Here is a 110,000-nt window from a genome sequence, read left to right on the forward strand (position 1 = left end):
GCGTGAGGGCTCAATCAGCAACAAGTGCGATTGATTCCACTCACACACGCACGCGCGCGTGTGTGTGTGTGTGCTAGGTTTTTCTCCCAGCAGTGGGGTTGGTATGGAAAGGTGCACACACACATGCACGCACGCACACACACATGTACACATAAAAACATACATGGCACCCCTCCACCCCCCACGGTGAGGTGCCATGTTCTGTGAGAGGAAACTCTGCCTCACAGGAACAGGAAATGAAGGAGTAGGCACACATACAGGCTGCCTTGTGTCACCGTACCAGACGGCAAACACACACACACACACACACACACACACACACACACAATGCCCACACACACGTGCGCGCATGTGCGCGCACAAACACACACACACACACACACACACACACACACACACACACACACACACACACACACACACACACACACACACACACACACAAGCCCTCAGCTGGAGTTGGTTAAAGTGGAGACTGCTGGGCCTGCTTGTCTTTGTCAGAACTCTGATGTCACATAGGAGTTGATGGCTAAGACACTGCTCTGTGTGTGTGTGTGTGTGTGTGTGTGTGTGTGTGTGTGTGTGTGTGTGTGTGTGTGTGTGTGTGTGTGTGTGTGTGTGTGTGTGTGTGTGTGTGTGTGTGTGTGCGTGTGCGTGCATGCATTTGTAAGTTTCTTCAGTAGTGTGTACTACCGCGTACGTGCATGTGAGTGGGTGTGGTTAGTGACTAGAAGGCCAGATGACATTGAGTGAGGGTGACGTGCGGACCCCGGGCCGCCTTGTTTTCCCAGAATCCTTCTCTTCCGTTAGCTGCTATCCATGGTGCCTGCTGGGTGGGCACAAGTCACAGAGAAGAAACACAAGCCTGCATCAAACACACACTAATCAGCACAGGCCTCTCAAACACACACATGCATGTGCGCACAAACACACACACATATGCGCGCGTACGCTGACACAAATGACAATCTGACAAAGAAATCACAGTCAACGTGTGGCTCATTGCAAAGAACAGTCGGACCAAATTTGCAAGGACAAAACTCAATTATAGTCACTGTTTGAGTCGATCAAGAAATCAAAGTGTTTCCAATATTGGGATATTTGTAGTGTGATGGAAACATCTATAAAATGTCTGGAAATGTTTGGCCAGGATGTAATTAGCATCATAAGAAAGCCATAGCCAGAAAATGTGGCAGTTGTGATGTTACAATTACAATTTAGGTATTTAGCAGATGCTCTCATCCAGAGCGACTTAAAAGTGGGAGATCAGTGTAAGCATGAGCAGTTGTCAACAAACAATAAGGTCACATAAGTAGAGTGCAAAGACAACTAGACGCGTCGCAATTCAGGGCAATTGCAAAGTGTGGTTGCGCCGACGCGATTCGCGGGTCGGTGCCGCCGGGACCCGAGTAATACGCTGGGAGGAATACCGTCGGAGGCTGCGGCAATTACATTGTCACGTCACTCCTGAGATCACTTGCTTTTCATTTTGAGAGGATTGATCCCCCAAAAATCATGTTTTTGCATAAAACGGTTACGTTTTGGGCATTTGTGGCGCCCTCTATGGGTCAAAGTGGAAATTATTTTGGGGATTCGTTGAGTAAACCACCCTCGACATGTGATTCAATTGACCGGACGTTTCGTTCGTGATTTGTAGCATTTTTGGTAAAACGGGCCCCTCCCACTAACTTTGGAAGCCATTTACGGACGAACGGTAAGGACTATCAAAATGCCGTTTGGATATGTTTATCGCATGGGTCTAGAGATTGTGTGTACCGATTTTTGTGAAATTTGGACAAAATATGTGGGAGGAGGAGCTAAAAGTGTGTTTTGAAGAAAATTCAAAATGGCGGAAAATTTATCCTGACACAAATGCGTCATGACCCAAGGAATATTTTTATTTTACGACCTCCGGTTCAAGAGTTATAGGCCAAAACGTAAAGTGGGCTGTTATAGCGCCACCATGAGGCCGACTGGTGTAATTCTTTTTTTAATAATTTCGGACTAAATCATGAACCACCCCTCCAAATCTTGAAACTCTAGCCCTTACGGTTTCTGAGAAATAAATACTTGAATGGGAGTTTTTTCATTTTCCCATTAAAGTGGATGGGGAAATTTAATGCACTAATAAATCAATATCAATTAAACTATGTAACCAATCTCTTAGCAAAATGATAGCACACGATTCCCGGTGAGACCGGTCACTTTCACATATGGCACTAAATTGGGAAAAATAAACTGTGGGAGGAGTAGCGTGCCAAAGTATTGCGTGCTTCAGTTTACCAAGAACAATAGTCTGGTTGCCCTGTTAGGGCAACCACACTAACAATGTAATACCATGAAACATCAAACCCAGCATCTGTCCAGGATGTATGTATGTATGTATGTGTATGTATGTATGTGTGTATGTATGTATGTATGTATGTGTATGTATGTATGTGTAATGTATATATACTGTATATACATATATCTTACTCAAGGAATATACTATATCTTACGCTGGAATATTTTTTGAATATCTGTCCTGTTTTGCATACCGTATGTATCATATTTGACTCTACTCATATCAGGAATATTTGGAATATCTGAGGTGTTTCTTTCTATCTTTATTCTTCTTTCCTTTCCTAAAAACTACAAATAAAAAATCACCCTCATTATTACACAAACCTGTGATGTGACAATAAAGCTGAAGTTGAGTTGAACTTGAATTGTCTAAACAACCTGCTACCTAAATAACATTCCTTACTATTCAGTTGAACGTGAATAGTAAACTATGATTGGATAAATTAACAGTGAGAATTTACGTGCCAGAAATATTCCCCATGAGGAAAAACACATTTAACACTAAGATAGCTCTCAGACAAATAAGTGTATAAACTATCGAGCGCCTACACAGCAGAGCTGTGTAAGTGGGTGAAGTCTGTGCTTTCTGAATGAAAAACCCATTAAGAAAATGTGAAAGGTCATCCATCCGTCAGAGTGGGAAACCACAACCTGCGTGCATGATGTAAGAGCAAAATGGCCGTTGTGTGATTTCCCATATACTGTATATATATAAAGGGTAGGACATGATAAGTTCTTAACTTCTACCTACTCCTTTTCAAACCTGAAATACAAGTTATTTATGAAATGAGTTTGCTGCCAATTTTACGTATTATTATTTCTTTTTTGTTTGTTTTTTGTCTCCGCCAGGCCGAAAGGCATGGCGAGAGAGTATGTTTCCGCCCCTGTCCGTCCGTCCGTCCGTCCGTGTGTCCGTCCGTCCGTCCGTCCGTCCGTCCGTCCGTCCGTGTGTGTGTCCTGTCTGTGTGTTAGCACCAAATCTCTGGCACCGTTGGCCCGGTCGCTGCGAAACTGTGCACACACACTCCCTGGATGCCAATTCAGAACCTCTGCCTCAAATTTTTCACATGGGCCTGTTATAACGCCACCAGGAGGCCGATTTGTGCAAAACCCATTTTTTCCCATTACTCCTACAGTTTTTAACCAAACCTCATGCAAATCGGTACACAGTATCTCTATAGTCATGTGATCAACCCTGATCTGTCTGATTTCCCATATTCCATCCTCATTGGCTAAGGTTACCATCCAAAGTTTGCAGGATTGGTCCGTTTTGAACAAACTGCCTCAAATCATGAACGCAGCTTGCCATTTGCATAGAATTGCACACGCACATTCCCACTAGGCCGAGGAAGAAATGGCACTTAAAAATGTTCACATCAGCCTCATGGTGGCGCTATAACAGGCCGATTTGCATTTTTAACTATAACTGCACCGATCTGCGTGAAACTTTGCACGCCTACTCCCTAGAGGCCAAGGAAAAACATCTGCACTGCATTTTTCACATCTGCTTTTTACAGCGCCACCAGGAGGCCGACTTATGTCAAATACATTTTTGGATATTAATCCTTCAGATTTTATCCAAACATCACACAAATCGGTACACAGTATCTCTATAGTCATGTGATCAAGACGCATCTGTCCTATATTTCATATTCCATCCTCATTGACTAAGGTTGACTTCCAAAGTTTGCAGGATTGGTCCGTTTTGAACAAAATGTCTGAAATCATGAACGCGGCGTGCGATTTCCGTGAAAATTTGCACGCATATTCCCACTAGGCCGAGGAAGAAATGCCACCCTTTTCACATTGGCCTATTATAGCGCCACCAGGAGGCCACAATAACTTACCTGACCTGGCGGAGACCTGTGCTCCGAGGAGCACTTTCTCTAGTTACTTCTATTTTTATTTCTATTTCCAAATGTTATAAAGAAAGAATCTTCTGTCTTCAAATGCAATTTATTTTAATACGTTATTGGGAAATGCAACAACGTTTCGGTCCTAGAGCTTCATCAGGCTATCTAAACCTGTATAGGTCTAAGGTTGAAACGTTGTTGCATTTCCCAATTGTGTCTAAAATTTTTTTCCATTTGAAGACAGTGTGCAGGAGCTTTTTTCTGTTACAGATTTGGCCCCACATTGGTCTCTTGCTTTGTAGGTGTGCAAAAGGCTTGCTTTTTATTTTTTTTAAAGAAATAAAGAATCTAAAAAATAAATAAATAAACTACCCAGAGCATAGTCTGTAAAACATATGGACGAAAGGAACCTTCACGTGACCCATTGGTTTCTACAGACCCGTTTGAAGACACTATTTCCAACCGGAAACGACTGCTATTGGCTGTAACCGCAGCGAGGGCGGGTCTTCACTCGGTAGAAACCCTAGCCTAGAAACATACCCTACTTCATCATCGATTTTTAAATTAATGGGACCATAATTTACTAAACACATATCATGATAATTGAAAAAAAGTATTTAAACTAGCAATTGAAAACAAAGTCCGGCCAAAACCTCATTCACTTGAATGGAGTAGAAATGCTTCTAAGGCCAGCAGGCGGGTAGCTGGCGGCTGACTGCATGGTGCGTTGGACACATGGTCGCTGTGGCCCCTGGTCTCTGGCTGGAACCTGGGTTGTCTTTTCTCCTCACTGTCTGCATTTTCCCGGATAAAGCAAAAACTGTCAAATAAACAAATATGTATGACCTTTGGGCTTTTAAACCACAGGAACCCTAGCGGCCCTATTCTGGGGGCGATCATTCTGTGGAAATAGCCGGGGAGTGGGGGGCAGGGGGGGGGGGGGGGCACGACGCATAGTGGGATTGTAGATCAGCTATTTTTCGGCAAAGAGATAGCGTAGAGGGGGAAAAAAGGAACAGACCTAGCATAGACCCCTGGTGGACACGGTCAATAAAGTAGAGGGTTTAAATCAGTGGTTCTCAAAGTGGGTCCGGGGACCCCCAGGGGACCTTGGACCTTTATACTTTGGCTATTCAAAAATAGAAGATATACAAGCTCACAGTGCGTCACTTCGTGCCACGCTGTGAGCTTGCAAATCCGCTATTTAAAAAAAATCTTGAATGTTTTTTTAACACAAATCGTCTCTTCTGGGCCCCCCTGGCACAACACATTTTCAGATGGGGGTCCGTGGCCAAATACATATCAATTAGGGGGTCCTTGACATGAAACGGTTTGAGAACCACTGGTTTGAATGGTTAAACCATGCTGTTAGGACTGGTAGACACCCCACAGCAGCGGGGCCGGGTGGTGGCCTGGCGGGGCCAGAGGCCTGAAACAGAAGAACTTCACTGATGATGGATCACGTTTCCTTCTCTCCTATACCTCTCCGGCTTCTGTCTTCAGCCGACTCCAGCCTTTCATCTCCAAAGTGTCTGAGCCCAGGTGCAGAGAACAAAAAAAAACAATAAAAGATGTGTTTATGAGCATGCATGTGTGCGTGTGTGTGCACGTGTGTGTTTGTGTGTGTGCACGACTGCACGTGCATCTGCGTAGGTAGGTACGGTATGTGCAAATCCGCACGTGCACGCGTCATCTCGTGTGCAATCCATCCACACGCACGTATCTTTCGGTGAGACACCCACGGAGAAGCGCAGGGGTGGATGAAAACATTCCTCACCTGTCGGCCGAGGAGCACGGTTCAGCTGACAGCTTATAAAGTGTGACCGGCGGACCACTCTATGGCTCTTTGGGGTAATGGTTCACTGGTCAAAGCAGCACCGTCACTTGTAAACCTCACAAAGAGAGGCTTCAAGGAGCAGGGAGGGAGGGAGGGAGGCCGGAAAAATGGAGAGGGTGGGGGGACGATAGCGGGAAAGGTTGCGAAGACAGAAAGAGAGACAAAAAGAAGAGGATTTCCCCTTTTTTAACTGCTGTGGCAATTTACGATGCTTCTTCAAGAATAAAAGAGGGGTTAATTTGTCACTCACTCATACAAGTGAAATGTTGGTTCTGACATGGTCTAAAAGACAAACAATACAAAATACACACGATAATAATATAATAATAATAATATAATAAGAATAATGTTAAAGTACTGTGTGAAATGAAAATAAAATAAGAAATACTAAAATAAGATATGACCAACAGTGAATGTGCTATATGGCAAATGTGAGTGATGAAGCGCAAGATTTGAGTAAGTGGCATGAACCCTAGTCAACAAACAACAGGGTAAATGGTCACGCAAGTCAATGCAATGCAAGACAAGCAAACAGTATAACTATATAAATACATACACACCATGTGAGAACAAGTAACCAGTAAGTAACCTGCATAGTATAACTAGCATCTGTCAAAATAAGCAACAAGAAGTGACACAAGGAGAGTGGAGTGCTATAGGGGTGAGGTAGAGTCTGAAGAGGTGGCTTTTCACAATTTCAGAATCAGGTGGAGCATTTGTACACACCAAGTACTTATATCGTAACTTCAAAGATAATTCATAACTTTTTGTACAGTTGTATATCGTCTCACTCTATCGGGTGGAAACCGTCCAAAACTGCTACTTTTCAGGATTCAAATTCAGAAATAGCAGATCTACAAACTCAAAACGTGACGCTTCGCGCCGCGTTTCGAGCTTGCGGATCTGCTACATTTGATGCGTTTGTGTGACACTGTAGTATAGGGCACTAATTTACAAAAAAACACAAAAAGTTAGAATATGGCGATAAGAGGTTTCTCTTATATACTGCAATAACGATGTGTGGTTGTCACAAAATCCCAAGGCACACCCGGACAAAGAAAAAAAATCCCACGGCACACCAGTGTGTCTCGGCCCACCGTTTGGGAACCACTGATCTATCCAATGCTAAAGTGCCCCCGTAAGAGTGTCGAGAAACCTCTCTATCATAATGCACACTTTATCCATTACTGTGACCATCACATCCTGGTAAATGTTTTCCCACTCAGTATTTGTTCATCCGAACAACGTATCAAGTGATCATTTTTGTTGACTGCATGCAGCCAGATTCAGGGAAATGGATTTTTCTCAGATCAATATGTGCATTTACTGTTAAACGAGGATAATAGAAGTCTGGTGTGTTTCAAAACAGCATGTTCCTTACACTGGAAAAAACAATGCACATATTAGCCTAAAAGTTCAAGTTCAACTTTTGTTTAGACATAAATTGAAAAGAACGAAACACCTGTCTGTCTGTACTGTATGTCTCACTCTTTCTATGTCTCTGTCTTTGTCCCTCCCTCTCTCACACACACTCTCTCCCTCTCTCTTTCTCTCTCTCTCTTTCACTCTCTCTCTCTCTCTCTCTCTCTCTCTCTCTCTCTCTCTTGGGGTTTTCCAGTCAGACAGTGTCCCTGGCTGCCGTGTGACTTGCCGGGCCAATTAGTGGAGAATGTGAGCGTTCTAACGAGTCCAGGGGGGAATAGGGAATAGAGTTTGATTACAACACCTAAACCTTCCTGTCGCCCCCGCTACCCGGTCAGCTCCCCAAATGTCTCACTGACAGCCAAGACACAGCTGGGGACCTGGGACAGTGTCAGAGAATAATAAAATCGACACACATAGCCCACTCTGTTCTCAGACACAGTGTGAATGGAATGGATCACTGGACAGACAGCGAGGAAGGGTACATATAAGAGAGTCCTGGCCAGTAGTGTGTCCGTCTGAGTGTGTGCGTGTGTGTTTATGTGTGTCTTTCTGAATGCGTTCTGATTTTGTGTGTCCTAGGTCACCGCTTCCACAGTGTTTATTTGCATGCGTGTCTGTGGAATGGCTGCGTGTGAGTGTTTGTTGTTAAATTATAATTTCATAATTATGTTAGGCATTGTTTGTGTTTATCGTCGAATGCCAAATAAACACAACCAAAAATAAGTATATCCGATAGAACAAAAGACTCATTGAGTGGAAAGAGAGGAGAAAAATGGAGGGAGAGAAACATGCTAAACTTAGTAAAGTGCTTGGATCTTTTCATTCCCCCCCCCCCCTTCTTACGTGTCTGTTCATGCTCTGGGCAGCGTTCAGAATGCGTGGCGGTAAAAACCATAATAAACGATAGGATTGAATCATTCAACAGTGCTGATTTGCTTGGCCAAACGCGGCGTCGGGTGTTTATTTGTATCTGCTGCAGTGAATCAGAGGATTGGGAGAGGACTGGCTTTGGTGGAGCCTCGTCAGGAAACGAGGCTCAAACCAATGCAGGCCTCCCCGTCCTCCGCGGGGGTCTTTGTAAACGGAGTTATGTAAACGGAGTGGATTGACACTGTGTACACACTATGGGTTACTTCGTTTTCTAAACTAGAGGGAGAGGTACCGCCTGGACACTTAATGATCCTGATATGTTTTCATTTCATTCGTGGACAATGTTTCAGTGCGTGTAGATCTTTGTCTAACGGATTGAAAAGATTATGCGTGCAGGGGAGCTTTAGCCTGCTATGTTTTCTACTTTCTTGACCCTCTATAACTGTATATATCTATTGTTTTAACATAGTTCACTACTTTATATCCGAACGACAACTATTTATTTGCAGATCAGGCCCAAACAAAGCGGGTACCAAATCTGTTCAGAATGACAATTAGCGGTGAGACAAGCCCACCACAAGTTGATAGTTGTCGAGGTCCTATACTAGATTGAATCACTAACTTCACAAGAAGCAACATAAATAATCAAATGAAACTGAATGAATTGTGTCTCACTCTGCACGTGGCAGCCACGGACATGACAGATTAAAAAGTGAACGAACCCAGTTTGTCAACATACTGTATGCAGCTTTGGACACATAGTTTGAATCGAAATGATTCATCTCGTCGCTCGCAACGGTGCAGAGGCAACACGTGGGCTTTTAATGCATGACCCCGGTCAGGGTCCAAATTCCTGCAAAATCCCGGGGAAAGATCCGCTAGATTACAGTGGAGTGCCGTGGCCTCGGAACGACCCGACAGACCCGACCCACCTCAGATTTCATCACGTCCCCCCCCCCTAATCCCAACGTGATACGGACGCCAAAGGATTCTGTTGATGCCGATGTTATCCTCTATGTCAGCGCGGGTCCGCCATCACTCCTGCACTAATGCACAGTGACAGGGCCCCCGCTGCGAGGACCCTGCTCTGTGGCTTCTGATCAGGCATCCAGATGGACAGCCCTGCAGTGGGAGGGAGGCGATATCAGTGTCAGCAATCAGATCTCACCCTGAGTGTGTGTGTGTGTGTGTGTGTGTGTGTGTGTGTGTGTGTGTGTGTGTGTGTGTGTGTGTGTGTGTGTGTGTGTGTGTGTGTGTGTGTGTGTGCGTGCGTGCGCGCGTGCATGCGTGCGTGAGTGCGTGCGTGCGAGAGAGAGAGAGAGGGCGAGAGAGAGAGAGGGCTAGGAAGAGAGGTGAGCAGAGATATCGTGAGAGGGAAAAGAGATTGAGAGAATTAAAGAGAAAGGAAGTGAAAGAGAGATTAAGAAAGGGAGAGAAATAATAGGGAGAAAGGGGGTACGAGCGAAAAAGGAGGAACAGGGAGGGAGAGGAGAGAGAGAGAAAGAAACGGTACAGTGCCAAGTGATTGTTGAGAGCACATGTGCTGATGGCAACTGGAGTGTGTTGAAATGAAGATTAATGAATAAGAGATTTGTATCTGTGTGTAAGAAACGACAGGGTCACTGGCTATGAGTGTATGAGTGTGTGTGTGTGTGTGTGTGGGGCGGGGGGGCAGTATGTGGGTGAGGGTTTATATCTGTGTTGATCTTTGTGTGTCAGCACACGTGTGTGCATGTGAGTGTATCTGTGCAGGTGTGTGCATTTGTGTGCGTGCATGTGTGTGTGTGTGGGGGTTTGTGTGTGTACTTATATTACTGTATTTATGAGGGCTACCACACTTGTCCAATGTCCATGTATGGTAGGATTTGAGAAATAAACATTGTGAGGACAATTTTCCTGGTCCTCACGCAAGAAATGGTTATTTATATGTTATATTGATTTAAAAAAAAGATGATTTCACTTACAATAGGAGAAGACTCAGATTGGGGTTAGGGTTAGGATTTGGCCTTTAGAGGTTAGATTTAAGGGTTAGGGTTGGAATCATGTGTCGCGTTTCATTGGGCGCTTGTAGGTCAGCTATTCTCAGTGCGCGACATCAGTGCACACAACGAAGTACAACTCGCAGGCTTTCGGGTCAGGGTTAAAAATGGCTGAATAATGGTAAAAATGGCATTCATAAAATGACTGTCCAAGAATGTTGACGTCCTCATAAGTATAGTAATACCAACGTGTGTGTGTGTGTGTGTGTGTGTGTGTGTGTGTGTGTGTGTGTGTATAAGAGTGAGATTCTCCCAGCTGTGAGGTGTGGAGTGACATGAGGGAGGCCCTGACGACCTCACCGTGACCATACATTTTAACAAGCCCACTGAGTCTCCCTCTGCTCTGTGTGCACAGTTGACACGCACACGTGTGCATGTGCATGCTTGTGCATGTGAGTGAGTGAGTGAGAGGGTGTGTGTGTGTACACGCATACAAAAGCTTGCATGCATGCGTGTGTGCGTGTGTGTGCGTGCGTGCGTGTTCGCTAAAGAGGAAGCGAAATGTGCATTTGATCATTTGAATGCGTCCATGTGTAACAGTCAGTCCATCCAACTCGCTGCATGGCTGATGAGTGAAAACTCCAGACCTCATCGAGTCTGTCAGCAGCCACGAAGGAGGCATTTTTTTCTCTCTCTCTCTCTCTCTCTACACATGAAGGCCCCAAGCAGGGTTGCCAGATCTGCTTATTATAATTTCCCCGCAAGATTTTATTTGAAAATAGCCGATCTACAAGCTCACAATGCGTCGCATCGCGACGCGTTGTGAGCTTGTAGATCTGCTATTTTCAAATAGCTGATGTACATGTTAAAGTACTCATGTGGCCCATAGTCGCTTCTTTTGGGCTGGTTTTCCTAGACCTGGTTGCTTGTTTCTCTCACAGAATCTGGCAACGCTGGCCCCAAGAACACTGTGGTGACGTACGGTACCTTTTGTCATCAGATTTCTTTGTGGTTTAAGGAGATTTGACCCCCCTTGTTAAACGACCACTTAATAACATGAACCCTATAGAGCATCGCAGTTCCCGCCCACTTCCTGGTTTTTCGTGGTGCCGGAAGGAACAACTCAATGCATTTTTCCCATTGACATTTCCAAAAATATTTATATCTATTAATTTAAGCCTCGAATCAAGCCATCATGACATGACATGAATCATGACCATAAAACGTTTGATTCTGTGATTTTTTTTTGTTTTGAAAACGGCAAAACAAAGGGTATTTATTAAATATAGTATCATATAATTAAATATAAAATAAAATAAATCACAGAAAAAAACGTTTTATGGTCATGATTCATGTCATGTCATGATGGCTTGATTCGAGGCTTAAATTAATAGATATAAATATTTTTGGAAATGTCAATGGGAAAAATGCATTGAGTTGTTCCTTCCGGCACCACGAAAAACCAGGAAGTGGGCGGGAACTGCGATGCTCTATAGTGTCCTGATTCTGGGCGTGCCATGATAGGCGACCAGTCTGTAAAAAAAGTGAACAAGTCAACATTCTGTGAATATAGGTGGACATTCCGATCTACAAGCTCACAACTTGTAGTTCAGCGCTTGTTTGGGTATTTTGGAAAAAATCTGAATATTTTGGAAAAGTTTTGAACATTTTGGAAAACATCTCCTCAATAAGGATGTTGACAGAGTGGATGCAGAAACTAATGCAGAAGTTACTTCTGCCATGGTTTCCCACTTTAGCATAGGGTCTGGATAAAGAAAATAATTTCTGTTGCAAAATTTTCTTTTTATAGATAGTCTCCGAAAACCTTTACGTTTTTTTTTTCAAACACACATGTAATTAATAGAGCTTAAAAAGCACGTAATGGCTTCACAATTCACAATTGTGATATTAACTGACGTAATTTACAGTATGCCGTAGAACAAAACGTGAAACTCTTAAAGGCTTATGTTAACCACAGACCTTATTATTTGCATAAATCAAAATCCCTGTGGAAAGAAAAGTGTTGGAAAACTGGCGAGGGATTCCATTATGAACTCACTTCCAGGATTTAGAACAGAGTGCTACTAAACTGTAGCACTCTGTATGGATCGGGGTGAAGCTAACGTTCACGCAATGACATTCGCTGGGTCACACCTCGGTTTCCTGGTTTGTAAATGCAAGGTGTTTGTCCCACAACACTGTAAAGAGTAAACGGAAACAGCAACACAGACCAGGCAAAGCGGGGACGTAAGAAGCAAGCACTTCAACGCTTCGCGGCACGTCAGAGGGGGAAAGCTGTGCGAGGCCGCTGGCTGTTCAGTGTAATTATGAAATACAGATGTATGAGTCAATCTCCCCATGTCTCCCGTGTCAGTCTGACTGGGTTTGATGGAAGGAGTGTGTGCCTCAGAGAGTTCTGCGTTTGCTCTCTCCTCTCTCGTGCTTTTCAGACTTTGTGTTGATGGATAGGGCAGAGAGAGGTAGAGAGAGAGCGAGAGAGAGAGAAAGGCAAGCCAGGGAAGGATGGAATCTGCCCTTTTCAGCATCAGAGCGAGGGACTTCCATTGAATGGGAACCACTGAACGCTGGCCTCCTCTCCCTTTCTCTTTCGATCTCTTTCCACCCACCCACTCTGCTGCCTCCTTCCCACCCTCCCCACACCTCCCTCCCTCCATTCTGAACGATCAGTCAAGCAGAAGAATCGGAAGTCCACACTAGGGAGAGAGAGAGACAGGCACTGGCTTGCACTCAGAAGCTGTCAATTTTTTCTATCAGGTGGGGCAGGGGGCTGCTAGAATGTTCTCACAAATCAGCACGAGCAGAGAGAAAGTGCCAGTATCGTGCAAAAAAAAAGCCAAACTACAAGGTCAAACGAGTTTGTACATCGGCTATTTTTGGTGCGAGACACCGGCGCGAAACTAAGTATAAATCATGCTTAAAGGCCCCATGTTTGTCTGTCTGAGTAGCCCTGCGGAAGTCTTCATGTCTCCTTTCAGTCGCGACTGAAATCGTCCGAGAGATAATCTTATCTGCTGCTTTCATTTTCCCCTCTGACTTTTCCTTCCTTTTCGTCACGTTGCCTATCCATTCATCTGTCTCCCCAGTCCATCTATCTGTCAGCCCCGTCCATTTATCTATCGGTGCCTGTCGTTTCTCCTGTCATTTAAACTATCCATCTGTCCATTAAGGCCGTATGTCTGTCAAGCCACGCACATGTGTATTCTTCTATCAATCCCTCATTCATTCATCTGCCTGTCCTGTCTTTTGTGCTGCGGTGATGTAGTCATGTCTGTTGTGTGTTCTATTAATGATGACAGATTTGCAGCATAAAGACGTAGTAAAAGCCTATGCTCTCATGTGCATTTTGCAAAGTTGAATGCAAACACACCTGGGCGCACATAAAACACAACACATGCTTGCACGCACACGCACGCACTCACTCACTCACTCACGCTTGCATGCATTGCGCGCACACGCACACACACACGCACACACGTTCATGAAAGTGCCATAGTTCCCATGACCTTAAATACCTGTTGCTCTCACCTTCTGTGCCAGGTGAGCTGCAGTCCATAATGCCCAGCCGAGACTTGTTGCACGCAGTCACAAGTTCAATCCCGCGGCTCGTAAACAAGTTGCGCAACCCCTGGAGAATGACAGCAGTTTATTGCTGGTTGGGAAACCCAAATGAATAACAAGGATGAATTTATTGTGTGTGTGTGTGCCCTAGCATGTGTATGTGTATGTGTATGTGTATGTGTATGTGTATGTGTATGTGTGTGTGCGTGTGCACGTGCGCTCGTGCGCTCCTGCGTGTGTTTGTGTGTCTTTGAGGTTGACAAGGGCGAGAAGGCAGGGGCCTCTCTCTCTCTCGTTCTCTCTCTCTCTCTCTTTAGCGACTTGAGTGAAGTACAAGCATGGTTGTCAAGGTGACAGGTCCTGACAGCGTTCCCTCACAATCTGCCTCTAAACAATCAACAGCCTTTCACCAAGAGAATCCACACAAATACACTCACACCCCCATGGTGGGGGAGTCATCACTCTCTCCTCTCCTCTCCTCTCCTCCTCTCTTCTCTTCTCCTTTCCCATCTTGTCTTCTCCCTTCTCGTCTTCTCCCTTCTCTCCCCCTCCTCTGCTCTAACCTCTTCTCCTCTTTCACTTCCTCTCTTTTTTCTTTTCTTCAGTTCTCCTCTCTTCCATCTGTTTATTGACTGGTCTTTTTCTACCCCCCCCCCCCCTCTCTCTCTCTCTCTTCACATTTCTTTTCCTGTATTGTTACTCCCCAGCTACCATTTCTCTCTCAGTCTATCTAGCTATTTGAACCCCACTCCATTGATCTGGCTCTGTTATAGACTTCACGTTCATACTTGGCAGATATGTGCACACACGCCCCCTTAACATTTCCCTCATGCTCGGACAGGTTTGCGACACTTTGGAGCTGTTTGAGTTGTCTTTCAGCAAAAGCTTCTGCAAGCAAACTGGGTGCTGCTGTAATGTCACCCTTTGTCCACACGTGGGCAGGGTGTTGAGGACGAGAGATTTGAGAAAACCCCATTTCTTTCTTTTTACTGTTTAGAAAATGCATGAAAGAAGGAGGTTACAGGTTAAGACACAAAAAAAAAGGTTAAAGGAAATGATTGGAGAATTGATGATTTGTTGATCAAAGGAACAAATATCAAGTCGGTGTTCCTCTCCTCTCCTCCTTCAGTCCTGTCTTTTCTCCAGCTCTAGTTTCCTCGGTTTGTCTTTTTGTTTGACAGTCGGGAGGCCCACCACCATGCAATACCTGTCAAGTCCTGTCACAGGCCTCTTTCTGCCCTGCGGGTCCAAACACAATCTCTCTCTCTCTCTCTCTCTCTCTCTCTCACGCAGACATACACGCGCACACGCACACACACACACACACACACACAAACACACAGAAGAAAGTTGCTTGAACAATAAGATAAACTGATCTAATCTTAACGTGGTCTCACCATCATACATGTTGTCGGAACACATCTCCTGGTTTACTGTTAAAGTGTCAGTGAAGTGAGACTCCTTTATGTCACTCATTCTTCCTTTGCCTACGACCCGACAGACAGGTGGAAATGACCACGCTGCAGGCATTAGATAGATGCCTGTCCGTTTACACAGTGGTGGAAAAAGTACTCAAATGTTTTACTTAAGTAAAAGTATCAATACTGCAATGTAGAAATACTCTGTTGCATGTAAAAGTCTGGAATTCAAAATTTACTTTAGTAAAAGTACAAAAGTATTGGTATCAAAATATACCTAAAGTACAAAATTAAAAGTACTCATTATGCAGAAAGTCCCATTTCAAGTTTTCAAAACGTAAAAACCTTTTGAAAATAGCAGATCTACAAGCTCACAAGAGAATATATATAGGGCTGAAGTGGTTAATGTATGTTTTGAAATAATAAAAATCGACAAAGTAACTAGTAACTAAAGTTTTCAAATAATTGTAGTGGAGCAAAAGTATAATATTTGCCTCTGAGATGTAGTGGAGTAGAAGTAAAATAATTGGAAATACTCCAGTAAAAGTACTTCAAAATTGTACTTGAGTAAATGTACTTATGTTACTTTCCACCACTGCGTCTACATATAGAATCATCACTCATAATTGCTGAGACAAAGACAGTGCTCCAAAGGACACTACTGTATATTACACATAACTGTTTGTGAAAGAGCTTAAAAGGGACAGAAAACCTTCATGGTGAACCAGTTAAAATGAATGTTTATGAGCCAATTTATGATTCTTTTCTAAATGCTTTGTTTTTTCAAGATGAAAACCCCAACTATGCTGCAACAGTTGCTTGGCCAAAAAAAAGACAGAAAAAAAGAATATTGGAATGATGCTGCTGCTGCTGTTTTATATCAGTGGTTCTCAAAGTGGGGTCCAGACCAGGGACCCCTCAGTGTTCTGTGAGGGAGTTCCAAATGGATCATTACAGGTTTGGGTCAGTTTGGTTCTATTTGTACACTCTCAGAATTATGGGGGTCCTTGAAATGAAGAAGTCTGAGAACCATTGTTTTAGATGTTTTCCTACAGCATGGACAGGGCCGTTAGGGCTGCCTTGGAATTCTGGGCCCCATGAAAAGACACCGGGGACCCTTAAAACATATATGATGACATTAATAGAGTGGCCCCAGCCTCAAGCCTCATCAATCATTTATACTCTCCACTAGCATTATGATGGTCCTGCTTATACACAATCTCAAGATCTCAAACGTTTTTTTTCAATCGTGCACTGAAATATTGATTTATTCACAAGTAATATTTGGGAGGTCTCCTTTTGTTGTTGTTGATGATGAAATAACTGTAAAGGGTACCATCACACCTGTTGAGTATTTTAATACTGCTTTAGTTAATGCAAGTCACATTTTCACCCTTGGCAAACACATAGTTTACATGCATTTTAATAGCCAACTGTCAATCCAAGGTAATTTATTCTCAACACTGCTGTTATTCAACCACCCAACATCAAAATAAAGTGCAACAGCGAGTCTGAAGTTCTCTGAACTGTAGCGCCTGACTTTTTTTCATTTAAGCCGTGGCTCTGCAGGAGGCTAGCCGTCTATAAGAGGGTTGGTCTGTGTGTCCATCTGTCGGCCTGTATTGTTTGTGTGGAGTTAATTTCGCAAACCACTGGATCTTCCCATTTTCAACAGAACAATTTAGTACGTCCACGCATTTTTTCCAAATTTTTCTCCCTCCTACTAATCTCTTTAACCCAGTCAAAATAAACATATGTTTCTCAAATGCTACTGTTCCCTTTTGTGTTCTTGAGCATCCGTACGGTAGGTCTAACCATCATGTCTTTAAAAGGCCGTGGGAGCCCCGCGGCGACTTCTGCATTCTGCAGCGATTGACCGAGATTATCATTCATTACTCGGAAAAAAAAGGCCTGACAGCTGTCTGTCAGCGGCAGAGGGGAGTTTCTACTCCTTCTGTCATTGTCTCAGTATGAAACCGCTCATTAGCCACAACCATTCATTTTGACGCAGGATCTCTCATCAGCCGCGTGCTTGACATTACGTGTCTCTGAGCGAGCCAGTAGGTGTGTCCCTGCACGACTTGTGTTTGTGCTGCATGCACGCGAGTTGAAGGAACGCCCACATTACATTACACACACACACACATAAACATGATTAAGTGTGTCACTTGTGCATGCGTCTTTGTACACTTGCGGCCAGACAGTAATGGACATGCACGCAGACACTCCAACTAGTGATCAATCTAGGATGCACTAAATCAGTGGTTGTTCTCCTTTGAGCTTTGGATCACTATCACTAGCGTATTTTGAACATTCCTCGAGGACCACAACATCCAACAACTCTCTGTCTGTCAGTCACTATATATATATATATATATATATATATACACATAATTTTGCATACATTTAACAAAATTTCTAAATTTGGTTTTGCATTCTAATACATTTTCCCATCATGCATGTACCACTGGCTGAGAAACAGTGCACTAAATCACTTAACCAACATAAACAATCCTGAAAACTTAAACAGCCCAGAGAGTGTGAGCAGAATACACACAGACATAGTTGATAGCGTTGATTGACTTAAGGTAGAGGTCCGGGTTTATACTGTAGGTGGGCACGTTTGAGTGTTTGCCAGAACCCTGTCATTTGGTCTGCTACCATTAAACAATAGCTGCTGATGACAGGGGAATTCTGCCCTATTGAGTTTTGTTGCAGTGGTGCATTCATTGGATTGCTGCGCCTCTTCATTGAGAATCTGGCGCTATAGGGTGTTGAAACTAGAGTTGATTTGCTGCCCCATGGAACATGTAATGTAACTGTCACCGAACTTAAATGTCCATAGAAACATAATCACGGGACCCTGCAACAGGAGCCAGAAGCAGAACCACAGTTATATACATGCTTGTAAATACAGATCTGGAAACACGTGCCTAGACGTATACAGTTGCTGCTTAAAACAGGGCAAGGGAGAAAGCTGTGAACATTGGTTTGGACAGTGTTCACAGAACACCTATAGTATGTACAGACTTGAGTATACTGAATCAACTGCTACATGATGATTGATCTGACAATAAATTGACTATGTAACAGCATGCTAATATCCTTCACAGACGTGATTAGTGTGGGGCGCGGAGGAATGATGTGAGAGACTGAGATAAATCACTTGAACAAACCTTTATGACTCACAATCCACACACCCAAAGACTCAACATTTTTTAAACTGAACTGGAGTCCCATTGCTATGGAGCTGAGCAACAGGTTTAGACTTGTGCGTGTGTAGAAATAATTATACGCTGAGTTTCTTAGTTATTTACTAACCGAGAATGTGTGCGTCAGTAAGAGGGAGATGAGACGAATGGGTGGCCTCAACCTTGGTTTTGATGCTACTTTTAAGTATTGTTGAACTTTGGTAGAACCTTGGGTTGTATACCTGGGCATGATGAGTCCAAATATTGTCCATCATCTTTGTCTGTTGCGTTGTGGTCCATTATCAAGGAATCAGAAATAGCGATTCAATTCACTATCATTGCATGGTGAAACATGTCTCAAAATCACAATTTTAAATAAACAAATGCGAACAACGTAGATTCAAAAGAAATAAGCACTTAATTTTAGGGAAGTGAAATGCCTGTATTCATTTTAACCTCATCACGTGTTCTGTAGTGCAACGAGAATCAGTAGGTCACAGATATCGATGAAATAAGCAGAATAAAACTAATGTGCTAGGACTTTTTTATTATATCGTCTCAGGCAGAATCCCTTTTGTTTGCATTCGCTAATGTGCTACAGTATATGAGAGAGAAAGTGTGTTTGTGTCTGTGTGCGTACACATGTACACACCACACAATCCATCATGAAGTGTTTATGTGCATTTCTTTACTTGTGTGTTTGTGTTACGTAGGCGTACCGCTGCAAGAAGTCATCTTTGTTATGTGAAGTCTGTATTTAACCTGGTAGGATCATAATTTTGTCAAACGGGTTTAATGGGTGTCCCATTAAAATTGTAAGTAACTGTCCCATGGAATATAATGTTCCTACATGTAAAACAAACACCAGCTCAAGTTCCTAGCATAACCTTATTCAGACTCTATACTCTTTTTTTCAGATGAATTACAGGCAAAAGATGCCAGATTTGATAACAGCTGACAAAAATACAATCAGACGAGGATCTGTAGCCTATACACAAGTACATCTCTCTCTAGTTCTTTCTTTCTCCAACATGTCTTTTCATCTTCCCCTCCCCGCCTTTCTCTTTGTTTTCCAATGAGTGATGAATGGCCTGCGTGTTGGACTGGACTATGGCAGTGTGTGTGTACATCTGTTCTGTGCATGTGTGAGTGTGTGCGTGTGCTCTATGTATGGATATTTGTATGCATCCACACTCCCTATCTCCAGTCCTCTCCCCTGCTGTTTTAACAGTGGCATGTCATTCATTCATTGTTGGTGAGCAAAATAAAACACATGCTTGGGTTCCTCGGTGGAAGAACGCTCAAGTCATTTCCAACATCTGATTTTCTATCCATCAATCTATCCATCAAGCTATTTATCTATACTCGATACATTTCAAATTTAGGCTTGTCTTTGCGCCTTTCGTTGCGTGACAAAAAACACATGTCCAAATGAAAAAAGTGTTAACACTTTTTTCAGTTGGAAATATAAGCAAAAAATAAAATAAAAGCAACAAATTAGATACAAACACAGTCCCCAGTAATCACACCTACACTGAACAAACAAACTGACAAACATTATAGGAAAACAACAGATAGGCCTAACACAGGGAAACAACTAGGCCCAGGTGAACTCGATGGACAATTAACACACGACTGGCCAAGGGACTGAACTTAACTAATCACAGAGTAACGAGACAAGTCAGGTAACAGGAACAAAGGAAAACAGGAAACACTATAAACTACCTCACACAGTAAACAGGAAACAATAAAATAACACCACAAACTAAAACACAAGGAGACTTTCAAAATGAATGTATTAGCTTGTTTTTTTTTAATATCAAAACAAAATCTTTAAATTATCAAATTAATAACCGTTATTTCTTAAAAGATGGACATCTTGTTTTGTAAATAAACTCCAAAAATAGCATTATGCAGATCTTTGATAAATAAAGAAAAAAGCCTGCTCTCTTCCCACTACGTTTTGGGACTCTGGAGATCAGGGGAGGTACAGGGGTTCGGTTCCTCTCTCCCACTCACTCTCACCAGGAGCAGATGGCCTCGGCTGGGCTGTGAGGCCTGAATGAGGCCCTATTGTCTCTGGATGTAGCGTAGCCGCCTAGCCCAGATGGCTATTATACCTTTTGTGTCTCCACTGACTCTGTACGGCCTGAGACACTGTGTTGTCTGCTACTGTGGGTGGTAACCCCATGATCCTTTTCACCAGCGTGTCTGTCCCTTATTCCCTCTACACAGTTTTAATTTCACTCAACCTCTGAGAGTGTACAAATGGAACCAAATGGAGCCGTAAAGGTCCATTGGGTTTCATTTGTACACTATCAGAGTTACAAATGGATAAATGAACACTGTGTACAATCACTGTGAACACTGTGTACAATCCAAACATGTTATTTTGTTTAGAGGCATTATGGGAACCGGTATTTGTGGTGGCGGTCACTAGCGCTCTGTGTAAAAACTGTAAAGCTTTCCCATGCCCTGTCTTTCGGAGAACAAGTTTAAGTGTTGCAAACCGCATGTACACACACACACACACACACACACACACACACACGCGCGCGCGCGCACACGCACACTCACACACACTCACTCACACACACACTCACATGCATAGAGAAAGTGACTGTAATGACAAACAAGCACTACAGTTTCCACTTTAACACACACTTGGAGATACTCTAGCACGCATGCATGACTAGCACACGCACGCACGCACGCACGGGCACACACACACGTCTTGTCATCTGGTTTGGCTGTATATTCTTATGCAGTGGGTTGTAGTGCATTGTTTAGGAGGTGGAGGTAGGGGCCAGGATGACCTCACTGAGAAGATATCTATCTACCCACTGAGAGAGAGACAAACAGACAGAGAGAGAGAGAGAGAGAGAGAGAGAGAGAGAGAGAGAGAGAGAGAGAGGCGTGTATGCTATTCCAAAGCCAAAAACCTCAAAACCCCACCCCAAACACGGTAATTGGCTGAGGGATCGTGGAGGGAGTGCTCATTTTGATTCACAACGTGAAAACCTATTCTGTCCACCACGGCTTACCACCAACCCGAATGCCACGCACGTTGGTGCACAAGTTGCTCGGCTCAGGCGCACCTCACAAGCCTCATGTCCTCGCCACCGGCATGTTGGCCTTGTTCTCCAAGTGATTGAAAAGGTCATGCATTCGCTGTAAAACCTTGCACATATGCAAGATGTTGAGTGGACCATAACGAGAGACAGAGAGAGGTTGAGAGAGGCCTTCTATTAATAATTCTGATATATGGCTGTGTGTGTGTGTGTGTGTGTGTGTGTGTGTGTGTGTGTGTGTGTGTGTGTGTGTGTGTGTGTGTGTGTGTGTGTGTGTGTGTGTGTGTGTGTGTGTGTGTGTATGCGTGCTAAAATGGAGACTGCTGGACCTCCTTGTCTTTATCACAACTCTGATGTCACGTACAGCAGAAAATTATGGCTTTGACACTGCTCTGTGTGTGTGTGTGTGTGTGTGTGTGTGTGTGTGTGTGTGTGTGTGTGTGTGTGTGTGTGTGTGTGTGTGTGTGTGTGTGTGCGTGCGCGTGCTCGCATGTCTGTGAGTGCACTGCATGCACACGTGTATGTGTCTGCGTGCATAATCACTAAAGCGTGAAAAGTCACATCTCTGCTCCACTCATTTCCACCGCAGAGCTAATTTACAGCTTAAATCAAGACCATTCACTAATGAATCACTTCACATCTGTGTTAACAGAGACCCCGACTGACCTCTACCCTTCTCTCTCTCTCTGCCTCTCTATGTCCCTGTCTGCCCTTCTCTGTCTGTCTTTCCTTCACAGTAAATTCCTCAGTGTTAATTGAACTCTGAGAGTATACAAATTGTACACTCTTGGGAGTTTCAAATGGATAAATTAAAGCTGAGGATTTTACTGTGTTCTCTTTTTCTTGGTCTCTGTCTCTCTGTCCCTGTGGCTTTGTCTCATTATCTCTGTCTGTTTCAATCTGTCTATCTCTCTATCTGCCCACACAAATCTGGAAGGTTAATTAAACTTTTACAGGCCCAATTTTACTCTCCAAATGAAATTTACACTCCAGATAGTAGAAAAAAAGAAAGAAAATTGTACAGTATTACCAAAGCAATCAGACATACATGTGTAAGCGATCATAAAAATAACTTGTATATACAGTTGGTGCATGCATGCAAACATAAAAACATAAAACATAAAAACGCACACACAATAAATCTCTGTCTTGGCCCTTGTTTTTCCAGACACGTATGTGGTCAACACAGATCTCTCTGATCTGGTCCTGTCATGGCACAGTCTGTGCCATATCAGCGTGCCCACAGCACCCACACGGTGCTGTGCTGTGCCAGGCTGCAGTCTGAGGTCTAATATCCATCCGGAGACAGCCTGCCTGTCTGCATGTCTGCCCCGGTACGCTGGCACGCCACCAGGCTGTATTTACTGCAACCACTGGAAGAGCCGGATCTGATTACCAGCAGGAATATATACAACGCATCCATCAACACAGAGGAGTGGAGAGGGGGGGGGGGGGGGAGAGAGAGAGAGAGAGAGAGAGAGAGAGAGAGAGAGAGAGAGAGAGAGGGAGAGAAAGAGAGGGAGAGAAAGAGAGAGTGAGGAGAGAGGAGGTGGAGGGAGAGACAGAGGGGGGGTGTAACTGATTCAATTTTGCGGTTGCACTGGCTCTCTGAAAACTTCACACACACACACACACACACACACACACACACACACACACACACACACACACACACACACACACACACACACACACACAAATATAGACATAGACACACATGCACTGCACTAACACACACATACACACAAACGCTAATGTACTTAAATCTAGATGCATGCGCGCACACGCGCATGTACATGTACATGCACATGCACATGCACATGCACATGCACATGCACATGCACATGCACATGCACATGCACATGCACACAGTGCTGAGTGGTAGAGACAGCTGTAGGACAGTGACATCATCTCTAGTTGCCGGCTGGTGTATTTGATCTGAGCCCAGTGGAAGATTGAACCTGAAATACCAGACGACTCTCTGAACCCAGTTGGTCTGCCAAAAACCCTGTGTGTGTGTGTGTGTGTGTGTGTGTGTGTGTGTGTGTGTGTGTGTGTGTGTGTGTGTGTGTGTGTGTGTGTGTGTGTGTGTGTGTGTGTGTGTGTGTGTGTGCGCGTGTGCATGCACGTGCGTGCGTGTGCATCTCCACTGAGGTGAAATTGGACTGTGCAGCCTCTCTCTGTCTCTCTCCCTCCCTCCCTCTCTCCCCTCTCTCTTAAATCCTGTCCTCTAAGAGCTCAGGGGATCGTATGTGTTGTGCTGAAAGCCATGACAAGGATCAGGTTGCTCTGCGTATTTGTGAAAGAGACGGTTGGCTCACACACATGCACACGCGCGCGCACACACACACACACACACACACACACACACACACACACACACACACACACACACACACACACACACACACACACACACACACACACACACACACACACACACACACACAAATATATGCATTGTTCTAGCATTGTTTTATATACCAAAAGGAAATATTTCATATCGTTCAAAATAGTGGCCAAGATCGTATTGCATGTATTAGAGAATGTGACAACATATTACCATGAACAAAACCTAATGACAATAAGTTATGCACAGGAATCACCAATAGGTGAAACAGGTGATACAGATCCACTCGATGCTCAAAACAGCCATCTTTGTCCCAATCGAGAAACAGTCCCTTCCAACTACACCGTAAATCCTCTCAGTGTTAATCTAACTCGAGAGAGGATTTGTACTCCTTACATTTAAAATCGCTCTAAGAGTCCACACCACAACTACAGTATAATGACGACCATGGTGAACGCTATAGTTATAGTGCTTGGTGTGCACTGTGTATGAAATGGGACCATTTTTACACTTTAGCATGGGGAGGGGATTGATAGATGACAGAAACTTGAGGTTTTCCTACAGTTGGGTTTTCTTGATGCGTTTCTGTTGTGGGGGAACTTCATACCTTTTCTTTACTTCCCCAAAAGCAAATACCACATTTCACTTAACTACATACTTAAGAGAAAGTGTTGAGCGTTAAATAGATGGTCTGTTAATCTATGGAGCTTAACACAACGTTTACTGTAGGGAGAAAGCTTCCTGGCAGTGAAATATGAGTGCATTATGTTGGTAATGCAGTTGCACTGTAGGCTCTTAAGCACTTTTAGCACGTAGCTCAGTGCTTTTCTTTAAGAGGATTTTTGAATGGAGGACTTTCACCACAGTGCTGTTCATTTTCTTTCGATTTATGAACTGTAACTACAGCGTCTATGTATTTATTTGTATCTTATGTTATTTCTTATTGTCCCAAACGTAACATGTTTCCACAAGATAATTCCACACAATGCTTTGTTTTACATTCATCTTAGGTTACATTTTACTCAGTCCATCTTATTTGATGCCTGTGCATGTTGTGCTTACATGGAAGAAAAGTATCAAGTGATGCAAATCAATTTGTGTAAAACAGAAACAAAAGAATCCTGAGAGGCTGCTCCAAATGTTATGTGCACCGGTACACGTACATAAACAAGTGTAATAGACACATGTTTTTGATATGTGTGCCTACCTTCTTTGCACATTTGACATTGCTGCTAAGGTTATACGTATAATCATGCTCTTGCAAATGTTGACACCGCTGATAAAATATATTGTTCCTGTGTTTAAAAAGGTTTATTATACTGCTGTTCTACCTGTATTTTAACCTTCTATCTCATATTTTTTCATTTTATTATCTTGTTGTATTGTATTGTATTGAGGATTGTATTGTTAGCATAGTCTCTGTGGAACATGTCCCACCAATATTTCGCTCTGTATACCAGTATGAGTGACAAATAAATCCCACTTGATTCTTGATTCCCTTGAGCTAATACAGACAAACAGAATTATATTATATATATATCATATTGGTTAAAACCGGTTCTGATGCTGATGAGACTAGCCTGTAGCCTGGCTCTAGCCCCTAGCCACACCCATTGAAATAATCCCTGAAGTTAAACGAAATGGAAACTCAGGCTGCGTGTCAGGCTAATGAGACTGTGAAGACAGCACTGACTTTTTAGCAGACTTCCCCCACGTCCTTATCGACAACTAATATTTAGTCAGTTAGAGCTACTAGTCCATACCCAGCGATGTGCGCAGCCAAACTATTCAGACGGTTGAGTTATGCGCTCGGTATGCATAGTTAAAGTTTTTGACAGTGATTTAATCTTGTTGGCGTGTGGTGTGGTGATGTGTGACAACCCTGTCATTTACGACTAGAGCTGTCAGAATTGGCCAAAAATTACTTTTAAAACACCATGTGGGTTCGATCCAATCGATTTTCGAATGTATATAATTTTTTTATATAGAATATTGTATGCAGTAAAACTTAATTCAAACACAGCAAAAGTTTCTTACTTTGTCTATATGCACCGGCCGTGGTTGCGAGTGCGAGATCAAATGAATGATTTATACTTATTTTATTCTTTAGCCTCATTTTAATAAAGCTGTAATGGTTTAGATACCAAAACAATCCATTTGTTTAAATCATTTAAGGTAGGCTACAAGACAGAGAAATGTGACATGGAGGGAGTTTTACCGTGAGGGACAATCCATACATAGTTTTACATCACTTTTTTGTCGTACGATGAAGTATAAACTGCTGCTTGCGGTCTCTCAGACTGACGGCTCTGTGATCTCCCGAGACCAGCTGACGTTTAAGGTTACATGCCCCCAGAATCTTAATTGCGAGAACTATTTTTTATTTGAATCCGTACCTTAATTTTTGTAGTTGATCATTCTTTTACTTTTAATATCCAAAGGAATATGGAATATTCGTTGACAGCCTTATTTTCGACCCGACGTGGAATCGTTGAGACCATGAGAAGACCAACCATAAGAAGTTGAAGTTGAAGATGTTTCAGCTAAGCTATGTGTGCAAATAACACAACCTGGATTCGAACATTGCACGTGTTAATCTGCGTGCTAGTGCTATGAAGATGATTTCCAAAGGGCCCTCCCGCTTATAAAACGCAGTGTGTGTGGACACTAAATTAAAGTCATTTATAAGTTTGGAGCATCTGTGTGTTGTGCCGTTCTCTGTGTGGCAGTGTCTGGCCAGCGGCTAGAGATCCCATAGCCTGCGGAGCTGTAACCATGACGACAGATCCCATAGACCGAACTCTGAATCTCCGGTGTTTACACAAAAACGCTAATAAACAGCTTACATGTTGGGAAAGTGAAAAACGGGCTTCCTCAATGTCTGCATATGCTAATGGACAATGCCCATGTGCAAGTTGAATTACTCAATCAATTACTCAACCCACTGAGGTGAACAACGCGGAACAGACTGACTGAGGTTTCCTTAATATATAATAGGATAGGATAGGATATAAAGATAGTATATAGGATGTTTGATCTCCCAGTGAGCTCCCCATCTTACTGCTTTAAACACACCAAACAGAAACTGTAAAATGTCACATGAGGCCTGTGCAGCATTTCTTCAACCCCCTAACAGGGAAACTTGAAATGCCTTGGCAATAACTAATATTGACTACCAGGATTTACATGGCTGAACTTTGACAGATGCTTGTTAAGGATAACTATTGAGAGACTGTACTCATATTCACTCATAGAATGTTAAAAAATACATCATGTACAACATATGTTCATCTAGACACTCACTGTTAAAGGTCTGTTGACAGATCGTATATACAGTATATACATTATATTCATATTCATTGATTGTTGATCAAATGTACACATATCCACGTTCATATTCATCGCTGATAGTCTGTACCCCTACTGTGACACCTGAATTTCCTTCCAGAGATCAATAAAGGTTTATCTTTATCTTATAACCACGTGAGTACACAGATGCTCTCTGTGAATAGCTATACTGTGGCTTTGTAATTCAAAGTCTTGTGATTCAACTTTGATGCTGATGGGGCACACGTCTGTATGAATTAGTCTTGAGAGGATACCACTGTTTTCTAAAGGTTCACGGGGGTAAAGTGAATTCAATTGAGCTTTTCCCTGCGCTGCATACCAGTACAGTTAAAGGTGGTTTCAGCGAGAGTAAAATTAAGCATTCCCGAGGCAAACATGATGGGTTGAGTGTACAAAAACACCATGTCCCCACGCCTTTCTTCCCCCGATCTCTTTCGCGCGTATGTGTGTATGCATAGTAAAATCTCTCATGTTAATTTACCCGTTTGTAACTTTGCACGCGCACTCCCAGAAGGTCAAGGAAGAACTGCCACCATAGCATTTTTGAGTAGGCCTCATGGTGGTGCTATAACAGGTCGCTTCACATTTGAAGCGTGTACAAATGTAACCAAACGGACCCTTACAGTACCAGTTGGCTACATTTGAACACTCTCAGAGTTAAATGAACACGTGTGTGTCTGTCAATCTGTCCCCTTTTATATATATATATAAATATATATATATCTCACTCTCTCCGTGTCTCTGTCTGTCGCTGCTTTAGGTTCCGTGCAGGGTCCAGCCTCACGATGGGAGGTGAAAGATCATAGCACAGCTCTCAGTGTGGGTGTCAGCATGACCTTTGAGCTCCCTGAACTGCTGACCAGCCAACTGGCTGTCCAACTGGAAGCAGGGTCAGAGTCCCAGGGGTCATCCAGCACACTGGGGGAATGACCACTGCTCTCCCGGCCACTCACTTGCAATTCAATTTAATTCAATTCAGTTCAATTAATTCATTTATGTATATACCACAATTTATACAAAAGAAAATCAATTGACATTATTGACCTGTGTGTTAGATTAACAGTATTGTGAAAGCAACTATAAGTAAGAATATAAATAACATAGAAAATAAGTAAATATTTATTTTTACATTAGTATGCTGCAAAATTTGTTAAAAAAGGTTCTCTGTTGTTTACACAAAAATCAAGGTCTTTCACAGTACAGTATTAGTGTGTGTGCTTATCTGTGTGCACATTTGTGTTTATTTGTAAAAATAAGAAAAAAGTCAAAAACATTGAAAATAATAAGCAGAATCAAAGTATTCTCTTTCTGCTTCTCTCCCCACATAGCAGACAGTATACATTATTTAAATGTCTCTCTCTTTTTTAATATCAATTATTTCAAATTCTACAATTTCTAAACCGAAGACATTAGGCTCATCGGCTTTTAAAGTTCAATATTTCTATATTATATGTATTTATCTCTTTTTCCTTTCTTTTTTTCTTATATATATATATATCTTAATAATATATTTTTTAGCATAGTTCAGTGTTTCTCTCCACATCTCAATCGATCATGCTCTTTATCATCTTTTTGCCCCTCCACACTTGAATGGACCTTTTACATTTAAGAAGGGAAAAATGTATATATCAAATAATAAAATAGGCAAGCCAAAACATACGCTTTGGCAGATTTTTACCACACACACACACACACGCACACACGCCTTTCCCAGAACCCCCTATTTTCCCTCCCAGTCCTCCTCCCACCCCTCCCTCCTGCTCCTCATTCTCTCATCAAGGGTCATTTGCTCAGTTTCCTGCACACCCCACCCCCTCCCCCGCTGCTTTTTCACTCTGTCTCTCATTGGTTGCATTCTGCCGGCTTCTGATTGGACCATGGCTTTGACCACTCCCCTCCTTGACAGCCATCAAAACGCCCCCTCGCTTACGTTCACCCCCCCCATGTCTTAGGACCTCCCATGCTGTGGCTCCTCCTCTACGTAGACACACCTCCTCTTTTGAAGACAATGGGGAGAATAGTGTATTCGAGCACCATCTTGTGGGCGACGTCGCTGACACAAACCAGAGTCTGAATGTGGAACCCACTGTAGTTAAATGGGTCATAGAAAGAAAGAAAGGAAAAAGGTATGTACTGGAAAAATTAAAATAAAATCTATAGGTCCCCCTAGGCCATAAAAGCAATGATTGTGCGTTCTATTATAATTAGCAGTTGAGCAGAGTGAAGTGTATTAAGACAGATTTTGTTTTTCAAAAGAAACCTGCCTACAGTAGGGTACACCTTGAGCGCCATCTGGTGGTGTTGGCTGCACAGTGAGATAATGGCAGAGATCAACACATTGTTTTAGCAGGCTAGAACATTTCAAGGCCCAATATTGATGATCAGCCTAGCATTAACCATTAACCAACAGGCATTGGTGTGTGTGTGTGTGTGTGTGTGTGTGTGTGTGTGTGTGTGTGTGTGTGTGTGTGTGTGTGTGTGTGTGTGTGTGTGTGTGTGACTGAAGACTGCTTGTACTTGTACCACCTACAATACATGTTTGTGTACAGTATGTGGGAGTCCATGCAAGCACACATACATTAGACTGCACACACACACACACACACACACACACACACACACACACACACACATAACTACATATACAGTACACGCCTGACTCTGCATGGCGTCAGCCACAGCTTCCCATCCATCACCACAGCGGACACACAGAAATGGATTTGATTATTGATAAAACTATAAGTTGTCAGTGAGACCTGATGTATGTGTCTCTATGCTGAGTGTATGGGCATGTAGAGTGTTGTGGCGATGACCTGACTGATGTCTAAGTGAGGGAGAAGATAAAACTCCACATAAATCAGCTCACATAAATCTTGATTCTTGAATCTTGAAACGGGGAGAGATTACAGCACATTCCCACAAATCATCTCAGGGATCCAAGGGGTGTCCCGGTTCTGAGCCAGGAATTCTGGGAACGCTTCCAGGCCCCCTGGGCAGCCTTGGAGACAAAGGTAAGAGCAGCACTCTTACCCCCATCTCCTCATGGCTTCCACTACTCATGGCTTCCACCGCCTCCTCTTCCTCTCTCTGTCCGTCTCTGTTTGTCTCCATCTTCTTCCTATCTTAACCACTTACGGTAAACCCTATACTTAGTCGAACGAAGTCCCCCAGGGCTCTACACTAGGCCCAATCCGGTTTTCGCTCCACACTAAATATCTTCGCCGAAAACAGCCCATCTAAGTCTTTTTTTCGTCACAACGATTTGCTATTTTCACCAAATGTTAGCCCCAGAATAGAGATGCCAGGGTTCAATTCAAGTCGTTAATGTCTGCTTCTATCGGTCTTCTTTGCTTGTCTGCTCTGTCATTTAACCTTTCTGTCTATCTCCCCTGCACACCTTCTGAGGTGGCATGTTCATGTCTTCGGTTAAACAGAAACACAGATGGACTTACATACCTACAAGGCAGAGACAAGGAGTGGAAAGAAGAGGCAGGAAATAACGAAATTGCGAAGATGAAAAGGCCGCCTGGGCGAACAGGACAGGGAGGCACATTAAAAACATTAAGAGCAGAGAATTACAGTGGCAAAGCGCAAGGTCTAAGAGGGGAGTGACGTGTGGAGAGGAGAGGAAAGGAAAGCAGAGAGGGAGTGAGATGTTTCGGTGAAAGAACAAAGGGAGAGCTTGCCGTGGGGAGGCCATCTACGGATAAATCTCGGATTAAGTGTTGGAGACAAGAGTCGTAAATCGTGGCCTTGCAACCAGGGTCAGAGCAAGAATGGAGAGTGGAAAACAGAAAGAGTGGGGTGGGGGGCAGGTATAGCAGCACAAAGAGAGCATTGGGAGATAATTTAGCACATCAAAATGAGGGGTGAAATGATTAGGTACTCAATAATCAAAGTAATAACTCCTAATATAAAACATATGTAGATAAACAGAATAAGTACTAAAAATGATTTTGCACTTGTTACATCATCAAAAAGTCCAGATGTAATTTTTCTGTATCCATGCAGAGGGAAGTCAACCCACCGTCCAGAAGGCTATGACATGCTCATTGCTTGCACTGCACTTGAAAATGGGAACAATGTCAAAGGTTATGATGCATGCGTTAAATTCAAGTTCTCGGTGGCATGTCATTATAATCCTCTTTCTCAAGCATTCTTCAAATAGTGAGTGCTATGAATGTAGATGCATCATGAATTAATCATTTGGTCATTAACACAAAGCTCACAAGGCGTGTTGGATGATATAATTCCCATTGTCAAATGAACTTACAAGTCCAGTGTGGTGTTGTTAAACAGTAATGTCAAACAAAGTTCAGTTACTTGATAGGTAAAAAGATAGCATCTATATTGTAAAAAATAAACACTGGTACATAATATGAATATTAAACCTATATATTTATAATTAGATTATGACCCAAAAAGATAAAGAGGTTTAGTTTTTTAGGGGCAGAAGGACAGGTTGCAAATTTGGCTCCCAGTTACAGCCTGCACAGAGTACAAAACACTGATGTTGGCCTACAAAACATACAAGGTATGGCACCCCATATCTTCAAAGCTTGATCCAACCCTACAACCCCTCCCACTCACTCAGATCAGCTAACACAGGGAAGCTGTCAGAACCTTCCCTAAAACATCCGGGACAACGCTTCACACGTCCCAGACTCTTCTCCCTTCTAGCTCCCAAACTGTGGAATGAACTCCCCATTGCAATTAAAACTGCAGACTCACTCCCAATCTTCCACCACAGTCTGAAGACTCACCTCTTCAGACAGTAGCACTTGCCGAAGCAAGTGCCCTAGCCTTGACAACCTTGCAGGCTTATAGTCCATGAGCCAGAGCCCCAAAATTGAGCAAAAATTATCGAAAGAGTGGGCAAAACCAAACCTATATTAAATTGTTCATAGGGTCAATACGAGTAAATAAATATATGATAACCTCTCCACAGGAGCAGCTTTTTCATGGTTATCACACATTTTGTTATTTTCCCCATACGTACATGACAGGTGAAAAAATGACAAAATTTAAAAAAGAGTTATCATAATGAAACTTCCTGAGTTGATTACTTACATGAAGACAATGATTTATCGTATTACAAGTTTTCTGAAATTGTATATTTAAATATGCAAATTAGGCATTTAGTCCATGAGCCAGAGCCCCAAAATTGAGCAGATATTGAATATTCCCTCGTTAAAAACCTTTGAATCCAACATCTTAACAAAATGAAATAAGTATGTTGACTCTGGCTTTGTCCAATGTTGATTCTGGAAAGTTATGCAAATTTGGGCATATTTTCCTATGCCTAATTTGCATATTTAAATATACAATTTCAGAAAACTTGTAATACGATAAATCATTGTCTTCATGTAAGTAATCAACTCAGGAAGTTTCATTATGATAACTCTTTTTTAAATTTTGTCATTTTTTTCACCTGTCATGTACGTATGGGGAAAATAACAAAATGTGTGATAACCATGAAAAAGCTGCTCCTGTGGAAAGGTTGTCATATATTTATTTACTCGTATTGACCCTATGAACAATTTAATATAGGTTTGGTTTTGCCCACTCTTTCGATAATTTTTGCTCAATTTTGGGGCTCTGGCTCTGGCTATTAGGCAAAGGCTAAAATGTAACTTAGATAGCATGTTATGTAGACAGATGCCAGGTCATTTGTAGACATGGCATCCTATAGGGTGTGTAGTTTGTACAGATTATAGATTCTTTCGATATTATACTGCTTAGACTGATGTTAGGTACTTGTTTTACCTATGATCCTAGATTACTATGTCTATACTTTTTAAGTATTACCTCGTGTTTTCCTTGCTTACTGTAAATTGCTCTGGATTAACACATTCCATGCCAGAGTTTAATCTCATAATGTACTCACCAGTGCCAGCGTTTTATTGTTGTTTTTTAGTTTTTTTCATGTCGCCACAGACCTCGCTAAATAAGTTAAAAGTGCGCGTTCATTTGGTTCTAAACACACAGCGGATCCGTGAGAAACGGCGAGCGAAAACAGTTTCCAAATCCGTGCCGCCATCTTGAAGCTACAGCCGATCAACGGTAAACAGTGATCAGCGACATCAGCGAGAAAAACAACAACCAGAGAAAATCGAGTTTTAAACAGGATCCCAGACAGGAAGCGGATACGATCGAAAAAAACGGAACCCGAATAATTCAGTTTCCGACCGGAAACCGGAAACGGAAATGGATCAAAAAAATTCGGACTGGCACGCTGCGGCTTTAAATAGGTTCGCGTAGATCTACGCGACTGGCATGCAATGTGTTAAGAGCATCTGCTAAATGCCTAAATTGTAAATTGAAAATTGTTGCAACATGTAGTATTCCTAATGCAACCGGGAATTAAAACACATAAATCAACCTAGAGGCTGATTAAAAAGTGCAACAGGGAGTAGGGATCAATGAAAAGATGGACTTACCCAAAACAACTGCATGAAAAAGGTCTCTCTGCTGTACTCTTTGTGTCCATCAAACGTTGTATCATATTCTTCCTTTTCTGGGTTCAGTTCCTGTGGTGGTTGAGTCCATGTTAAGTAAAGTATATTCACAGGTGACACTGAGACAGGTCCACAAGCCCCAGACATGATAGCCTATCCACAAAAATCCCACTATGTAGCTAGTGGACAAACACTTTAAGGTCATGTATCGCTCAACGTGAATGTAAACAGAAAAGTTATTCCACACATTAAAGGGGTTCTAGGCAACTTCAGAGATCAAAAAAAGAAAAAAACTGTTGTCAAACAGTTAGTACCGTTGACTGACAACCCCTTCAGCCAATCAGCAGTTCCGTTCCCCTTCAGCCAATCAGCAGCTCCTTTTCCCAACCACCAGCCATATGACGCAAGGGAACTTTAGAAGGGGCTATGCCGAAAATAGGTTGCTTTATTCGGATACATACGTGTCACTGCCCGCCCCTGACGGTTCTCTGAATTTGTATTTTTAAATAGGCTCTGTCATGATTAATTGACCACATATATGAAGTTAAACAACTAAATTCTATCCAAACGATATCTTAAAAGTAAATTCCGTGCCTCAAAAAATAAGTTTGAGAGCGTTTTAAAGTTTTAAAAACGAAAGTAAAACGCACAGAAAACAATGGCTGCCGTTCCATTTTTGTCGGCTGCAGTCGGTTCCATTCGGTTTCACTCAAACAGTTCACACGGACGTGCACGTACGCGCACACAGGCGCACACGCGCACATGCACTTCATTTCATTTACGTCCCGGATACCTGGATGTGAAAACATAAATAGTAGGGAAAATACGGATTTCAGAAAGAGGACTGTGTTTCAATGCAGGAAAACACCCCAGCATCATTATATAGTGGCTGATAGAGGGGAAAAAATGCTAAATATATATAAATAAATATTCTTTTAAATGTAGGCTTAAGTTGCCTAGTATACCTTTAACAAACAGATCAACACGTTTTCTAAATCTTTCATCACTCAATTACATTACCACATTTTTAAAGAGCAGCTCGGGTGGCGCAGTGCTAAAGTGCCTGCCCACCACCGTAGAGGTTGTGGGTTCGAATCCACCGTGGTGCATCCGGCTTTGTCGAGCGTCTACACGAACATAATTTGCCCGGGTTCTGGGGAGGGAAGCCGTGTCACTGCATGTAATAGTACGGGTTGGGGTGGCGCCTGTCAGCAGGGAGTGTTGGGCAGGAGGAGTAGGAAAAGGCTCTATGTACTCCCGGTGGGGGCTCCTCACTGGCAGGTGAGTCAGTAAGACACCACAGCAGTGGCAACACAGCAAGTGTGTGGGGAGGAATCTATAGACCCCTTACAGACGATGTCACACTGATAAGAACCAGTATGCGCGCAACCAGTATGCGCGCAATGAAACCCAGTCTGTCAGGTCTCGCTAGGACGCGCCTCACTAGTCAACACACAAGAGGGGGTTGGGGTGTGCTGAAACCAGCGCACCCCGAAACAACAGGTTGGGAATTGATTGCGTGAAACAATCACCTGTGCGTCCAGTCTCAATGTTAGTAAACAAATAATTGGTCTATTGGCACTAAATTGACTAAAAAGGGGTAAAAAGAAAACCATGTACTTTGTAATACTAGCAATTGACCGTTAATTACAATCAAGTGTGTTTGTTGTAAAAGCCTGTGTTTTCTGTTTTTGTGAAAATCATAGCATGGCTGCCCTCTATTGGTTGAAAAAGTTAAGAAAAAGTCTGTGACATTCCACATCTCTGGAGTAACTACAATCCTATGGTGGGTGATTGAGTGCTGTATGTACACTATTCAAATTTGTTTCCCAAATATGATATCCAAAAGACTCCTACACAAAAATTGCATTGTGGTCCAAACAGGCAGGTAATGTAACTCTTGACATGTGTAGCCTAGATGCCAGACGGAAGCAGGTTATTAAAGGACAAAGTGAGGTCATGAGCGGTGAAATGCATATAGACACGCACGCACGCACGCACGCACGCACGCACGCGCGTGCGTGCGTGCGTGCGTGCGCACGCACACACACACACACACACACACACACACACACACACACACACACACACACACACACACACACACACACACACACACACACACACACACACACACACACACACACACACACACACACACACACACACACACACACACACACACACACACACACACACACACACACACACACACACACACACACACACACACACACACACACAGGCTCCAGGGGTCCGGCCGTCACATCTCACAACTGGACCTTTATTTTGTTAGGACTTGGGCACACTTTGTGGGCCGTGGTAGTCAGCGGGCTTATTTAAAGCATTATCATCAGACTCAAATGTGTTTTGGGTAAAATCGTCATCAACAGCTGCCAAAAAAAATGAAATTGCTGCTACGTCATCAGCATTTGTCAACAGTGCGTGAATGCAGGTTCCGCTGCACGGTGCTGCTGCAGCAGCCAGTGACAACAATGTACCCTAATCATGAACGGAATTAGAGGCTAGAAAATGGAGCTAAAAAACGACAAAGAGAAAGATGGACCAGGCAATCTCCAAACTGTCCAAATTAGGTGCATATTTCGTTTGGCTTCATCATCCACCTGTTCCAACTCCAGATGAGCCTGACGTTACAGTGATTACGTAATTCACACTACGTTACATTACCTTCATCTGGGTCAGGGAGCCACATTAACAGGTACCGAGCGGTTGGGGGGGCCTGTTCATGCGCTCTGCCTACCGGCCCAGCTTTGACTTGTTCCCCGCCACTGTGTGTGTGTGTGTGTGTGTACACGCACACACACACACACACACACACACACACACACACACACACACACACACACACACACACACACACACACACACACACACACACACACACACACACACACACACACACACACACACACACACACAGATAGATAATCTATTTGTTTTTACGCTGCTGTTGTATCATTCAGACATTCAGTGTTGTGAGCTTGTTGATCGGCTATTTTCAAATAGCCAATGTATATAGGGTTAGAGTCGCTTCGCTTGGGCTTGTTTTCATAGACCTGGTTGCTTATTTCTCTCGCACAATATGGCAATATGGCAACACTGCCGGCTGTGCCCTACTGGCGGAATTAATTTTTGGTGCACCGTGTTTCCACCCGGACGTCTTGTACTGACGCTTAAAATGGCCGATTTTTTCTGTTGTCATTTTATGAGGCTAACGTGATTAATCATTTTTACTAATTGAAAGTACACTATCCAAAGGGGCAGAGCATGATAGATTTTTAGGGTGAAATGTGATGGAAATTGGAGAGGTGGTCTGGCAGAACATAGCTGGAACGTAGAAGACACAAAAACGCACAGAAGTCGGACGATAAACCCCTTGTATATAAGGTTTGGGCCTTAAATGTTTTTTTTTGTAATTTGTAAAATGTAGATACAACACTTTGCTGCTTGTACTTGTATAAGTTTGTGACAAATAAAACATCTTGATTCTATTGATTGCTACTTAAGGCAAAGCTCCACTTTAAAGTGTGCATTCTGTGCAATATTTAGTGCAACACTCATTTTCGGCACTATATGAGTAAGGGTGAACTTCCTCTTTAAATTGTGCAATACTTACTGTGGTGGCTTGTGTTTGCAAGGGCTCATGAGGAAGAGATCTCTGGTGTCTGAAGAGAGGGCGAGATGGGGAGAGAGGGTGAGGGAGATGAACATACAATGGTACAATTTCTAAACATGTATACACATACACACAAATGACATGCTGAAAATGTGTGAGCCCTAGACTTGTTTGTTATCACACCATTAGTGTGATAATGACAGACAACATATATCCCTGTCCTATCATCCAAACATTGCAAAAATCTCTAGATTAAATTCCCAATGCCATTCTAAAATAAATACATAAATAACATTTGAAGAATCCAACATCATTTGAAATTGAAACTGCAGCATTTTTCTCCCAGTGCCCGACTTGCTGTCCTGAAGGTGCCTCAAAATGACAATATTGAAATATATATATAGTTTCATCTAGTACAGAATTATTAATCAAAATATTGTACGGTAATACAATGGGGCTCTTACATTCTAATCCATAGTAGATTATTTTTTATCTATAACTGTTTATTATGTCACTATTAAACAAGTGTCATATTTTCATGGCATGGCAATACTAAGGCAGCTGCATTACCGCTCAATACCAAGCCTCGCTCTTTGAATGACTTGGTTAATGTACAGGCTTGGTAAACAGAGGTTCCTGGGTTCGCGCCCACTTTAGAGGTTTGTACGCCTCGGCTGATTACAATATTAGTTGGCTGAGGCTGTATTTTCAACATTTCATATTAATTAGACATCATTGAAATGATGCAGAACTGTAGCGTGCACACACACACACACACACACACACACACACACACACACACACACACACACACACACACACACACACACACACACACACACACACACACACACACACACACACACACACACACACACACACACACACACACACACACACCAAATATTTTTAAGTCAAATTAATTTCATGCCTTCTTATATACCAATTACATATTGTCGTGGGGAGGTGGGCTGAGGTGGTTGTGGAGGATTGCTCCAAATATGCTAGTGGTCCTGACACCCCATACCTGCTAAAGGCAATGAAAACAGCCTTCCATAATCATCCATAATAATAAATAAAATGCTTGCTTTGTGGTACAGTGAGTAGCTTGACAGGAAATGCTATTCAGATCAATTAAAAATACCCCGATTTTTTATAGCAGAACAATGACACAATAAATTTTTATGAGATTCTGACTGATTATCTCACATTTATTGAATTCAAGACATTTTTATTTTATCAACACTGCCTACTTCTACTTTTATATATTTTTTTCCAGGACTCCATCTCTGGAGCAAACAGATTATTGCTGTGCAATCATAAAAGCTTGTGCCAGGTCTCACTGCAAGGGCCATGTCATCAGCTAATAGCTTTGATAAAATGAAAGTACGTACCGGTATGTTGCACCAACACCACACATATACAGTATACTATACTGTATACACTGAGGGTCAGATTTACGTACATCAAAGGCAAGGCAAGTTTAATTGTGTAGCACACTTCAACAAGGCAATTGCTTGCACAAGTGCTTTACACAAAACATTAAGCATGAGACAAAGTCTGTTGATGCAGTTCTTCACTATTATGCAGAAAAAAATTCTATCAATTACGCACCCCATGAAATCTTGAATTCATGGAGATTTTTTTTGTTTTTGTCGCATTCCTAAGCCAATAAATTGATGACCGGCGGACGGAGACTCTTTGAGTCTCCTACTGGAGAGTTTGCCGGTCATCAAATTATTATTTTTATCAAATGCATACATTTATTTTTGGGGTGAACTACTCCTTTAAGAACAGCATTTGGCCCAGGTAAATGTGTTTAATGCTTACTGCTGTTGGGCAGTCTTCAAATAACGAATGCCAAGAATGTAGTGACAACTGTCTCACTAACAATGCTATCGATGACCACAGCATCGAACCCATGGAGTCAGAGGTTGTTAAAAAGCAAAACAAACATTTTCAGCACCCTGGACAGCGACCAAGGGGGATCCATAATTAATGGTATTGAGGCACCTGCACGCAACCGGCAAGCAAGGAGACCTGCATTCCAGCTTGCAACATATTGTTCCAACTCTCTTTTCCCCTTTAAATTTGTCACTGTCACAGACTTTGCATGTCTTGTCTAGGTCTTGTATTTTTATGTTATGTTCATGTTCTAGTTTTCATGTGTATATTAGTCTTGTTCCTCAGTCAGTCCTTGTCAAGTCATTGTTTGTTGCCACTTCCCAACCATGGGTTTTTGATTACAACCTGCCTCTGCCTGGCTGTCCTGCTTTTGGGTCCTCACCACACTAATACGTGACAACATTTGATACATATGATAAAAGGTTTTAATTGCAAAGATAATACAGTTGTCCGAGTAGGCTACTAGTATTCGCACCACAGCTGTGTGCCAGATCTGGCCCACTAGAGCATTGGATCTCAAAGTGGGGTCCGGGGACGGCCAGGAGGGGGGGGGGGGTTCCAGGGGGTCCCCAGCTAAAGTAGTTAACATAGCATCACAATCATCTTGACCACTTTATCCGTTTATCACTTCGTGCCACGCTGCGAGCTTGTACATCCGCTATTTTTGAAAATATTGGATAATTGTTTTTTCTTTTTTACATAAATCTTCCCTTCTGTGGGTCCCTGGCACAAATTCTTTTCAGATGGGGGTCCACGGGCCAAATGCATATAACTTTGAGGGTCCTTGACATGAAAATGTTTCAGAAGCACTGCACTAGAGATTCTAGTCTAGAGTGCCATCATGCAATGCCGGATGTGGGAGTATAAGTGGTCTGGGTGGCCCAGCACTGGGCCCTCGACCTAGATGGCAAACAAGGGTTTTTGGCTACAGGAAACTCTGCACATACTTTTAAACCCATTTTACTACAAAACACAGTTCCAAAATGGCACAAGACGCCACAAAGGCAGCACATACTGTAATAAGCACCATCCAACACACGTGCGCCGAACTTGATCAAACACACTCTAAGTACTGTAGGCAACACAGCAAACTGTGTCAAAGCGTCAAAGTAATACTCCACAGTATCAGGTGTAAAACAATGGGTGCTCAAGGCTTTCACCCAGCACCAAAACATTGCTAGTTTTCAATTCCTATGAAGAAGAAAAGTGTTTTAGTGCAATGTGACTGACCCAATTTGCCTTAACTATCCATTAGAATGTCACTATTGCACATGTGTACATTGCAACGTAGATGTTGAAATAATATGTATTGTGCAGCCCAACCGTCAGCCTTTTCCTGTAATACCGTACATACCCATCATGGTATAAATTAACAATATAAATTACAATCAGTGGCGGCTGGTGGTGATTTTGGGTCAGTGCCACCGACCCAAAATCACCACCAGCCGCCACTGATTGTAATTTATATTGGTGGTGGGTTAACAAATTAATTAGAGGCTACCCATAGTTCACACTGGGGGTTCACATCCCAGATACCAAGGTACAGCAATGGCACTACTGGGCCTATAATTTGTTAAAGCCAAGAATGGCCTGATGCAAAAACAAACATCTCTCTCTATGCCTGTCCTCTCTCTCTCTCTCACACACACGCACGCACGCACGCACGCGCACACACACACACACTTAGATTTTTCCCCCCTCTGTATACATTAGCACATGCCATTTTTTAGCAAAAACAATAGGCAAGAATGATGGAATGATAGGTTACATCAGGGGTTTTCAACTGATATTGACCCAGGGACCACCATCCTGACTAAGAGCAACCTGGGGACCACCACTATCGTGTCGGGTGGGTCCATCACAGTAACCTGACTCCGCCAGATGGAAGAAGCTTGCTTCACACACTTGTTTCACAGCCTACTTCCATCGGGAACCGCGGTAGCCAAACCGCTGCAAGACGGCGGTCCGTTTTTTCAAGCTACTTGGCAGGTGATTGGATGGGACCGTCTGTCTATCACCGTCTGGGCGTGCTAACTCCAACCAATCATATTGACTTGTCTACATGACGTATAGTAGCTGCGCCAGCCGTAGTTCTTTTGTATACTATTCAACCATGATCAATCGTGAAAGAACTACAACGCAATAAGCGCTTCTCAATGGCGTCACATCTGGTCTCGCCAAGATCCCGCCCCTAGCAGCCGCTGATTGGTTCGACCCCCCGCGGTTTGGTGTAAGCTCCAACTCTGAGCGATCCCAGATGGAGGCTGTATTGTAGTCAGGTTACCATCATAGACCCCCCCCCCACACAATAGTGGTGGGGGGGTTCATGCACTAAAATGTTTACATCGGAAGAGGTCACTTGACTTTTTGAAATGTTAGATTCGACTTAAGTTAATTATTCACAAACAAGAAACAAGAGTTGCAAATAAAGGTAAAAGTTATTTTTTTTAATAAAAATAAAAATAAAAAAAAAAGATTTTACTACATTTCTGAATGCATGACTACATTTCTGGCTACATTTTGTAATGCATGGCCAGGGGACCACCTGCAATACCAGTTGAAAACCCCTGGGCTACATGACAGAACAGTAATGCTCTGCCAATGTCAGAAAAGGGTCCACATATGATGTAATGTCACAGCCATTCTAGGGCTAGCACTATGATTGCCAATAGCCTACAGCAACTGTTTTACCACAACTGTTTTCTTGCAACACATTGTGTCAAACATCATGTCCCAATTAAAACTCGTTGTTAACAGCAAAAATAGCAGTCATCATTAGAAGATAGACAAAGTGTATTATTCAATATACAGAAATGGAAAGGGAATGGGTGATTTTAAGTTTTATATGGCTTGCCTGAACTTACCTCATAGAGAAGAAGTCGACAACCTGTTTCTCTTTATGAGCTCATTGTGTCTCTGTATAGCGACGTGCTGCCTGTCCTGTCCGGCCCTTGTTAAGTTGACAGGTGATTTAACAACATTGACAGCTTCACGCTGTTTCCAATGTGACTTGTGCTGCCTTCATGTTTACTTTTGTTCATCAGCATGCAGGCAGCCATTGTTCAAATCACACAAGCAGGTGTAAGCCTACTTGTAATTGGTCAAAAGTCAGTGACCTCACAGGTCTGTGGGCTGAATCAGAGCCGTATTAGATAATATAATATTACTAATATACTCTGGGCTGAATGAGTTTAGCCCAAATGATGAGTAAATCAAGGCGTGCAATGACACCTGTCACACACTTACCACAATGAAATGAATGGTAGCAGATATGGGCTGTAGAAAATAATTTAGATATATATTATATATTTAGTTTTTCTTGTGACTCTTTTATATGGTGTTGTTGCTGCTCTGGCGCAATTAAAACCCCACATACGCACATGCACATGCACGCACGCACGCACACGCAAGCATGCACACGTGCATGCTGATTTGAAAGTTGCTCACTACTGTAACTGGACACTAGATGGAACCAGACACCAAGTAAAAGTTCAGGCTAGTTTGCGCTTTCACACTTTCTTTTAATTCTTTCTACCATTTATTTGCTATTCACATTACCCACTATGCCATGTTCCCATCGATCTGTTCTCCAGATTAAATGGTGAAGCTCTATATTCCAGTAGTAATGATTATTATACTGTTTGTTCCTTAAGGATCTCCCCAATCTCTTTAGTAAACTGAACATTTATTTTTCAGGTCAGGATACCAATCAGGAGAGAGATCCAGACAAAGTCATTTATCATGTTCAATTTGATAGCGTTCCAGTCCAATTGTGTCTGCTTTTTTGTGTGTTTCATCACTTAATTTCATCACCAATAACTTCACCTGTTTATCCTGTATAGCCTACTAAATCAGGAGTCATCAGGATGACCCGGTCCCGTGAGCTGCACTCCTGCAGGGGAGGCCCCCTCCTGGATGGCAGAGAAAGCGGGCTGGATCCATGAGGATTACCGTCACCAGTCTTTCCTCCGAGGTGGAAAGACTGGTGACGCGAGGTTAGGATTACCAGAGACGGGCATGAAGAAGATCTATTCTAGTTCTACACCTGCACCTGTCCCATTCAGCTCGTTATGGCTTATTAACAGAGGTGGAAGAAAGTAGCCTATACTCATATTTTTTACTCAAGTAAAAGTATCACAGCAATGTAGAAATACTCTGTTGCAAGTAAAAGTTCGGTATTCACAATTTACTTAAGAGTAAAAGTACAAAAGTATTGGCATCAAAATGTACTTAAAGTACCAAAAGTAAAAGTAGGCTACTACTCCTTATGCAGAATGTCCCATTTCGCAAGTTTTCAAATTGAGCAGAAAATAGCCGATAATAACCTCGAAATTTTACTTAAGTACAGTACTTGAGTTTCCACCACTGCTTCACCATGCCCCCACCATGCCCATGCCCCCACGATGCCCCACCATGCCCCCAAGCGCTTCCACGAGACTGTGGAGGGCGCGGTCCAAGATCACGGTGACAAGCATACAGGAAGACGCACACACCCCGTCCCGGCCCTATGGCTTAAATTAATTTAATTTCATAATTGAACGCAACAACAGTAGGCCTACATAGTAGCTACTATGTAGGCCTACATAGTAGCTACTATGTAGGCCTACTGTTGTTGGGTTCAATTATGAATGAACGCAACAATTAAGCTCATAATTGTACTATGGCTATTGTAGGGCGCACAAACACAGCACTCAAGCACGCCACAGCTTGTCAATAAAAAGCTTATGCCGGAGCAGGACTCTTCCGACTTCTAAATAAGTTTACACAGTGGTGTGGTGTAAAGTAAATAAGTATGTATGTAGTTAGTAGTTTACTTTGTAGCTTTTTTATTACAAAACATACAGTAACCGCCACTTCTGAATCTGCCTATATACATTTAGGCCATTTGAAAATAGCCGATCTAGCTCACAATGCCTCTCATAGCAACCATTGTGAGCTTGTAGATCTGCTATTTTCAAAAGATTTGTATACATTTTAATTTGTAGGCCTACATTTGAAAACTTGTGAAAACGGACATTCTGCATAATGAGTATACTTTATACTTTAAGTAGGCCTACATTTTGATACCAATCCTTTTGTACTTTTACTCAAGTAAATGGACTTTTACTTGTAACAGATCTATTTCTACATTGCAGTATTGATACTTTTACTTAAATAAAAAAAAAAATACTTTTTCCACCACTGTAAGTAAGTTTATCACCTGTCTCACAGCACAGCAGCAGGCTTAACCTATAGATCGTTTCAAACGCCTATGTTTTGTTACCTTTTGGAAACAAAATGGGTGTGATCGAATACCTAACATCGCCCTATAGTTTACGCAATATTCATTCACTTTTATGACAGCTCCTTTTTCGGTAGGCTACAGGCTGAGACTGAGTGAATCATAACTTTGGCTCAGTGAGAGAAATCTGAGATGTTTTTTTAAACAGTCCAATCCGGAGCAGACAGTCTGTGAGATGTAGGTAGGGCTTATAATGTGAAGCATGCACACTGACAATTTACAAACACATAAACATTCAACAATAGCCTACGATCTGACCTAGAAAAGGTGCGGATACCTGTGAATATACCCAGCGCAATCGTCCCATTAAGTCAGGTAAGCTTGTTTAGCTTGTTGTTATTTATATCCGAGTTGCAGTTCTAATAACGAAAACAATTAGACTAAAAAGAAACTTGACATGACGAGTCTCTCCGTGGTTTTGTTTTCCTTCCTGCTTTAAATCTCTCCCGATCTGTTCTACATTTTCTGGTAATGATGGGCGTTTATGGACATTCGATGTATCATGGTTTATTATAAAGATCAGTCAAAACGTGTTAGAAGTCACTTAAAGGAATTCCACTACTCACTATTAGCAACATCTTAAAGTTCAAGTAAGTTGTTTCATCTCATGGGCGCAGCCTAGACATGGTTCCAAGACGGTCATCTGTCATGACCGTCATGGATGAACTTCAACATAAAGTTAGCATTTTCTCACTTTTTGGCCCGTACATATGCGCAGATTTCAATTATAAAGTGCTACCCCATGGCCACGGATGTTACAATTATGTACGGGCCCTCAATTGTACCTGTATGTTCCGTATTGTTTAATAAAAAGCATTTTAATCCGATTAATGGCCATAATGTTATAATTAGTTATAATGTATCAGAGTGCAATACACCTTCCAACCGATAGGGTCGCGTTGTTGAAAGCATATGGATAAAATGCGAAGAAAATGGCCAACAATCGGATTAAAATGCTTTTTATTGAACAATACGGAAAGTACGGATATTTTTGAGGAACCGTACATAGTTGAAACATTTGTGGCCATGAGGTATGCCCTTTATATTTGAAATTTGAACGTAAATGAAGATGTACGGGCTAAAAAGAGAAAAAGTGCAAACACTATGTTGAAGTTCATCCATGACTGTTATATAATATAATCAGTCTTGTATCAGGGCTAGGGCGCAGCCTAGCGCAGTCAGATGAGCTGCCGATGGAAAAGTGGTTGTTGATAGCAACTGTAGGCTAGTCCCAGGTAGGCCAAGTTCTACCGAAAAAAAAACTAAAACCAAACAAATGTTTAAAAAGCATACAAAAAAAATCATATTTGTACATTGGCATAATACATGTTGGCTGTTGGCTGTCTGAATCTTATTTTGATTTCAGCCTATATTTTGACCACAACATAAATTTTATTCTATAGGATTATTCAAGTGGGCGATTTTCTGTAGGAAACGTGAAATAGGCCTATGCTTCGCTTGTTTTTATTTATTTTGGTCTATGCCATGGGTGAATTTGTTACATTATTCATGTGTTTTTGTTCACATAAGTGAATCATAATGACATTACATTACAATACAACACCATGACATGACTGAGCACCACTGTTCTGTAACACATTGGTACATGTATCATGTATGGATTGACTGAGCTCTCTCTTCCCTCTGGGCAGACAGCTGTGTAGTGATGGGGGACCTCAAGAAAGGGAAGAAGGCATTTGTCCAGAAGTGTTCTCAGTGTCACACGGTGGATGAGGGGGGGAAACACAAGGTGGGACCCAACCTTTGGGGTCTGTTTGGTAGGAAGACAGGCCAGTCACCGGGCTACTCCTACACACAGGCTAATATTGATAAGGGTAAGTCAGTCACACTGCATGATTGTGTGTGTGTGTGTGTGTGTGTGTGTGTGTGTGTGTGTGTGTGTGTGTGTGTGTGTGTGTGTGTGTGTGTGTGTGTGTGTGTGTGTGTGTGTGTGTGTGTGCGCAGAGAGAGAGAGAGAGACGTTAAGGTCAGTGTTAAGGAGTGTGTTCTTTAAGGCTGGTATTAGCTGCAGGTCTGAACCGGCAGGGTTACGTTGATGAGATTCCTTCCTCCCACATACAGTCTCAGTACAGAAGTGCAATCAAACCTATACTGTCCTACTTATACAATCTGAAAACAAATGGTGCTAAAGCTAAATAGCACAAAAAACGGATATTTGGCTCATAAGGGGAACTTCTTTGATAGCACCTACTGTATATTAAAAGGGCTTTATATCACCTTGGTCAAATGGTGCTACAAGACCCATTAGAGGTGGCTAAACTGAGCTGAAGAAAGAACCTCTAAAGAACCATACAGGGACTTTACAGGTTCTTATGGCGGCGGTGATTTATAGCACCTCAACCAAAGAACCGCTGAAGAACACATTGTGTGTGTGTGTGTGTGTGTGTGTGTGTGTGTGTGTGTGTGTGTGTGGGCGTGGGCGTGGGCGTGGGCGTGTGCGTGTGTGTGTACATTTAGTTAAACACATGGTACATCTGTGTGTAAATAGGACGTTCTTTAAGTCACAAGGCAAGTTTATTTGTACTATATATCACTTCATACACGATGGTAATTCAAAGTGCTTTACATAATGCACCATGTGCATGGGACTCTGACCCCACACACACACACACACACACACACACACACACACACACACACACACACACACACACACACACACACACACACACACACACACACACACACACACACACACACACACACACACCAACTACAATTATTACTAGTAGTACTGCAGCAGCACATGTACAACAACAACAACAACTACTGCATTGCTGCTGTCGTTGATACTATTGCTACTAGTACAACAGCTACTACACTCTTATTAATGATAATGCTGTTGTATGGTGATAGAAAAAGGTTAGGTTGTAGTAGTGATGGTTGTGGTTACAAAAGGAATGCAGTCAAGGGAAATAAGACAAAAGTCCTCATGATCATAATAATGCAAAACCTGTGTATCTCTGTCCCTGAATTCCAGGTATAGTGTGGGGAGAAGACACTTTGATGGTGTATCTTAAGAATCCCAAGAAATACATCCCAGGAACCAAGATGATCTTTTCCGGTCTCAGAAAGAAGAGAGAGCGAACGGACATTATAGCCTATTTAAAGGATGCCACCTCTTAAGCCCGATTCATACTTCGTCATACGATGCTGTCGCATGCCGATAATAGCCGACCTACAAGCTCACAACGCATCACGGATGCAACGCGTTGTGAACTTGTAGGCCGGCCATGTTTGGCCTACGACACTGTTATGCGACAGAGCATAAATTAGGCACACACACACACACACACACACACACACACACACACACACACACACACACACACACACACACACACACACACACACACACACACACACACACACACACACACACACACACACACACACGCACACTTGCACCAATAGACATGGACAAAAACATAAACTTTAGGCATCATACATTTGGGACATAACAGTGGTTCAAGAGGTTAGTCATATTTATTTTTTGTCATGATTTATATTTGTTGATACTGTACGTAAAAACATACTTTTTGTGTGCCTTTGTGCTCACTGCTCTTCTGTTTTGCTGCCATTCCTTTTCTTGTTTTGCGGGGCTGTTTTTAATTAGGAGTTACTTTGTTGCTTGGATATTTTCCACATAGTTCTCAGAACGGGCCTTATAAAATGCTGCAGACTTACTCTGGGTTTTACAAAAACAAAACTGACTAGCTATAGCTAACTGCTGACTTTAGACTGCTAAAACAACTGCTACTGTACATTATAGACTGGTGCTGTATAAGACTACTATAACTATAGACTGCTATACTATAAGTATGGACTGCTATAGCAGGCTGTTAGTGTATGTTGTATGTTTTTTGATTCTCACTCAGTAGGTTGTGACCAAAACATTTTTTGTAAGACATAGTCATTCCATCAGAGACTATCAGACTTGTTCAACGAGACAAACTTGGATGGGGAACATTGTATTGTCTGTACAATACTTTACTTAATGCACTTTTACTTTCACAACCTTTACTTTCACTGGATGGATGCCATGAATGTCTATTGATCTTTTTATTGCTGTTGTACTGTACTGTATATCTAATGTATAGCAAGTTTAGACCTATAAATGCCTCTTATACTGTACATTACTCATCTGTAGCGCTTGGGTCTACAAGAATATTGGCTCCAGGATCAGCTATCGGTTGAAATGGGGAGGTCCTTTTTATGGCATTTTATGTCAAAATAGCTCCAAAGAGACCTTTGTAGGTCATACAGTGAGGTTGAGAGTAAATGTAGAAAGTAACTCTTGCAAATTAGATACATTAATATATTATTTGTATTTGCCACAGCACCGACTGTATTGGTTAGGTTAGGCATGATCTAGTCACTATACTAACGGCTGACACTGGAGCTAATATCCTCTAAGGTTCAAGTACTAAGAGACGCATTATATAACTGTATAGGTCTGAAATCGCTGAACTTACCCTTTGTTTTATACTTTTATACTTATACTTTCTGGTCTGAAATCTTTGCATTGACTTGATAAAGTCAGGGAGACAAGACATAAAAACACACCATGCTTTGAGAGTTTATTTTGAATAATAAATTAACAAATCTTAAGTGTGGCATACGGATGTCAGTAAGGTCAGTCATGCACATGTGGTTGAGATTAGGGCTGCACAATATTAGGAAAACATGCGATATGCGATGTTGAATATTGCGATGACGATATGACTCGCGATAAGTAAACAAATACTAGTTAGTAAAACCAGTCTTTCTGCCTTAGGTGTGCTGCTAAAATAAAACCCAGACAATTCTACTCCTGTGTGCACACACTGAAAAAAGAAGAAAGAGATGGATCATATTTCCATTTCCAACATGCTTTTACTAAAAACATTGAACTTTGCTACAGCGGCTATTGATGATCAATGAATATACCACCAACTTAGCAATACAGTTACAGCTCCGCTTAAAACATTTTTCTTATAATCTAACCAAAAACATCCTTTATATCTGATTGTTGAAATGAATAAAACCAGTTAGATGAAGAATGTCTTCTGCAATATGAATATTGTGCATGTTGATATGACGATACATTGTGATGATGACGATACATTTTCGATATATTGTGCAGCCCTTATTGAGACTAGCATGAACCCTGAAGGACCCTCCCACTCCTAATAATGATGTTTTTGATAACCCTCTTGTTTACATTAAGTTTCAAAATCTAAGATCTGTAGCCTACAGCTGAAGGTACTTGATGAAAGTAGGTCATAAAAGAATGAGGGGGGAAAAAAAAAAGTTGAAAATTATAAATCCGGTTTAAATGTAATCAACTTTGGTCCACCCCAGTCAGTGTGTGTGTGTGTGTGTGTGTGTGTGTGTGTGTGTGTGTGTGTGTGTGTATGTGTGTTCTGTGCAGGTTCTGTGTTGTGTGTACATATGTGTTGTGTTAATAACTGTCCTTCCACCCAGAATCATACCTGAAACTACACCGAACCCATACCTAAACTTAACCATCTTCAAACTACGAAACTATTTTGAACCGTTTGACATCATCATCACTAATGTAATGCCACTACCCAAAGGAAAGCACAGAGGGAACAAGCAGGGTGGGACTCAGGACTGTCATATGAAATATTTGCTAGTAGTAGCAAATGTTACCTGCAGAGATGGAACTTTTTAGAAATACTCTAGTAGATTTACAACCTGTACAATTATTTCAACCAGTATGTTTTTATATTTAGCCTTAATAAAATTCTATTTTCAGACCTGAGAGTGGTGAGTGCAACGGATTTGATCAATTGTTAACTATCGTTAACTTGATATGAGCTTGAGTGAAAGGAAACCACCTATCAACTGCTTTATTTAGACATAGTAAAGTAAATCACACTGTATAGTAGCTTGTGGATGAGATGCAACAGTTCTCGAATCCTTTCCAAAAATCCAAATCCAAAATCTAAAATATAGCTTTGTTAAGAAAAGAATTGCATTATCAATCTTTCCATCTTTATGCGTGTGTTTGTAAGGAGCTAATCTCGCCAACTGCTGGACTGATCATCAACTTAGTACCTCCACACATTTCTTTATTCTTGTTTTAATATTCTACATAAATGCAAATCCTGCATATCTCGAGAACCGTCGGACTGATGGACTTCAAACCTGGCGTGTGTCATATAACAGAGGACAGGAGGGGCATGCAATACATTCCCAACGGGCATTGCCCTAGTTAGTCTATATTTTGGAAGTCAATGGGGCTCGGATCAGGATGACACCTTGCCCAAATTTGGAGTCAGAAACAATTTTATAATTTTAGATGAGGTGTTGTTGGACCAAAACAGAACCCATTCGGTTAAAATATAGATATTTATTTTCTGGGTGCAAACTCATTTCAATGTTAGAATAACAGGAAATCAGGCTTGGTTGTGCCCCTTTATGGTCATTTCCTTGCTTCCTGCTTGCAGGCCTGCCCTCAGGACAGCTCCTATTCAGCTAAACAGCCATCCTGCTGACACATTTTTATTTGCACATTGAAAATCTGTCCTGAGAAATTTGACTGAAACCATTAGACAGCTTACTAGCTTACTTCTTCATTTAACACCTTAATGATGGTGTAAGGATCTTCAATGTGAATAGACGACACTTGTGTCATCTAACAAGACCAGGAGACCTGGTTCTGCCAGACCCAGAATAAATTCCTAGTACGTAACACACCTACAAACCACTTTATAAAGCACTACGTCACGCTAAGCTTGGCCAATCAAAAAGAGGGTCAGGGAGGAAAAACGTTGACCGGGAGGAAAAGAGGGACAGACAAAGCCTCATGTAGGCCGACCCCCTGGGTCTGGCAAAAATTACATTTTAAGACAGTTTGACTGAGACATTGAAAAGAGTCACTGACATATCAACTGGATCCAATAACAGCTTGGCTTTACTTGGATCTCGGACATGTGGCCAGTCTATGACTCCCGTCATCTCTCACGTAATATGACATACTGTATGACTCCATATTTGGGCACGGTTTCAGCCCGATTCAACCACCCGATTTGTCTCTCTGAAAAAGTCTAGTCCAATTTGTGCCCAATTTGGAATCCAAGTCACAAAGGTGACATCCATGATGCTCTGATCGGTGCTACTGGATTTTCAGGCCGCTTTGCGCCCTGAAAATCTAAATGTGAATGGCCTGAAGCATCTGTTATTCGATGACATAAGATATACGGTATGTATATGTTAAATCACATGGAGACCCTGAAATGCTGTAAATCTCTAGGTCTATGGGCAGTTCTATGGGCTCATCAGAACATAAAGCCTCGCGTAGAGATAGAAGAATGACAAAAAGTAGAAAGCCAGTTTGTACCATCCCTCCTTTTGATAGTATGCAAGGATGTCGGCCTTCGTGATGGTTGTGGGGTCATACAGTCCTGGGCCACTCATCACTGGCCTGCTCATGTAGCTCCAGATGTGGTATGCAAGCAGAGGCATGTTGAGGCTGAGGGTGAGCCACTCTGCAGCACAGAAAAACATCACACAGAAGAAGACATGGATGAGGTACTCTGGGAGCACCAGGGGATTTAACATTTTGCAATGGTCTATAGGATTCCTGTGGTCAACCTTCAGCTCATGGAAGAATACAATATGCCAAAAAGCAAAGAAGATTAGGGCTACTATAAGCAATAGAGCAAGCATATAACAACAGACGGTGAATGTGAAGACCATTTTTTCTCCAGCCAGCTTGCTTTGAGATTGTATAGAGATGAGGTATCCGGTGTCAGGTGGCAGGTCAGAATTTGTAAACCCAAATGAAGAACACAGGAACACGAGGCACAAGGATCAGATTAACATCATGGGGAGCATGCAAACGATGAAAGGCACTACTAAACTCTGGCAATGAGTTGATGAGAAACCAGGGTTTAAATACTGCACAGTGACAAGACGATGATGATATGATGATGATGATGATGATGATGATGATGATGATGATGATGATGATGATGATGATGATGATGATGATGATGATGATGATGATGATGATGATGATGACGACATAACCAGAGGAGAGCAGAACCTGCAGCCATGACTGCCAAAGTATGGGGTAACCATAGGACTAGGCACTTGTGAGAATTGGGCCCATTTTTCCAGAGAACTGGGTGGCCACTTAACTGGTACTGGGTTTTGGGGGGAAACTGGGCAATATTTTGGGGTAGAACTGGGCACTATTTTTGGGTTCACCCATGTCCAGACTAGGGGACATGATGAGAGGGTTAACAAGACTTCCCCGTGCATGGACTGACATAGCCAGTAGAGGGCGACATTAGACAAAACATAAAACACGAGCAACTTTGAATATCATGTTCTGATGATACATGCAGTGACCAAAGCAACGTCGACTCTCGGTTCTCCTGACAAATAATATTATTAATAATAATAATAATAATAATAATAATAATGATGATTCAAGCTCACTTAGCCTAGACACCTTGTACAACAAAGATTGTTGATTTGATGTTCTCTTGGGCACAGGGGAAAGGACCTCTGCAACAGTGACGTTATTGAGCCGTGAAGATCAATACAGCGGTCGGTCGATAAACAGATCGTATTGATCAAGCTGAGAGACACAGGATCCGCAGTTGGCCGGTGCAGAGATCAGCACCACAGCGTCGGGAGAAGTCAAAGGTAATAAGGTAGGCTAAAAACGCATGGACATTGTTTCACCCCCTTGACAATAGTGCTAAATCTGCTTTGTATAACCCAGGCAGCTATTTTGAGCAAAAGGTTTGACTGGTACCAAGGGAATTAGAAATGATACAGGTCTGAGAGTCTATGGTTGTGGGTACCGCAGCATCTTTGTACATGTGCACGGGACTGGCACGCACTGGTGGACTGCTGTGTTTTACTTTGTCCTGGTTAAGTGCTTTATTGCCGTCCATGTCCATTTAATGACAATTTTGAGGACAATGTGAATTTGTTAGGCCAGTGGTTTTCACACGTTTTCGTGTCAAGGACCCCCAAATTGATATATATTTGGCCGGGGACCTCCATCTGACAATGTTTTGTGCCAGAGAAACCCAGAAGAGAACATTTTGTGTTAAACATTTTAAACACTTTCAAGATCTTTCTCCCCCCCCCCAAAAAAATAGCAGATGTACAAGCTCCCCTTGTGAGCTTGTAGATTTGCTATTTTTTAATAGTCAACATTTAAATGGATAAAGTGGTTCAAATGATTGTGATGCTGTATTAACACATTTTGATGGGTACCCCCTGGAACCCCCCCAAGGACCCCTGGGGGTCCCCGGACCCCACTCGAGAACCAATGCATTAGGCTACGAGTTGTGTGATATTAACCCCCTAACAAGACCAATGTCTGTGTAGTCTATGCCTGCGTAATAATGATTAATCAATGAATCCTGTGGGTATTGTTGATGATGAAGCTGTTACTGTACACGGCTGGGCTACTATCATGTTTTGACTCCTGGCAAATGCCCCCCTTCTAATTCTGGTACAGGGCACAGCTGAGAGGGGGGTGTTGGCGCACGGCTGTAATTACAGCGGTGGATGCATCGCATCTGCTCTGCTGTGTGTGTGTGTGTGTGTGTGTGTGTGTGTGTGTGTGTGTGTGTGTGTGTGTGTGTGTGTGTGTGTGTGTGTGTGTGCGCGTGTGCGAGTGCGTGTGTGTGTGTGTGTGTGTGTGGAGCTCCAGCAAGTTTATATTGTCCTAAGGAGAGAGATAGGGATAGGGAGAGAGAGGGATAGAGAGACACAGACATACAAACAAACTGACAGACAAGACAGTCGCTTAAGGAGATGAGAGACAGACACGTTCCTCACTCACTGTAGTGTGTGTAGGGCATAAGGAAAGAGGACACCCACCCACCCACCCACCGATCAGTGACTGCATGCTGCACATGCAGCAGCAACAGGGCGAGAGTGAACAGGTTGAGTGACAGCCACTGTGTTTTTGACTAGGAGACAGAATGAAGCAGTTACAGACCGCAGTGACCCTCCACATGTTCCTGTGGTCGGCGTGGGCCTTCTCCCACCCGTCTGTCATGGACACCATCCTCGCTGCTGGCTTAGGTAAGTTCAATTACATTTAAACTCAATTCAGTTAAAGAAAGAACACTGCACACTGTCTTCAAATGCGCGGCTGTTAAATGCAATTACAAATATTTAATGTGAATAGCAACGTTTCGGTCTGTTAGACCTTCATCAGGTTATCTTTAGGAGAACTCAATTCAGTTAAATTAAATGATCATCAATGATGATGATAATGCAAAGATCAGGACAGAAGTTAGGCCTAAATTATCATGGCACTTTTTTACACATAGAAGACCATACTCTTTCATTGCTGTAGGGTGAAGTGTGTGTGTGTGTGTGTGTGTGTGTGTGTGTGTGTGTGTGTGTGTGTGTGTGTGTGTGTGTGTGCGCGCATGTGTGTGAATTACAAATCACTCACACACACACACACACGCACACGCACACGCACGCACACACACACACACACACACACACACACACACACACACACACACACACACACACACACACACACACACACACACACACACACGCGCGCACGCACACACACACGCATGCATGCATGCATGCATGCACACACCTTTTATCTTTGGATGATGGCAGATTAAAGTGATGCGTGTTATGATCTGTCTGTCTGGCAGCTCTCGGGATGGAAGATGATCCTCTGAGGTTTGATCCCTGTTGTCTCATGTCAACTCCTCCACCTCCATTGTTCCCTCCACCTCCGCAGCTATGGAAACGCGGGGATGCTGTAGGCACACACACACACACACACACGCACACGCGCACGCGCACGCACACGCACGCACACACACACACACACACACACACACACACACACACACACACACACACACACACACACACAGGCAAGACATTGTAAGGCTCTACACCATGTGGTTAAAATGTTGGTCATGTTTAATGGACCCATTTCATTTAGGTCCCTACATAACATGACTGTGTGTACATTGTTGTATTTACCCAATACTCTGAACCTTGGCCTGAACTGTGCCCTATTCTATGCCATGAAGTTATTCATTGGAGGTTGTATGCTGTCTGGTTAAAGGGGGAGTACAGCCTGCTGGAACCTGGCATTGTGGTAGAAGTCGTGGAGCAGCAGACGCATACACCGGTGACACCGGGCTGTTCTCCTGGACCACCAGGTCCTGCCGGACCCGAGGGTCCAGAGGTAAGACCCCTCCTCAGGATGAAAGAACAACTTTGGTATATGGACTGATATAATCCAATTTGTTTGATTTCCTTATTATACTCAAGCCATGCATCAATGCACACAATGTAAAAAGACAAAGTGTATGAGATTTAAATTTGAGATGCTGAGAATTTTTTCTTTCACTTTTTGAGTTTTTAATGTGTACCTGCTTTGGATAGTGAAATGATCGTATCTTATTGATTTGATTTGACCCTACATTTATCAGATTATGTAATCCGTATAATATTAGCATCTATAGACGGCAGATATAGGGATATTGTTAAGTGTATCTATAAATGAAAAAAAGTTAAACTGTTTAGCATTGATCTGTCTATAAAAGCTGAGTGCTCAGTGGGGATATGTGAGCTGTGTATAAATTGGGTTTCATTTTTCAGGGTCAGAGCGGATTGCCTGGCATAAGAGGACCGAAAGGGGAGAAGGTTTGTGTGTGTGTGTGCGTTCGTGCAAATGCGTATGTGCGTGCATCTCTCTTCATCCCTCCATCTCTCCCTCTCTCTCTCTCTCTGTGTGCGTGTGTGTGTGTGTGTGTGTGTGTGTGTGTGTGTGTGTGTGTGTGTCTGTGTGTGTGTGTGTGTGTGTGTGTGTGTGTGTGTGTGTGTGTGTGTGTGTGTGTGTGTGTGTGTGTGTGTGTGTGTGTGTGTGACTGTGTGTGTGTGTGTGTGTGTGTGTGTGTGTGTGTGTGTGTGTGTGTGTGTGTGTGTGTGTGTGTGTGTATTTGTGGGCCTCTATCTTGCAATACGCCTCCATGCTATCAGAAAATAAATGATGTTTGTGTCCTTGTCTGTCTTGGCTCTAATGAGCGTGTGTCTCCTCTCTCCTCGTTTGTCCTCCGTCTAGGGAGAAATTGGACGTCCAGGGTTAAAGGTGAGCCACTCTTCCCTTTCTCGCTCCCCTGCTCATCCCTTTTCATCCTCACGCGCTCCATTTAGATTGTCCTTCGTTTAATGGGATCTGGACTATCTCTCTACCCCCCTCCATCCACCATTCACTCACTGCCCGTGGTTCTGCAGCCCCCCCCCTCCCACTCTCTCTTTCTCTTTTTCCTCTCCTTGCTCTACCCCCCCCCCCCCCCCTCCCTTTCGGATGTGTTCTGATTGTTGATGTGATGAACATTTCTACCAAGTCTTGCTAACCATCCTTGACCATCAGTGCACCCGTCTCCTCTCTCACTCCTCCTTTCTACCAGTCTCTTATACCCCTACACTGCAAAATCCTGATGGCTGAAGTGACCCTTACAATATCACTCAGGATTTTGCTCTTTATTACACCCTTCTCGTGTTCCTTCATCATCCTTCTCTCATCTTCGCTCTCCTTTACATTTCTCTTCTGTTGGTCCTCTCTACCGTCCTCTCTTTTGTACGTCTCTGTTCGTCCATTGTTGTGCATGCGTTGTGAGCTTGCAGATCGCCTATTCCTCTCTATGCTTCCTTTCTCTCCTCACCCCCCCCCCCCCCCAAACCCCTCTCCTTTGGCCTAGATCCATTAGCCCTCCCCATGTTACAATGCAGCCCTGCTGATCGGGTCCGTCCAGCACTGCACCACTCTAATCTTCCTAAGTGCTTCAACTCTCCCTGTGATAAATCACTCTCTGCACAGCAGCAAGGGTCTGCTGGCTCTGGAGGCCGCTGCTTCTTTGACAGGGAGCTAAATGAGAGCCTGGAATGGCAGGATCCATGCTACTTCTGCAGGTGGGTGTATCTAGGAGGCTGACTGTGCGGTTAGCGGTTATTGTGCAGCGTATTTGGATCTTCTCATTCCAGCGGGTGGGGATGGGGGAGTCAGAATAGCACCTGTATCCTAAGTCTTCCTTGGCCCTAATCAATCTTAAAGGATGTGATGTTGATGTTGATTAAAGCAATAAGCTCCAACAGGCCATGGTGATTTTAGAACAGCTAAGGGGTGCTGTTAGGCCCGACGTTGAGCGGAGTGCTATGTGAATGCATGGAAGGTCCTGAACGGTAAACATGCTATTAATACTGACACATGGGGTCACAGTTGTGTGTTATAAAGCAGGTGTGTGTTTATAAACGGCTTCGAACGCAGCTCAGCCAACTATATTCAAGGGTCTGAAGTGCCGGAACTATCAGTTTTATAATAGACGGTCACGGGAGATGACATTGACATTTATTTGACATTGTATTACAGAAGGATACATTAATGTTGATTAGAAATTGTATTACAGGAGTTAAGATTGACATTTGATTAGATATCGTAATACGGGAGGTAAAATTGACTGTGATTAGAAATTGTATTACAGGAGGTAAGATTGACTTTGATTAGACATTGTATTACAGGAGGTGATATTGACATTGATTAGACATTGTTGGTGTGTAATGTATGCAAGAGGAGATTGGCCAGTGTAGACAGTTGCTGCACAAAGGAAGAGTGGTTTTGTGATGCCAGCATTCATTGCTAAGACCTCAGTCTGGAGGTGCCATGAGCCTAACGCAAGCAAATATCTGCCATGGCAGGTGCCCACTTGACAAACATGGTACTCACCATCCTCCACTGACATCTAAACAAGGTTTTTACATACCTGTAGATGCTCATGTTACATTTAACAGCACAATGGATAGTAACTAACATGACATCCTGTGTAGTGGTAAATTGCGTGGCTTCTCATTGGCTACTGTGTCGCTGTAGGGTCGCACCGGAGCACCAGGTCTCCCAGGGAAACAAGGACTGCCGGGATGGCCCGGACCAGAAGGACCCAAAGTGAGTTTTTATTTATTTATAAAATTATATTATGTATACTTAAATCCAGTTTATTATTAAGACAGGAAGCAGCCATTTTTGCTATAAAGCTTTAGAAAATTCAGTATATTTCTGTGAAAAATAGGGATGCTAATTCACAGACACAGGAAGAGGGAGATGGGGGGATTACTTGTGTGGCACTTCATTTAATTTCATGTATTTACTTTATTCAGGGAGACAAAGGAGACCCAGGACTCATGGGATTACCTGGGTTGAGGGGACCACCAGGGACAAAGGTTAGTAATTTATATAAAACACACACACACACACACACACACATGCACGCACGCATGCACGCACATACAAGTCTAAACAGTCACTAAAGTACTGTACATAGATTCATATACCATGCTCTCGATACCTCACTGTTTTAATGATTGTTCGACTGACATATATTTTGTTTTGTCATTGTCAGGGTTTGACCGGCTACAAAGGAGATAAAGTAAGCTTATGATGGTATGGCGTGTTAAGTCATAATGTCACTACTTTATTAACCTTTGTTTGACCTTTCAATCCCTTTCCACTCTTTATTCTTGAAAGGGAGGGCGGGGTGACCTCGGACTACCGGGACCAAAGGGGGATAAGGTTGGTAGAGATAACAGTGTTCTTCTGTAAAAGTAGTGAAAGTTCATTGGAAAATTCCTGGATTCTAACTCTCCCTCTCTCTCTCTCTCTCTCTCTCTCTCTCTCTCTCTCTCTCTCTCTCTCTCTCTCTCTCTCTCTCTCTCTCTCCTTTATTCAGGGGTCCATTGGTCTTCCTGGGATGCTTGGACAGAAGGTAGTCAATTCATGTAATTGTTTTGAATGAACTCTAAAACCAGTATCTGTGTTGTAATTGATAATGTAGTGTAATTCATATATCATGTCATTTCATGTACAGTAATTGATATTGATTAGTTAATGAGGGAATCTCACCGCTTCTCATCTTCTCCCAGGGTGAGATGGGACCAAAGGGAGAGGGAGGAGTCTCGGGAAAGAGAGGGCCAACTGGACGACCGGGAAAAAGAGGCAAACAGGTGAATGCTTGTGTGTGTGTGTGTGTGTGTGTGGGTGTGTGCGCAGAGGTAGGTTGGGGGTGGGTGTATCTGTTTCCCGTTTTTTTTACATTTCACACAGATCCTGGCGTGGCCCTCTTTCACCCACTGGCATCAATTAAACCCAAACTGACCACTAAACGGCTACTGAGTAGAGCAGACTGCCAAGCAGGCTAATTCAGTCGCACAGCCTTTTGACTTCCTGCGCTAACTATAGACCTCCACAGGGGAAGAGGGCTCTCCCAGGGTCTTAGATCCTCTAAGAATACACACACACACACACATTTCACACACAAACACACCCTACTAGAGTATCCCAGGTATGCACAAGTGGCAGTACCATATAGGTCACCTTCTCTGTGTGTATGTGTATGTGTATGTGTATGTGTATGTGTGTGTGTGTGTGTGTGTGTGCGTGTGCGTGCGTGTGTTTTGTTGTCTGGTTGTACAGGGCACAAAAGGCCACACTGGATCGACAGGGGCCATGGGTCCCACTGGACAAGCAGGGCCCACTGGCCACCCTGGGCCCCCTGGTCAACCTGCCTCAGGTAACACACACATTTTAATTCTTTATTTGAATCCACAAATTACACACACACGCACACACACAGACACGCACACACACAGACACGCACGCACGCACGCACGCACGCACGCACGCACGCACGCACGCACGCACGCACGCGCACACACACACACACACACACACACACAGACACACACACTAGGGGTGTGCTGATATATCGTCCCGCGATATATCGCGATACGTTTTCGTGACGATATGTATCGTTTTTTTTATTTTTTTATTTTTTTTATACAATAATAATAATAATCAGGCATGCAAACAGCCCGAGGTGAAAAGGGTGACAACATGTTGTTTTTTTCGGGTCAGGTGTCACACTATTGCCCTATTTGGATTCAAAACGGCTATTGTAGCTGAAAAGCTACAAGTTTGCGTCTGAATAATGCAAAAACAGAATTATTTGTTTGCATTTTTTCTCCCCCATATATTTTCATAATAAAAAAGTGCGTATCGTATCGTATCGAAATCGTATCGAAGTTGTGAGCCAAATATCGTATCGTATCGTTTGGTGAAATTAGTGTATCGGCACACCCCTAACACACACACACACACACACACACACACACACACACACACACACACACACACACACACACACACACACACACACACACAAACACAAACACACACATAGACATGCAGCTGCAAACCCTAGAGATGTTCCACATTGATACTCAGGCCCCTATTCCAGGTTTAATTTGAACAAACCACTAATTACGGAATTAGGACTAGGCAAGAGGTGTTTCCCCGCAAAATTCTGTATTCTGTGGCACCCCCCTCACCCGCCAAACACCTGAGCTACCCGTTACATTATGCATAGGTGTGGTTTGGGCGTTACAATGATAAAACCAATCACCGTGCCAGAAGCCATTTAAGAGAAGACTGCGCTAGCCGTCATCCCCGATCCAATATATGCTCTAGCCTATCTCCCTGTCTGCACTGTTGCCTGGTCTGATAATTATGACCACATTGGGCTTGTTTTCCTTCTTTATTTTTATTTTATCCAAATAAAAATTTATATTAATTTGTAGCCTATTGTGTTCACAATAAGCAACTTGTCATATTAGTCAGATCCCCAAGAGTATATGAAAGCCATTTAAAATAGTTATATATTCTTACACAGCTGATGCCAAATAATTAATCAACAGGGCAGCGCAACGCAAAAGTAGGTCAAATCAATCAGCTGTCTTGTCATGACGGCAGCAGCAGAGAGCCCCCTTTAAAGTTTAAACCATAACATGACATATAGAATGGATCTTCAGACTATTGAGCTTTCTTCATGTCTTTTTCACCTCAAAGTAAATGTTGGATTATTTCTTCAAATGAGAGCACAGGCAGCGGGCAGTAGAAGGTAACATTGCCCTATTTGCGCCAAGCTGTTTTTTAAATAAAATATAGACTGTTGGAATAGGGTAGAATGACTCCTGTTCTTAACGAATTACCAAGATTTAATGAGAAATAAGGCTTCTTTAGAAAAATGACTGACGGGCTGGGCTGGGCCTAATTTGTCAATTATTAGTCGAGCCGGGCTGAAATATTTAGGGGATATGAAAGCTCTAGTTAGTAGTTTGAAGTGCTCATGTGGCCTTATAGTTGCTTCTTTTTGTTTTCATAGACCTGCGGTTGCTTATTTCTCGCCAAGGCTGGCAACACGGCTCATGGTCCAACACACAAAGCCATTGCAGTGTCTGTGTGCACTTGGCGGGTGGTTTTAGAAACCGGCGGGTGGTTTTAGAATCCACTATCCCCCCCCCAAAAGCCGTACCCATGTGTGTCTGCAGAATGGCAATGTGGGGGATATAGCAACAACACGCCCACGGGCACACCTCCATGCGCAAATAACGGCGTCGGCATAATGGTGACGGGTAGAGCAGGTGCTAGAATAACATATTGGGGCGGCGCAGCTCCATTATCAGTATTTAACGTGGTTTAGGGGGGGGGGGAAGTGCTTTAGAATAGGGCCCTCAGTCTGTTATTATAGTTCCTAATATACCGTAATATCAACTATCAGGTGATCATCTAACATTACAGCGTGTTTGTGTTGTGTGGTGTGCCCTGCAGGTCTTTACCTGGTTGGGGAGAAGGGAGAGAAGGGTATGTCGGGACCCCCTGGACGCTGTGACTGTGAGTTCATTCCTGGGGCGAGTAACGCCCCCTACGGAAGCATTACTCAACGGGCTAACAGCAACAAAGTGCCTGCAGTAAGACCTCATCCACACAAAACACTAAAGATTATACACATTACTAACTAACACGTCGTTGCTGTCAGGCTGAATCCTTGTATCTCTTTAGTTTAAAACCTTTAATTCCCATCCAAGCGGACCAGATTTGGATTTTGAGTGTTAAAGATATTATTTGATTAATCAAACTTATATTTCTTATTCACGTAATGTTGGCTGAGATTATTCTATTATCACAGATCGGAATTTAAATGTAATACCAATCCTGTTTTTTGGTTTTGAACTACCCAGAATCCAAATCTGATCCACTCAAATAGGGATTAAAAGTTTTGAACAGGGCATTCATCATGGCCCGAGTTTGGATACTGATGTTGACAACAGAAAATAGCATTCGATCAACACTTTGACTAAATTATCATTACTGTCAACAAGCAAGCTTATCACCCTCTTGGTCCTTTTATCACCCCCCCCTGCCCATGAGAGTAAAGCCGGGCATTTGATAGATACAGCCTAGCTTGGATATAAATGTAGACTGTGTTTATATATTTGGCACCCTAGGTATTGTCCATAGATTAGTCACGGGGGAGTTTTAAGATTTTTTCACCAGCAATTGCTTGTTAATTTTTACTTTTCTTTTGCATAATGTGAACCTATATACAAGTGTTAAAATGTGTGTGTGTGTGTGTGTGTGTGTGTGTGTGTGTGTGTGTGTGTGTGTGTGTGTGTGTGTGTGTGTGTGTGTGTGTGTGTGTGTGTGTGTGTGTGTGTGTGTGTGTAGATTTTTGTGGTGAACAGCGAGGAGGAGTTGGACCAGCTGCAAACAGACAATGCCATTGCATTCAGAAAGGACCAGCGGTCCCTTTACTTCAAAGATAAAGATGGATGGAAGCCCATACAGGTACTGGAACGACTGTACTACACCAACCAATCAAACCACATCAAATCCAAACAATTAGCTGCATTGTGCTGAGCTCATTAGCTGTGGTGGTACAGCTTTAAACTGGTTTTATGTTCATTGTTCTTAATGTGAAGTACTTTGAGCTTTATGTATGAAAAGTTTATTATTATTTATTATTATTATTATTATGAACCAAACATTAACAACTGAATCATACTTGTTCTGTAAACCATACAGCACTAGTGCACATTAACACTATTGCTGGCAGCTGGTATCCAGTACTACATTCTTTAATCACAGTGTTGTACTTAATGCAGTATTCAGTGCACTTTAGTATTCAGTACAATATCATGAATAGATTCTATAAATACATACTGCATACTAACAGTCATCACATTTTGTTGTCTAGTTTGTCGACTCTAGATTGAGTAGATTCATATTTCCATATTTATGGTTCCTGTGCTGAAACTAGAGAGTAACTGCCAATGTCAAATTCCTTATACTGTAAGAACAATACAATTGATTGTAATTCTAGCACCACTGTAATCACCCCAGTTATCAAACCACAAGATATCCAGTAAATCACTGCTTGTCTTCTGTTAACGTAGCCATTCCAGCCATTCCAGTCCACCGAGAAGGTTCCAGAGAGAGTGGGTGTGTGTGGGGACGGGAAGGTCCAGGCCCAGCATGGAGAAGAGTGCGATGACGGCAACAAGATTGTTACAGATGCTTGTCTCAGTGAGTTCCAGATCTCACACACACACACACAGACACACATATGCACGCACGCATGCATTCATGCAGCAAAACCTATGCAGAATAGGTTTGTGTGGGTATTTAGAAATCCTGAAGGTATGATTTAGACAGCTTAAGACAGATGATACAGACATGTAATCATGAAAATATTGACACATACAACTTTATCTTGAGATGACATCTTACAGCCATATGATTTTATTCAACTGTCTGTCTGCCACCACCCACACGTCATCACCATTCAGCCCACTGATGTGTCGGTATCCACCATGGCAGCAAGTCTCATTTGGTCCTCCAGCAAGGCATGCCGAATCTATCAAAGGACACTTATTTCCTATCTTTTAATTATTCTATGGACCATACGCATTCAAACCCAGCCAGACTTGTCTAAAGCCAATCGCATTTTAGACACATCATTGTAGGCTAGACAATGTCATACTGCACATGCTACAAGGACTTCTATCACCAAAAGGTCAGCATTTCTGTTTATTTTGTTTGTCATTGTCAGGGACTGGTGTTGTTAGGACCAAAATGCAGGAACTCAACTTAAAACAAGGAACTCAGGAGACTGAATAACACTCGACGAAGACTTCACTTGATAAATGTAGAATCAGATAAACATTACAACTGAGAACTAAGATACACGACACAACTACAACATACAGAGACTGACACACACTTAAAAATCAACTTGCACACAGTTTTTATTGTCTCTAGGCTTGTCAGCCAGACCAGACTCAGCTGGCAACCACAGGTGAGTTCACTCATGGCAATCAGGGAGCGCAGCAGGAGAGAACTCAGGGCAAATGGGCATGGGGAAGGCCACAGGAGAAAGCTCATAGACCATATTCACACGGCGGCCATGTTTCTATGAAGTCAATGAAAGTAGCCACCCCGGGTGGCGGCACTTTCAATGTTAAATTCCAATATGGCCGCCGTGTGAATATGGTCTATGGACAAACCGGAGAAGGGAATGGGAGGGGCAGAGGCCCTGACCATGACAGTCATATATCACATACCCAGTGGTGTGTTCTAGGTTCTTTCGGAGGGCATACTATAATTATTCCTTCCCACCAGCATGGCACGAGCACACGCACATGCGCGCGGTGCGCGCGCGGTCGCCGAATGAAATAACCACTCTATTTGTTAAGTAGTTAATGTGTCAATTACTTCAAAACTCCAACGGCCATCGGTCATTATCACCTCAAGACAATAATCACACATAAGGGCCCGTACAAAGTCACCGTAAGCCTTCACCTCAGATGCCACATTATCACATGAAAACGGCTATTTGAACTGAAGTCTACATTCTTGCTGCCCCCAGCCCCTCCTCCTGCGTATCAGATACGCTTTCTCTGACGTTTTTTGGATGGCTACGCTTGGCCACGAAAATGTTCTGCAGGTCACACTACGTATGTAGCGTAACACGGTAGAACACACCACTGTGTATACCTTATCTAAACTGTTTATGTCAGGAATACACAGTATTATGGTACAAAAAAGGGATACCACTCAAGCCTACTGCAGACCTTTCATATTTCTGCTGAGATTGTGATGTCTCATGGCATAGAGTAGAAGGACTAAGCACAGCGAGACCCTGACCACATCTTCATTAATCTTGCCCTTTGTGTCAACCTGTCTCACACTCTACCTCTCAACTCAATTAAATTAGCAGAAAGAAATGCTGCATTGGCACCAACGTAAGTTGCAGGAGTGCCAAGGCAATTAGTAATGTCTCTCATCCCTCTGGTCTCTTTATCTCCTTCCCTCTATCCATCCAGACTGTAAATGGGCGTTCTGTGGAGATGGCTATAGGCACGCCGGCATGGAAGAGTGCGATGGCAAGGACTTTGGTTACCAGACCTGCAAATCATATCTACCTGGGTGCGTGCACTGTCTTTCACACAATGAAAACATACACACGTACACAAGCATGTGCACGTGTATTCATACACATAAACACCTGAAAATGTAGTAATCAGAAGGTTGCCAGTTTCCCCCCGGGCACACCCAGTCTGTGTCAAAGGGTGCGTTCAAAACATATAGCACTGAGCGCACTGGCCAATTCAAACTAATAGGCGAGTGCGCTCCCGGTGCGCATTTCCGAACGCACCCAAAGTGTCCCTGAGTCAAAGTGTCTCTGAGCAAGACACTTAACCAACTGCTCCTCGGGTGCAATATTAAATGGCACTTGCCCACTGCTTCTTATAGTCAGGATGGGTTAAATGCAATTCAATTTCATTTCAATTCAATTTTATTATAATGCCAAAACACAGCAAGTTGTCTTAAGACACTTGAAATATAGAGCAGAGACCTGACATACTTAATGTATGTGCAAATAAATGTTCAGTGACAAACACCCTAAAACAACTAAAGGGGACTAAATTATTATTACATACATACATATTGTACATACATACATACATACATACATACATACATACATACATACATACATACATACATACATACATACATACATACATACATACATACAGCATGCATACATACATACATACATACATACATACATACATACATACATACATACATACATACATACATACATACATACATACATACATACATACATACATACATACATACATACATACATACAGCATGCATACATACATACATACATACTGACAAACCCTTCTTGATGGCTTGCCCCTTAATCGCCATGCCATAATAATACACACATACATTCAAATGAGTAAGGTAAATGACTGTGTCTGTGTTATTCAGGTCCTTTGGCCAGCTCCGATGCACAGACTCTTGCCTCATCGACTCCACTGGTTGCAAGTACTATACCTGAGCCCAGGAAGACAATGGCAGTTACACAAGCTGCGTGTCCAATCCTTGTTCTTGGGCAGGTTTACTGCTTAAGGTGTGTGCTGAAGCTCACCCAAAAAGAAAAACATAACTGATGGACTGTTAAAAGGAATCTCCTGTGTTCTGAGCCACGAATAATCACGGGAATGAACTTTGAGTGACACCTGTGGAGGCTGAACCCCTCTACTGGGCTCAGGAAATGAATTTATGCTAATTTATCTGCTGCTGTACTCATGGCTGCAGAACTGTTAGCCATGGCCAATAACTATGGGCTATGAAATACCGGTTGTACTGCACTAACTGTGATGTCTATGACTTGCTGACTGTTACTTCAGAAATATACTGTGTTCCTCATAACTCCATTGTAGTGAGAAGGAAACTTAAAGTGGCTCATTTCCAAAGAGGCTGTGATATTTATTATGCAAATCAGAAGTTTGTAAATGTTTATTTCTGTGTGATGTATTATTCAAATGTATGATGGTGTATTTATGACGGCAATAAAATAGAGATAAAATAGCATGTGAATAATGTGCTGGTGCGCAGCAAACTGCTTTCGATTGTTGCCTATGCCTGGGATACTTTAAGATTTGCTTCTCTGCAGTGTGGCTTGTTGTGTTAGCCAGTTGTGTGTATATCTTGTGAACTGAATGTTGTAAATCTCCAGTAGCAGCCAGAATTAAATGCATGTTTTATTGGTAGCATTGCAAAACAAAATATAGCATTTGTGATTGTTGCAGTAGCATGAAGATCAATTCCTGTCCATTTAAACACTAAGGCAGCTGCTTCATACTGTAAAACCAGTTAGGTGGTAATCTGTTTTTAACTCCATATATGACTTAAGATAGTTTCAGCTGACTGATCGATCCTAATAAAGATTTCATTTGAAAAGTAACACCTCTCTGTATTCATTGGATCACTGGTTCTCAGCATCTATGAGTTCCAGGGGATCTCCAGCTAAATGTTTGATAGTAAAATACCATCCATTTGTACACTCTCAGAGTTAAATTAACATTTTACAAGTTGGGGTCTCCAAAACGGGGGGGGGGGGGGTCAAAATGGGGGTCGGTGGCCTAATGCATAGAGGCCTATCAAACTGGGGGTCCTTGAAATGATAAAGGAATCACTGCAGTGGATGAAGTGGGAGGGGTGAGAGGCGCGGCATGAGGAAGAATGTAGCCAATCATTGGAGAACTTCCTGCAACAACTTGTAGGATGAGACGCAGTGTTGCCATGTCCGCTTATTATAAGCGACTTGGGGCTTGTTTTTCTGTAAAGTTGCTTTAGTTGTAAATATTGGTAGTTGCGTTTTTTTGGGCTTGTTTCTGAAGTGTAGTAGTTGCTTATTTGGGCTTTTTTCCAATGGGTTTCTTTTTTTTTATTATGGTTGAAACCAGTGGTTCTCAAACATTTTCTGTCAGGGACCCCCAAATTAATATGTATTTGTCCGTGGAGGACCACCATCTGAAAATATTTTGTTCCAGGGACCCCCATATACCAGATTTGTGTATTGTGTTGTTAGAATAATGTTTCAAAAATATTCCACATTTAGCATTTTTTCAAGATTTTTTTTTTATAATAGCGACGCGTTGTGAGCTTAGATCGGCTATTTTCAAATAGCCGATGCATATAGGCTTAAAGTGCCCATGTGGCCTCTTTTGGGCTTGTTTTCCTAGACATATTGCTTATTTCTCTCACAAAATATGGCAACGCTGGATGATGAGACATCGCTGCCACGTAGAAAAGCAACTTGAATGCAGCCTGCTAGTTGTTACTTTAAGTTTGTAACAGATATTGATTAATTTGCAACTTTGTAACAAGTATTGATCCGTTCATTCAGGAGCTGCAGACAGAGTTTCCTCTGTAGGCAGGATGTTGCTGACCGTGTTGAGCTGGTTGAGCTCATCTGTCCTGGTCCTGGTCAGTGGTCTCCCTCAGCCCGAGCCTGAGGTGAAGATAGAGGTCCTCTACAAACCCTTTCTCTGTCACCGCAAGTCCAAGTATGGAGACATCCTCTTAGTGCATAATGAGGGATACTTCCAGAATGGTACGATGTTCCACTCCAGGTAAGTTTGGTCGAATGAATGAGATGATGATCAATTTCAAGGACCCCATAACTCCCGAGTTACAGACCAGGGTCCATTTGGAACCCCCACAATGAAGCCTGAGGGTTCTGGGCCCACTTTGAGAAACGCTGGACTATACTATACTAATAGTGTAATTAGCTTAATACAGAATAGGTGTGGTCAGAAAAAAACTATGAACGATGCTGGTTTTGCTCACTAAAAGTTTGTCATTTGTGTGTGTGTGTGTGTGTGTGTGTGTGTGTGTGTGTGTGTGTGTGTGTGTGTGTGTGTGTGTGTGTGTGTGTGTGTGTGTGTGTGTGTGTGTGTGTGTGTGTGTGTGTGCGCGCGCCACACAGTCGTACAGCTGGTGACAAGCAGGCAGCGTGGTTTACTCTAGGAATCAGAGAGGTGATCAAGGGCTGGGACAAGGGCCTCCAGGGCATGTGTTCTGGAGAGAAGAGACGACTCGTCATCCCTCCAGCCTTGGCCTATGGGAAGGAGGGGAGAGGTAGGCCTGTGCACAACCTTCTTCTCACCCCCTTCTTGATGATAAAACATATCTAGATCTAATCTCTACAGTAGTGCTTCTCAACCTTTTCATGCCGTGGCCCCCCAAAATAATCATATTTGAACTGGGGACCCCCCACCCTGACAAGCACCTGGAATGTAGGAGTCGAGGCATTACATTTGGTTTGACTCTGTTCCAGAGATAAATATTGTGAAAATAGCCGATATACAAGCTCACAGCGAGGCATTGTGAGCTTGTAGATCAGCTATTTTTGAAACGTTTGCCTCTTTCTTATATTATTTGACAATTTGGCCGATGTTTGACTTGTTTTTATAGTATAGTTTGTTGATTACTTTTGATTCAGTGATGATATTTTTTCATTTAACTTCTTTTTTTAGGCGTTAAAAAGTCTTAGTAGGTCTTAAAAGTCCTTAAATTGTCACGTTACTGTCATCTGGGGACCCCCCAGAGAAACAATGATCTACAGCAGGGGTGGACCACATTTGAGAACATGAATATGCTATAAGGCCAACTGCATCTCCTGTCATACACTGTACAGTACCTTTGGAACATAAGAAAGTCACATATAAATGCATTGCATATTTGCATTACAACAATTTTATTTAACTACGGTGCAATATCAATAGTAATTTGTCGGCAGTGGCAATTCAGCCTTTTTCTTCCACTTTTGTTATTCGCATGCACTGTATTGCTATTATATTTACAGTCCAATCAAATTTATTTTGTTCAAATGGCAGTGTAATCAAATGTTACCGGTGTGAAATGGTCTCTGCAAACATGAAAATAAAATAATAATAAATAATAATAACCTTTCTTTCTCCTCTTGAGAATGAGGCAATTTAAGGAACAAGCAGTTAGGAATCCTTACACATAGTACTGAGAGATAGTCTATCTGCCCATGTTAATTTAAAAACTCAGAAATGTCAGTGTCTTCACATTACTATATTGGTGGGCCATAAATAATTCATTTTAGGAAGGAAGCTGCGGGTCACAAATCTGCCTTTGTGCCACGATTGGCCACCGGGCCAGAATTTGTCTGATCTACAGTATATTGTTGCATGCCTCATACACTGACTAAGCTTTATCCTTTGGATAGGGCTGCCTGCCTGAATGAGGTTTTAATGCATTTCTGTTGTATCAGCTGACCTCTTCTCAGCATGGAGCTTGTACAATACTATGCTTAGCACTGGTAAGCATACAGCACCATAACCCTAGCTAACACCTATCCATGTAACATTAACTATTTAACTAACTAACCTTCGGCCTAACAATAACAGCATGAATGATTTACTGTAGAAGTCAGAACAAAGTGAATGAGGTGGAGGTTTGCTTCTGGGTAGCAGCTGTTTTCTAGTTTGTCTGTTCTCCATTAATATTAATGATACAAACCTTGGTTTTTGTGTTTTTAATGTGTTGGGAGACTACCGTTTGCAGGTAATGCATGTAAACGAATTTAATGGGAAATACTTTTTTTTATAATTCCTCATATCCCTCATTTTATTTCCGTTTTACTCTGTTCTATTATAATATATATAGATATATATTTTAAAAATTATCTAGGAGTTAAATCTTTTTTCATCATGTTAAGCTACTTAATAAAAGCAGTTTTTTTGTCATTCAATAATGTTATTCTGTCGGCTTCCATTGACGTGTCTGTATTGTCTGTGGATAGGTAAGATCCCACCAGACAGCACTCTCACCTTCATCATCGAGGTGATGGAGATCAGGAACGGCCCACGGTCACATGAGTCCTTCCAGGAAATGGACCTCAACGACGACTGGAAACTCTCCAAGCAAGAAGTAAGGACATAGAGGCTGCATAGATATCAGTCTGGAATCTCTGTGTGGAATCTGCATTTCCGAGGGGCAAATTAAAAAAATGCCCCTGGTGATAAACCTGCCCCATATTTGCCTACTGGGCACTGATTGGTCCCTCACAACTTCGGAGGGAGAGAAATCCAATTTCTATTGAGAGGGGCCAGACCTAATCTGCCTAGGGCATTTTTTTGTTTGTTGCAATGGCAGATTCATCCAGGCTATTATACTGTAGTGTCTTGTCACTGCTGTCCCCTACTGGTTGGATGAGGGTGTACACGAGCATGTGTGATAGTATGTAGCTCCACACTTGTCTCGTACTACCGGGGTAAGATCCTCACGATCTTACCCCAGGAGTATGTGACTCGCGTGGAGCTATACGCTATTCTACCCAGTTCTGCTCCCCACTGAACAACCGAGCCATCTAAGTTTCCTTCTCACAGAGATCCCCCTCCTCCTCAAATCGTGTTTGTTGGGACGCCCGGCCAAGCCAGAGGCACTGCGAAGCATTCCAGCCCCTAGTCTCTACTGTGGTGGGCAGGAACTTGACCCCTGCACCACCAGAGGGCATTTCTAATGTTATCCATTCGCAGAGAAAAGCTCAATTCTGTCCCTCTGTTTACCAGGTGAAAGAGTACCTGAGGAAGGAGTTTGAGCGCCACGGCTACCCTCCCAACGACACCCACCATGAGAGCATGGCGGCGGACATCTTCGCCAAAGAGGACGAGAACAAAGACGGCTTCATATCCTCCAGAGAGTTTACATACAAGCACGACGAACTCTGAACCCCCTCCTTGTCCTCTTTGCTCTGCGTTGTCCAGTCGTTGGTCATGAGAATTCTTCATGTCAAATGTTCAACTCATTGTATCTAAAAAGGTCTTCTTTGGACAGTTGCATTTGGTATGATTGGAACTTACTCTTGTGTGAAAGTTTCAAAGCGATATTCAAGCATGGTAGATCTTTGCATTTCAAGAGCATATACCTCAATACAGGTATGTGCTCTTGAATGGTCTTATTAAAGTAAGCTACAGTATCTACAAGACATAGTGTGAGCTTGTAGATCGGCTATGAAAGTGGTTAAGAATATTTCATGCTCTAGAGATGCATACTCTAGTCTAGTCGGCAGCACAGTTGTACTATTTCCTAAATCATTCCAACATCCTCATCACCCAACGCGTTTACTAAAGAGAGGAAACTAGACTCGGATCATTTCATGGTGTCCTGTTTCATCCCCAGTGCAGCTAATGTTGGAGGCTGATGTTTTCCTAAAGATTTATACTTTGTATACATTTTGCATTACATTCTAGAGTGCATGCTTGAAATATCACTTGAATTGTATGAGCTGTTACATGGCTGTTGGGAGAAAATGAAATAAGATTGCACTCTATAACTCCTTGTCTTTAACTACTTAAACCCTATATACAGTACTTCATTGACCAGATCCCACAGGGGTCTGTACTTGGTCCCTTCTTTTTTTTCCCCCTCTACACCAAATCTCTTTGCCAAAAATAGGAAATCTACAAGCACACAAAGCTACGTGAAGTGCTGTGAGCTTGTAGATCTGCTATTTTTGGCAAATGTTCGCCTATTATGACATGCCCAGAATATGGTTCAATGAGTTAATTAATGATCAGATTAATTTAGTTTGAGTTTTTTATTTTAATAGTTTTAGTTGAGTGCAGTTTTGTTCTGATTTCCCTAACATGCTAAAGGAGAAGGTCCTCTCCAAAGACAGAATCAACGATATGTTATAGTCTCATCTTGAACAGATTGTTGATTACTGTACATGATCATTCATCTATCTCTGTCCACAATAGTATTACAAGGAGACTCTCTTTCGAACTCCTGTTCAACAAAGTATTGGAGAATGTTTGTGGATTCATGGATATACATTATGTATTACCCACAATACCTTTTATATTTCATGTAAATGAATGAAGTGATTTTAGGCAAATTTATACTTTGCCGCATGATAAAATGTACATCATTTCAACCCAATGTGCCATAAAAATGGTGACGATTAACACAGTCGTGACAATTTGTTAATTAGCCTCCTTTTCTCCTGTTTTGTGAGACTTATTCATGTACACAAATTAACACTGGACTGTCCAAGGTCATAGTAATAACATATGACAATTCTGTATCCATGAATGAATGTGTGAGTTTTATAGGAATCTGTGCAATGTCTGTGGATAAAAATAAAATGACCATGAGAGCTTTTTAAACAAAACACAAAATACAGTGGTTTATTTGCTGGCAGAACCATCATAATACTTTTCATAATTGACCAGTAGGTGGCACTGTATTCACAATTGTTAGTGCTGGAATAGGTTCTCAACTCCTGGGGAAACAAACTACTGTTCTCTAATCCACCAGGCAGTGGACTGAATTCACTTGTCCCATTGTCCCAGCAGTACTAAGGGTTCCTTAGGACAGTAATTGAGAACCATAATATGAAAATGAATGAGTACTGAGTATACAGTACATCCAGTATTAGGAACATACAGATAGAAGTAAAAAAGAAAAGGGAAATAAAGCACTCAATACAACAAAATACATTTTCATAATTCTCAAACTACCAGTGATATTTTTTACCGTCTGGCTATACTTGCACAACCCTTTGTTCATTGGTATAGACAAAGTATTAGCCTTAAGGATCTCTGAGAATAAGAGGTAAACATGTGGAATGTCTATGCATTCAATGATGAATGTACTTACAAGTGAGCCATAACATAACTTCACTTGCAGTTTCATTTTCACCCTGCTGTTGCATATTGAACTTAACAGGGACTGGCTAGAACGTGCAAACCATTCAAAGTAATGGGGTGACAGAAAAGAACATATGGCGGCTGCGTCCATTGAGTTCAATGGAGAAGAGGTGCCCTGTTCTATTCGGTTCCTCTAAACTATTGCAACCCACACTGTAAAATCTGCTGCATTCACACTGGCAGCTACAAAGATACTGGCTACTATTCATTTTCAATGGAAGCCAGCGACATGAAGATACAAAAATACATCCGACGTTTGTAGCTGCTACAAAGATACAAAGCTACAAATATGCGGTGTAGCTTTGTATCTTTGTATCTTTTGTATCTCCCAGTGTGTTAATTTAACTCGGTGTACAAATGGATGAATTATCACTGAGGATTTTACTGTGCAGCCAAAGTTCATAGTCTACAGTTATTGGGTATGTGTATAAATGAGCTATTTATAATATTACCTGAGTATTGTTTTGGTTGAAGGTGTTGTAAAGTATTTGGGAGAGCTTTGCCTTTGGTGGACACATTTCATTATGTTCTAAACATTCTAGAATCTGCACCACAAATGTCCTAAAGAGACGTTACCTTTGCTTAAAACGGCATTGTACTAATTGTGTGTGTGTGTGTGCGTGTGTGTGTGCGTGTGTGTGTGCGTGTGTGTGCGTGCGTGCGTGCGAGCACAATGTAGGCTAGTTATAATATGGAGATATTAAAGGTCATAGACTTACAGAGGGAAATTGTAAATTCTACTGTTAACTTAAGCTAAATTTAGCAACGGTAAGGCACTGTCCTTTGATTGATTGTGTGTGTGTCTGTGTGTGTGTGTGTGAGAGAGAGAGAGAGAGAGAGAGAGAGAAAGAGAGAGAGAGAGAGACAGACAGACAGACAGACAGACAGACAGACAGGGAGCATGGGAGAGAGAGAGCACTGTAGCCCTCCTCTCACACACATTCAAAACATTCCACACTGGAGAAGGTTAGAGGGTCACATGGAGTATAGGGCGGGACACAGTTCAGCACTCAACATAGACTATCTCTCTCCCCTTCACGTGAGCGCGCACACACACACACACACACACACACACACACACACACACACACTGACCTAATTTATGATACACTCTGCGCACACAATACATTGCGACCCTGCATGTAGACAAAGCCTTTTTCCACTGTCATTCTCATTAGTTTCTCATCTTCCTGTCTACAGTGGGGGCAGGAGGCCCTGAGGTCAGCTGCTTGCTGTGTGCATGTGTGTGTGTGTGTGTGTGTGTGTGTGTGTGTTTGCACGTGCGTGCCTGTGTTGTGACTCATCGGAGGTGTGTCCTGATCCCAGGTGGTTTGGCGTTCACTGTAGACGCTGGGAAAGATAAAGGAAGGAGAAAGAAGACCGAGAGAGAGAGGAAATTAGAGAACTCAATGGGCTAATTGTTTTGTCATCAGCAAAATGAGTGAGTGTTGTGTTGTCAGCGGACACTGCCGCTGTTCAGTTGCTACCTCTGTTTTCTTTGCTGGGGTAGATCCGAGGAAAGGGCTTGAACTCGTCAGGAGGGGGCAAGTCCTCTATGGGGTGGAACTGGAACTTGGATTCAAAGTCATCTGGGGGAAGCATACGTACATGTTTTTAAAGTCTGCTATTTCATCTACATCAAAGCTACTATCTGTAAGATTTAGGTCCTATCCTGGTACCTCAACCACTGCAGATGTGTTAATTATATTGTATTAACGTACACTACCATATAGATTGATAAAAAATATGTTTTATCCACTCATAAAAGTTGTAGATTGCAGAAGATTCTTCTGTTTTCTTCTGAACAGCATAGCGAGGTTACAACTTACAAGTGCATGACACGATGCAATATACGGTAGGTCCTGAAGCCTGCGCTATACTTAATTGCGGGTGGGTGTCAGGTACTGAAAATAGCGGATCTACAGGATGACACTGCATTGCAGCGCAGCGTGTTGTGAGCTTGTAGATCAGCTATTATTGCTGTGCGGTATTGGCACAACTACTGCAGGTGTACATGGGATGCAACCTTGCAACGTTCTCCCTTAAGTAGTTTAGCACTAAGAGACAAACTTTTGCAGTCGACTGTGTTGATATGAATGGGACACAGTGAACCTGTGTGACAGGCTTAAAGGTAGGGCAGACGAAAGCCAAGGTTCTTAGATCAAAGTTCTTTATTTCCAAGCACCAACACATTGCCATGCCTTAGGGCACAGTCGCACGAACGCTTCAGAAGCGTCTGCATTCCGTTCACTTCCATTCTATGGGAGCAAGGGGGTGAGTGTCTGGTTGCGGCGGTTTGACAGGACACTTAAGCGTCGAGTTCAACACTAGTGAACGTTGACTGGGGGTCAACCAATAGGAAAGAAGCACCGTGCTTCACCCCACTTGGAAGGCATTTTGCTTGTAGTTTTCTTTCAGTGAGCCAACCACTCCAATGTAAGGCAAATTAACTACATTCAGAAAACCAGCACTGCCCAGAACCCGCAAGACAACATGGGTAATTGCGTGTCAATGACGCCTCGGCATGCACTGACTACAACCCTTCCGATGCAGATGTGTGACCGTACCGTTCAGCTATGTTCACACTAGCGGTGACAAAGCCACAGGCTACAAGTAATTTTCAATGGAAACCAGTGACATGAAGCTACAAACTGACACCTGACACTTGTCGCTGCATGACGGGCGTGACGCTCTGCAAATCAAAGTTGAGCAGACGGACGTCAACCTTTTTTCAGCGCTCCAGTGACGCAGTGAAGCGTCAATCAATCAGATATTTTTGTTTCACCATTTTCACTCCCCTGCTCTCTCCCCACAATTCCGGCTCTGTTGTGCAAATGGAAGAAAAAACGATTCTTGCCAATAACCAATGCACCCTGTGCAATTTAAAACTACCCTTTTCAATTACGCAGTGTGGCTCGAGCAACAACCATGTTGCTTCTTTCCTATTGGTTGACGCCTGGTCAAAGTTCACCAATATTGAACTCCAAGCTTCAAGCGCGTTTGGACTTCACACACTTCAACGCCGTCAAAACACTGCAACGGTTGCAGCTCCACACCTTTGTTCTCATGGAATGGAACTGAAGCATATGTGTGACCATGCTCTTAGATGTAACTGTACGGTAGTTAGCCACAAGTAAATAGGAAGCCAGCAGAGTTCTCATAACAGAGGCTCTCTCTCGATGTGTGAGTGGGGATGGCTGATTTATCCTGAACAACAGGTGTGTAATCACACCTAACTCTTGAGTCCAGTCAGACTGACTCTGGCTACAACCTGGAATATATTTTTTAAATTTTAAATATATTTTATATGACATGTTTCCAACACCAGGCTGCATTACAGAAAATACTGTTTAGCGATGTGTATTGTGTCTTATTTAGTTTAGGTTATTCATCTATTTAGTTTTTTGCAAGATATGCAAAGACGATGACAATGCACATCCTCATCTTATAGTCCTCGCTCAAACCCAAGACATTGCGATTTTGCAGTCAGATCACTGAATGGCTAAGCCACCAGAACGCTAAGTCCGTTCTGAGAGATGGATGTTCTCAGTTAACATTGTATACAACTCCTACACACACGCATACATTATGGTGACAAACGTTCACTACCAAATTCTCCTGGTGTTCACCACAATTAAAATAATAATACTTGTTTTGAGTGCTTAAAAAGATGTAAGTGATTAATGGTCCCGGTTTGGGTTTTTGAAAAAATTGTCACCCTAGCATACATGTGCGTGTGTCCGTGCGTGCGTGTAAGCGTGTGTGTCCGTGCGTGTGTGTGTGTGTGTGCGTGTGTGTGTGTGTGTGTGTGTGTGTGTGTGTGTGTGTGTGTGTGTGTGTGTGTGTGTGTGTGTGTGTGTGTGTGTGTGTGTGTGTGTGTGTGTGTGTGTGTGTGTGTGTGTGTGTGTGTGTGTGTGTGTGTGTCTCTCTCTCTCTCTCACCCAGGCTGTGGAGGTGTCCATTTCTGAGGCTGGAGGGGCCGAAAGGTGGAGGTGGTGGAGGGGGAGGTGGAGGGATACGGCTGGACAGCTCAGTGGACGGGGAGCGTGCTGGGGGAGCAGGGGGCGGGGCCAGACGACCTGCACCTGTAGCAATGGAAGAGGAAAACCTCCGACTTTCATAATCAGTTTTAAGTACTATTTCATATTAATAATTAAATATTTTACTAAATGACTTGCTACTCAAATGATCTCAAGAAAAGGACAATAAAAATATCACAATTACATGATTATTGTCAATTGCAATCACAAAGTAGGCATTTAACAAACGCTTTAATCCAGTTTAAGTTACACAGTGTAAGGTGGGAGCGATTGCCATGAACCTCGTGTCTACACACCTGCACTTCTGGGCACGGCAGGCGGTCGTCGTGTGGGGGCCGTGCAGGGGTAGGAGGGCGGCAGAGGGGGCATCCCTAGACGCATGGCCGGCGACGGCACGGGCGGCGCCTTGGGCGGAGGAGGGGGCAAGGTGGACGGGCAGCTGGGCGTGAAGGAGGCGGGGAGTGGAGGAGGGGGCGGGGGAGGGGGGCCCAGCGGGCTGTCCCGCAGAATGGGGAACCTGGAGGGCGGCTCGGAGACGAGGGGAGGAGGGTAGAAGTACTGCGAGGAGCGATCCGGGACGGCGGAGGGGGGTGTGGCAGGTGGAGGGGGAGGCGGCGTCGAGGGCTGGGGCGTGGCAGTCTGGTGGCTATGCTGGATGGGCAGCCAGGTGGGCCTGGTCACCTGAGAGGGGGGAGGAGGCGGAGGGCCGGTGGGAATGGGGGGCGGCCTGCTGGCGGGTCGGTCCTGGAAGGCCAGAGGCGGGGGAGGAGGAGGGGGAGAGGAGGGCATCGGCGGAGGGGGAGAGGAGGGCATCGGTGGAGGGGGAGAGGAGGCGGGAGCAGGGGGAGGGGGAGGTGGAGGGGAGGTGGGGACAGGGGGAGGTGGAGGGAGAGAGCAGGTGGGCATGGAAGGAGAACGCTTCAGATGAGATGGGGAGGGAGGCGCGGAGGATGAAGACGTCATGGGGTGGTGGGCGGTGCTTCCACCGTCTAAGGAAAGAGGCTGGTTCCATAGAGGCTTCAGTCCTATGGTTGAGGCTGATCGGAAAACTACAAAACACACACACAGAGCACAGAACATAAAATGTATATTATATCATATAGTATACTTACAGTGGCCTGGAAAAAACAACACGACAAACAAATGAACAAAACCAAAAACATGAGACATGAGAAAATGACAAGGCTAGGTATAAGCTCTCATCAACCACTTAAGCCAAATGTTATACTTTTGCACGTGTCATATGCCGGAAATAGCCAATGTACAAGTTCACAACGCCTCGCAATTTGACTCGTTGTGACGCACAAATTCACTAGGGCGTGGGGTTGGTTTGAAAGTTGGCACGGACACATGGGTGGAGTGGGGTGTGTTGGGGTGGTGGTAAACCTGATATTACAGTACGGCTTTCTCTGTCTGCCCCATTCTTGCTTTCTGTTCTTTATCATAATCCTGTTATTTCAATATTGATCAAACACATGTTGTGATCTGGTAAAATGAGTACTGTTGCACAATTTAACGGACGCGCACACACACACACACACACACACACACAGACACACGTACGCGCAGGCGGCTGCGCTGTATTTAAGTCAAAGTGCCCCTGAGAAAGACACTTAATTACCCTAATTGCTCCCCGGGCACCATATTAATGGCACTTCCCCACTGCTCCTAATAGTTAGGATGGGTTAAATGCAGAGGAATTATTTCATGTATGTGCAGATTTAGAGGGAACAAGTACCTCGAAACAACTAAATATTATTATAATAATTATTATTACACGCTTGCACGCGCATGCACACACACACGCACACACACAGTTATTTGCGAAGGAAATTACACACTTCAAATGAACTGAAGCTACAGTATTTGATGTCAAAATGACTAGGGCTATCCACTGCAATGTAACAGCGCTTAAGTTTCATAAAGGACATTAATGCAAACTCTTGGGACACATTTGCATATATGAATAATTCTGTCCGAGACTTTCCCTTATCTTATAACGAAATGACTCTAGTTTTACGCTATATAGAATGGAGGGACCTGTACTCTGATAAACATGAAACAGCGACATGAAATAGTAAATAATATTCAAACGATATACAGTACTGTACTGACTAAAATCGTATTTCCAAAAAAGTACTTCCAAACTTTTTTTTTAGACTACTCCGAATGCAAATCACTCTCTCTGTGACCGAGTTTGGTGAGGGTTGTGAACTCTTTGCCATCATTACCACATGGATAGGGTTGAATTAGTAACTAGTTTCAGCTTGACCTACATTTCATTTTCAATCAATGAAAGTGAACGTTGGCCGCCCGGGTGGCGTAAAGGTAAAGTTCCTAACCACCACTGCGGAGACAAGGGCTTTGAATCCTCCGTGGTTCATCCATACTAACATAATTGTTTATGTTTATGTGGGAAGCCGGGTGGGGAGGGCAATCTCTGTTGCTGCACTAGTGACTGCTACAGGTTGGTCAAGGGTGCCTGTCAGTAAGTGTGCTGAACTATGAGAAATAGGGAAGGTGTTCCTCTGCTGGCACAGTGGCACTGCACGGCAGGCGATTGCATGTGTATTGAAGGAGGCGCATACCATCCTTAGGACCAACCAGTCCAAAGACCAACCAGCAGGGGTCAGCAGTGACAAGATTGCACAAGTGTATGGGGAAATCGTGTGAATTTATGATGGCCTGGGCCTGGTCTGCCCAAAATAATTCTATATACAGTATGACTAAGTAAGTATGTTCACTTTGTATGTTTGTTTGTATATCTTTCCTGAATGTTGGTCGGGTCATGTCCCTAACATCCCTAACTAAATAATATCCAACCAACCTGGGGTCTTCCCTGAGGCATCTCTCTGTCCTGCAGGTCTGAGAGTCGGGAACCCTCCGGCAAAGAGCCCACCCAAAGAGGGTCCCACGGGTGGCCCCCCTCCTACAGAAGAACCAACACTGCTGGACACATCTCCGCCACCAGCCTTGGGCTCTGGGGAACAACACACGTGAATTAATCAAAACAAAATGGATTTAACAAATTCCATGAATTAAAAGGTGGATAACAAGTTGGGTTAACTGTGTGGTCTTGTGGCCCCCTGTCCATTCATGGTCAAAGGACCACAATGGAAACAAGCCTCCGGACTTTGTGCTTTTATCCTTCATTTTCAATAAAGTGTTCAATCAATGACAATACTGATAGGTTCATTTGGTACTACTCTGTCAATCGTGTGTTATGTTATACGTGTGTACAGATGACAGTACTGTACATTTGTGGATTCCGTTTTTGTTGTTATTTTCTTCATCTACATTGCAAAAACTTTGGGAGTGGGTAAAAATGACCCTTGAAGGTTAAATGACTCAAAACTGAATCCAAACTGAATCAACATATGTAACAGTACACAGTACACACCGCTGCAACAGCACACACTATAATCCTAATCTATTCATTTCTGAGAGTGTACAAATGTAACAAAAAGCAAAACAAACGAGTCACCTTTTCCTTCATACAGTATTATGATATAAAATGGCAATTATATACATTTACGTTCTTGTGACTCCATTGTCTTAACCACCATACACAGTCATTTCCCATTGTGTCTACTGTGCTCTTATCTGCCATGGGGCATTCCTTCCTCAAGTGTATGCTTGTTTGGTTTTGTGTGTGTGTGTGTGTGTGTGTGTGTGTGTGTGTGTGTGTGTGTGTGTGTGTGTGTGTGTGTGTGTGTGTGTGTGTGTGTGTGTGTGTGTGTGTGTGTGTGTGTGTGTGTGTGTGTGTGTCTGTGTCTGTGTGTGTCTGTGCGTGCGTGCGTGTGTCATCCCAGGAAACATTGAACTCAAACAGCCACGACGGAGACATAATAAGCTCCCCATGAGCAGTTTCAAAACAACTGCTCTTTATCTTCTCCACTACTTTACTTTCACCGCTTCTCTATTAACATGGTTGTTCAAGGTTTTATCAGTGCCAAACACTCACACACACAGTCTCTTTTTCCCTTCCCTCATTGGTGCCAATGAGGATGATTTACTGTAAGGGGCACTTGCCCATGTGAGACTCATTTAGTACTGAATCGCAGTGTGTGTGTGTGTGTGTGTGTGTGTGTGTGTGTGTGTGTGTGTGTGTGTGTGTGTGTGTGTGTGTGTGTGTGTGTGTGTGTGTGTGTGTGTGTGTGTGTGTGTGTGTGTGTGTGTGTGTGTGTGTGTGTGTGTGTGTGTGTGTGTGTGTGTGTGTGTGTGTGTTTCTTCCTCTTACTGTCCACAAAGGGGGCACTACAGTCTTTGACCTGTGTGACTTTCTTGAGCTTGGCTCCTCTCTGGATGTCTGCCAGCAGGGCATTCCTGCCGCCACCTCCTCCGCTGGGCTGGAGCTTGGGAGGGTCCGACCAAGACCGTCAACACAGGGTGAGGGAGAGGACAAAAACACAACCACACAGAACATTAGACAAACACAGAAAGAAAGAGTGAAATCCTCAGTGTTAATGTAACCAATTTCATCCTTTATTTTGGGCATGTCATTATAGACGACTTGTCAATTAAAAAAAAGAATTTCAACATTTTCTAAACGATAAATAGGATAAAAGGCCAATTTGGTTACATTTGTATACACTCTTGAAGTTACAAAAGAGGATTTTACTGTGTACAACTGAGATGCTTAGTTTCGTATACGTACATGTACCGTATGGTTGCCATGGTAAATACAATGCCATTTTAGGGCTGCAGCTAATGATTACTTTCATGGTCAATTAATCTCCAGTGACACAACGTTACCTGAACTCAAACAAACTGTCTTAATATGTTTACCCAGCAGAGAAAAACAACTTTTCATTTCAGAATATGGAATATCATACTGACATGGTACTGACCATCATACTGACATGATACTGACCATGATACTGACATGATACTGACCATCATACTGACATGATACTGACCATGATACTGACCATCATACTGACATGATACTGACCATCATACTGACATGATACTGAACATGATACTGACATGATACTGACCATGATACTGACATGATATACTGACCATCATACTGACATGATACTGACATGATACTGACCATGATACTGACCATGATACTGACATGATACTGACCATGATACTGAACATGATACTGACATGATACTGACCATGATACTGACCATGATACTGACCATGATACTGACCATGATACTGACATGATACTGACCATGATACTGAACATGATACTGACATGATACTGACCATGATACTGACCATGATACTGACCATGATACTGACATGATACTGACCATGATACTGACATGATACTGACCATGATACTGACCATGATACTGACATGATACTAACCATGATATTGACCATGATACTGACCATGATACTGACCATGATACTGACATGATACTGACCATGATACTGACATGATACTGACCATGATACTGACCATGATACTGACATGATAATAACCATGATATTGACCATGATACTGACATTGAGAAGTTGTAAAAATAAATATTTACATGACTGTAATTTGATTTGATAAATGTTATGTCGGTTGATTAATTGATTGACTCAATTAATAATTTAACCCCAGGACATTTTACGCAACATTCGGACCAAGATATGAAATAAACCTTGAAACACCACATTATAGGGCTATACTCAAAGACATGCACACACTAACACATGTTGAAGTGCATTGCACAGGTTTGATGTTTACCAAGTATCATAGTTTCTTTAAAGCCTTAAAATGCTTGATTTGCATTCTACTTGACTATTTACCCCTGTCATTGTGGACTAGGTTTAATGCCATTCACTCTGGTTTCTGTATGTACCGAAAGTCACTCTGGATAAGTGACATGCCTAAATTGTAATTGTAATCATGCTCTGCCACTTCAAATTCTAAATGTTTGCTAGGGTCTTGTTTCGGCTGTGTGTTCCTTCAACACCTGCTGTGTGTGCAGGTCGAGGCTGCACAAATTTAACATGAGAACATTGCAGGCCCGTTATAGAAATATGACACCACACTGCTATGCAGTGTCTGCTATCTGCCTCACCATGTGTGTGTGTGTGTGTGTGTGTGTGTGTGTGTGTGTGTGTGTGTGTGTGTGTGTGTGTGTGTGTGTGTGTGTGTGTGTGTGTGTGTGTGTGTGTGTGTGTGTGTGTGTGTGTGTGTGTGTGTGTAAGAGAGAGAGAGAGAGTAACTGTACCTCTAATTAATAATGCAAATAACCTCCAGGTGTTTGGTTGACAGTCAGTGAGAATGAATGACGCGAGTATTTACAATTGCATGAAGGGAGGAGTATGTGTCTGTGAAGGGAGAGGGGAGACAGAGGAAAAGAGAAGACAGATCCTGCTGCTGCTCCCTTGACCGGCTGACTGACACCATTAGCCTAATTGGCACAGAGAAATGTTTCCTATATATAGTGCACTATGCTGTAACCTTCCAAAGCGGGGAGCTGTCTGTAGTACTACAGTACTATTACACAATAACATGGGACACGAAATAAACATGAGGCTATCTCAACTTACAATAGAATGTCTAACAGTGTGTATAACCATGTCACACCTGGGGCTAATGTAGCCAATCAACACCAAGCCATCTGTGATACCAAGCAGGTGGAGTTTACAATGTTATATCAATTATTTACAAATTTAGTAGTTCTGTGGATTATAGACGGACGGGTCCTCACTGTAATCCAATTCCCACTTCAATTTCTATATTGGATTCGTAATATTGCCTTGTCTCATTGTGTGAAACCGTTAACGTGACCAAGTCAAGTTCTGTTGTACGTGAGAATGTGCTGTGCCAATGAAATCGATTCCGATTCTTGAAAAGCTCACTGAGCTCAAGACTTGGCAGTAAAAGAAGACACAGCCTTACCTGTGGCAGGGCGGCGCTAGGCGGAGGTGGTGGAGGAGGCGCGGGGGGAGGTGGAGGGGGAGGAGGCGGAGGAGGCACAGGCATGACTGACTTCAGATACCTGTAGAAGATAACACCTGTGATTGACTACCCTGTAGCAACAGGCACCAAACACATTCACAGTCACTATAAGCAATATGGCTAGGTCTATACCAGCCTAGGCTGGTATAGACTCTAGACCAGCGGTGTCAAACTCGTGATCCGCGGGCATTTTGCGGCCCGTGGAGAGGTCCAATGCGGCCCGCGACATGATTGTATAGTCTAGAGTCTAGACTATACCAAAACCTATGCTACATAGTATGTAAATCTGACTTGTATTGGCTGATAGCGATAATCAATATATGCAGTTTATGCATCCATCAATTTCTGTTTAATTTGTTGTTAACCATACATTCTAACTAATATAATCTGAGTTACACAAATGCAAATAATGTATTATTACTATGGCAGCATTATAATTTTTCAGGTCAGTCCAAATTCAAGTGCCTATATTTGAAAGAAGCAAGTCAAAGATAAGAATTTTCTACATGTATTTAGGAATGTCTTGATGGGTTGGGGAAACATTGTGGTTGATTGTACAAATCATTGATGGTGCAGATTGTACTGATATTAACCTGCCTATAACAATATTTATTACAGGACGACTTCACCCATTTTCAACCTATCTTCATATAATTGGTCCTCGCTAATGCTCATCATAATATGGCACCATTTTTGCCTACTCTGTCTGTGTCTCAGAGGAGGACTGTGGACAGTTCAGAAACCCGCCAGTGACATCATCGATGAAGAATCCAAGCTAAAAGAAACTGCAGGCTTTCTATTACTGGAAAGTTAGCATGCTATAATGGAAGCCATTGTTCTCGCATTAATACAAATAAAAATAAAGATTTTGAAATCTAGTTTGGAAAAAAGAAACTGCCTAACGATGATGTCTCTGGGTTTCTGAAGTGTCCACAGCCCTCCTATGAGACAGGAAATGGAAAGAATCATTTTATCATGAGCATTAGTGAGGACCAATTATATGAAGATATGGGTGAAGTCGTCCTTTAAGTACATTGGTACGCCCTGCTCACCAATCTATTCAGACACGGCTACCGACCGACCAGTGAGCGTAACCGAACTCTAGGACGGAGGACTTTCATTTTCCATGACAGAAGCAGCTACCATGGACAGGGTCAGATTCTGTGACCTCTTCCCCTCTCCTCCGAACAGGAAGAGCTTTCACAACCCAGCCTCACAAACAGGAAACAGTGAGTGCTCCTTCCTCTCCGGGGAAATCTGAGACACCCCCCTCCCTCTTGTTTTCCCACAATGCCCGGTGGAGGGGCAGAGGACAGAAACAATGGTGCATGTTGTGTAGAAAGTTAACAGCCCCCCTAACCCGTAGACCCTCACTGGCCAAATGCTTTCACCGTCATTATGTGCAGACTGGCTGGAAAACATATCAGTGCAGCTCTTGAGGAACATGTTATCAAGTGAGAGAACACAAGATCTCTTTCCAGACATGTTGATTTCACAAGGAGAATAAGATGCTGCTTGTAAAATATCTCTTGTGGATCGAAATATCAATTGCTGCAGGTGGTCATGTAATTAATTAAAAAGACAACCTACCCATGGCAATTAAGAACCTTGTCCTACAACTTTCATTTGATGTAATCTATTTCTTTCTGTTCGTGCATGCTGCACTTTTCACGATGCAGGAAGTTAGCCGTCTATAAGAAGGTCCATCTGTGTGTCTGTTGTGCAAACATATATTCAGGATACAGTACATATAAAGGTATCGATACGCAGTTCTCGTGTGGATCCCACGGATTGAAATGTGGTATATAAATAAAACCTGAATCATTGATTGATTCAGGAAATCCCTCACCTGAGGTCATGGTACTGGTAGTTATCCTTATCACATTCTGATTCAAACTAGTCATGTTGTTGGCAACCTGATTACAGCACTCTATAGCAACAGCACTGGTAATCACAGAGTCTGAGACCTCCACCAAGGTAATGACATCATGAATGATCCCAAGCTTGTCCATGGGAGGGAGACGAAAAGAACTGAAGACTGTTTTCAATTTTCAGTGGATACCAGGACACTTAGCAATTAAAGTGAAGTATGGAACAGAACCTGTTTGTGTTTGCAGAGCTTTGCTAATTCCCGGCCTGAGGTCTTAATGTGAAGTTAACAGATGTGAATCACTTGCTTATTTATGCCTCTGTGTGTGTGTGTGTGTGTGTGTGTGTGTGTGTGTGTGTGCGTGTGTAAATATCAAATTTTGTGATGCCAATCTCTCTATCCCTGTCATCATTGTGTAACTTTGTACTGATATTAAACGTTATTATTATGATTGTGTGTGTGTGTGTGTGTGTGTGTGTGTGTGTGTGTGTGTGTGTGTGTGTGTGTGTGTGTGTGTGTGTGTGTGTGTGTGTGTGTGTGCTGTTGCTCTCTATGCAACTGGCAGGCTATCCCTTCTTTCTATTTCTGTCTGCATATCTGTGTCAAGTTGCTTCTGTAACACGTAGTCGATGTTGATTTTTTAAAACGAGGCTGTGCTGGTCAACAGTTGGCGAGCTCAGACAGAACAGGTGTGAGATACAGAACAGTTCTTCCCATTGGTTCTGCGTGCATGCATGTCTGTCCTTTACACACAATCCCTGACACTGCCCTGCAACTGACAGAAAATAAGTTTAGTTTAATAAATTGTTCATGCTTATAAGCTTGAGGCAAACGTCAGAGAGATAGTTCCACAAGTGAATAAACATTGTATGGTCCTTACTATACCTCTATAACACATACAGTATAGGCTATACCCCACTGCAAGACAGAAGCAAGAACCAGGTGAACAGGTTCAACCTCAGGCATAGGCCTATAGTTACCATGCTGCAGGAACAGAAAAAGGTAAAACATTGATAAGCCCATGCTCTGTCTGTTCCATCTGTTTTATATCGTTTTCTGCACATTTGATTGTTTCCTATTTTAAAATGTTCTTTTAAGATCTTCCTTTTTTTGTGCAAAGCACTTTGAGTTGCATTCTATAATGGTGCTATATAACTAAAGATCATTATCATCATCATTATCACTGATAGTCTCTCAGTAGAGCTACCTAGTGTGGCTGCCCGTTATTTCCAAACATTACATGGGGAGCTTCAGACAAATTATCCTATTCGTCAATTCGTGTCGAATAAAAGAAGAGTTTTAGGCCTACTTACTAGTTTGACGATGGACGAGTGTTATAGATAATACCGAAGTGCAGTAGCCAGGCTACCTGTGGTCTATTCTTGAACAACAAGCGTCCCGCTATGTAGGCTGGTTCACCGTACCTTCAGATAATAGTAGAATTACACCTGCTGAGCTCGCAGACTGCAGCAGACTGCTGCCCTCATAGTGCAGCTCCTCTCCTCTCTGTCCGGGGACACGGTGACAAGCTGCCCAGCTGGATATATTTAGACAAACGAGGACACCGTATTCCTTTAATGCTGCTGCCTGAGCAGGGACAGCAAGGTTGACATTAGTTTTGTTCAATAACTAGACTTTAGTTGCAGCAGGAACAACCAAAAGCTATGCTTCTTCTTCAGGTCCAGAAAAGTTGTCCTAAAAAAGAGTTACAGAGTAATTCCATGCAGCTTTGCGTCAACAACATAAACAATTTCTCTTTTTTTGCGAGTCCTTGTTTACCAGGCAGTTGGGCTGTTCTCTTCGGCCACTACAGTAGTTTACGAGGCCCCACCTTGCCGCTCCACACACTGTCCTCCTTGACCAATCAAAACAGAGCATTCATTCATTGGCTCTTTTTTTATTGCCAAACTTGATTTAGCTGTTGCACGAGAACTTTCCCACAGTGTAAAACCTGTCAAATGTAATAATCATTATGCATACACGAGAACTGGTTTTGGCAGGTCGGGAGCCAATTTACCCCAGGGTAAATTAGTCTTAATTAATGGCCCCTCACAGATGATTTATCTGTACATTTAGATTTACTGTAAAATCAGATCCAGTCAATTTCTATTGTAGTCTAGCAAGACTGTTTAATCTAATCTAACCCAGTCTACTATATTATAGTCTAGTCTTTGATATTAAGATAAACCTTTGATTCCCAGGGGGGAAAACAGGTGTGTAAGCAAGCAGTTTGAATACTTTATTAACAGTTTGCATTAAGTAGGCCTACAGAGGTACAGTTATAGCCTACAATAATGCTAAGATACAAATTGTATCTTAGCATTATTGTAGGCTATAACTGTTTCAGCATTTAATGCTAAAAGTGAGAATGAAACACAGGAGAGTAGTAGGTAAGAGTAATAGTCAACGACTAAACCAACATAAATAAAAAATAGATAAAGGTGGGGGATAATGGTATGGGGCTGGGTTCTTTCAATTACTTTTTTCATTAACTTTTTTCATATATATATATATATATATATATATATATATGTATATATATATGCATACAGTATTATGTTTTTGTAATTAAAGATTATTAATAATAATAATAATAATACAAAAATGTCTTAAATAATGAATATCAAACATCTAAATATTGAATCAAGCAACTTAAAAAGTTGCACACAAAAGCCCAAGTAAGTAGACATTAAAATGACCCCAGAAGTGTTTTAAAGTGAAATATCCCTTTAACAGGCATCCATCAAAGTTCCTAGTAGTCCATGTAATGTGCAAGCGCACCAGAGTACATGCAGGAGTCAATGATAACATTTCTATATTCCATTCCATATTGTAGTCTATTCAGTCTATATGGCTAAATCGATGGTAGCACATTTTTACCCTCTGGTGTTGAAAAGATGGCATTGCAACATACTACTATCATCTAAATATGTACCTCCCAAATTAAAAATAATTATACAATTCACAGGGCATCAATATCTGTCTTAACTTATAAGGTGTCTGTGTGTTAAGTGGACACTTGGGTTGCAATTGAGTATGTATAATGTTGTAATGCTATCCACAAACATAAATCTGTTACATAAAGACTGCATTAAGTGAAGACACACGTCAATAGTTAAAGGAATGTGGTAACACAAGCATGCTGCTTCCTCTGAATGACAGAGCAGTATAATTTACATGCATAGGTTGCATAAATACTGCTAAGTCGTTGTAATTACCATTCTCAGACAATATGACAATGATGACACTGTAGGCTTACACTACAGTATGTGTTCAGACTGAGCCCAGGCAGGGTTCAGGATAGCCAGTTACTGCATTGGCGTAGAACCTATATTTCCTGGTGTAAGAATGTATAACTCTCATACAAACACATGCACGCAGCACCACGTGCATAAAAATGAATTAAAAATGTTTATTTATTCATTGCATTCTGCCTTCATTAAATTAGACCACACAAAATACATTTAACTATAATGCAAACGATCCATGTAACTGTAGCCTCATCTTTAGGTACTTGGTCATATTTCTCTGTCCTTTTTAAACCACTTAAACCCTACACTATATACAGTACTTCAAGAATCAAGACAGGGTTATTTGTCACTCACTCATACAGGCACAAACAGTGAAATAACTGGGCTCCCCCAGGGGTCTATTTTTGACCCCCCTCGCTAGGGTTCAAGTGGTTAAGAGAACAATATTCAAATCCATTTTGAGTCGCAGTAGTTTTCTTGTGGAGGTAACGGAATATGCTGTTAGAATTTCATCCTTCATTTATGGCATTGCTAGTGGACATTAGGCATTTACACAAGCATTTAGCAATTTAGCAATTAAATCCTTCCCATCCTTAGTACAAGTATGTAACAAGAAGCTGCTTTTTGCCACTGACAGAGTTTTACTACTGCATGTAAGTAAATCACCTGTAAGCATCCTTCTAACCCTGTAGAATCAACAAACATAAATTTGGTTCAATGATCGATTAAAAAAAGATAAAATGTCATTATTAAATATAGCAATAACGTAAACATACTAAGGACAATTAGTTCCTGGAAATACAGTACGTACATAAAACTTTGTCTTGTGCATTGATAAAGAATGACATCCTACAATAGATAACTCAGTGTTAATTTAACTCTGGACACATGTGGTTATATTTGGGCCCATTTTTAAATACTAAGGATTGTGTGCAATTAACTCATATTCCTTCTCTCATGGATGGGTGACTCAGTCGGCCAATCACAACACTGTCCATGACCAAAACAGTGGCCCGATGGCACGTAAACTACATGTTTATCTCTGAAGTGCTTGCCGCAACTTTGCACCCCCCCCCCTCCCCGCCCACTTTGTATTATGGCATATTTTACGCGAATGGTTCATTAACCATTCTCAAAACATAAGGCACAATTGTAGTTCAATTCTAGTTCATCATCAAGTCACTGTACATTTGTTACTGTGGCCTCATCAAACCAAGTCAATATGCAAAACAGTTGCATAAACAGTGTCCAAATGGTTTCTTAAAACATCAGCTTCGTGGATGTTCTAGTTCTGACCATATTGGGCTATAAAGTCAAAGCAGTGTTTATCATCTTCATTATAACCGTCCCAATCGTCACACGCTTCAACATGAGGTGTATGAAGCACGTTTTCATGCATTCTACCCCTTCTTCAATATAAACGAAGTCCTTCATTCCCTTCGGCTGCCTCTTCTTCATCCCTGTCACCGCCGGTCCTCTTTCCCAGACGGCAGCTTGTCTGTCTACTGCTCCTCGGCGGGAAGGCTGGAGCGCACTCTCCGCTTCTCCTTGAAGCGGCCTGACCGGGATACCCTCATGTTCCTGCGGCATGTCTGCTCGTTGAAGACTGACTCCATCTGCGAGTCATCAAAGGTCTCATCGTTGAGCAGGCTGGTGCCCGTATTAGTCTGGGACTGTTCCGGCTGGGCCTGAGGGGCAGACTTGTCAACCTCGGGGGTCTTGGTGGCTGCGGTGGGGTCTTTGGGCTTCTCCGACCGCGTCTCGAATGGGTTGAAATCAGGGTCCAGAGCAGGGGCCGCTGTATCCTTGGATCCTCCAGTCTTCCTCTTCACCAGGAAGGCCCTCCACCATGGGGCCCTCTCTGCCATTTTTCACTGATGGCACTGCAACCTAAACACCACGAAGCACATTGTTAATTCATCTATTGCTCAAGGAAGTTCTCTTCCACAGTTGTAAAAACAATTTAAAACTTTTTTTTTTAAAGTTGAGCTGCCTCGATGCTAGAGTAATCAATATGACGTCAGACTGGCCTGACCGGAAACATTGGGTAACCATGGCAGCCTGCTCTCAACAAACATGGACGATGGAGATGTCTTTTTAACAACAGTATTGGGATCAGTTTAGATCCCCCGGCCGGGTCATACCAAAGACTATACGAATGGGACCCAATACCTCCCTGCTTGGCACTCACCATCAAGGTTTGGATTGGGGGTAAGTCCCTGCGATATACTGTCATGTCCAGGGTGTGTACTTGTACATCAAGCTGCCTCACACTGCAGAAACAGGAGATAGGCTCCTGCCCTATGGGCCTCATGGCCCGGCAAGGCTTACTTATTGGGATCAGTGTTCCTCATCATCGTGACGTGCAGTCTCTTCAATCAAAGTCTTGTTCAGTGGGCAGGGCCATGTGTGCCACAGGCCCAAATTGTAGATTCTAATCTGATCTGGCCAACTGATTTTTTTATTGCATCATGTTTCATTTGTTTCCTGTATCTCATCCCCTCTAGTCTGTTAAAGCATAAATCACAATACAATATTCCTTAAAATATCTTTATTACCATTAATATTTTTTATCTGGGGCTTCTTCTGCACAACTGAGAATGAGTAACAGGTGCATAGAAGAAAACAATGCTGATTATATTGTAAAAGAGAATTAACAATATCTACCTGATAAATGAATGTAGTGTTTTATTTTTTAGGTCAGTAGGGAGTAGGCTATATATTGACCTAAAACTTTAGCTCTTTAAGCAGAATGTACTGTCCAGAAACGACATTTTTAAACATGTGTATTAATCATTGTTTAACCAGTAGTAGCCTACTGTAGCATCATTGTCATCACAGCCTCCTTGTGTTTCACCCTCAATGGTTGATTTCCCCTAGTATAAATGTCTTGTTTTGACCTATTCAACCAGAGTCACTATTTGGATAACTACAGTCCACTGATAAGGCAACGTGCTTCCTTCTAATCCAAGGGAATAACCAACAACAGTGCAACTATGTTTAACTTCTCTGTAAAACAGGTTCAATGAGTGGTGCAAAACCTAAGCAGTGATTCACGGTTGAGCAATGCGCAAACGCACCCAACTCATCCTCGGATCACTCACCTGAGTTATTGGCACAGCAAGAATGGAGCAAACTAAATAAAAAAATTAAAACTTCAAAAGGTCCCAAACTAACTTTTACATGTATGCTAAACTGTCCTGGCGAGAGACAAGTCCACGGGCCCGTTCTGTTTCCTCGTCAGTGTCGGGAGGGAGAGCTTGGAACAACTGTGACAGCAGCAGGTTGGCAGGTCCTTTTTTTTTTTTTTTTATAAAGTACGAAAACTATCCATTTTACGCATTGACTTGTCGCCTTGCATCTCCCCAGATCCAGTGATCGACTTGATCTCTCCGCTTTGCTCATTGACAGATCATCTTCTTCACCCTAGCTTGAGCAATTCTTAGAGAAGGAGTGAAATGAAGTGACATATTTATAAAGGAGCGTCTACTCGTCTCTCTCTCTCTCTACTCGACCTGCAGGTTTCCGCCTCCGAAACTCTCCTGAGAAGCACCTGTCGGCGCCGCTGATTGGATGGAATCCCTGCGAGTTGTCTCACGTGAAAAGCCCCATTCATACTTCGCCGCAAGACGGTGTATTAGCAGACCTACTACAAGAAAAGTATTACTTTTTTTTTACTTAAGTAAAAGTATCAATACTGCAATGTAGAAACACTCAAGTACCAAAAGTAGAAAGTAGGCTACTCCTTATGCAGAATGTCCCATTTCACAAGTTTTGTATAAAATGTATAAAATATCTTTTGAAAATAGCAGATCTACAAGCTCACAAGCTTGTAGATTGGCTAAGTGGTTAATGTATGTTTTGTAATAATAAAGTTATAATATAATAATAATAATAATAAAGTCTACAAACTAGTAACTAAAGTTTTCAAATAATTGTAGAAAAAGTTAAAGTACTATATTTGCCTCTGAGATCTAGTGGCCCAGTGGGGTAAAATTATTGAAAATTGTAAATACTCCAGTAAAGTCAAAATTGTATTTAAGTACAGTATTTGAGTAAATGTACTTAGTTACTTTACGCCACTGCTCACGTGAAAGCCCAATTCATACTTCACCGCACGACGGTGTGAATTATTAGCAGACCTACAAGCTCACAACGCGTCGCGGATAGTATGCTTTGTGAGCTTGCAGGTCTGCTATTTTCAAGGCTTGAGCGTCGCTTAGGTGAATCCACTACAAAAGGTGGGTTGGGCTTGTTGGTTGCCTAGCAACATAGCCCATAGGAGCACGCACCTTTTGAGCGACAGTTGTTCGAAAAGAGCCCATTGTATCAACACAACCCAACCCAACCCAACCAAACCGTGCCAAATTATGTTCCCATTATTATAACAAGTTGAATAGCTTACCTGACATGGGACGTTAGCATGCAACATAAGAGAACTTTGGAATGTTTCTTTGCAGGTTATAATGACAGTATAATGACTACTATAATAAGCTTTCTGGACCGTGTGTGCGACTGAAACAGGTTATGCTGAACCAGTGATGGAAAAAGTAGCCTACTCACATGTTTTACTTAAGTAAAAGTCAAAAGTTAACTAAAGTAGCAATACCCTATTGTAGAAATTCTCTGTTACAAGTAGCCTACAAGTCCGATATTCAAAATTGACTTGAGTAAAAGTACAAAAGTATTGTTGGCATGATCGAAATTGATATACCAAAAGTAAAGTTACTCATTGAGCAGATTGTCCCATTTCACAAGTTTTCAAATGTACTATAAAATGAATAAAGATCCTTTATTCATTTTAGCAGACCTACAAGCTCACAAGGCATCCCAAAGGACAGGTTGTGAGCTTGTAGATCGTATATTTTCAAATTGCCAAAGTATAGGTCTGAAGTGGTTTCGTAATTATAATCAAAATCTACAAAGTAACTAGTAGCCTAACTAAAGTTTTCAAATAATTGTGGAGTAAAAGTACAATATCTGCCTCTGAGAAGTAGTGGAGTATAAGTAAAAATATAGAAAATTGGAAATACTCCAGTAAAGTAAAAATACCTCAACATTTTACGTAAGTACAATACAAATGTACTTAGTTACTTTCCACTACAACCTGCAGTTAACTCTGCAACAGGTTTTTGCAATGCCATGTATCTGAATAATTGAAGACACACATTTATAAGGGAGGAGAGGGGTAATTCGTGAGTCCTGAAAAAATGCTATTACGGCACTGCTCTGGTGTGCAATTGTAGCTGACGCAAGCTCATAACTGGGGGAAGCTGCCTGGCCTGACGCCAGTTTCAGCTGCTGTAGTATTTGTAGGAAGATGTCTTGGTTCCGGATACCTTCAATTACCCACATAGTGTACATGTTAAGGTCTATGAACCATGCTGTCATTAGTATCTGATCTGCCATCTGTCTCTCTCTCTCTCTGTTCTCCATGCTCTCTCTCTCTCTCTCTCTGTTCTCCATGCTCTCTCTCTCTCTCTCTCTCTCTCTCTCTCTCTCTCTTTCTCTCTCACACACACACGCACGCACGCGCGCGCGCGCGCACACACACACACACACACACACACACACACACACACACACACACACACACACACACACACACACACACACACACACACACACACACACACACACACACACCTATCTACATGCACATAACACACGCACAGTAAAATCATTACTGTTTGTTTATTTAGCTATTTAAAGAAACATTCTGGATTGTATTGTACACACAGCATTTCACTTATCTGTGGCTTATAGATAACTTTGGATTATAGGATTGATAAAGGCCTGGCACCTGCCACCGCCTACAATTTACAATTCAGGTATTAAGCAGATGCTCTTATCCAGAGCAACTTACAAAGTGCAAAATAAAAAAATGGCATGAAACCTTACAGAGTAAAAATAAATCAATTAAGTGCTGCAAACCTAGGATACCAAAACACAAGCATTTGTGAACAAGCCAACAATAAATAACACAACAATGCGAAGTAACAACATACTGCTCTGCTCTAATGCTTATTTGCAGGTGAATGCTAGCCTGGTATCTGCTCAATACTGCCCTCTTCTGCAGTTCTGATGCTCTCCTCATCACTATGATGACATGATGTCAGCCATGCCCATATGGAATTTCATGTCACGAACCTCCAAAAATGGAGGTCTCGGGTCCGTGAAGTCAGACTTGCCTCCAACGTGCTGGCAATATGGGTAACTAACCACAGTTACCCACGATATGGGTAATCACAGCAACCTAACATCAAGGACCCTGGGAAAAAGGCCTATTAATGAGGAGTGCTACAGGGTGAGGTATAGAGTTTGAAGAGGTGAGTTTTGAGACTGCAGTGGAGGAGAGTATGCTAACCCCTGCAGTCCTGATTGGGTGAGGTCATTCCACAGCTTGGGATCCAGGAGAGAGAAGAGTATAGGCCAGGGTGTCATATAGTAGGTCTACTGTACACAGGCACGCGCACGCGTGTGCACGCACACACACACACACAAACACGCACGCGCGCACGCACACACGCAAGCACGCACGCACGCACGTACGTACGCGCGCACGTACGCGCGCACGCACACGCGCACACGCACTCACTCGCACGTGCACACACACACACACACACACACACACACACACACACACACACACACACACACACACACACACACACACACACACACACACGCACGCACGCACGCACGCACACACACACACACACACACACACACACACACACACACACACACACACACACACACACACGTCTGTAGCGGCCTTCTAGGCCCCTACAAATGCATGACCTTCAAATCAAAAACCATGGACATAATTACCAGTGCAGCTGATCTGTTGAAGCATTTATTCAAGTATTTATTCAAGGTATAGTATCTATGATGAGTGTTTGAATTTAAGCGAGGGAGGAAGTGAGTGAGTGTGTGTGAGCGAGCAAATGACTAATAACGTGTTTATTATGACCGTTTCAGTGACTGACGTTATCGACAGGATTAAGATTAATAATATATATCAGGATGAGGAGTGCAGTAATCCATCATTCCAAGTCAAGTATTTCTTTGGTCTGTTTTATTGCCTTTCATTTTGTGTGAAAGCTGAGCGATGTGTTAATGAATTAATTCTGTGAAGTCACCACATCCCGTAGACATGACATCAGGGCACAGAGAAGGGAACTCTCTTGCCGTGCCACAGGAATGTCCTGCACAAATAGTATCTGTGTTTGTACGTGCCAAAACGAAGGACCTGTTCCGAAACAGAGAGACGGAGAGGGAGGGAGGAAGAAAGAGAGAGCAGGACCGAAAGAAGGTGGGATGCAGGTAATGCCTGAATGGTTTATCTCTTCGGAGGTGAGAGTGAAAGTCCTTGTGGCGCCAGGAATGCATGCCACGCTTCATCGCATTCATTCCCTCAGTCTCTCTCTCTCTCTCTACACACACACACACACACACACACACACACACACACACACACACACACACACACACACACACACACACACACACAGACACCCACCCACCCACACACACACACACACACACACACACACACACACACACACACACACACACACACACACACACACACACACACACACACACACACACACACACACACACACACACACACACACACACACACACACACACACACATACATTTTATCACTCTCTCTCTCTCCCTCTCTCTTTCACTAAGTCTCTCTCCCTTTCTTCGTCATACCAAGCAGTCTACATACCTTGGGGACTCCCTGGTTTTCCGTTGCTGTTAAAACTCTGAATGGTCTGTTCTTCACTGCAAGGCCCCTCCATGTGTGCAAACATCAGAATTATATATATAATGAATTATAACAAAAACAATGCAGAAACATCTCTTGTTCTACATCTCTAAGGTGACCTTGACTTTGAATGTGAACTTGACCTCTTAGATCCAAAACGTATTAATCCACAAGTTTAATGATAATCTGCTCATCTGTTCTCAAGTTATGACAGACAGACAGACAGACAGACAGACAGACAGACAGACAGACAGACAGACAGACAGACAGACAGACAGACAGACAGACAGACAGACAGACAGACAGACAGACAGATAAAAAGGCATGATACACAGGAGATGACTGTGCCACCCACGAATGCACTCAGTGTAACAGTAAACCTTTTAATTAAAACATTTGTTCAAAAACAGTTTACAACATGCTTTAGAAAAAATATATAATGCAAAGCCATTAAAAATAGCACAATGACAAAAATAACAACAAATAAAAACAAATAATAATGCTAGACCCCATACTTGTTTTAAAATGCTATTTTAAGATAACAGACAAGCTGATTTAACACAGATACTGTACGTACACAGGTGTTTTGATTGTGTCCCATTATGATATAAAACATATTTAGCTTTTATATGAGTCTGTATCATTATATGACCCCCTGTGCCTCTCCTCTCTGTCCTTTTTTTCCCAATCACCTTTTACTCTTTGTTAACCACAAATCTGGCAGTCTCACCCAGAGTTGATTATTAACTGTACATACATACCAAGATCCTCAGATAAAGTAGCAGGATAAGCAATATCATTGCATTTATATTTCAGGCATTTATATGATGTGCTCATACCCGCCCAAAACATTTCACATGTATGTTTCAAAATCTAATTCAAATCATCATTGACCAAATATGTAGTTGAAAATGTATTTAGAATTATGCATGTTTTGAAATGTGAAATGTCTTTTTATTTCCATTTTGGCCAGAGAGACTATGTAAACGTACATTACTGCTGAGAAAATAAACAGTAGGCTACATATATTTAAAAACAACAGCAACAACAACAACAACAACAACAACAACAACAACAACAACAACTAAAAAGTCAGGAGGACACAATAAAGCCCAAAGATTTATTTCCATTATGGTCCTTATGGTCCTGATGCTGCAAGAAACTTTGACCCTGCGACCTCTGTATACAGGATGGACATTTGAACCACTGCTGCCTGCAGAAAGACAAAGAGTCCTACGGGTCCCTCCAAACCCCTGAGCAGTCTCCGACAGAAACGTGTTCTTGTTTTGATCAGTGGGTTTCCTCACTATGTGAAATCACTGAGCATTCGTCTGTAGAGAGCTATGCAGGGAATGAGTCAAAGGAAGTCGTAGAGAGATACTGAGACATACTTGCACAAGTTATATGCCCCTCCTTCTCTTTCGCTCTCTGTCTGCTTCCATATCTGTTGGTTTTGTTGTTGGTTTACCTTTCGCTGTGTGTTTAGTTACAGTACACGTGGCTAAAGTCGAAACTAAACATCTTATCATCTTCACGCACCCACAGCCACACCCACGCACACGCACACGCACACGCACACGCACACGCACACGCACACGCACACGCACACGCACACGCACACACACACACACACACACACACACACATAGACACACAGACACACACACACACACACACACACACACACACACACACACACACACACACACACACACACACACACACACACACACACACACACACACACACACACACACACACACACACACACACACACACACACATATTCAAAGTAATTACATAGATGTCAGATGTTTGATGAGGAGGTCCAGATAAACTACAGTGTTCTGGAGCACATAATACTGACTACTGGCCCTGAGTTATCATGATTTGAAGGTGATCTGATTGGTCTGTTCAATGCCATTATTTTGGACTATGTGAGATGTAACCAAAACCTTTTTCCAATTTACAGACCAGTATCGTCTTCATTGTTAAAACTACATTGTATTTAGGGGCAGCAGGTGGCTGGTTCCCAGTTCGAAGTGCCCTTGAGCAAGACACTGAACCTCCACCTGCTCCAGTGGAGTTGCTAAGTGGACAACAGTATAAAAAACTGGGTGTACTGGTCAGCATCCCGGTGTGAATGTGTATAACGAGTGTGAAGCAATGTGTTTCTGAAAAGGAACATTCATGTCACTCTACTCTGAATAAACAAAGGTTAAAAATAAGAATTGTGGCGTTTCTACGTAATTGGTTATGCTACATGCCATGGCATTGGGATACTTGGCGTAGCTACTGTATGGAAGACAGCGTTAGCGTAACACTAAAGTGACTCAGCTCAACGTTGACTGGCGTGCATGCTTTACAAAAGCACATGTAGACTTACGCCTGTGTGTGTTACTGCGTCCATGCCTGCGTTTTGGGGTGGGATAATGGATGTGCACCAGCGTCATAAACATTAAATACACCTGATGAGCATGAAGGGCTTTCTTTCTGTGTGTTTATACAGTACTGAACAACAGGTCCAACCAAGGAGTGCTGGCCATGGGAAACAGACAGCAGGGAGGCAGCCAGTTGGACTGGTAGAGTCAGCTAGCAGAAGATTCTCAAAGGAAGTGTGTATCTGCGCAGTAAAATCCTGAGTGTCAATTCAGCTCTGGAGAGTCCATAAACAAACCCGTTTTTTTTCCGCTGTCATGTTTAAATTAGCACGTAGGATTTTGCTGTGTGGGAAGAATGAACACACACACACACGCACGCACGCACGCACGCACGCACGCACGCACGCACGCACGCACGCACGCACGCACACACACACACACACACACACACACACACACACACACACACACACACACACACACACACACACACACACACACAGAGCCCCATAGTCATAGACGGACAAGCACATAACTTTTAGCTTGCTGATCAAGTTTATATGGGTCAGTGTGAGAAAGGACAGGGGCCAATTGCACTACAGCATTTTGACGTTCCTGTAAAAACAAACTGGCAGTGGACTCTCAGAGTTTGGGTGGAGCAGGCCTATTTCTGCCCTTATGAATGGATTGAGTTTCGATGCGTGGTATTGTGCAGCTGTGTTTGATCTGAGGACTGTATTGTTTGGCTGGTTTGCCCATGTGCTTGCAAGACCAACCGGGAAGCACAGAATGCAGCAAGGCACCTTTGGTGAAAAACATACTGTTTACTTGCAGCAAGTCACCTTGGGTGAAACTGCACCTATAACCATCACCACGAGCATTAAGCAGCGTTACATCATAGTCAGAACCCTGTGTATGAAAAGCAGTGGTGAAAAAGAAAAAGTACAAACATTTTTGACTTAAGTAAAAGTATCAATACTGCAACGTAGTAATACTCTGTTGAGACTATTACTCTCCTCTACTCTTTTACAAGTAAAATTTCAAAATCTACAAAGTAGATTTTGAAATTTTGTAGATTTTGAGTGACTAAAGTTGTCAAATAATTGTAGTGGAGTAAAAGCATAATATTTGCCTCTGAGATGTAGTAGAGTAGAAGTAAAAGTAGGCTACTGAAAATTGGAAATACTCCAGTAAAGTAAAAATACCTCAAAAATTGTACAGTACTTAAGTAAATGTACTTAGGTACTTTCCACCACTGATGAAAAGGGAGCCAATAGAAGATGAGCCATTTTCTCATTCTGTGGCTAATCCTATAATACTAATACTAATACTGTAGTGTACATAGACAGACAAACATATGAACGTGCAAAGGAACAGTCAGACAGACAGACAGACAGACAGACAGACAGACAGACAGACAGACAGACAGACAGACAGACAGACAGACAGACAGACAGACAGAGGCAGGCAGGCAAAGTTATTACAGTATTTCATGCTGCCCGACATAGAGAATAAAAATGCAATAATTGTATTAGAAGTATAGTATTAATGTGATGTGTGTAATCAGATGAATGTGTATATTACTTGTTGCATCTCAGCATGTGTGTTTATCCCTCAGTTTATTTAATTATCTATTTAAAATAATAATAATAATAATAATAATAATAATAATAATAATAATAATAATAATAATAATAATAATAATAATAATAATAATAATAATAATAATAGATTACCATTAGATCAGTACAGTTGGGTGCAGTCCTAAAGGGAAGTGAAGAAGCATGACATTGGATGACATACCTTTAGTCTGGACAGTCTAAAGTGGCCTTCTCAGCTGATCTGCAGTGAACCAGTAGAGGGAGTCCTTTTCCTTTATAATTACAGGATGCCAGCTTACCTCACTCAACACTTTCCTACTTTAGAGTATACCATACACAGCATATCAGGTGTTTCACAATACACAGAAACTATAAGCAAAAAAGGCAGTTACGTGATAGACTTTGGAACTTGGAAATCACAATCACAAATATAATTCCACTCAAAATGTATTTTCTCCCATTCATAGAAGCCCACATGTGTGCGTGTGTGTGTCTGTGTGTGTGTGCGTGCGTGTATGTGCGTGCGTGTGTATATATATATACACATACACAAACACTGTTCAATGGCAATAAAACACCTTGATTTTAGAGATCAGTCAGTTAAAATGACCATAATGAAAGAAACATATGGAGCAAAAATCTATGTTGTATCCATGGTCAGTGACCATCTCCTGGCCTTTGGATTTGTGGGTTAATAGCCTCCAATACTCGGGCACAACAATTGAGCACTTAGACCAGTCAAGTAGCTATGCCATTAAGGGGAATCACACTACCAATTCAATGTGCCTCAGTACTCCCCCTGTTACATAACCACTGGTATTGACTGGTTTCAAACTGGTAATATAGGAAAAGCTACATATGAAAGAGTGCTCGCAGGCTAATTGGTTGGCTGATTCCTTTATAAAATGTAAAACCGTGTTCACCCAGACGTGGCCGGTGGCATGCTGTGACAGCAGCGTGACAGCACTGCTTCTGAACGTCTTATAAAACAATTACATGCACAAAAAGCAGGGTCCAGGCCAGGAGCAGGGATCAAAAGCAAGTCTTTAAAACCTTATTATTCTGAATACCATCGAGACATCTTGTTATTTCTGGGGAGGAAATACCAATAACCTGTAGGAAGAAGGGAGCATTGCTTGCTTTTAGCATTCATTGTTAATAATGTCTTGTGCTGTAAAGGTGTGTGTATAATCTATGTTGGCTGGAATGATATCACGTACCGTAGTAGCCCATGGCATACTATGGTGCTTGCACTTAGAATAGGTATTGTATGTGTAACTGTTTTGATTAAATTGCATATGGTTGCTGTTGTGTGGAAACCTTTCCTTTATTATTAAGGAATGTGATGTGATGTGAGCTTGTAGATCTGCTATTTTCACTACGTTTGTGCGACACTCTTGTATGATGAAGTTAATTTAGGGCAATAATTAAAAACATAAAAAGTTCAAATATGGACAGGTTTCTACCCGACGGCCACTTAAACCATACTGCACGTCATTGACTGGGGTCCCTATACTGTACAGGTGTCCTATGCTTGGTCCCCTCCTTTTTCCTTCTACACCAAATCTCATTTGCCTTTTTTTGATGAAGGTTCTTTTATGACATGCCCAGAAGATTGATGATAGGGTTCATGTAGTTATGCTCACTGTTCTATACCTACTCTGCAGTGAGTGAGTCTGAGGGTTGTTTGGAGTTGAATTGTCTATTTAATATAGTATATTTATTTCATATATTTATAAACATGTTCTTCACTGCTGTACCAAATGAATTGATTCTCATTCTGAATCTGACGTTCTGCACCAGTCACACTGGTTCAACAATGGGTCACCATTCAGCCAAAATCACGTGCACTGGATGAGTGGGAAAACAGACACAGTAAAGCAGGCACACTATACCTGCCCGCTCGTTCACCCATATATTATGCTCACATACTGTATTTAAACTTGTACAGACATACCCACAACAATACCGCCACACATACCTGTACTTGCCCATTCTTAGGGCAGGTGAATCAATGAATAATCTACAGTCATTTTGTAAATATAAATAATTAAATCAAATTTATATTTACTAACTAACTAAAGAATTTAGATGAACTATCAGTTTGGGTCCCCACCACATTGATCCACATGTGGTTGCCCTTGGAAACTGGCGCAGTGGCACTGTTCAATTGGCACTGGCCATACAATATTCATGTGACGACTGACAAGGCACAGTAATGCATTAGCCCATACTGTCAGCTGTGCTGGATGACAGTAATGATGGGGCAGTGCTGGTGCTGACTCTGCGGTGGCAAAGGGGTGACAATTTGGACTGCAGGGAATGTGGCACGAGCTGTGCAGTGAAAATAATGAAATCTTTAACATTGTAATTCCTAGTCTCTTGGTTTGACATCCCCTGGAGTGGGGCATACAGTACAGTAATGATAGGCGGTAATCGTCTTCGGAGCTGTAGACTCCATGACGACACTGTTCAAAAGGGAAGGTGTAAAATCCCTTTACTCAGAACCTCATGACATGATATACTTTATGTCTTTATGCCCACAGCGCGTGTTATGTCCCAAGTGTGAAATCTCTGCACGTTGTCACCGCATACCGCAGGTTGTGATAAGGCGCGTGACAAATTTCCCTGTGGAGGACGTGACAGAATCGTCAGAATAGTGCATTGCAGTCTCCATGGACTTTCCATGCGATGCATTACAGGTGTAAACATTTGTTACTGTAGTAAATATCTCTCAGGGGGTGGGGTGGGGGGGGGGGGTGCATGTATTGTACTATGTTGAGGTAGATGCCTGCTGGGACCCACATTTTTTCTAATGCCTTGATTGCTTAATACCATGAAAATATGAATGGCCCCGTTTTGACTAAAATATGAATGGTTCCAATCTGAGAAGTTCTGAGCAAAAGTTTAATAGTCCATTCATAGACTTGGAGGAAGTCATTAGTCAAGCATTATGTTTAACCTACCAGTGCCATCTGGTGGAAAGTACTTTAAAATCTCTAGTGTCCCAACTTTCCTACATCATGTAACTTTCTTACATGACGAGTCTTACAAAAAAGGCGATAGCCCTGCTTTTGAGGCAGAATCCTGACGTCTATTGAGGTTCAGTGTCCCCAAAAAACATAAGAAAATGTTTTCAGGTGGATAAGACTGCTTTTTAGGTCACATATGGTGCTGTTAAACAAGACGTTTGTGGATTACCCCCAAACTGCAAAGGGAGTAGAATACAATGTTGTGGCAACTATGCGACAACGTGAGCACTATCAGTCATACTGTCATCAGTGTCCCAAAGTCAATACTACTACAATACTGCCCCATGGCTCTATGACGGACTAACCTGTATCCATTGTGCCAGACTGCATGCTGTAAATAAGGCTGTAAATGGGTACAGTATGGCACATGCTGTAGTTTTCTTGACCAGGCCCCATATTTACCTCAGGGATTCAGCAGCCTCATTTCTCTCTCTCCCTCTCTCTCTCTCTCTCTCTCTCTCTCTCTCTCTCTCTCTCTCTCTCTTTCTCCAAACTATTCTAAACCGTTCTCCTCCTTTCTCTCCAATCACACTCTCCTCCGCCTCCTGGAACTTCTCCTGCTCCCCTCCTTTCTCAGGAAGACTCTCCCCCTACTCCAGTGTATGCCACCCCCTTGATCTGCTGTCATCGCCGCCGCTGTGTGTGATGAACACTGACGGGTCTAACACCCAACAACTAACAGCGCTTTATTAGGTGTTAGATAAGCACCAACAGAAGAAGTCCCGTCTGCTCCTCCCTCTGTGCCCTCTTTTGTGCCCCCCCCTCCCCCTCCTCCTCCGCTTTCTGTTTCACATGAACCTGGGTGACTCAGATAGATGTCAGCTGCCATGGCGCCAGGAAGCTGTGTCCCCGTTATTAAGATCCATGGGGCTATTTCAGTCAGGAGCCACATTGGTTGTACAGTATGCTCGCGTCGCGTACACTACCCCTGATTGGCCTCGGATCTCCTCCGCGTGCACACGTACACACAACATTATGGTTAATTCGCGGCTGTGTACCACGTGGCTACCTTGTATTCAGGCTGCGTGGAGAGGCCTTGGGAGCCGCACCAGACGCTGAGCGAGGATTCGCTATGTGATGATGAACTCGGCTTGCAGCAGCTATTCAGGTCACAGAACAAAAAAAAGTCTTGTTTTTTGAGTTTGCCGCTGTAGATCGACGCAGACACTTTACTGCAACATCACCCTGTAGATCCTCCTGATGCAATGACTCACTTCAACACTACTATACAAATACACAGCAAATTAAAGCAGTACTATGCAGGCCCGGCCTCACGGGGGGGGTGGGGGGTGAGGGGGCAACGCCCCCTCAACCGGACCATCTCGCCCCCTAAGTCAAGACTGCCGGTTAAAAAAACACTACTTTTTAATTGATAGCGTTTCGGCGTCAAGCCTTCCTCAGCATGTTAAGAAAGTGATCAGTGGTGTTGTGTGTACCAGGAGGGACTGATGGACAGACAGACAATACAAGGACTTCAGCTGCTGTTGGTAAAAATATATATTCTTTTATTATTATTATTGCTTAAAATGTTTAAGCAATAACAATCATCCTTTCATAAATGTATAGACTCAGGGGGGTCCCCGGGGGCTTGACTGTATCACTATGTATAGGGGAGACAATGACTTTCATCCTGGCAAGGAAGAACTGCCAGTCAAAGCGAAGACTGACCAATCACAGTGCGTCCTTGCCGGACGGAGAGGGTAATGAAGTCAAAGACGTTGGCTGCCATCATGTTATTTGTGTCCAAAGTGGCCACTGATACCCCAAACTACATAGTGCTGCTTTAACTATAATAACAAGGACTCAATTTCAGTTAGCCTACTCTCAACTTTTGTATAGACAGCCTGTATTGGCCTTGGGCAAAGGAGAAGTCATGCCAAAAGCCACTGAGTTAACCACTTTCAACCTGGCATCACTATTTTGGGCATGTTATTAACGACTAAATGAAAAATACAGAATAAATGTTAAAATAGGCCTGAAGCAGTTAACAGAATGGGTTAGTTGACTGTTCCCTAATCACAGACTGCAGGTATCACCTCAGGTGCATAATCTGTTGGTCCGTTTTTCCCCTCAGCATTATATCATCAATTCTCCTTTCTCTGCTGTTTTATTACCCTCAGGGTAAGGTATGTTATTAGACCAGCCAGAAGAGCAGCAGCATAAACATCTCCAGTCAGTCCTCCGCGTAATTTAATGCTGTTCATGCACGTTTTTAGTACTACCCCTATATGGCACTAAAGTGCTAAAGAAAGCATGAGCGGTCTGACAGAATGATGTAGGTGACTCCTTGCCTTCTGCACTGCGGGCAGATTTCACCCCTGAGAAAATGGGCCGATTTGTGACACATACACATACCTGTACTGAAGGCCACATACTATTGTTGTCAGAAAGCAATTTCGGGAATAGGGAGATTTTACTTATCGGTCCTCAACCCACGAGTTACATTTTTTGAATCCTTATCTGATAGGATCAGACTTTGAAATCCTATATTTTGTGATCCAGGATCAGACAACCCAGACAGATTTTGTGCCGGGAGTTTGAAGAAATTCAGGATAGGATCAACTTGATCCAGATTCAGATTTTTCAAGATTACCAGGTCCTGAATATCAGTGCTCTAAAATCCTACCTATTGCCACCTAGTGGATATGAATAGCAAAATAATTGAGCCGGATAGTATCGATGAGCCACCTGTGGACCTTCCTCTAGATGGGACTCTTAGTGGAAACGTGATGTGAGATTGTCCACAGTTACTTACTTTTGAAGGGCAATCATAGATGGACTTAGGCCTATGCCAATTTTGTTGAAATAATTCATTTTATTAACATTTCATTTCTTTTTTGAATTAATTTGGTGATAATGTTATGATCACAAACTCTTTATTTGGTTGAATACACTGTTCTGAGAGGTTGGCAAGAGGCCACGGAATAAGTGATACATTCAACCATAAACATAAAAGTTGTACAAATTATGTATTATTTCAATTTACAACCTTATTTATATTGAAACATACGTTTAAATTAATTTTAAAGTGTGTTTTGCTTTGGTAATCCACTGCAAATCCAGCCCTCCAGTGGGATCAAGGCTTTGGATTGGGTTTCCTGATCTGATCGGATATCAGAGTGATCTCAATCCTGATTTCTTTGTTTTGAACTTCCCAGAATCCAAATCTGATCCAATCAGATAGGGATTAAAAGTTTTGAACTTGTGGGCCCAGGGGTGGAAAGTAACTCGATTTTTGATGAAGTATTTGTGGTGTTGGTGATGGTTGATTTAACAGTCCCACCTGGCCAGAGTCAAATTAATTTGATTCTGAGCTAGGTGTGACTACATACCTGTAGTGCAGGGGGCACAGGTGCCAACATTGCCACAGGGAAGGGTGATCACTGGCACACTGGCATAAGGGTGAGAGAGAGATTTTTTCTTTTGATTAAATATTCAAAAAGTTTAGTCAGTTAAATGAAGTCCCCTCACATATGCAAATTACATCCTGCACATAATTCTACATTCATTCAAACTCCTAACTCTGACTGGGGGTGGGTTATTGCTCCGAGTCTAATGATCATCATTACATCCTGATGTAATGATGTAAAGAAGAAGAAAAAAAAACATAAAGGTTGTTATATTGGTATATGGTATATCGGCAATCAAAATCAGTTGGATTTTGATTTGGTGTCATATTGAAACTTAGTGTTGAGCTGGCACAATGACTATCGAGAAAATGAAAACATGGCACTTCATGTCAAAAAAGATGCCGACCCCTGCTGTAGTGCATCAATCTAATCCAGGGGTCTTCAACGTTTTTCAGGCCAAGGACCCCTTAGCTGAGAAAGTGATGAAGCAGGGACCCCCCACCACATATTGTATAAAAATGTGTTGCAGATTAAACTTTTTCATAGATTAAAGATTTCATAGATACTGTAGCTTCATTGAGTATCAGTGTTGTGTAAATGAATGGTAGACATTTAACCCCTTAAACCCTCAATACTTAGTAAACTTGACCTTTGGCTCTGTACTTGGTTTGCTCCTTTTTCCCTCTACACCAAACCGACCTACAAGCTCACAACGCTGCAAGAGCTTGCTATTCTCGGCTAATGTCCCCTTCAGAATAGGGATGCTAGGGTTCAAGTGGTTAATGTAAAAAACAAATCCTATCACACAAACATTTGGCGGCCCCCCTCTAGTAACTCTGAGGACAACTTAGGGGTCCCGGACTCCCTGTTGAAGACCCATGATCTAATTGATGGGCACAGGATATCAGCCATCCCAACTCACTTTCAGATCCTCTGTCATAACGGCACATTTCCATTTGGTCTGACTTGTACCATCTTACCCTCATTACAATCTACCTAACTGTGTCACTGAGTGTCTGAGGAACCCTCCTAAATTGGGGTGTGTGACAAGTGAACTCCTACAGTATAGTGCTCAAATACTTTTGAGTAGCCCGTACAGTTATGGCACAATCAAGATGACATTAAGTAATTCAATCTTTGTGAACATTTCTTAGAAAGGAAAGATGTCACTTTGGAAAGCATCACTGAAGTGGAGAGGGATTGGTTGGTAGGGTGTATTCATATTGAAATGGTTAAGTAACTGTAGTAACTGTAGTGAGTAGTCTTCAAAAGAGCGATACTTGAGTATTTTCTACTACTGTGCATCTAGTACAAGCAGTCGTGGGGGCTACACTGCCCGCAAGATTTCCAGTGGCAGGCTACTGCTCCATATATCGACCGCATCGTTAAGCTTTCAGAAAACGTGCACTTTAGAAATACCAAAGAACCCAAGAAATGAACTCAGAGTACGGATCGAAGGCTTTGTCCACATAACTGACAATAATTATGTGACGGCAATCCATTATTACATTAACTGAGTGATACAGATTCCAAAGAACATTTGCGTTTAGTTGATCAAAACTATCCTCAGGAAACAGTTTCCCAACAAACGACCACCAAAGCCCTTTGTTACTACTGGGCAAAATCAAAGTCCAAGTACATGCTTGAAAGCAAAAGACTTTTTTGGGCCGAAACACATTATCATGTTTACTGCTCTCACTTTATCTCCAGAGGTCAGGAAATACACAAT

The 110,000-nt window shown here is 42.5% G+C and overlaps 6 protein-coding genes across 8 annotated transcripts; 3 read left to right on the top strand and 3 right to left on the bottom strand.

Moving 5' to 3' along the window:
• Positions 1-44,714: 44,714 nt before the first annotated feature.
• LOC308095801 (cytochrome c-like) lies at positions 44,715-47,951 on the top strand. Of its 2 annotated transcripts, none has more exons than XM_080442871.1 (3): positions 44,715-44,860; positions 46,198-46,380; positions 47,547-47,951. In XM_080442871.1, exons 2-3 carry the CDS (start codon positions 46,212-46,214, stop codon positions 47,690-47,692), a joined length of 315 nt encoding a protein of 104 aa, XP_080298997.1. In that variant the 5' UTR covers positions 44,715-44,860; positions 46,198-46,211; the 3' UTR covers positions 47,693-47,951. The 2 variants fall into 2 exon arrangements, with proteins under 2 accessions (XP_080298997.1, XP_080298998.1); XM_080442872.1 differs by having other exon boundaries at positions 44,723-44,860; positions 46,202-46,380.
• A 3,890-nt stretch (positions 47,952-51,841) lies between these two features.
• Positions 51,842-52,273, bottom strand: LOC308095606 (protein cornichon homolog 1-like; the record flags this gene model as incomplete). Its single annotated transcript, XM_080442657.1, has 1 exon — positions 51,842-52,273. One exon carries the CDS (start codon positions 52,271-52,273, stop codon positions 51,842-51,844), a length of 432 nt encoding a protein of 143 aa, XP_080298783.1.
• A 2,251-nt stretch (positions 52,274-54,524) lies between these two features.
• LOC308095425 (uncharacterized protein) lies at positions 54,525-67,676 on the top strand. Its single transcript, XM_080442484.1, has 17 exons — positions 54,525-54,631; positions 55,234-55,343; positions 55,659-55,781; positions 56,198-56,242; positions 56,661-56,687; positions 58,467-58,538; positions 58,751-58,813; positions 58,993-59,019; positions 59,118-59,162; positions 59,320-59,355; positions 59,513-59,593; positions 60,063-60,159; positions 62,256-62,395; positions 63,153-63,272; positions 63,881-64,010; positions 65,810-65,912; positions 66,777-67,676. The coding sequence occupies exons 1-17, from the start codon at positions 54,529-54,531 to the stop codon at positions 66,844-66,846; spliced, it is 1,392 nt and encodes a 463-aa protein (XP_080298610.1). The 5' UTR covers positions 54,525-54,528; the 3' UTR covers positions 66,847-67,676.
• Positions 67,677-68,584: 908 nt separating this feature from the next.
• Positions 68,585-73,507, top strand: LOC308096025 (peptidyl-prolyl cis-trans isomerase FKBP14-like). Its single transcript, XM_080443282.1, has 4 exons — positions 68,585-68,926; positions 69,283-69,434; positions 71,128-71,255; positions 71,897-73,507. The coding sequence occupies exons 1-4, from the start codon at positions 68,733-68,735 to the stop codon at positions 72,053-72,055; spliced, it is 633 nt and encodes a 210-aa protein (XP_080299408.1). The 5' UTR covers positions 68,585-68,732; the 3' UTR covers positions 72,056-73,507.
• Positions 73,508-73,639: 132 nt separating this feature from the next.
• On the bottom strand, positions 73,640-88,664 carry wipf3 (WAS/WASL interacting protein family member 3). Of its 2 annotated transcripts, none has more exons than XM_080443280.1 (8): positions 88,295-88,664; positions 84,941-85,040; positions 82,319-82,433; positions 80,906-81,058; positions 78,375-79,127; positions 77,980-78,123; positions 75,526-75,627; positions 73,640-75,388 (listed from the first exon to the last, which is right to left on the bottom strand). In XM_080443280.1, exons 2-8 carry the CDS (start codon positions 85,022-85,024, stop codon positions 75,339-75,341), a joined length of 1,401 nt encoding a protein of 466 aa, XP_080299406.1. In that variant the 5' UTR covers positions 85,025-85,040; positions 88,295-88,664; the 3' UTR covers positions 73,640-75,338. The 2 variants fall into 2 exon arrangements, with proteins under 2 accessions (XP_080299406.1, XP_080299407.1); XM_080443281.1 differs by lacking the exon at positions 88,295-88,664 and adding an exon at positions 88,184-88,238.
• Positions 88,665-90,262: 1,598 nt separating this feature from the next.
• LOC308095914 (uncharacterized protein) lies at positions 90,263-93,612 on the bottom strand. The gene is made up of 2 exons (XM_080443077.1): positions 93,226-93,612; positions 90,263-92,011 (listed from the first exon to the last, which is right to left on the bottom strand). The coding sequence occupies exon 2, from the start codon at positions 91,987-91,989 to the stop codon at positions 91,624-91,626; it is 366 nt and encodes a 121-aa protein (XP_080299203.1). The 5' UTR covers positions 91,990-92,011; positions 93,226-93,612; the 3' UTR covers positions 90,263-91,623.
• Between the last annotated feature and the right edge of the window lie 16,388 nt (positions 93,613-110,000).

The sequence above is a fragment of the Gymnoscopelus braueri genome (genome assembly GCF_963280865.1).
Source record: "Gymnoscopelus braueri genome assembly, chromosome: 11".
In the NCBI taxonomy this organism is placed as follows: Eukaryota; Metazoa; Chordata; class Actinopteri; order Myctophiformes; family Myctophidae; genus Gymnoscopelus; species Gymnoscopelus braueri.

Coding starts and splice junctions, on each gene's coding strand:
- LOC308096025 (XM_080443282.1), top strand. CDS start 68,733: ATGTTGCTGACCGTGTTGAGCTGGTTGAGCTCATCTGTCCTGGTCCTG. Junction 69,435..71,127: donor CTATGGGAAGGAGGGGAGAG/GTAGGCCTGTGC, acceptor GTCTGTGGATAG/GTAAGATCCCACCAGACAGC. Junction 71,256..71,896: donor GGAAACTCTCCAAGCAAGAA/GTAAGGACATAG, acceptor TCTGTTTACCAG/GTGAAAGAGTACCTGAGGAA.
- wipf3 (XM_080443280.1), bottom strand. CDS start 85,024: ATGCCTGTGCCTCCTCCGCCTCCTCCCCCTCCACCTCCCCCCGCGCCT. Junction 78,124..78,374: donor TGCCGTGCCCAGAAGTGCAG/GTGTGTAGACAC, acceptor CCATTGCTACAG/GTGCAGGTCGTCTGGCCCCG. Junction 75,628..77,979: donor TGGACACCTCCACAGCCTGG/GTGAGAGAGAGA, acceptor TGCTTCCCCCAG/ATGACTTTGAATCCAAGTTC.
- LOC308095914 (XM_080443077.1), bottom strand. CDS start 91,989: ATGGCAGAGAGGGCCCCATGGTGGAGGGCCTTCCTGGTGAAGAGGAAG.
- LOC308095425 (XM_080442484.1), top strand. CDS start 54,529: ATGAAGCAGTTACAGACCGCAGTGACCCTCCACATGTTCCTGTGGTCG. Junction 55,344..55,658: donor TATGGAAACGCGGGGATGCT/GTAGGCACACAC, acceptor GTCTGGTTAAAG/GGGGAGTACAGCCTGCTGGA. Junction 59,356..59,512: donor CTGGGATGCTTGGACAGAAG/GTAGTCAATTCA, acceptor ATCTTCTCCCAG/GGTGAGATGGGACCAAAGGG.
- LOC308095801 (XM_080442871.1), top strand. CDS start 46,212: ATGGGGGACCTCAAGAAAGGGAAGAAGGCATTTGTCCAGAAGTGTTCT. Junction 46,381..47,546: donor ACAGGCTAATATTGATAAGG/GTAAGTCAGTCA, acceptor CCTGAATTCCAG/GTATAGTGTGGGGAGAAGAC.